Source organism: Fringilla coelebs, assembly GCF_963513975.1.
Source record: "Fringilla coelebs genome assembly, chromosome: 1".
Lineage (NCBI taxonomy): Eukaryota > Metazoa > Chordata > Aves > Passeriformes > Fringillidae > Fringilla > Fringilla coelebs.
In genome coordinates, this window is record NC_140028.1 from 55,694,607 (window position 1) to 55,838,785 (window position 144,179).

A 144,179-nucleotide genomic window follows, 5' to 3' on the forward strand; every position below is an offset into this window, starting at 1 on the left:
GGAAAGGTCCTGTGTGTTATACTGTCTATGCCAGGTTTCTTTTTCCAGGAACATGAGGTGGGGTATCATCTCATAGGCCACTTTTGAATGGTTTCCATTAACAAACTTTTCTTCTTACTGTCAGTTTCTTTAGCTCAGTAAGAGCAAAAAACCCTATTCCCTTTATTTTGCCCTCTTTTATTCTCAGTATGATGTCTGGGTCTCATAGCAAGGAGCAGAAAAAACAGATACTAGTTTCTTTATGCCACAGCAAAACTGATTTTCCTCACAGTTCTTGAATGTTTGAGTTTTCTCTTCTGTCCTCTTTTCGCCTGTTTGAGATTTTTTTTCTATATTTGATGTTCAAGTCATCCTGTGCTCCTTGTTCAACTCCTTGACTAGCATTGTGACACTTCTCTTTACCATCCTATCTATCCTCTTTCTCTGTAGGAATGTATGGTAGGATTAGGAGGATGAGTTAGGACCCCATGTCCCTCCCTATCTCATCCACTTCTGAAACGAAAAGAGATTTCTCCTCTTGATGAAGCTGAGCTGATGGAAAAGAGGAAGGACTGTCACCACCCATCTGAAACCAATCTTTCCTTCTTACCCTCTCTTCACCCCACTTTCATTTCAAAAAATTATAAATAACTGAAGTCCTGTCACTGAGAAATGTTTCAATGCTCACCTTAAGCATCAATTCCAAGGCCACACAGAGATAAGATAGAAATGCAAATTTGTACACACTTTGAAAACATTAAGTCCTATGCAAGTGCTAAGTATGATTATGATGACTATTAGTGATTCTAAGCACTGTGTGATTTTTTAGGGCAGAACTGAGACTAGTTTGACATATCAAAGGGAAGTTAGCCTAGATTTGAGGCTCTGCTTTAACTAAGTCAATTTCACACCTGCTCCCTTTGTCAGTCCATATGTTTGTCATCAATGAAAAATCCTCTCCACATGAGCATTTGCAGTGGGAATGATTATGACACATTTCATTATCTTCAGTAAATTGGATGGTTCAGTCCTTGAACTGCTCAATACCCCACACAGGTCTTGTCCGCATTGCAGACTTCACTCAGTAATAGCGTAATTGAGTTGAACTCATCACATAGTGCCTGTGCTTCTATCTCTGCTGCACAGAGGAATCTTTTCAGCTGTGGTTCAGAGCACTAAGGGATTATTTTTTTCTCAAATCTAAGAAAAAAGCTAGCCATTTTGATACCACTTAGTCAGTGGACTTGTACAATTTGAGTAAATAATCAATAAGAGCCCTTATTTATTTGCGATTTCTTAAGTATTGGTTGGAATTTCTAAAGCTACACTTTGGGGTTTTTTATATCCAAAATGTTCTCATCTCTGAATGAGTCCATTTCCATTGTGCATTGAAACAGTTATTGCCTCATTTATTCCTATCCAAAAATGATAATTACACCTGACAACATTTTTACTCTATTATGAAGCATTTTTCAGGTTAAAGCACATTGAACGCTTCTGTGTAATAGAGCTAAAGGGTGTTGAATCAAACTAAACAGCATTTGCCTTCATTTCATTATTCCTTTAGTCTAGCAAATGCCAGAATTCAGTATTTCAGACTCGTTTAGGAAATTAGCATTCTACCTGGGGTTACATTTCCTACAGACTTAGCAAAAATAATAGAACATATGTCCTGGCATAGTGAACATTTAATACATATCCATATACATCATTGGAAATTATGTATAGAATATTATATGAAATACCATTTTAACAAAAGCTGTTTTGTGGTGCTAATTTTCCTCTCAGGAAGCTTTCTTTCATAAGTGGAGCAAATCACCTAGGTGCAAGATTTAAAGCCAAGGTTTACATCTGTGTATTTCAGGACCCCATATAAACACATTTCTCTTTGATCTTTCAGAGGTGAGTTGGCAGCCCCTGGAGTGTGACCACAATACATAAGGTATGTGTCACCTTGTGACACTTGCTGGATTCATTCCTTCAAGTGAGGTAGTTTGAGGAATTCCTACTTTACAGTTCTCAGTGGGGTTTAGAGATGAGAGAGATTTCAAGCTGCCAGGTGCCAAAGGCAGGAGCAGAGCTTCAAGTTTCAAGTGAACTTTTACACTGGAATAAATACACTCACAAATTTTATAGGTGCCTGCAGGTGGTTAAGTCTTCAGATAATTGCACAGGTATCAAGTTTTTATAGAAAAATAGAGTACAGACAAAGAATAATCACTCATTTTTCAGCAGAATCTGCCAGCTGGCAATTATGAAATTACTCAAAAATAAATTGGGAGGGTGGATTTGTTTAGATTTTGATTTTTGGTTTTTTTTTTTTTTTTTTTTTTCTTTTGGTCTTAAAAGTATGCAAGAGTTTCCTAGTAAGAGGGGTCACAAGGAACCAGGGTCTCCCCACCAGATCTGGATCTATAAGGCAAGGGAAACAGCGGTGCTTTCATCACCCACACCTCAGAAAAAATGGTTGGTTAGATCAATTGAATGAAACCATCAAAAAGACAATTGGTGTGGCTAGCTTCATAGGTGAATGCAGATGGTTAAAACTCCCCTAATATTTACTAGTCCTTCCTCTGCTAGCAAGTTTTATCAGAAAACCATATCTTTAGATACAGACTAAAAGACCAGAGAGCTAATGCATGATTTTAAATTAACTACATGGCTTGCCTTGTAATGAAATAAATTTGTTCGCAATATTATGTCTTGAATAACAATTCTACTGAACAAAGTTCCCAATATCTTGCTGACTTTGTTTTAGAGAATGCTGGGTAAAAAAGTATTAACATCTTAGTTAGTAGGTATAGTATTTTCTTTATAGCTTTGAATTTGCTTCTTGAAAAAGATTAAAAATTTTCCAACTCTAGGAAAGGCATAAAATATAATTAAAATGGTCAAAAAATCCCAATGAAAATACAGCTAGGGAAGGCTAAAAGAGAATTATCTCATCAGAGTTGAAATTATGGTATGAAATGGGAGGAGGAGGAATGTAAGTTCTATGTGTAAAGTGCTCCCGTGTGAAAGCCATCAATCTACCTTAGTATTCATTATATACATGCAGCACAATAGTAGTGCACAGGGGGCAAAGAAAGGAAGATTAACTTTTTTTCTGTTTTCTTTTTTTTTCCTTCTATATTTTTTATATTTGTCCAGAGTTTCCATGGAATAAAAATAAACTAATGTACTTATGAATTCTTGAGGCGCACATAGTTAGTTCTTAACAGCCAAAATTTATTCACATGCTGTGAGAGAGCATTGTTATTTGAAAGCTAAAATATTTGTAGAAAGGTAAGGATTTTAATTCCAGAAATCTATCACAGGTTTATTTCCTAAAACTATGTCTGATTGCATTTAAAACATATTAGTTGACATTTAAAGTCATTGTTTAATAATTTTTAATTCATTTGTTTATCTTTGTTGTAAAATTAATCATGTTGAAATAAAATGGCAATAATGGGGTTGTCATACGTGCATACAGAAGTTTTAGAGTGCAAAATCAGCACTGAGGGGTGGATGATCTCTCTTTCAGTTCTTTTTCTATTAATGATAGATGTAAGAGTTCAGTAATCAGAGAGAAGAAGCAGCTTTATATACTTCTTTGAGATTATGCTATTTTTTGAACACTTAGAAAGGGTAATTTTGGATACTAGGGAAAGTGCAAACTTTTTCAGAAGTAGAACAACTAAGGAAACATTTTTGAGAAAAAAATCTTTTTCATTTGGCTTAAATAACAAACCAGAGTATAGAATAAAAATGGAACAAAACCAAATCTTTTATCCCCAAATACCTATTAGTATCAATTAACATTTTTAAAAACTTAAGTGGCATTCAGACTTACTTTACCCTATGAATGAAATAAGTTACTTTTGCATTTAACCTTTTGAAAGAAACTTCATTTAAAAAGTAGTTATACTGCAGGTATGTGTGTGGAACAGCAAATGGAGAATATCTATGTGCCAGAATTCATTGAGCCTTTTTTTTCATTCAAAGCTTGTCTTTCTATCTATCTATCTATCTATCTATCTATCTATCTATCTATCTATCTATCTATCTATCTATCATCTATGTTTTAATACCTGTCATGGTGCAGGGATTGCTTGTAGATAATTATTTATCAGGTGTAAAATGAAAATGGTACGCTACGTAGCTTGCTTTATGCTGCCATTTAGAAACAAACAAAAAAAAAATAAACCTAAAACACCCAACAAAGCAAAAGGATAAAAGAGGGACAATTAAGAAAAATTCAGTTATTTACTGATTGATGATTTTAAAAATATATTCAACAGACCATATTGTACTCCCTGCTTATTAATAACAAAACATGACCCAGGTGAATATATTTGTCATTGACATGATATCAGTTTATAGCATGGTATCAGGATACTGCTTTTCCTAGTGTCTCTTTGAATACTGAAAGAATTTTTTGTGTTCCATTTCTGGAATTTTTCTTTGTGATTTTTCCTTGATTAACTCACAGTTATCACAGAAGTAGTCATCTTTGATAAATTTGCCCTTCTCCAGAAGCAGTATGATCTGCATTGACACATCAAAATTAAAAATCCAGAGGCATCAATGCTGCTGATATGTTAGTCGCATGTGATGGAATGAAAAGCTATTTATTAATTTCTAATTAGTTTATTAATTTCTTCCAGAGCTCATTTATTAATTTTTTCCCTGTGGGTATTTGATATTTTTTTAATCCATTGCTTCATAGGGCAACAGTGAGCAAGACAATCATATCCCTCAACGTGTCACTTCTCATGCAGCAACATCCTAAGAGAGCATCTCTTAAATGTGCTAAATAGATCTCCAGGCATCTTGAGAGAAATTCACTTCACTAGAGAAGAAGCAATGAATTAAAATTTGCTTTGACTTTTGAGATTTCAGAAACCCTTGTACAGCTTGTCTTCATGTACTTTTGTCCACATTAAAGTCCAATGATATAATTTACTTTAAAAAATAGTAGGTTCTTTTAAAATTAATTTCTATCTTTCAGGTTCTAAATAATACATCAAGTATGTTTCTTTAAATCTGTTTTGTTCAACCTCTCATTTTATCCACAGAAACCCTTAGATGTTGACTGTGAATTTTCTTCTTCAAACAGGTATTCTTAGATTATTTTTTTAATGCAAATGTCTTGTTCAGAGGTTCTCTGAAGACTTCCCTTGTGATTTAACTGTTTTCTTTAGAAGCTCCAACCTTTTCTTAGAATTTGTTTTCCTATATAATGTGGTGTTCTTCTGGTGGTGTTCCATTATTTAATGTCCCAAGACCAAAGAACTACAAAGGCCACATGCTGCTTGTTTAGATCAAAATATCAATTTCATCTTCTGAGAATTGTTCAACATATCCATCCCAATTCAAGTTCTAGCTGATTGCATGCAGGGACTAAGGTTATAATGGATATACTCCACATACATATGCTCCACATGCCTTTGACTTGCAATCTGCTTCTCATTGTATTATTCATGGTTTATTATATTATTTTTAGCAACTATTTTGATTACTTTCCAGCTTTGGAGAAAACTAATGTATGTAAAATTTTATTATCATTAAAAAATTCCATTAATGTCCATTGTCAAAATTACATTTGCTTTTAATTTTTTTCCTGAGCCTATGTAATTTTTCCAGAAACAGCTTTACAAGTATTTTGTTCCATAATAATACAGATGTTAATTTCTCAGGATTTCTGATGAAAAGGGGTGGAATATAGGATGCTTTAAGTGTGCTTCTTTATATCATTACAGTGTGTTTGGTAGGGGTAACTAAGATGCTCCTAAACAAGCTGTCCAAACTTGCTTATGATGCTTTTAGTAACCAAAATAATAATTGAAATTTATTTATTTAAAAGCAGAGTTGCAATTTTTTGAAGCATACCATGCCATTTTACGGGGCTTTCTACAAAACTGGTCATTGTCTATTAAATTATATTATGTGACTAGTTTGACATTTTTTTTTTGTCTGTTCTTAATGACAGCAGAAACCCTTTTAAAATAGAATTTGAAAGAAAGCTTAAAGTAGAAAAATCCCTGATTGTCCCAGTCTTGAATAGTCTTCAGTATCACACTGGTGTTTCATTGATAACAGGGAGTTGGTTGAGTAACAATTTGTTCACGGTCAACTCCAATAACTTTGCAAACTAGTGTACAACAGTATTTTAACATATTCTTAGTGTTAAAACAGCTTGTTGAAATATAGATTAATATTTCATTTAATTGTCAACGTACTTTATTATTTGCAATTCAATGACTTGTAGAGGCTGCTGCTCAGATTTCACGTAATTCTCTGTTATGTGCTAGAAGATACCAAGCAACAGTTCTGAAGCTAAAGATCTTAAAGTAAAGAAAGAACAGGAAGGAAAAAAAAAATTCTTTTTTTTTTTTTTAATTTTTATGTAGTACAGCAAGTTAAGAAGAATCAACTAATGTGTGCGTCATCTATGAAAATGCCTTTAATAAAATCAAATCTCGCTGCAAGTTTTTTGAGGATCAGTTGTAGCATTCTAGTTACAGTGTCTCCCTAAAGGTTTAATTGTGAAAGACAGAAGAAAGGAATATATGAAAGATGTTTAAGTATACATGTACATATGTATTCTAAAATGAATGCATAGAGTTGTAAGTCCATCCAGGGCCACTCCATCATCTTTGAATTGTTTGTAGAAATATTTCCCTTTACCTCAGGATAAGAAATGTATTAGCAAACTGGACTAACTTCAACAGAGGGCACATGGAACATTCAGAGATGAGCATTTGACCTAGGATAAGGAGCTGAAGGATGAGAACTGGCTCATCCTGAAGAGCATAAAACTTGGGGGACCTAACTGCACCTTCCAGTTCATTAGGTTTTTTGAAAGGAAGACAAAGACAGGCTCTTTACAAACATTCTTGGCAGGGTAAAGAGAAAATGGATACAAATTGCAGTAAGAAAGTTGTTTCCCCACAAAGGAAAACAAGTAGTGAAGTTGGCTACCCAGAGAGGATGTGTTCTCTGTCCTTTGGGGTTTTTAAATCCTGACTGAACACAGCTCTGAGCAACCTGGTCTGACCTCCTAGATGACCATGCTCTGAGCAAGCAGCTGGACTGGCAGCCTGTTGAACATGAAGTAAACATGGCTCCTTTGACTGTAACAAAACAGGCATAGGATCATTGCAGATCAGTCTGTCAGTTTATACTGCTTTTTCCACAGATAAAGGTCAGGACATCCCACTCCTGAAATATCTTACCATATTATAAGATTCTGGCCTTTTAAGAAAGCATTTGATCTTCAAGCAGTTGTGGTAGGTGTCCACCAAGCTGTTCTATCACAGCCCTCTTCAGCAGGACAGGCAGAAAATAACATGGAAAGAACTCCTTGTGGATGAAGGTGATTTAATAAAGAAAAAACATGTGGGAGCAAAGAAAAACCAATGACTTTTTCTCTATTTTCCATCAGCACAAGGTGTCCAACTACTTCCCAGGAAGCAAGGTTTCAGCACACACAGTGGTTGCTCTGGAAGATAAATATCATAAACAATGCATGCCTTCCCTTCCTCCTCTCTTCCTTAGATTTTATATCTGAGCAGACACTCTATGATCTGGAATAAGGATTTGATCACTTGGGATCAGCTGTCCTGGCTATGCCACCTCACAAAATCTTACCCAGCCCCCAGCCTATGGTGAGTGTGGAACACTGAGAGACAGAGCTGTGCTGTGCCAGTGCTGCTCAGCAGTAGCCAAAAAACTGGGGTGCTATCAACACCTTTCTAGCTACCAATGCAAGGCACAGAGAGCTGCTGTGGGGAAAAAAGCTCCACCTCATCAGACCCAATACAACAGCATTCTGCTGAAACCATTAGAAAAGTGTATTTCAGTCCTCTTTCTGGGCACTAGGCATGGGGATAACTTTTATTTAGTTTTAGCACTCTGAGATCCATGCAGGTCTTATCACAGCCTTAAAAAAATGAAGCAGGAGAGCTTAATCTACAAGTTAATTTATTGTTTATGGAATTCTGTTAGCAGTTGTTAGTCTGCCTTCACTGAGCCTAATAGGGAATAATCAATGCATTTAAAATTAAACAGGGAAAAAAGGTTTTGGGGGATGGTTGGAAGAGAAGAGAAAGAAAATAAATTAGGCTTGTCTTGTCACAGTCTTCAGTGATTTCACTCAGTGAAAAGCAGAGTCGCAGTTTTTCAGTCAAACAGAAAACGATTCTGAAAGAAGAACTACAAAATTAAGCATTGTCTATTTAATTCATATGCATAATAAATTGTGGCATTTCCAATTGTCTCCTGCCATTACACAGGAACCCTATTCAAATGGATTACCAAAGGCAACACTGAGGTCAAGGAAACAAATCCTGCAGACTCCTCTTGAACAGCTCATTGATTTCCACACTGCAGCTAAATTTCTCATTTATATTTTTAATTCATTGTGGTTAAAAAAAAAATCTGAAGATAAAGGGAAAGAGATAGTTTAGTAAATCAATGCAGAAGCTTTTATTCCTTGCAGTTCTCTCTGGACTGCTGATTTATTCCTTTGGGACTAGGTTATTTCAAATACCTTGCATTCTTATGGCAATAAATCTGACTCTTGAAATAAAAATCATGCAACATTTCATAGTTTTAAAACTATTCCATCCTACAGAAACTATATTTTTGGTTTTTTCTTTGGTTCATATGAACTAAATGAAAGATGTATTATTTTCTTTCTAAATAATTCTTGGCCTTGTGGGATTTTTATTTTTTCTCATTTAAAATATGAAAAAAATAAAGAATATTTAAAGCTGCGGCATACTAGTGACAAAGTACTCATTGTAATAAGGAATTTAAAAAAAAAACCAAAAAAGCTTGTTTGTATTTCCTAGGAAATTGTCTTTGATATTTTTTTGTATCACTTGCCAGCTGATATCTGGAATGATTCTGTGTGGAAGAGCAGACAGCTGCAGAATCTGAGCTTGGTAGCACTGCAGACCTCCTGGTCCTGGCACAATGGAAGCTGTGAGAGAGAGAAACTCCAGGCTGAGGGAGATGAACTCAAGGCAAGAACAAGAAGTGAAGTCACCACGTCCGATCACTCTGATGAGAGAGGCTGCGGACAAGGACATCGCTGGCACAAAAGGTTGTAACGGGGGTTGAAAAGATTGTGCTGCTAAGAGAACAGGCACAAGGGGGTTTGACTAGAAAATTTTGTGCGGAAATTAAAGAACTATGAATACTGTGTTTAGTGTAATAAACTGGCTTTTTCTTGGTTGCACTGCAAATGGTGCCCTCTGTGAGGAAAGACAATTCGCCTAGCTGGCATCCAGCAGCGAGCCCCACAGAACTGAAGTGCTGTTGAAAGGAAGCAGGAGCCTGGCCAGCATCAATCCCTTTGGATTTTGAAGGTGAGCTGTGGGGAACATGGGCAGTAATATGTCCTCAGAAGAAAAACAAGTTTTCGAACTTATATCTAAACTTTTAGAGAGCCATGGCAAATCAGTTGCTTCTCACTCTCTTAAGCTGATTTTACACTGGGAGGAACCACAAGTCAAAGGGTCAAATGCCAGCACTGCTTTTACAGCAGAGTTATGGGATGAAGTAGGGGGGCAGCTCTGGAATTGGACAACTGAAGGTGATAAAATAGCAGCTGGTTTGTTACCTCTGTGGCAAGCTATCTTAGAAACTTAAATTCCAAGAAGGTACTGGGGAAGAGCTGTCTCCAGCTGCTTTCAATCACTGCAAACCTGTGTCAATTAAACTAAGATGGCTTCTACCTCTTTTTACAGAGATTCTGCACCTGCCCAGGACGTGGTATTCTTTTAGAGAAAAATTTATCATCTGGTGTCTTCTTGAAGCTTCTCTCTGCATTAATCTATTTCTGCTTACACACTGCATGTGGATTCTCTCTTTCCTGTTTAGTGTTGCTGTTTTTTATTTATTTTATTTTGTACTTGGGTTTTTTTGACTCAGAGTAGAAGAGAAGTGAAATGACTGTGCTCATCCTGAAGTGAGACAAGAAAACTTAAACAGATTATAACTACAGCTATATATCTCTCTAAGAATCCATGTTTGTGTCTTTCTGTATATCTAATCTATCTTCATTCTCTAATCCATACTATGCCTGTAAGGCAACACATGTTCCAAGAGAACGAGGAAATGTGAAAATGGTCGTGAAGATCTCTTGGTTTATTTTCTCAGTAATTCTATTCTGCTTCTCACTATTTATTTCAGCAGGAGGCTTTTTGACCACAATTTCATATCCACCCTCCACAGTAAATATCTTTCAGGAGATAAAACTACTTAAGTATTTAGTCACAGTGGACTCAGTGCTGGATACAGGATGCATAATATAGATAGATCTTCTGTTTATATCATGTCATCTGGCTTCAGTATCAATGAACATGATCTTTCAAGTTATACAGTTTATACCTATTCAGATGAAGCACCTCTAATCAAACAGTATATTTTGACATCTATCAAAAGAAAACTACTGCAGCTATTGCTATAAAATCTACTCTTAGTACATTTTGCATGGTAATGTACCTTGTACCAACAGTACCACACACAGCCTTTCCTGGTATCTTGACATCTATTTGGTCTGCTACCTGATCCTTCAAAGGACTATTATCAATAATGGTCTCACTCAGAGTTGCAGCCTTGAGTGAAGACTAGCTTTGCTGATTTCTAATAACAACATGCTGGATTTGTTTTTTTGCAAATGAGAAAAGGCTCTACTATCCCATATATCATCCAGAAAGGGATAATACAGAAAATATACAACCACAAAGCTTGACAAAAGCAAAGTTTGAGATTTTAGGATCCTAGTTGACCATGTGCACTAAAACCTTGCAGAATATAAATATGTTCAAATTCACTCTCTTTCCCAGTGACATTCTTTAGCACATTTCACTTTTTGCAGAACGGAGAAAAAATTCTATACCGATAATATCTATTCTCACATTTTTTCACAAGATATCTCACTTTATCCTATCTGTACCATCTTTAGTCATATGACACTATCCTGCCTGTCTAAAAATATTTATCTGTCTATTTTACTGCAAAATTACAGACTTTCTGAAATTATAATGTATCTCAGTAGAGTTGGATCCATGATTATTAGTTTAGTTCAGGTCATAAATAATTGCCAAATATAACCAAAATCATAATGAAATGGTAATATATTGACATGTTGATATTAAACATTTACAATTATTGACAAAAAACTGTTGGATTGATGGTTTGATTAGCAGGTTGCTAAACAGTGGCTCTGATGAATAACTAACTTTTCATTTTTCAGCTGCAGGGTAGTTTCTTTCCTTCTTAAGATTATTACTAAAAAGTCAAAATATTCTAAAATTAAATCCTTCCTTTTAAAATGTCATATTTTGCTTATGATTTTTCGAAGAAAACTCCTACATCAGTCCAGCTTGACCATATTGATTACCAAAGACTTGGTACAAGTTTTATTAGAATGTTGCTTGTATTTTTTCAAGAATATTAGAGTCTTCAGCAACTTGGGTTGGGACGAGGTAGGAAATTGCATTAACGCAAAGGACAAACGCTTTTAGGGAGTGATCTTCTAGGACCTCTTAGACAGTTCACACTTTTTTAGAGTTTAATTCTGCAGTAGAAAAAAAGGTGAGTTAATGATCTCTGATTAGAGAAGGAGGAGCTTGCCTCTCTAAGTGTAAGTGTATTTGCCCAAAGGCAGCAATACTCTGTCCCTGTTTCCTGCCTGCCTTTCCTAAATCCTGGCGAAATATTCCTATTGTTCACAATGGCAGAATCTTCTGGGCAGGTTTTACAGATATTACCAAACCAGAAGGTCAAATTGGCCTGTTGTTTTGACCTGCTACAGCTTGCACTGTCTATTGATGGTTTTCATCATTGCTCTGAGTGTACACTCTTGTTGGGTTTGATGAGCCAGAAATTCAGACTGTCATATTGCCTTAGAAAGGCACAATCCCTTGTGCCTCCTGATGATTTTTACTGCTCATACTTGGAGTCTCTATGTGCTGAAATACTTTGTTAGATTGTGAAGGTCATCCTGTCAGAAAGAGCTTCCAATTTCAGAATTTCTGTGCTTCATTGCAAGGCTTTTCTCTTGTGCCTAGACAAACCTGCAATCACAGAGCTTTGGAAAATTCTTTTTTTAGTGTCTCTTAAAAGCATCTGTGATCACAAGAGAAAGGCTGTTGCAAGAAATTAATACCATTATTCTAGTCTCATCCCTTGTTAATGACTTGAGAGAACAGATTCATTTTGTGCTTGCTTCAACCCTCATTAGAGTTTGCCACTTGGGAAAGAGAACAGGGAAACAAGTACACTTTAGCCTTTAAGTTACATGAAAAAAGTTACAGCCAAGTGGTTTCATACTGTATGTCAAATAGTTGAGGATAAACGTATGTCAGTGTTCTCAGAAATCATGTACTTAGTGTTTAAATCACTATGGATCCTGGTTGGACACCATGACCTTCCCTACCAAGAAAACATAATCCAATACATCTGAGACATGCAAAAATTCAAATGGAAAATTGAAAGACAAAAATAAAATATTAAAAGAAAGAGTGGGTGTGTGACAGATACATACACTCACAAATATAAATGTAAGTGCAAAAATATTTGTTTATAATTTCTATATGACATTTATGACTGCATAACCTTTGTTACAAGTATGACAGTTAGCAAAACATTGCTAACTCCATTTTTTAATTAGAGATACTGAGAGCCAGTGACAGATTAAAATATCAAATAAAAAAAGGAAATGCTAATTATACTCCAGTATGGCCTTTATAACTGTTCATTTGATTTGCAAGTTATAAAATATGAAAAAAATCATATTTAAAAAAAACCAAACATTTTTCTCAACTGAGCAAGATTTTAAGGTAGGGTTTCCTCATCGACATAGCTCTTATATCTGTTCAGTATAGTTATGTGTAACTGGTTCCACTGTGAGTTGTAAAACAAGTATGAGACAGATACTTCAAATAGCAAAAGGGAGTTTAACTGAAATTCTTAGTGTTTAACTAAAACCTCCTACATTATATATTCAGATTTTCTATTTCCAGTGGAAGAGAAAGATTTTGTAAATTTAGGACAAGTATTTTTTGCCAGAACAAAGTGTCATGTTAGCAGTGGCAATGGACTTTTTGTGGAGTTTCAAGAAAAACAGGATTGGGGGTAATACTAGAGGCTGGAAGGGTAAAACACTAGAGAGAGCTCTGGGGTCAGAGGGAGAGCATCAGACAGGCTAAGGGTCCATGCCATGAGGACAAAGATACATGTCAGGATGGCTAAAGATAAGTAAGAAAAATAACACAATGGAACAGTAAAGGAAAACTGAGCATTGACTGATTTCAGGAGCCAGCTCAGAGTAGTTTCTGACTTAAATAATAAGCAAGACTTAAACAAGCTTTTTAACTATCATAATGAACATTAAAAATTGAGACATATTGTTAAATTAGTTCTTCCCCTTTCCCAAGTGTACGCATTTATGGTGATTGGACTTAGCTGTGAGCCTGAAAAGCCTTGAATGCACAGATTATATACACTCTCCTTCTTGGACATAGAGCTGGGATTCCATAAGAGGTCTGACTAAGCACCACACTGATGTAAAGGATGCTTTGAAATGTCTCAACTCACTAATTCTGCAGCAAAGTAAAAAGGTTGATGTATTTTCTCAGGGCCAGTATTTTGGATTGTTTTCCAGCTCAGAGATATTTCATTAAGTACTGTTAACTAGGATCAGAGAAGGAAAACTGTTTAAAAAATACACATCTGCTCCAGAAGGCATTGTTAAGCAGTTTCCAAATGCAAGCTCAGTAATACAGAAAAACAGAAGGGTTGAGGTTTAGAAATACCTCTGTAGTTTATTTGATCCATCCTTTCTGCCCAAGGAGTAGCATTTCTAGTTGATTACTTGGGACCATGGTAAGATGACGTTTTAATGTCTCCTAGGTGGAATGCTCCACAAATTATTTGAGCAATACTGCCAGTGTTCAGTCACCTTCACAGGGAAAAAAAACCCCAAAAACTGTTATCCAGGAAAAATCTCCTGTGTTTTACTTTGTGTCCATTGACTCTGGTCCTTTCACTGAAATCAGTTTGGATTAACTTTTTTGAAACTGTCTACTCTATATGCTTAGATAAAAAAGAGAATTATGGAAGAGGGAGGATGAAAGTAGCTATCAAAATATGGGACTCTTTTCTTTAAGAGTATATGGTGAGACAACAGAATAAGTATTCATTGTACTGTGAGTTCTTGCAGAGTGGAAAAACAATATGAACAAATGCCTCTTCTAAAGACAATAAGGTTTCTGTGGAAAAGATGGAAATTTATTCAAGTATGAACTGGAGGTGCTGATGATCTGCATTTCTTTAAGGAATATTTCTATGACTTCATATTTGCTTTTACTGAATTTTTTATTTAGACACATGAAGGAAATAGAGGTGTTTTTGGTTTTTTTTTTTAAATTCTATATTTAAATATGTAAACAATAAAAACTATTGTTATTATGAGGATGGTATCATAAAATGAAATCCATATTCAAAAACAAATTTTCTACACTTATACAAAAAGATGCTTAGCCTTCCAAAGACAATACATAGGGAAAAGCAATCTTGGAAAACTATCACTCTATTTTAACTCAGGCCCTCTAGACTGAAATTCACAGTCAAGTCAATCAGTCAGTCAGAACTGTTTTCATGAGAACTGAATGAACACTGAATATGGGCCTCAATTTTAAGTCCAAGATACTTCTGAAAAAGTCACATCTCTGCTTGCATCTGGCTGTTGTCAGCAAAAAACACAGACACTATAATGAAAACCACTGACCAAACCAATTTGTCTTTCATTTCTTGCACAAAAATTTACATAAGTTAGTGATGGAAGTCCCTGAAACCAGCTGTGCCACCAGGCTGCATCAAGGTTGTTTCCTACTGTAATACAAATGACAAAATTATATAGCCTCTCAGAGAAGCACACTAAAATATACTGCTTTCACTAACCGGTCAAGGTGAAACCCTGAAGTGCACCAGAAAAACCGAAACCAAAGCAAAAAAAAAAAACCACCAAACAAACCAAATTCCAACCAAACAAAAAAAAAAAACTCCACGCCTAAAAACCCAAAACAAAAAGAAAACAAAAAGAAAAAAAAAAGAAAGAAAAAAAAAAAAGGGAGAGCAAGAGTTCTTTGCTTTCTCTGGCTCTCTTTACTCACCTCCAGTGCAGATGGGAGGTCACTTGCCACTTAAAAGTGAACTAGCTATCTCACAAATACTCTCCTTTGCTGCTTCTGATACGCTTTAGTTTCACAACACCAGGTTGAGCCTAAGTGGTGTGGCTGAGCTCTGTATTGCTTTTCTGACAGTTTCAAAGTGACTGCATCTCTTTCCTGGGATTTAACATTATCCATTTTCTACACAATTTCTGAGAGGTCTAATTTCCTGTCTGAATATGTCTAGAGATTGTGTCTTAATTGAAGAACTTCCCAGATGGATGAAACAAAAATTCATATCTTAGTAATCATATAAATTTTGACTGCACAAGTGTACAGCAGGAAACAGATATTTGTGCGTTATCAGCACGGGTTTTGTCTGTGTAAAAAAATATGTTGCTATTTGCTGGTTGGTTGCTTGGTCAGATTGTTCTTTTCTAGACAGGCCCACCATCTCTTCTTTGACATCCACACAGATTTGGGTATTAAGAATAGCAGCAGTTATCCTCAGTGAGACCATGCAGATGCAAAGAGATTCGTCAGTGCATGGATTTTACAGAGCCTGGCTTGTATTTAGTGGTAGATTTAGGTTGTCCTATTTTCCATGTAATATCAGAATTTCAAAAAACAGATTCAGGATGTTGGAATGTGTGCCAGAAATTGTTACTACAGAAGCAGGGATACATGGTAGAAGTTGGCAGCTCTAATCCTGCTTATTTCTGGAATTTTGAAAGCTTACTACTATTATGAATAGCATAGTATGAATAACTCATTTTAGTGCAAAGATATCATTTATGTCTTATGCTTTGAAAATTACATATAGCCAATGACCTTAACAGAATAATGTGAAAGGGTGTAATAAAATTAAAAAAAAAAAAAAAGGGAATGGGTGTGGTAATCATGTATGATATGTCTTATTTATATTCTAAATTTAATTCTGCTTCCCTACACTCCATCCTTGCCTTTCCAGTACACACTGAAGAAACTGGCATGTGTTGTATACAGCAGATGGACATGCTGTGGCATACACAGATTCTCAGCACAGTTCTGGCACCCATATTTTCTGCTGAATTTGCTAGCTAGTAAGAACTCCGGCAGCAGTTGTTTCACAGAAAATGCTGTTCGCTGGCACTATATTAAAAATAATTAGGCCAGAATCAATCAATGAAACCAAATTAATAAGTCAACTTTAAATCAGGCTGGATGAATATTTTTTATATGTATCTTCACACTTTCTTCCTGTAGTTTTAATTGGAAGAAATGTCATTAAAATGAAGAAAAATTTCATCCTGAATTGTCTACTAAGACACTTATGCAACAACTTATTCTCTCTGAAAACTGCTGCTACAACCCTGCTAGGTTTCGCCCATTTGGGGAGGAGAGCCTCAAGAAAACTAGCAGCAAACTCCACAGGTAGATGCAAAGGTTTTCTCATTGCTGCATCTTGTGCATACTGAGAAGGTTTTTACTCGTTGTTCTGGTTTTTTTTTTTATTTGTTTATTTTGGTTTGGTGGGGGTTTTTTGTTTTGCTGTTGTTTTCTGCTTGTTTAGTTGTTTGGGGTTTTTTTTAATTTTTTTTTAATTTAATTTTTTGGTTTGGTTTTGGGCTTTTTTTTCTTTGGTTTTTTTTTGCTTCAGTGTAAGCTAGCTAGCCGTACATGAGTCAGAGGAGCAGACCCTATATTCCTTTCTTGGATGTAATAGAATACCAGTTTAAAATCTTATAGTATACTTTTTCTTGGCATTGTTAATACTATCAGTAAGGTAACCACATACATGCTTAACCAAAGATAGGTAGATTCTCAAACAGATGTTTGATTTATCCTGTCATTTCTGGAAAACTCACTGGCAGAGCGACACAGAATAAAAATGTTCTTTTCTTAAAAATTGCTAAATCCTTTTATTACTCCTAATCTTGTTTGAATGGTGAAAACAATGAAATGGGGAGAGAACAGGAAGGAATAATCACAGAATCACATAATCCTTTAGGTTGGTCAAGACCTCCAAGATCATCTGTCACTGTGGTATTTTATGAAAATCCTTTCGCTAGGATTTTCTCCTGAGAAGTTGAGAAGCCTCAGAAAAGAAATGTGAGCAACAACTATCTGATGGCTGTGGAATGTGGTCTGGAGATGGTTTATCAACAGGTGCATCTTTGATTGGTCTCATGTGGATTGTTTTTACTTGATGACCAATCATGGTCCAGCTGTGTCGGGACTCTGGTCAGTCACGGGTTTTTATTATGATTTCTTGGCCAGCCTTCTGATGTCTCCTTTCTCTTTCTTTAGTGTAGTTTTAGTAGTTTTAGATCATTTTCATTTAAGATAATATAATGTCATAAAATAATAAATCAGCCTTCTGAAACATGGAGTCAAGATTCTCATGTCCTGCCTCATCCTGGGTCCCTCAAACACCACCACAGTCATCAAGCCCAACTTAAAATGATCACCACCTTGTCAAGTAGACTCTAGCACTACACAACAGGTCCACCATTTGTTTCTTCAGCATGTCCAGGGATGGTGACTCCTCCACATCCTTGGCCACTCCATTACAATGCTTAACAACCCTTTCCATGAAGATATCACTCCTGATGTTCAGCCTGAACATGCCCTGGCAGAGATTAAGGTTTTGTGCCCTTGTCTTGTGGCTGGTTGCCTGGGAGAAGAGGCTGACACACACCTTGATAGAACCTCCTTTCAGGCAGTTGTAGAAAGCTACTACATGATCTCTTCCCATCATATATTTTTGCCCCTTAAAGATTGTAACAGTTGTCTAGTTCTCCCTCAAAAGATTATAACATTTGGCTGTAGATAGATAAGGATGATTGCTGAAGTAAAATTTCATCATTCAATTAAAGATACCCTTGTGTATTATAACTTGGAATTCGTTCACATTTTAGTTCTTCACAAGCAACATGTCAAGTTTTGACCCTCAGTTTGAGACTGCTATTTTGGTAATTGTCCTGATGACTGACAGTCATGCAGGGTCTTTCTGACAGTAACTGATATAAAGAGATCATGTTCATGGCTCTTCTTTCAAACCTTGGCAATTTTGCAATTTATTAAAAAATGTACTAAATGAGACTGCTCTCATCCTTGGTGAATAAGATCTTCTTGTTAACTACACATATTTGAGTTTTAATTTCATACCAAATACCAATAGCTCAAAAGTGAACAAGGAAAACGAAAATGCAATTGCCCTGAATTTAGGACTAAAGATAAGCATTCAAGCATTTCAAGATTTAAATTATTGATATTAGTACCTGACATTTCTCTAGTTGCTCGGGGGTCTTTCTTTGACTTCTCTAGTTAACACTATTAACGTTTATTACCTGGAGAACTACTTATTACCTTAAAGGGAAAATAATACTTAGTAACAACTGATATCCTCTTTTGCTCTCTCATGACAAGATTATACTTGTAGTTCTTTTTGGAAATTGACCTTCTTACCTCACCCTTATTTATGCACAGCATTTGCTGTTACATATGTAAAGATCTGCTGGAGTCTTCTTCCTTATCACATAAAATAACAAATGTAAAATCCCACTGCATAGGCAAACCTACTTACATTTTAATTCTGCTTGTACAGGTATCTCAGGATTTGACCTGATGTTTTTGCTATGTTGAGGATGCTTTGTATCACATATACTTATGGAATCCATATGTTCAATATGTTTCTTTTTTCTTTACAGAATTGCATAGGTAAGAACCAGGTTATTGACCTAATTAGAACTCTAGTTATAAAATCTAATTTCTGAAGTGTGCAAGGTGCCTGATGTGTTTTAGTTCTCTACTTCCCATATGAACACAAATTTGTGGTTTAGATGACTCTTCACTTAAATGATTTGCCAATATTTTGCCTTTTTGTTCACTCCTGCCTTGTGTGAAATTATAAGCTGACATAATATTAGCTAAATTTCATGAATATTAGTGTCTCTTCATTTGCCACTGGGTACTGGGCTGCCTGTACATCAAATTACACAAAAGAAATTGCATTGATTTGCGCAACCAAAATGAGTTACTTCTCACCTAAATTAACACAATCATGGAAAATGCATTAGCACAAAGACTGAAAGGTGAAAATGGCTAGTTCAGTAGGACTTATTAAAGCAATAATTTGATCTATAGGTCTAAAGTTGACCTAACTGAATAAATGTAGATTTTTGAGAGGCAAGAGGAAGACACTCCATGGAGGTCTGGATACTAGGGAAAAAGAAATTAATTATCACTTGCTAAAATCAAACTACCACTGTAGTTAATAGCACATCTTTTCTTGGACAGATAATTTTGCTTTATACTGTCATCATATTGCAAAGCTTTGTCTTGTTTTTTTCTTTCTCTCTTCTGAATGAATAAAGAACAGCAGCACAAAGTGAGGTAACTCACTTACACAGTTTGTTCATTGCAAATCTTTTTTAGAGGCTGGGTTGCACAGCAACATTTAAGACACCATTGCAGTGGTACTAATAATGACAATTGCCATAGCCTATACTGTTAACTAAATAATCTGATGTACAACTAAACTACTAATGTGGCTCCCTTCTCTAAGCATATATCTGGAGTTTAAAGTAGGCTTTATGAAGATGATTTGTACCTTATGACAAAGTGTACCATCTTTTCCTCAGAATTCTGTAAGTATACCTAAGCACAGAAACATTAAAAACAAAGAAAAATACAGCTAGATGGTCCCAAGTGTAATAACAGCTACATCTCTCAAGAAATAAATTGTCCACATGACATAGCAGACCATGGGAAATGAACAGGAGAAAATATATATCAGTATTTCAACAGATGTTCAAACAGCATTATGCTACATGTCTAGCTGAAAGAAAATTCAGAGTAGCAGCTGACACACTATCCTTTACTCACCCTCAATTCCAGCTGGTGCCAAAGTCAGTTAGCTTTTTTTTTATGGTTTTTAGCAGGAAAACTGTTTATCTTGTAATGGGAAAATGACTTAATGCAAAAGTAAATAGCATTAAGTATAGGATGGCGAAGTACTTTTATTCCTGCCTCTGCAAGAGACATCCCATGTGACCTTGGAGAAATGCCTTAGCTCTTCCATATCACAGTGTGTCCATGAAACTTCTAATCTGTGATCTATGGATGACTACAATAAATACATATCATCAAGGCTGCCAGTGTCATTCACAGTTATATCCACTTTCAATAAGGATACATTTACAGCTTTTCCAAGCTTTTCCTTTTTTCCCCTGCTTAATTTGCTAATTTCTAATCAGAAGTTTATAATCTGTTTATCTCTGCTTAAAAAATATCTCAAAAATATCTTTAGATCAACCTTGGGAATATCTATTAAACTACAAATTTAATTTGTATGGTTTTGGCAATTTCATCTCATGGTGGTCTTCATCTCATGGTGGCCAATTCTTAATTGACATAGACTTATTCTGGTTTTATATTATTTAAAACCACTTCTGTGTCAATAGCTTTGAAAATAGTACATCAAATTTTGTCTTTCTTGGTGTGGAAACATAATTCTCTGTTTCCAACCAGACACTCTTTAAACTGTGAGAATATTGCTGCACTTTCCCATTTGAGAATATGATATTTGCTGCAACTTCTCAACTAAATGCACAGACAACTGGATCTAGATCTCATTTCGTGTAATTCAAAGTAATACCACTGATTTTAATATAACTAGAAATATTGAATTCCTGGAAGCCTAAAAATATCCAGTGATGTAATTCAAATTAGCTACACAAAAGAGTCCAGATTTAAAAATAAAATACATTTACAATAGGAAATAGTGTATAAATGCCAATAATCTTATACATACTGATCATTTCAGATGAAAAACAAAACAGAAAAAATCTAAACAAGAAAGTTGTCCTTGTTCTCAATAATCAGGCTTTTAAGTCATCTCTGCAGAAATTATTTTCAAATATCAATGAATGATTCCTATAAACTATGGAATTTCTTCTCAGCTTGCTAATGCCTACTGCTTAATAAAGAATTTTTGGGCACTTCACTGCATCTCTTGATACGTCTATCACATCTGTGAGATATAAAAAAAAGAATGCAATGGTAACATCTAGTTAGAAAACAGCTGAAGGCTATCAAACATTCTGAACTTTGACTTGCAGTTTTTGGCTCTTAACATATTTATTTTATGATCTTTCTGAGAAACACTGAATTTTGACACTCCAACTTTGGCAAAATGGTATCGTTGGAATTTTCCTCTCACTAAGTGGCCTCAGCATGTCAATGTATCCTGAAGGGAGTACGCTGGCTCCCTGTCAAACATCAAATTGAATTTCAAATTGCTTTGATGGCTTGTAAGGCATTGCAGTTTGAGAAGTATGTATTTATCAGAATTGCTTTCTCTGCATGAGCCCAGTCTCTCTTTGAGACCATAAAAAGCAAGTAAATTGGCAATTCTGGAATGTGCAGGAGGGGGAAAACTCAGGAACACATATTTAGCTGTTTTACCACTCAAATATGTAATTGATTCTGTGACAAGGGCCTATAATGTGACTTGATCCTGTCATATTTATGTAGCATTTCAGACATCTCTAAATGATGAACAGCATTTCTTTGTCACTACATTCATTAATGATCTAGGCCAAGTCACAGGAACTCGCCTTGCAACACACTTTTAAGGGATGGGATCTGGTATCCAGGACGTACCATAGCTGAAAGGGAAAAGGCAGGTTGATGCCTGAGGTGTTGGAATATCTGTGCTTAAAGTTGACCTGTGATTGCACAAAGGACTTTATATAATGTCCATAGGAAAGCTATGACCAGTGCACAAGACATACAGAGTTCTTTACACATGCTCAAAGGTTTCTATTTGCAGATGCTGAGCCCAGAGCAGCAGACAGCCCTGTTTTAAATTAATCTCCTTTAGTACCTTTCAAATCAAAGGCTTAATGTCTAAGTCAATAAATTTAAATTTTAAATACATCTGAATTAGGGACTGAGCAAATAAAAAGCCTTTCCTGCTTCAAAAAATGCTCAACAAAAGTATTTATTGTTTAATTTTAGCATTGTGAAACCCTGTCTGCCTTGAATCTTGGGCTAAAATATGTTGGTCACATAACACTAATGGAATTTCTGAGCTTCTGAAAGAATTTACAAAATCTAATGGCACTTTCTGAGTAAGTCTCTCTTTTAATGGGAACTGAATGTTAGAAGGGGGTCTGCAAGTCTTCTATCAAATCATCCATTTGTGCATGATTTTAAATATGAGGATGACCCCAAATACTTTCAAAGGTAGTAATTTTGTTTCCAGTGTTGTCTTTCATTCAACTCTATCTATTAGTAGTCATTGATATTTAACATAAGTGAATAGTTTAGGAAATAAAATTAAATACTAACTATCCCCACTTTCTTACAGATATTTATGAAATTAAAAGATAAAGCTTCAATGAAAAGACCACCAGATGTAAAATTATATTGTTTGGATATGTGTTTGATTTTTTTCCCTATCTTAGAGTCCATTTCTAATATTCTTTCATTTGGTGCTGTTATTCAGATGACCCTCAGAATGTACAAAATGAGATTTATTTATTCTGTCAATATTATAACTTGTCCCTCTTTGTGTTTGTATGCTTAATAACACAGATTTATTTCAAAATTCAAGGATTTTTAAAAACATTTATCAATAACTACCCTAATAATTAATTAATTTTTTGAAAATATCTCTCACTCATATTAAAGTAACAGAACAATATTTTCTAAAGCCTCTTAGAAATGTCTTTGAATGGAAAATATGCCCTACTATTTTACAATGTGCAAAGACAAAATCATGAAAGCAAAGAATGTTGCCAGGAAGAACGATAAGTTTTGTCAAACTGTGAAAGTTAAACAGTAAGAAATGCATAAAATTATTTTTCATTAAAAAAAAAAAAAAACCAAAAAAAACCAAACCAACAAGGAATTATAAAATTAAACATAATTTATTCTAATTTTTTTTACCAGGCTGCATTCTATCGTGTATTCTTGTTCTGACTCTCCCAAACTATGCAAAAAGACTTGTTTCATGAAAATAAATGTTATGTATTTTATAACAGCTAACACAGTAAGCTGTTGGTCTCAGATGAAGGAGCTTAATAATTATAACAACAAATATATTTCAACCTTTCAAATAAAGGTCTTTCTGGCAATGTAAAATTATTTTTAAATGGTATTATTTATTTTTAATAACAAATACAAATGCTGTGCTGACATTTTCAATATGACTATCAATCTCCATTAAAGTTGTTTTAAGGGCCTTGCATTTTATAATGAGACAGGATGATTGCATTTTCAATTAAAAGAGACTGTATGCTTTCTTAAGAAGCTTCTAGGAGTTAAGTTAAAAAAGATGGAAATATTTTCTTTCTGTTAAAGAACAAAAATTAATTAAAATATCAGAAAAGCATTTCAAATAGATAAAAATAGAAATATGCTTTCTTGATAAATTTATTAAGAAAAAATATTTCAAAAGTTAAATTTTTTTGTTTTCATTTTTAAACTGAATTTACTTATATACAAAATATTTCAAAGTTGTGATTCACATTCTTTGAGTAGGACAGATATTTTGGAAGATGTATCTGTAGCATGCTGCCGGATTTACTTGAAAACTGCAGAATTCCCTATTTCTCTACAAGTATTTCACCCTGAATATGGCAGATATGGCCCATTAACTGGTAATAGAAACTCTTTATTCGGTCGAGACAATTTCAGTGAGTACCATCAAAGACATATGGGAAGTTATCACATAGGGAGGTTAAATGTCAGTCAGACAACTTGCTATGTAATGATGTGCACATTGACTGGCAGGCAGATGGGTCAACTTATGTGACAAAAAGGGGTAAAAAATGCTTAGGTTCATTTCAGTGCCACAAAGCAATTAGCAATCATTATGAACAAACTGAGACCAGTACTTCAAGCTCACTGAGTGTTTTTGACAAATCATTTAACTATAGTCTTGGAAAGAGCTTTTGTATCCTTTTAAAGAAGGTTTTAATGGTATTAATTAACTAATTTTTTTCAAAATTATGATTGCTTTTTCTTCTTTTAAGAAATATTCCATTAAATTTTCTTTTAGTTAGGAACAGCAGTTACAAAAAGCAAATAAATCAGAATGACTAGATACAGACATCTTTTGTAAAACCCTGGAAAACAATAACAAAGTGTTCTAGAGATGTTATTGCTGTACCTATGCAATTAGTTTCACTTAAAATAATTATGCTGTAGCGTTACTATTCTATAAAAGCATAAAGAGCTCTAAGCTGAGGTCAGTCTCTTCTTCTCATAGAGGATGTGCAAACATATAGACAGAGGACATAATTCATACTCTATGGGCATGAAGCCAGTCTCATAGGCAGAAAAAATAAATGCAGGGATTAACAAAATTACTTTTGTAAGTTCATAGAAAATATGTCTTTAAGTGAGACCTGTAGCATTTTTCCAAATTCCATCATGCAGTCTCATGCCACAGGGAGGGGAGATCTTGGACAGCAACAACTAATATTCCTGGATTCTGGAGAAACCAAAAGGATCTTGTTGCCTGCTGGATGATATGATATGGATTTGAGAATATTGTTAAGATCTATGTTGTGTGCTAGAAAAACACTCAATGGTTTAGCCAGGAATAAAAGACAGATTTATAATCTTTATCTTCTAAACTATAGTGTGGCATCCATGCAAGACAGTGAAAGCTAAAATTTTCATTAGCATATAGACTCAGAAGTTTGTTTCTGTAACCTACTGAAGTATCTGATAATATAATTTTCCCCCTGTAATTAGTGCTGATTTCTGTAAAAATTAACTGTACTCAATATTTTGTAAGAGTGAAACAAGAAAGTTAAATCTATAGATTACATGTAGCATAAATCAACATTGTCCCATCTTGATTTGTAGCAACCAAAATACAGTCTTATAAAAGCTCCTTAGAATTTAGTAGGTACTTCTTAAAATCAGTGAAAGTTTATCCAGTTTAAATATTTATATTTTATTCTGGTAAAAGTACATTTTGGAGAAGAGAGTTTAGTATGATCAGTTAAAATATGTATTTATACCACCAAAATAAAGCTCTGAAAGTTGGACCCCTCACATTTAATAAAATAATGTATTTTAAATTAATTATAAACTCTCAGGATAAAAGGAATTACTTTACCATAAAACACTTGGAAAAATATGGAGGGGCTTGACAGCTGGCCTGCAAGCAAAGCTGAGTTAATAGAAGAAATAACAATTGATGATTTTCAAGTGCATCCACAGCAAGGAAGAAGACAAGGCCATCAGCATGGAAACAGATTAGAAAAGATACATGAAAATTTTTGTAAGCTAGACTACGTGCCTAAGTAGATGTATCTGCATGCCTTATTAAATTTCTGTAAAACTTTTGCCAATTATATTGACATTAGTTGCTTTGCACCAATGAGCATAATAAGTTATTGTGATGCAGTTAATGACTTAAGATCCTGCTTTGTTAAGAGTATATAAGCTGGAGAACAAGCAGAATAAAAAACTTTTTTCTTCTTAGACCCTGATCACGTGTGTATGTCACGTCCGACCTAATGGTGACAGAAAAACAATTAAAAGGATTGATTCATAACTTAGAGGAGGTATATCACTTCAACACCTATTCTTCCAATAGCACTGAATTTCAAGTGCTTTTTTCCTTTCTTCATCTACAAGAGGACCTTCAACAATAGGACTTACAGATATCATAACAACTAGATTTAATTTTCTTTTTAAAATGTATTTCCCAAGATGTTCCCTCATAGATATCAAATATAGTTGAATCTTTCCAGAGAAGGCAATTTTCTTCAAATGCCATATGAAGAAATAAGATATTCTATTTTGTCATATCTGTTGGCTTATCTGTTTTCAGTAGCCTTGTAACCCATATATTTGTCTAGAAGTTAGTGAATGTCTTAAAGGTCTCAGTCAGTGTAACATTTACTTCTACAAAGAGCGTAAGATAACAGGCTGCAAAAACTCTGATTTCCAAAACATGTTTAATTATATATAGAGATATATATCTGCATTTTTAGCGTTTGTATTGGCTTTTTTTTTTTTTTCTTTTGATTGTTGGGGCTTTTTTACACAAAAAACTCACTAACACATACCACAGAAAATGAATAATATGCTGTGGAAATTGCACAAATGGATTCCCTGGAAATGCACTAGTTCACAGGTAAACACAGGAAATCACCAGCAATCAACCTTAGCCAAAGAGTTGCTCTTTATGGCAAAGATTGACCCTTGGACACTTGGCTTTATTTCAGAGTCATGGCACTGAGGATCTGTGTAAAGGGGCAAAGACAGTCCCCATTGGCAAAAAATCTTGTCCCCAGCCTGTGGTGAAGAGGAAATGCAGCAGTGAAATCTGGGGGGCTCTGAGTGATGAGATCTTTTCTGCAGCACAGGCGAGGCTGGCAGGACCCCCAGTGCCCCAAGGGAATGGTATCACTCCAGCCCTACTGACCCTGTAAGAGAGCGCTCAGAGGGCTGGTCTGACACAGGTGCTTTACTGGGCAAGCCAGTAAAAAAGAAGAGTATGGAAGAGTGCAGCTAAGTCCTTTTTTACCTGTTCTGACTGTTCTTGCATATTAAAAGATTTTTTTTTCCCTTACTGATTTTTTCCTTGCCTATTGAACTAATTTTTTCAAAACCACAATTGAAAATGCTTTTGAAAGAAACATGAAGAGCAAAGACATAGTTATTTGTAATACATTTTGGTTGATAAAAAACATTTTGCTTATTTATTATTTGTTATTTATGATTTTTGTTTTTTTTTTTCTTTTTTGACCAGATGAATCCAGCCCCAGATAAAACACAATTCCACTTTTCTCATTTTCTTTCAGCTCTCTGACAAGTGTCAAAACATTTCTGTCCATCATTTCTTGATGACACAAAACAGCAGTTATAAGTTTCAAATTATAATAATAACAAAAAATATACCAACATATAGATTGTCAGAAAATTATTGTGAAGCTAGCACTGGAATTGCAAGAAAGTATGTTTTCATAAGCAGGCTTCCTGACCTCAGAAGAGTTAAAATACTGGTATGGATTCATAAACTAAATGTAGGAAATTGTTTCCAAGGAGGTGATAGGGAATAAAACTTTTAAAATACTCAGGTTATTAACAAATATGCCACCTTCTCCTTATTATCATCTCTCTGAGACACAATCTTTTCCAGCCTGAGACACACAGTGATAAAAGACATAGCAAGAAAAAATCTCTAACTTTCCAGTTTGCTTTCTGGGACTTTTTTCTGGTTTGTTTTTCTGGTTTGTTTTTTTTAATCAGGATGGAGGCATCCAAAAGCTCAAGAACAAATTCTCAGAGTGTGAGATGAGGTCTAGAAGGGGCTACAAGGATTCAGGATGGGTCAGTCATGACAGAAAATTATAGGCATTGCAATGACTCAATCTTACTGCACACTATGCTCCATTAATGGTTCCAACTGCTGAATCAATCCAGAACTAGGGAGGGGGACATGTGGATTAATGCTCCAGAATCCCTCTGTCTGAAGGGCTGCACTGGGATCTGTTAATCTGAACTAGAGCAGACTTGCTGAACCATCCCACCGTGTGTAAATTAAATGGGTACTTCTGAGGGAGTGTTCATATCACAATTACAGCATCTGTAGCAAAAGGCATGGGAAATAGCAACGTTATTTTAATAACCATACATATAGCCATTTGATTGAAAAAAACACTATAGTGACAGAAAATATTTCAAAAGTAGTGCTATATATTTATCTAGAGAAAGATAATTATATGTGCTTCTTTACTGTTTTGTAATGGCTATTTTGTTTAATATTTCAATGGATTTTTATTTTACAAAGTAGAATAAAATTAATTGCACTATAATTTAAACATATATGTCCCTAGGCACTCTTTCTGTGCTCCGTTTTTTAAGAAAAAAATCTTTAAAGTCCCAATAAATATTTATTTGCTATAACTGTCTATATTTAAAATATAAGAATACCTAAATCTACCATTAATATAAAAATAAGGAAACATTGAATTTCAGACATGGAATAGCATGGATGAGGATAAGAAAATATCATATATGCTTTTAATTTATCCTTAGTAAATGTCATGTGTGTTGTTAAAAAGTCTTAAAATAGATTGATTAGTAGTGCATTAAATTAATTGAAAATATTCAATAACAAATATTCAAAATTATTCTTCTCCTGTAAAAACAAACCTACAAAAAGGTCACAACACTTGCTGTTTCTGATGCCAACAATTATACTAAAAATAAATCAAGAAAGAAACCCAGAAAGATAATACAGCTGTGGTTTTTCTATTTAGTCAAAATACTGTCCTTACACCCCCAAAAATCATTAAGTATACTTATATAAAAAGGAAAAACATAGAAAATTTTTGTGATAAAGGATTTAATAATGAGAAAATATGTATGTGTACATGAATCATCCCTAATAATATAAGATTATTATTTTTTCTGGCCTTAGCTGGACATCATCTGCTCATTAATTCAGATTAACAAATGGGAGTTCATGGTGTTATGTTAGAGAGTGACATATCTAGGACATATTTGAAAACCATAGTATTACCAACAATGTAGGCATATGTTAAATGTTAAGAATGTTGAACTTCCCTATTTCAGGTTCAGCATAAGTCTGCTCAGACAAATACTGAAAAATAAAATTTTTCTCTGGATACATGCACTGATTTTTCTTGTCTTTCTTGCATCAAAAATATGTAAATATGAATGAAAAAACAAAAAAGATGCAACCCTGGTTTCATGTAAGCTGGTAACAAAACTTTTGATTTCATTTGGGCTGCTTTCTGTGACAAATATAATAAATATAATTTAATGTATAGTGTGTTTTATTACCAAGATTATACTGCAGCTGCATCAAGTAGATTAAAATATAGCCAAAACACACTCCCTGCTTCCTTGTCTTTGCTTAAGTTTTAGATGTATTCTGAAACCATAAAAGGCAGTTGTAATTTTCTTCACCATAGCAGCAGATGTCTTTCACATGTCTTGCAGTTTACTCAATCTGTAGTCCAAAGTAAACAGCCTTTGTTTCTGATGCCATTTCTGGGAAAGATCAATTCCCTGGAAACGAAAGAAAATAAGGCAGTTTCTTTACTCAAAGAGTAATCTGCCATGGACAAATATTTGTAAACAGAAGTAAACCCTAGACAAAGTTAAAAACCAAGTTAGCTCAACTTATCAAGTAGGTACCTAAGCAAACTCGACACTGCATGTCCACAGGCCTGGCAGGATGCTCCCACAAGGGATGAGAGAGCTAACTGATGTCACCTTCAATGGTCACTTTCAATAAGACTTGAATGATCCTAATGAATGAGAGAGGTTCCTAATTAATCAAGGCTCAAGGATATTAACTTGAGTTTTGAGATATCTTAAAAATGCCCCAAGAAGTTGGATCATCCAGTGTGCTTAATTTACACACTCAACAGCATATAAGACCTTGTTTATGCTCTTAGTGTCAGTGTAACTTTTATAGTTTAGATAGGCTGGAATGGGATATTTAATTTTAACTTGTTGCTGAAGATTATCAGATCCTGAAAGGTCAGTGTGGATTTCATAAAGCATGCAAATTTATACCAGCTAAGACAATAGCCCATTGGCACTAAAACCCCTGCTTTCCTTGTGTTTCCATATCCTGCTGAGTGAAGAAGGTTAACTTGTCATTGCCTGGATCATTAACTTTTTGGAGAGAGATTTTTGAATGCTCTCATACATAAATTTACATGGCAAGATGAACTTCTCAACTCCATAAAGTAGACATTTCAGAATCTCCCAAGGACAGAATTTGGAAATCAGCATTTTGATAAGCAAGTGGGGTTTTTTCAGAATGTAATTTTGAAATGGCATTGAAATACTATTACTGAGGTATAGGGATGATGGATGCAAGAGGTAAACAGAGAAGAAAAAGTTCGCTTTGTTTGCTTCATGAAAAGGATCTCGCTCCCCAAAGACAAATTTGTTTAACATGCGCGGAGCGACAACCAGGCTACAAATAGTTGCTAATTTTCTTTTAAGTCTGTTTTGAAAGAAAAGTGTAATGGAAAAAAGAACAAAGTCCTACTATGACTATTTTGTTTGTATTTAAATTATGTCATAGAAGCTCAATGCAACTGTATACTGTCATAATTTTCCCACATTTCACCTATTCTGTCCTACTGTGCTCTAAACTTCAACAGCACTATGCATCTGCAGCTATGTGCACCAGCTTTTTGACAGCAATTAAAATTGGCATGTAGAGGCATTCTGAGATGAAATCTTATAATTGACAGGCTGAGACACTAGCCAAAGGGGTATTCATTTGGGTAATCCCTGGGCTGAAACACTGCTGGTTTGTCAGCCTCTGAAATTATTGGCAATCTCATAGACTGTATCTAGCAGCTGAGAGGAAGCTGTGCCAACTGGTGGCAGGCTTCAATAGGTTTAGAAACGCCATCAGTGTAATTGTCATCTTTAACACTGAAAAGTGCTTATCTGCCATTGTGATAAGTGTGATAGAAACTGTGTAAATAGAAAAGAGCCAGCAGAGTGTTGGAAAAGGCATTCTGCATTTACTGTCCCCCGCTGCTTTGAACTGCCTGCAAACAGAAACTTTAAAACAACAGACAAATATCGCATCCCATCAAGTACAAAGCATTATGAGAATGACCTCGGTGAATTTCTCTGATGCATTGTGCTACATGGCAACAGGGGGATGAGGGCAAGAGCTGGCAGTTCTCTGGATCAGACAGATGCAAGATAGGATGGTGTCTCTGTTTCTGACACTGAAAGAGCCAAAAAGCATGAGGGGTGGATAAACACTTACTGGAGTGTTTTGAGCTATTGTTAGCTTGCTTTATTCAGGGGAGGACAAAAACCCCACAATGTTCTCAAAGCTTTAAGTATTTCAGTACAAGGTTCTTTGAACTAGCACAGAATTATTAAAGCTATATAAGTCATGCTCATAGTGTGAAGCTGATAAATTTTTTTGGGTGTATTTTGCTGGTTTTATTTTTGACAACAAGCCAGTCACCTCTTTCACTGTACAGGATGGTTGTATGTTGATGAATGGAAAACAATTCCAGCATCTAAAAGCCTGTAAGTCTTAAGGCATGATTTTAGAAAAAGTATGGATATTTTTGAACTAATTTCATTTTTAAGTGCCATAGCACTAGCAAGAATAAAGGCAAGAGAGAAACAGATGAAAGTTTTTCTAAAGCAAACAGTCTGGAAGAAATTGTCCTTGTGCATTAACTATTTATTTAAAAACAGCCAAATTGAAAAAAGTCTAATTCTGACTTTGTGAAAAAGTAATTGCTTTCCTACTTTTTCTGAATGATGTAACATATGCACACACTTGTACACATGTAGAGGAACACTATCATCTGTCAAACAGATTTATGTATAATGCTTGTCAGCTTCTTTTACCCCAGTCCTTTACCTGTTGAGAGACCAACTCAGCTGGGTTGCATGAAATGTTATTTTAGGGAAAATATTTTTAGTTTTTGCTTGATTTATAGTGTGGGGATTTTTTCAAGCTAAAGGAGAAAATTTCATTTGTTGTGTAAATACATTGGTCAGCACAAATATGTCAAGTAAAATCAAATTAGGATTTTCTTTTTTTTTTTAATATGCTAAACATAAAATTTTTGGGGAATTTTATAAGCATTCTCCTTAGTGGAATCGTTCACCAAGGATTATGGGCCCATTAGGCACCCGCTGTGTCACTGTTGGCCTGTTTGTACACAGTCCCCACTCAAGTGTTACATGTCTGTCACAAACCTAATTTTGAAAAGCTTTTGAGTCTTCCTCATGGCATTTCCTGAGGTGCCTGTTTCTCTGTTTCCAGGCAAGCTTGAATTTTTTATCTCAGGCTCAAGAAGGGGTTTTTTCTTACAAGTGGGTCTGCTCACGCCTGCTGAGTTTGGCTCTCTCCAAACTGCAGCGGGAGCTAATGCTTCCTTTCACAGAGAGCTGTTCAAGGAGCCATGGATTACTGGAGGAGGCCTCCAGCCCAGCTGGAGAGAGAGCTATGCTGAATTTGCTACTCTGGCACCTCAAATAGCCTCTAGAAAAGTGTGATAAAAATCAAGGCAAAGGGACCCGACCAGGTAGAAAAAGCGTCCTCAGACTGAAATTAGGTAATTCCATAAAGTGATGTTAGAGATTCCTTGGAATGGAATTAGAATGAGGCAAGGGTGATGCTGCAACTTTGAGAGGAGACTCCTCTATCTGAGGAGCTACGGGGAAATGTTTGTGTGGCTCTGCTCTTCAAGGCAGTGTGGTTCAGTTGGTGGCACAGCTTGACAATCTGGCACTGAGACTGGGCTGGAAAACAGCATCTTCACATGAGGTCAGGAAAATCCAACCAGAATTTGTATCTAGACAAGGATCCCCCACATGTTAGACCTGCACACCTTCAAACCTCCATATCTTCAAGGAGTTGAATATGCTGAAAACCTCCTCAGATCCAGAGATGGGAGTTCCTCCCGTGATGTGCAGAATAAATGGGTCAACTGGGACAGTGTGTGTGTTATTATTTAAGAAAAAATAAAAAAGAAAGGCACATTTTTATACTCTCTTCTTGTATGGGAGAAAGTCTTTACAAAAATACCTAATAAATTTCTGATAAATTTCTGTTGTTAAAATAAAACACATTTTTAAAAAAAAGTATTTCTTTCCAGACTCTTTTCTGCTCTGCCAAGAGAAGGATGAATAATGAGCATTTGAAGCACCAGCATGATCAGAACAGGGCATACACTGAACTGTTAGTAAGATTGCAGATAGCAGAAAAGCCTTTTTAGATCTCTTTGATTAGTAAAGTGAAGCTTTTCCTTTGTATACATAATGTTCCACCATGTATTTACACAATAAATGGAGATGAATCAACATCTTATCTCTAATGGAGATTAAAGCATCTCATTCATAAAATAACAACTCAGAAGCATCTGCTTACACATCCTTATTTAGACAATATGATGCAGTTTGGTTGCTTGTGGAAATTTAGCACATGTGAAATAGCACCAGTGGCATTCCCATATTTTACAGACTTGCATAAAAGTATAATGTGCTACTGCACAATACTGAAATTATTCTAATGCAACCACAAGTAATTTTTTTTTCAGTGTTCCTCTAAGATTATAGTAATTTTACGCTTCATGCAAATAAGGATAATGAGGTTCACTAGTTTAGTAACATCTTTTTCTAATTTCAGAAATAATTGCCATCAGCCACTTAGTGCAGGTTGGCTATTTGGTGAATATGCAAATAGTGCTTTTTCCTTGTATTTACTTTCAAGAAGGACCTGAAATATTTAGGGTTTTTTTGTTGTGAACAAGTAAAATAACTGGAGTTTCAGTTTTCCACAGGAAAAGGCTTTTATAAAATAAACCCACAAATTGCACTGCACTGTTCTTGGCCAGTCTGGTTTACTGTCATTGGTCAAGTTAAGTACCACTGTTTCACCATGAAATATATTCAGTGTAAAGCCAGGGAGCAAGTGTAACATTTGAAATTTTTATTTAACACTACAGTACAAGCATAATCACCTGTAGGCTCAGAGGAAGGCTGTTCTGTAGGTAGTCTACCCTGAATGCAGAAAGCCTGAATGTTTTTGTGGCAATTAAAGATTCATTAACAAAAAATATACACATTCTATTAATTTAAAGATATTCTGACCTCACTATCCTGCTTTTTTTTTTCTTCAAAGGCAGTTATTCTTAATTTAGATATTTCTCAGCAGTGCAGACAAGCTCTGATTTTCTAATGAGAATTCTGTAGAATTATTTGGAAAATATTTTCTTCTAACAATCTGAAAAGCCCAAAAAAGTGCCATAGAGAGAATACAATTTTTGAGTGCATTTTATTTTAATTGTCTACCACATATTTTCTACTCTTTATTAACTTTTAATAGGCATTTTTTTTAATCCCTAGTAGAATCTACTTAAGAAAAAAAATTATTTAGCACAATGAAGAATGTGTCCTTTTGTGTTCTGAGTAATGAAATCATAGAATTGTAATAGAATGGTTTTGGTTGGAAGGGACCTAAAGGGACCAACCAGGGCCAGGGACAAGATGTCTCCTTCCAAGACAAGGTGGAATGAAGACTTGTCTAACCTGGCCATGAACATTTCCCTAGGCATCCACAATTTCCCTAGGCAATCTCTTCCAGTGTCCCATCACCCTCACAGTATAGAATTTCCTCCTAATATCTGATCTACACCAATCCTCTTTCAGTTTGAAGCTATTACCTCTTGTCCTATCCCTGCACAACCTTGCAAAACATGCCTTTCTGTCATCCTTTCACACCCACATAGGTACTGGAAGGCTGCTGTCAAGTCTCTCCAGAGCTTTTTCTTCTCCAGGCTGAACAACCTCAACTCTCTAAGCTTGTCTTCATAGGAAAAGAACCCCAGCCTCGCGATCATCTTCATGGCTCTTCTCTGAACCCACTACCACAGGTGGAGTTACACGTCATTCTCATGTTGCAGGTCCCAGAGCTGGATGCTGTACTCTGGATGGGGTTTCACCAGAGCAGAGTAGAGGGGCAAAATCACCTTCCTCTTCCTGCTGCCCATGCTGCTTTTGATGCAGCCAGGTTGCTGTTATAGCTTTCTGGTATGCAAGCACGTTGCTGGCTGATATTTGGCTTCTCATCAACCAAGACAAATGCCTCTCCTCAGGGCTCTTCTTGATCCATGCTTTCTACAGCCTGTATTTTTACTCAGGAGTGCTTCAAACCAGGTGCAGGACCTTAAACTTGGTTTTGCTGAGCCTCATGAGGTTTGCACATGCCCATCTCTCAAACTTCTCAAGGTCCCGTCTTTGCACAGCACCCTTTCCTGCACAGCTCAGTGCTGCCATCAAACATACTGAGGGTGCACTCAATTGCACTGTCCATGTCACTGACAAAGATGTTAAACAGCACCAGTACCAATACTGACCCCTGGGGAGCCATCCATCACTGGTCCCACTTGGACATTGAGCTGTTTGCTGAAAATATTGAGTGACCATCTAGCCAGTTCCTTATCCACTGAGTAGTGCATCCATCAACACCATGTCTCTCCAGTTTAGATACAAAGATGATGAGCAGGATAGTGTCAAATTCTCTGCACAAGTCCAGGTAGATGACATTGGTCACTCCCTCCTCATCCACCAACACCATAGTCCCATTGCAGGAGATGTCCAAAATCAATTGGCATGATTTTGCCTTGGTGAAGTCATGTCGGCTGTCATCAACTACATTGTCATTTTTTTAGTTTCCAAGATGATCTGCCCCATGATCTTGCCAGGCACCAAGGTGAGACTGACTAGTATGTGGTTTCCCAAGTCCTCATTTCCCTTTTTGAAGATGAAGTTTATGTTTCTCCTTTTCCTGTCAGTAGGAGCTTCACTGTATTGTCATGACTTCTCAAATATGATGGATAGTTACTTAGCCACTTCATCCATCTGTGCCTTCTTGACCCATGGATACATCTCATCAACTCCCAAGGACCTGCGTACCTTCAGGTTTTTTAAATTATCTCAGACCTGGTCTTCATCTACAGTGGCCAGTGGTTACTAGTTTTCCTAGTCCCTGCCTTGCCTTCTGTGACCTGGGCAGTGTGGCTGGAGCAATTGCTGGTGAAGACTGTAGCAAATCAGTAATTGACCACCTCAGCCTTCATCACATACCAGGGTGGTTAGATCTCCCATTTCATTTCAGACACAGTCCACATTATCCCTAGTCTTTCTTCATCATCAGTATACCTACAGCAGATTTTCTTGTTGCCCATGATATTCCTCTCCAAATTTTATTCTGCCTGGGTTTTAGCTTTCCTAATCTAATCCCTGGCTGTTGACACAATTTCCCTGTATTCCTCCAGGGTTACCTGTCCTTGCTTCCACCCTCTCTAGGCTTCCTTTTGGTGTGCTTGAATTTGTCCAGGAGCTTTTTGTTCATCCATGCTGGTCTGCCAGATTTTTTTTTGCCTGACTTCCTCTTGTTTGGGATGCATTGCTCTTGAGCTTGGATAAACTTGAATATTAACTGGCTTTCTGGGGCCTTTTTCCCTTAATAAACTGACTTTCTTCACAAACAAATGAAAGGTATATTATAAATGGGTGAAATACCCTAGATTACAAAGGTCAGTCATCTCCTTTGAATTCCTAATGCCCAAAACCTGTTTGCTGTCCATTTTCTCATGCTGCAGAACAGGTAGTATAAGGACAGTCTTAAAAAAGTAAATCTGTGTCCAAGGAATGAAGAAGAGGACTGTTCAGCTGGTTTTGTAATTTTTTTTTTTTAACTTTATATGCTTTTCTGCAGTGACTATTAAGGATTTATCTTTGTAAGATATGCTTTAAAGAAGTAAACGGCTGAATTCAATATGCATTGAATACCCAGACTTTTGTCAGGCATAGTCTCAGAGTAATCTCAAATAAGTTTTTCCCTTGCAAACCAAAAGAAAATAATAAGTAAGAAAATTCAGTAAGAATTACCTAATCAAAATAAATGTAAAACAATGTAACCAAGAAAAAAAAATTAAGCCTCTTCTGGAATTCAGTTTACTTTGTAAACTCTGCTGTGTTTCATGTTGGAAAGAAAGAGATGGGCAAAATAACCTAAAAGAATCAGATGTCTCAACACGGCTTAGTATTTATCAGAGAAAAAAATAAAAACAAATAAATGTGAAAAGGAAAGATCAGTTGGAAGATCAGTTTTATGTGAGCAATAAACAATGGTTTTTTTGAAATATCAGCTCAGAAAAGGAAGAATAATAAATAATAAGAGCATCTACATTAACAAGAATAGTGATAAGCCAAGATGATTATAGTATTTTGCAGATTGTTTTGAGGCACTTTTTTCCCTTTATATGTTAGAATAGAACCTATAATCTTTTTCCAGCAGATGAGAAAACAACAATTTTAAGCTATTTGACACAAAACTGGTTGATATAAAAACCAAAAGTGCTGTGAAGTGACAATGAGAAGTTTCATGACTGTATTTTATAATGTTGAGGTCATTCAGTGAACACATATATGTAGCATATATAATTGGGAGAAAAAAAAATCAGTGCAGGCACAAAATACAGTCAAGATCTTCTTGTTATTAGTGTTATTATTTTCCAAATAAATTCTCTGTTGAATGTTCATCTATGCTGGATCTGGCTGTTTTAAAATTTTTTTTACACTACAGCATAATCAGACATTCCTGATACCAATGCAGCTTGTTAATGAGTATCTTATTCTGAACTTTGCAGTAATTACGGGCTATGGCCATCATTTCAGATAAACAAGAAACAAATAATTGAAAGTAATTGACTTTGTTAAAATGGAAACTCAAGATGCAGTAAAGGATTATGAGTTTTGTTGAATAATAAGAGATTGCTGAATCTCTTGTTCTAGGCTTCATCTGTAATGTAAAGTTTTGAAGTCATTAAATCAGATTTCATCCATATTGCATGACTCCCCATTAGCTGAGGGGATGATTATCAATCATGCCTACATTTCTTTGCTGTTAATTTCATTCTCAGATAAATAAAATCTAGTTTGGACAAATTCTTTCTATCTGGTGTTTCAGGAAGACAATATTGTGAACTATAATTCACCTTGAAATTTTCTTATTATATTCTTATTGTCTCTATTCATGTTGCTGTGCTTGTTTTGTTTTTCTGAGACCCTATCTTAATCACATAGGTTAGAATATGTCTTTCTTAAAATCAGTTGCCCCAGATTTCATAGTGATGAAGCTAAAAGTGAATTGGTGAGTTGAATAAATACATTGTCTTGTATTTCAGTCATTCAGAATGAAATAGACTTCTATAAAAAGTTAGAATATAGACTGGTTTAATTCCTAGGGTACTATAAAAAAAACCAAAAAACCCAAGTCAAAATACTTAGTCTAGAGCTTTTCTGATTTCGGAAGTTTTCCATTTGGCAGAAATAAGTAATTTACTTGTTTGATTGACAAGCTTATGATGAACACTACTCGTCCTGAGAAATTTACAGAGAATTTTTTGAGACTTTGCTAACAACACTGGTTTTGGGAAGGCTGCTGGAGAAGGCAGATGAGAGGGGTAAAATACTGAGGTGGCTCCTGCATTTCAAAAATTCAGTCCCAGTGTCTCATACATTGGCTGGAGAGTTCTGAGGTTCTCAAGCACCTTATACCATAGGAGAAAGATACCCGCAGCTACTGTATGACGATACATTTTATACCTTTTGAGAAAGTTTGGTTAATTTATAAATATTCATAGGATGGATACTTAATTCCAGCTAGGATTGGAGATCTCGCATATGTTAGGGTTTCCTTTAATCACAGCTATGATGCTCTGATGTATTTCCCACGTGACCTAAGAAGTGATTGGCCTATTGCAAGACTGAATATTTAGGGGAGGGTTGATTTGGTTTCAGGTTCAGCTGGAAAGTCATTAAATTCAAATTACCAAACATATTCTAAAGTTTTTAGCTGTTGATATCTTTTAGCTACAAGAAATTGCCTCAGAACATCTGAACTGAATGGAAGAGTCAAGTGCTTTAGATTCATTAAAATTTACATGTTATTGTCTTAAAATTTTGCTATCTCAATGTAGATTTTAATCAAGGCAGCTATGAGCTTACTTTGCATGCATCAGTATAGCATAAAACTGCAGGAACTTCAGCACTAGCATTTTAAATAATTTTTCGAAGTCCACCTCACAAACCAGGAATATCTAGAACCAAAACCTAAATCTTCTTACAAATCTTTTTTCTTTAGTAAGGGAAAAGATTTTTTTTATGATGATTTTTCTCAGTGAATTAACACAATCCTCATTAATTGTAAATAAAAGATAAAGTCTTTATGTCTTTCCATACTGTGGTCCAAAAGAAAATATTAATAAAATACAATCTAGAACGGAAACATAACATTAGAAGCAATACTTCAGCTGCAGGGCCTTCCTTGGCCTTCCTTGAGCCTTAACCAAATATTGAACAACATTAGATTCGTTTTCCTTCTAATCTTTTACTTCTTGCCCCCTTCCCCTTCCCCCCCCCCCCCATCCTGACCTATTTAAAATTCCAAATTCCAAGAGTCTGGGGATTTGGTTTCTTCAGTCGAACAAAGAGGTATGATGTCATAAATAATACTAAATTTCTAGTCTTCCACTCAAAAACGGTTTTAGTCTAGTTTAAGAGCTTCTACCAATAAGGAAACATTCATGCTCTAGAAAAAGAATGTAAGTATATGCTGAAATTTGAAATAAATTCAGCATTTATTTGCTTGTTGGTTTGGTTTCTCATTGTTTCCTTGTTTGCTTGCTTTTTTCCCAGTGGACCTGGGTGCTTTTTGGAATGCAGTCATAGTTGAATTACTGTAAAGGAAACAAGATAGAAGCTCTTGCTGAAAAAAGAAATGTTTAAATAATTGACTTATGCTTAACTTCATTTTGAAAATAGAATATCAATGAAAATTAAATGTAATGGAAAAGCAGAAAATATTGTGTAACTGTGAAATATTATTTCTCCTATGGTCTCCTCCTTCTACAGATTTTTGAAAAATTCCCATACAGGCAATTTTTTTTTTTTTTTCTGAAGGGTAGACCTATGTTACTTTCATTATATTTTTCGAGCTGAGTTTATCCATCCTGGCTGGACATACATAATCCTTAAGAGACAGACTTAGGGAAAATTTCCATGCACATTTTGTAAATTTCCATGCACATTTTGTAGAACATAGAATGAAAATTTTGCATAAAACCAAACCCATAATATGAAAAACACATCATTTAACAAACAACAAAAAGAATGAAAGGCAAGGTAGCATCTTTACAAGGAGAAGTAGTTTCTAAAATGTCAGAAAAAATCTCAGTACTGTTGATGCTGACTAACAGAGAAATCCTTAGCAGAGAGACAAGATCATTCTGCTTGGCTTACACTGCATTATTTTTAAATTGTGGTTTGAAACTTGAACTAAGAAAAAAATAGATATTAAATTTACGTAATTTATTTTTCTATCCATTTGGAAATCCCAAATTCACATCTGTAGCAGTCATGTTGAATTTTCAATTTTCCAGGATTTTTGCAACACAGCCTACTTTCATGGAAAAAGAGGCATATTCTTCTCCTGGTCTCCAATTTTATGTATGAAAAAGCAAGGAAGCAAGCCTGTTTTCCAAATTCACTAGCTCTTTCCTTGTCAGTGCTTTGCACCATTTCATTTACCCTAAAAGTGAAATCTAGACCTAAAAAAAAGGAAAAGACCCTTCCTAACAGGAAATGTCACCAAAAGGTTCATAAGGTATAACCAACAGTTTGTGTCTCTTCCCTAAATCCTTGCATGTAGATAACCAATGTTTCTAGTGGTTTTTTTTAGCATTGTTAACCTATGAAGCCTTTGAAGCAGATATGACCATTAGGATCACAATTCCTTCACTCCTAAGTGAAAAAGGGACTCAGCCATGACTGGTTCTCTAGGACCTATGATAATGCATTTAAAAGTACATTTATAATATTAAAATGAAAACTAAAATGTATCTCTGCACATGTATCATAAAGCTAGTTCTGCAGAGAACACACTTTCCTGCACATGAATTGTGAGCAGAAATGTCAAATGCAGATTAAAATCCACAGCTCTGTAAATGCAACACATTTTTTTCTTGGAAAAAAAAAATGGTGTGTCCTCAAGTTCAACATGGTAGGAACCAATTAATTAATTCTAAGAATAAGAAGATAAAGTTTTCCTAGTTATTTTTGACAGATTATTCCTCAAATAGTTAATGTATTATCTTTTACAGGGTAATTTTAGTGATGCCATTCAAGATATCTTTAGAGTAATAGCTACTATTGCGTACAAGTGTCAGATGTTTTATTGTAAACCAGGAGAGGAAAAAAAACCCAACAAACAACAAGCCAACAAGTAACACCCACCAACCACTCACTTCCAGAAAATAAAAGCCCTCTCTGCCCTCATTATTTGTGATTGTGGATAGAAAAAAAATTGAGCACTTCAAAATAGACAATTTTAATAGAAGTCACTATTTTGTATGAAAAGTGAACCCTGAAAAGCCTTCTATCAAAGTAATTATCTGAAATTTGTAAATAAATTTCTGGAAACTTCCCAAGTTCTCTGTGGTTTAGTGATGTCCTTTGGTTCTCATGTTTACAATTTGATGCTAAAAATTTATTGCCAACCTGAATCTGGAAGCTAGCCTATGAAATCAATGCCTTTATAAAAGACTGGAAAGACATTTCAATGAATGACAACTTCAAGCTATTAATTTTCTGTCTCTGAAATCCCAGATAATTTTCTATGATTCTGTTAAACTTGGAATAATACACTTCACCAGTTTAGAAGCTACAGAAAATTGTATTGCAAATGTAAAATTTTTAATGTATTTCGCATTTTTTTAACCTATTCTTGAGTCAAATTGTACAATAAATTAATTGATGAAAGATTGAGAAAGAATTTCCACTTGCCTAGATATATTAGGAAAAAAAAAGCCACCTGGATTTAACAGAACACTTTGAATTCAGGAGCCTTTTTTTAAAAAAATGTATTTTGTTTCATAAAAAGCAGTAAAATAAGATTTAGTCTATTTTACAGGTAGGAAAAAACAATCAAGATTTTCTCAAAGTCACTAATATTCCAGAGGCATGAGCACTGGTTTGATTGAGATTCTGCTGCGAGACTGGCACTCAAAAACAGTAGAACATAGGTCATAAACAAAAGGTAAAATCCTGGAATAACTAAATCTAGAAACCATTTCAAGGCACATGAAGAACAAGAAGTCGGTTAAAAGTGATCAGCAAGGATTTGCAAAGGAGAAGCCATGTTTGACTACTGGTGAGAGTCTTCTATAATTAAATGATTTAGTGGGTAGATGAGGGGAGAGCAGTCGATGTCAGACACCTCATCCTGTGGAAGGCTTTTGGCTTTGTCTTATGTAAGATCTTAAAAGGCAAGCTGCTGAAGTACGGGCTGGTTAAGCATGGAGGTGGATTGAAAGCCAAGCCCAAAACATTGTGATCAGTGGCATAAAGTCTGGTTAGAGGCCAGAACCAGGCAGTGTATCTCAAGGACCCATACTGGGTCCAGTCCTTGTCAAGATCTTGTTAATGATGTGGAGGAAGCGCTGAAATAATTCACATTCTGTTCCACAAAACAGATATTTGGCTTATGGAGAGGTAAGAGGGTGAACCTAGGGCCCCCTGCCAACACTAGATATGGCAATGCAGGCCAACCATAACTTATGTGACTCTCATAAGGAATCATCTACTTAATAACAATCTTTCTCAAAAAAAAAGTCATTCAAGGAAATAGTAAAGTGAAAAGTTATGACTGCGATGTAAAACCATATGCTACAAAATCTTGAAGCCAGAGAAGCTATTACTGGATGAAAAAACAACTATCTTGACTGCAGATTCCTAGAGATGGATGTCAATATATAACAGAACAAAAATATATTTTAAAAGAAATTCCAATTGAAACAATAAGACAACAACTGAGGAGGAATTTAATCCTGAAAAGAGTGCTTGAAAGATAAGATTGTATGGAAAAGAAACACAAGATAAGATTTTATGGAAATGAAACACACCGAAACAACCATTATTATAGACTGACAGCCTTGTTTTAGTCTGGGCTCCTGCTGAAGTCCCAGCATACCCGACAAACTCAAATCAATGTCATGACATTGCCTCAAATGTTCATCAGGAAGACATATATACTATATATACACACATATATGGAGCTGATAAAATGGTTTTAAAATACCTTAATCCAGAATTCTCTACCAGGAAGTGTAAAGAAAAAGAAAAGAAGAAATGAAAAAAAATAAAAATCAATGAAACTGAATGAGCAAGTATCATCAGCTGTGATAGCTGGTGTCACATATTGAACAACCAGAATTTGTCATTCTTATGTGGTGCCTTTTGTGACAATTCAGAATATTATGGGAAATTTTTCATGCCCCTTGCACAGACAAAGCTCATCATGCTTCATCGTTCATGGTTCATTCTGGAACCATGTACCTTCTGGCTTTCAGTTTAACTTTTTGTGCACTGGGTTTGGGCATCTTAGATTAATCATCAAGCCTAACTTACCATCAGCGGACCATGTTGCTTAGAGTGAGGTACTTTGCATAAGCTCTGACCTGATTACCAACGAGGAGGATGAGATGGCTGCTCCTTGCTTTTCCTAAACTCTGGCTTCTTTAAGGGAATGCTGGTTGTTTCATCTACAGCTCCCTTTCCTAGCCTCTAACTCTTCTACAGAAACCACTGCAGTCCCTAAACAGCAAGAGACCTATCATGGTGGAGGAAGCTGAGTCCATAACACCTCCTACTATTTCCTTTTTCTATTCTTTTATAAGAATTCTAGCTTTATACTTTTTCTTAGAGATCCTTTCATATTATGCTCTCTCTTGTTCTTATTCCTCAATATGTGCAGTATTTCAAAGCTCTTCATTTAAAGCAATAACATTTCTCCATTGGCTGGTATTGCTTATTTTTTGTTCCTTATAACAACAATAATGTCAAAACAAAACAAACATCTGCTCAACTGCAGTAAATTATCTGGCTTTCCATTCTCTCAGCAGAATAAAAATAGCTGAAGTTTATTTCATAAAGTGAGTGTTTTCAGGCTGTAGTATGCCTGAGTACTGCTCAAAGGCAGAATTTAACCTTTCATATCTGGTTTAAAGTGCTGAACTACTCTCCCATAATTTCCAGCAATTTTTGGTCCTGAGTTTCTATAAGTCTTACATGATCAATTAATTAGAAAGCAGAGCACCACTCGAAGAAACAAGTGATTTATAATGGAAGATCCACTTCTGCAATTTGCAATGTTATTGGATTCTGTTAAAATAGTTAACCCACAAAATACTGATGCATGTTCCCCTGAGAAGCTGCTCTTTTGAATGTGGCCCCAACATTGAAGTAATCCTCACAGAATTAGTCAGGATGAAGCTAATATTAAAGCACCTCTCTGCAGAGAAGTGCAGGCAGGCAGGTGTAGATATGTCAGGGCAGGCACATGTAAACCTGTTGTGATTTCAGAGCTGCATAGTGGAGGTGCTTTTAGAACAAGTTAGCAGCATTTCTTTCTAATAAGGGCTTATTTATGTCCTTGAATGATAATATGGTTTCTATAGCTACAGCTGGCTGGCATCTGGACAGCTCAGGGGATGGTGGGAATATTCACAGTACTCTCTTTTTTATCACATACAGACACATGAACCAGAGTGACAGGAGCAGAATAACTCCAGTGCAGATCCTATTTGTGACACATTTCTTTTGCCACTTTTCCAGCCGCATCTCATAAAGCAGAGCATGCTCCATGACTCAATATGCTGCATTGGGTACCACTTTTCACAGCATTTTTGGTGAACCCATCAAGCATTCCTTGTCCCTTGCACAGAAACTCTTATTGTCTATGTATGTAGCAAAGTAAATAATTTTTGAGCTGTTGAAGGATGGGAATCAAGATCCAGACTAACAATTTTTTTTTATAGTTAGATTTACTATGACTGTATTTTTAGAAATCAGAAGTAAAAAAGTTCATGAGGCAGAAAGATGTTGTACATAAAGTGGCCTAGATAAGAAAATCAAACAAACAAAAAAAGGGTGCTAGTTAGTATACCTATAATCAAATTGAATTTATAATTGTTTCTGAGACAAAATATCACTGCATGGAGTATCAGCTGCATGGAATGATATATGTCTTAAGATATCTAAAATACATTCATGCTTATCACAAGAAGAATATCAAGTACTTTAGTATTTCTTATAAAGAATAGCAATAAAAATATTTATCATTTTTCTCCTCTCCTCTTGCAGCTGAACCCATATAGGTAAGCCACAAATAAGCCTGATTTGTTTACCAATGGATTTTGCATTAACAGTTATGTGTTATTTGATAGAAAAATCACTTGGAAAAGAAAATAACTGAAATATTTACATTCGAAAGCCTTGTGTGAGTCTATTCTGAAATGTATCCTTTAAGAAAGAATTAGAATTATTTGCTGAATTGGTTTACTAGAAGCTGAAAAAGAGAATATGGAATAAAAGCATTTTATGTGGAAATAGTGTATTGCTAACCAAAGTATTCAACTGATAAGTGACATAAACTTATTAAAACCTAGAATTAAAAATCCCATTCTGTTGCCACTGAAAAGTTAATCACAGTGTGAAGCTAATCCTGGATATCGGGATTTTCCCACCAATAAGCTCCACAGTATATAAAGTAGGCCCTACAGTAGCACATCTATGCTTTACATGCTAAGACTTGAGCCCATATGAACCATCTTAAGTTTAAAAAATAAATAAATAAAAGGAAAGAAAGAAAATGAAAAAAAACCACAATAATCAGCATTTAAGTTAATATAGGAGCATGAAAGGATGTATATAATAATCTACTTAGTGGAAGCTGCTTGTGCAGTAATTCTCAATAAGCACTGGATCTTTGGGTCTTCTGTAAAGCAATAAAAATTCGTTGCTTAAATAGATGAAAAAACTGTTTTCTGCAACCATCAGAAAAATAAATTAAAAAAGCCAACGGACCTAGCTATATCTCATTAGGATTGTTTCAATCGCTTTGCAAGGTAAGTTCAGTTGATGGAAGCTTTTAACACCACAAATACTCTACTGCAACAACAAAGATGCGTTAGTAGTTCAAAACTCAGGAGCTTAGTCCTATTGCTTTACTCCAAAGTTTTGCAGTAAGGTACAGAAATCCAAAGGACAAATAATAAGCTACTTAGTGAAATGTTTAGGCTAGCCCAGAAATTCAGAATACCACTTATATAAAAAGGTCGGACAAACATTCTCAGAATTCTTTCAATAGTATAACATTGTATAAAGCTTCTCATTGCTAAAGCAAATGAGTATAGCCTTAATGAGTCAGTGTGCTTCTACGGACACACAGAATTTCCAGCAAGGCAACTGTTTAGTGATCTTCTTCCCATCCATTAGTCTTAAGCAAATCTGCATGAAACATAACCCCCAGTAAATGGCTTCACACTTTTTAATATCCCCAAAATGACACTACTTTAAGGACTTTTAAATATGGTTTCTCAGTGCATGGACGATTGATTGTTCCAGCCAAAAATCCTCTCCCAGTAAAAATAAAAATGCCCTCCAAGAAAATCAGTAGACACTTGTTTATTTTCTACTTGTTTTATACAAGACAAGGTTAAGTACGCTCTAGGACTTCAGAATATGTTTCAGGTGGTAGGAATTTAGAACATGTGTCATAAGTGGAATAATTTGTTTTTTTTGATTAGCTGTTTTGATGAGGAAGCATGCATAGTCAAAAAAGTCATCTGAGAGCAGAAGAAGGAAATTTTTGAAAGCTATAATGTCAGATTGAGCTGGACTGCTGCCTGGAATGTGCTCAAAGATTAGCCTAAAAGCTCAAAGTGTAAATAGCATTGAAGAAAATACTTTTTCTGTCAGAAAATTTCGTTTTTCTCTGACATTGTGTTCCTGTCGTGGAGGGTGATCAACACATGCACCAGGAGGGGCTGTGCCCTACCTCTGCCGCCAGCAAACAGGATCATGGTTTGGCCACTGGCCGGGTTCCCAAACCACCAGAGGCGGCCCATAAATGTGGACCCAACGCTGAAGGATTGGGGCAAAGGAAAAAAGGGAAGACTCTCAGTTTGCTTCTTTGAGCTGCTTTGTTTCTTTCCCACTCAGAAGCGGTGCCGGGGCCGGGGTGTTTGGAACAGGCAGCGTGGCACAGGAGTTATTCTTTCCTGTGGCAGGAGCAGCGCCAAAGCGGCGCAACACCCGCGGGCAGCGCCAGTGCCAGGGGTGCGGGCGTCGGCCACACGAGGGATCTCGCTGGCGGCAGGCGCTTCCCTGAAGCAGGAATGGGGCAGGTGATGCCACGTGGATGTTCTTCTTTCTCACAGCGGAGAGTGGTGCCGGCTGTGAGAGTGCCGTCAGGGCACGGGTGCCAGCAGGGCATGGGCGGCTCAGAGGGGGCAGTGGCAGAGAGCAGGAAAAAGAGAGAACCAGAGTGTTTTATGGAGGAGGGGGTGGAAACATCAGCTAGAGCGGGAAAGTCACAGACCAATGGCAAAAAGGAAAAATCGTAACTGACAGCGAATTCTCTAGATAAAGGGGTGTCTACAGGGGCAGAATTTTTGAGGATAGACAGGGAAAAATCTGGAATTATTAATTGCCAGCGGGAATTATTAACTGCCAGGGGATTATTAACAGACAGGGGGCAAACAACCCGATACTGAGACTAAACATACTCATCAAACCCCCACTGCTATTAGCAAATATCCTCGAACCCCCACTGCCGCATACCTCTCTTTTACACTGTTGCCACATATGTACTTTTGAAAACTCAAAGGGTGGTTGAAGCTATAGTGTCATTTTAGAACAATCACAGAGGAATGAAAATTCATCCTTCTCTCTCAGGTTCATCTTTAAAGCTTGCCTTTTAATGGCTTTTCAAGGTCTGAGTTTTTTCTGGTTTCTTTGTTTTTATGCTTTGCTGTAGAATATGTGTTATGACTTAATTTTCTTATTTAGATTTTGAGATGCATTAATTTTTTTTCTTTCTCATCCTCACACATTCTTCTCTAAGGCACAGGTTGCAGGGATTCCACTCAACTACTATGAGAGAGCACAGTGAATGGGTAAGAACACAAGTCCTTTGGGTATGCTTAGGTTTAATCTAACATTTTTTTGGGGCATGCCAGCTTCTGAAAAATGGCAGTGAATATTAAATTCCCAAGAAGGCAGAAGCAATCAAACATATGAAAATTGCCTAACTGTGATCAAAGAAAGAAATAAGCAAGAATTATTTGGATTAAGATGATGTTATTTATCTAAAAAACCAGTTTGTATGCTTTCTCTACTTACATATACATAATACTTTATATATATATTATATACATATAATAATGTTTTCACCTCTTAAAAAAAAAAAACCAATAGATTTTGGGGTGGTTGAAGTCTTCTTCAAGAACCAATGGAACTTGTCTGGTTCTTTCTTGTTTGTTTGTTTGCTTGTTTTGTTTTTTTTTAATTTTTATTTTTTAAAGTTTGTTTTGTTTTGTGCAAATTGACATAGAGATTTCCTTATCTCTTCCTGAAACATTACCTGTAGACAAGGAGCACCCATTCTTGGACTGTTAAACCACCAGACTTCAGAGGTCAAATTACTATTTCATACATGAAAAGGCAATCATAATAAAAAACAAAGAAATATGAGATCAGATAGATTGTATTGAGTGATCCTGATTGCATAATTGAAATTTTTTCCCATTTTCAACTCCCAAGTAAGGATTATAAAAATGCTTCTCACCACGCTATCAAGAACTTAAAATCTACAGTGAAATATGTGTAGCATATCACTCTAAAACCCCAATATAATGGAAAGAATTTCTAATGTCCCAGGTCCCTGCAATAGCAGGAATCCTTTTAGGTGTCTCTAAGCATATTTTGCATGCTATAAAGCTACAAAGATTAAAAAAAAAAGGCTGAAATTCTTCTTTTATTACAGCTTAAGTTGTAGAACTCCCAGTAGGTTCCATTTCTGATTGTCTTTCAAACTGCATTCCACAATGACACCTTTACATGCTTGCTGAGTCTTTGGTCCCTGCTTCTCCTGCTCTTTTCTTTTTTTCCTCTCTTCTTTTTTTTTTCCCCCTCAATTTTTTTTCCCCTTTTAAAGGTGCACATTAAAGAAACATCAAGAAAATGCTCAGAGCAAAAAGTGCGCACTTGTCAGAATCCTACAAGCCAGTAAATCAATAAGGAGGAGAGACTTGGAAAGCAAAAAATTGCTCTGCATGATCTTTGGAGAAAACCAATATACAAATGCAGTGTGTATTTTGTAAGGAATGTCAGGAACCTTTAATTTATGTCCTAGATAATACAAAGAAAAACTAAAAAGGTGGTACAAACTGGATCTAATTTTCAGTGCCAAGAAATTATTTGTTTCCATATACACTACTTTTTAGTATCAACCCAATATATTAATTATACTAATAACCTGAAAACATCTGCTTTATCCCTAAAGAATGACGACTCCAGACTCCAGCTGCTGCAACAGCTATTTGGTGCATTTGGCTGTCCATACAATGGCTTGCATTACAAAGTACTTTTCTTGGACAGCAGAAAAAGCAAACAAGAAAGCATCAGCCAAGTATATTTGAAATTTTTCTGTTCTGAAATCAGCAATCAGTTTGTGTATTTTTTTTAGAAGACTGCTTCTCTAATCATTAGGTTCTCATTGTCTCTGCCACTCTCCAATAATGTTGGAAAATAAATATTTCGATCCTGTTGCAATAAATCTTGAAAACTACATGTGGTTGGTTGGTTCATTGGTTGCTTGGGTTTTTTATTGAATCCAAACCATCTATCACATAGGAGCAGTTAGACAGCAGAAGACCAACAAATTTTCTGCTGGGCAAGGGATGCATGAATAAAAATCTGGTGAACAATTACGAATTTCATATTACAAACATACTCTGAAGAAATAGCAAGGATGAAACTACATTTCTGACAAATACATCCAAATTATAAAATCCTAATATCGTTTACTTTTTCTCTGGTAATGCAGGCCAACAGAAAGGTAAGGGATATCTTCACCTCCTTTGAGAGAAATTCCTCTTCCAGAAATACTTGAAATTTTAGGAGATTAATTCTTAGTTTCTGAATGTGTTTTCCCTTTGAAAACATTCCAGTGATTGTAGATGTGTAGGTGGTAACTATGCAGATGTTACTGTTTGTGTGTTGCTTGGTATTAAGATAACACAGGCCAGCTATTCTCTGAGTGAAGAAGTTATGGCTTGTTTAAACATAAAGAATTATGTAAGCATCAGGTAACTATTATCTGATTTGTTTCAGATCTGTTTAGATTTATGCAATCATATGGTGTAACTCTATATATCTGTATTTGTATTTTTGCATTTGTTTGAAAGAGTTATTTGCTGTATAATGAACCTATGATCTTAACATAAGATCCAGAATATAATAAAGTTATAAAATGAGAAGAGGACTTGAAAATATTGTTCCAGGATTCTGCCATTGGAATAGAATGTTACAAGGTGCAAAAAGCTTACTAGCGCTTAGCTTCTGATCACTGAATGGATGCAATATTGCAACCTGGTTAAGATGAGCTTTAGAATAAAGTATTCAATCTATGTAGAACAAATCACATAAAATATAATCAGACTTGTAGACCAGCGAATAAAGATTAATGAGTAAAAAATTCTAGCGAACACATAAAATGTCCTCAAGCAAAAATTTTGGTCACAGGTCAAAAATTTTTTCACAGTGACCTACAAAATGAGAACTGACCAACTCAGGTGGATATGGAGTTTTTATATGAAATGTTGTAGTTGAAAACTATCTGGGAGTTAAATTCCAAATAAGCTGCAGCCCCTTCGCTGTGCCCCCTTCTGGTGAGAGAGGGACAAAGGAAGAGCCTATGGCTTGTGATAAAAATTTACTGAAAACATGCATCAATGGGATGAGAAATGAAGAGTAGCAACAATATTAAAAACAAAAGTATAAAAAAGAGAGGGTGATATACACACAAACAAGGTGTTCACCACCTTGACTCAGTTCCACAAGGTCACTGACACAAAGAAAATTGATGGATGATATTTCAGGATCCAGAAGTTGTTTCCAGCTCAGGAGCTAACCAACTATAGAAATCATTTGACCTCTTTTGGCCTTGATTTCATGCATCTTTCTCTGTATTTCCTGAAATCTGTGATAACAAAATAGCTATCTCCACAAGGAGCTAGCTTGGAAGCCTTTAGCTGTTAGCAGGAAAATATAAAGTAATAATAATCATTCAAGACTGACAGGTACTATCACCAAAGAAAAAAACACGGAATTTTTAAAAACAAATCCAAATGTACATGAAGGTAAAAAGACTTAGATGAGTGCTTATACCCCTATCAGATTGGGGAAAGTAGAAGAAGCTTTGGGAGTCATTATCAGTGAGTTAGTGTACAGAGCAAGAGTAAAGAAAGGTATTAGGAGGAGTTCTTTGCTATGGAAGGTCTGCTGTGTCTAAGCCTTTCCCATTAGGAAAGATTCCTCTCTCATTTTGAAGTCCTGGAGAGTCCAGCCTGCCTTGAATTTCTATGATGTCTGAGGTAATGGCAGCACAGCATGGGAAAGAAGTTGAATCACTCACTCCAGATTTTCAGGTGTCTGAGCTTGAGTGAGATGTACCGCAGGGGATGCAAGTGCTTATAGATGTCTAGGATGTTTTTACATTCCATGGTGGAAAAGCAGAGTAAGACTTTTGTGATAACAAGATACAAAAAGAACCTGGAAGACATCTTACTTTAGACACTATTCTTTGAGAATTCTATTAAATATTTGTACTAAATGTGCTAATACTTTGTACAGTTGTACTAATATTTGTACAATATTTGTACTAATATTTGTAGAAGTGATCTAAGTAAATTGTCATTTGCAGCCAATGAAATGAGGTTCATCAGATACCAATGAAATGTGGGCATATTGAATTAGACTGTTGAAAGTCTAGAAGGAGATGTTTAAAGATAACTTATCACCTCTTTTATATCTCTTGGACACTGTGTCTTGGTTTGCCAAAGTGTTTGTATATTTGAAATAAATAATAAATTAGAAACTAGATTTTTGTCCTAGGAAAACATTTTGTAATAGAATTGGGACTATTTCTGGCATGCTGTTTAAATGAATGGGGGAATTTCAGAAACAATAATAGTGTGGCTGGTCAGAGTCTGACAAGCAGAATGAACTGTAAAGTGATTAAACAGTTGGGTAGTTTATTATTGATTTAGGTTCATAGTCAACATTTTGTATTACCTATTGTATTGTTCAGGTGTTCATTTCTTTTTTCTTTTTCTGGAATGAATGTTGTTGCCATTTCATAGTTATTTTAGCAGCTAGACTATCCTTGTCCTGTTTAATTGCCTACTGGATTAGTGCCCAGTATAATAGCAGATTTTTTTTTTTTTTTGAGTACTATTTCTAGAGTGGATGATCTTTATTTTTGTCAATACATTTAAACCATTTTCTGTGTTTCTTTCTTCGGGGTCATCCAATTTTTGCTTATCTCTCAGGTGTCCTCACTATTAATAATGCAGGATATTTTTGACATTTTTAAGTCCAATTTACTGAATCAGTACATAAAAAATTCTTTTTCCAGCTCCCAAGCTACTAAATTTCTCGAAGATGTCCTTTTTAAAGTCTTTTCAGAGGAATTTCTAATGACAGAGACTGATTTACTTAAACATCATCAGAAGCAATATATGCTTTGTGCATATATATATATGTGTATATATATGTATATATATATTCCTATGGGCAAGTCTGTATCCTTTTAAGCTTTAATGTAATAGCATTTGTAGTATCCATTTGGTCAGATATATGTATGCACACTTTGTTGTCTCTCTACAAATGAAATCTATTTGAATCCCCATATGTGGAGCATTACTGAAATTATAAACTTTATTATTATGAAAGTATTATCTAAATAATAATTAAAATGTATGGGGAATTAAGATTCTTTGATATCCTGTTCCAGTTTCTGCTATTTGAGAGTTTTTTGAAACACTGATGTTTTCTAATTATATTTATTAGGTTTTGCTCACAGTGCTACATATCTAACTGCCTTTGCTGGCAAACATCTTGTTGAGTCCATATTTCTGTCTAATGTTACTATCTGTTTGCTGCAGGTAAGGTGTTTCATACTGATGTAAGCAATCTCTCTGTATGCACGTTTTATTGTTCTCTACATATCAGGGTTAAATGTTACTGTTCCTTGAAGTCTGTGTATGATACAGAAGGCTGATATAAGATCATGCATTAAGAATTTGTCTTTTCCCAAACAAATACAAAAGAAAACAAATTATTATTTTCAAATGTGTCTTTTTTTTTTTAATAAACATTAATTCTCTCAATTTTTCTTTATAAGACATAGGTTTACCAGTGTTCTGGTAGAAAAATGTTGCAGACTTTACTAATAGCTACTGTCTTTTTCATATAATTCTATTCTATTTTTTCATAATCTGGATCAAGGTGAAATACCTTCTTTTCCAGAGTGCAAAATCACATAAACTCCTCAACCTCTGCTCCTTAGAGAACATATATTAGATCTGACTTTCAAGCATTAAAATGTGCACTGTCATTTGAAACAAGTGTTACCCTCATCTGACAAGGTGACCACTTATAATTAAGAATGATTGTTAAAATAACCAGATTTCCAATGCAGATTTTGAAAGCGAAGCTAAGTGTGTAATGACAATACCTGTGAAAAATGAGGAAAAATGAGGAAAATTATGTGAATTGAAGACTAAGACTACCCTCAGCAATGGGCAGAATTTCTTCTCAGTGTTATGATAATAAAAAATCTGCACCAGGATGTCGACGTCAAAACCAAACTGAAACTTTTTAATTTGGCTAAACTGATTAAAAAAATGTATATTTTTCTACTCACAGCAATGAGTCTGAAGCTGCAATATGCTATTAAGTGATTTGTATATTTTTCTTTAACTTTAGACATCTGAATGATAATTATTATTATATAAGCATAGCATTAATTTCCTTGGCTTTTATATAACAAAACAAAACCCACAATGTTCAGAATCTTTATGTGTGAGACTGAAACAGAAAGCCAATCTTTTGTCTGGTGTTTCACCAGTTCTTAAACTCTCTTTTTACCAGGTTACAGAAAAAGACACCTGTAGGAATATCTCTTCAAAGTATTCATCTAGAAAAGCAGTCTGTGTGATCATATTTCCTTTCACCATAAGGAATTCACAAGTGAATAAGTCTTTCTTATATTCCCCTGGGCAGGTCATGAAAAGCTGAATATTTATTTATCATCTGTCACCATACCTGCACTGTTAAGTTCAGCCAATAACATAGTCAATTCTAGCTAGTAATCAAATTTTGAAAGATAAAGATAATGGGAGATTCTATTGGGAAAACCATGCCACAGTTTAATCGATTTCATCATCAGAAACTCCAACTTATAAGTTATTCTTTAGTAATTTCATGATACTCATGATTGTGATATCTTACATGATAACTTTTTCTTTAGAATGTTTGCTTCCTTCAAATAACAATACAATTCTAAAAAACCTTTTTCTGCACATTTTTCAGCAAACTTAATGAAAGTGTGAAGTTAAAGTGTGAAGTAAATTCAGTGGTTCTTTTCTCACAAGTGGAAGTTAATTGACAAGACTGGGTTAGATTAAATACCAGGAACCTAATAAAGTGTGGTCCAGTAACAGCTAGGAATAAATTCTTGTTTCAGAGCAAAACATGCCTTTTGGCTGTTATGTAAACATGATCTAGGGCTTTTTCAGCTAAAGATCATTTAAGATCCATTGCAGGTCATGATTCTTTTTCACATAGAAATTACTGACAATGGCCTACAAGGGGTTAAAAAAACTATGTCAGTGTTATGCACTACTTACAAAAATTATTTGCTGTTAAAATAGCTCACAGTAAAGACAGAAAATTATAAACATGATGGTTTAGTGTTGAAGGCTATTTTCCCACATAAATGGACAAATATCTGGATTGAGAAAGGATCAGACACTGTTATCCTTTTTGTACTAAATACAACCTGAAAGCACAAAGAATTCTCTTAAAGCCACTGGGACCATCTGTGGAATTAGGATTTGTTTAGGGTATAACCCACATAGATCTAGAGACCTAATCCTAAACATGTAGTTTTCACTATTGTCAACAACTAGTGATGTATAGTCATTCTCTCTCTAGTCCTCCCCATGAAACAAATTATAATTATATGTAAAATATTTTCTCAAATAAAAGAAATATTTTCTCAAAAAAAAGTACATTTGCCACATCTGTTTCAAAGCCATTGATGTAAGAGGTTAGATTCATTAACACAATGTTTTAACTTTTAAAACTCATTTGTAGCTGCTCATTCACACTGGCATCCTATCACGAGACTGGCAAGAATCTTTTTTTTTTTTCTTTTGAAAACAGGTGCTGCTTCATATGCATCTGGTCACCCTGTCCCTTACCCCCTACCTATAATTTTTCAGCTATGAATATAATGACAAATATTTCTGTTCTTACCAGACCTCACACTGGAAATATCTCTTGATTTTCAAACACCTACATGTTTTTTTTTTTAGGTGCCAGGAATTTAAACTGCACTGGCGCTTTTCCACTTAGCCTACATACCTCGGTTTTCTTCAGTGAAGAGTAACTGTAGTAAACATTGAAGAATTTGTTTGTTGAGGCTGGTTTATTTGTTTGCTTCTTCTTTGCATAAGCTTTCCTGAATCTGTAATTCAGTTTCACTTACCTAAAATCTTACTTAGAAAAAGAAGAAAAAAAAGGAAAACAGAAAGAAATATGTTGCATAATTTGGTTTATCATGAAGCCAGCTTTTAGGTGATTGATAAAATTGATTGCAAGATATAATTTCTGTAAAATGAGTACTCAGTGAAAGACAGATGAGTAAAATACAGGGTTGTTTTTTCCAGACAGACCATTTTGAAAACATTTAATGACCTCAGTTCAAAAATTCCTGCTGGGTAGTGGTTTCAGTAAAGAAATGTTCTGGGATAGCTATATATTTGTTATGGAATGGTTGGAAAAAGTACAGTGTGAAATGAATTTTGAAATCTTACTTGAGTCTTGCAAAATGATTCAGGATCATTTTCAAAGTGGATTAACATTTAAAGCATTTTATTATCTTATTATCTAATGTCATACATAAAGTTTTATAACCATCAGTTTAGCATTTTAAAGATTCTTAATATTGTTATAATAAAACTGACTACTGCAGCTAATTTTATATTCCATAATAAAAAAATAAATCTGTGCTGGTAAATCAGTCATCCTTAAAACTCTTAATAAAAGGAAAAAATGCCTGTATTTGGACTGCATTTTGTTCTAAGTGCAGTAATATATAATGTGGTCGATTGCAGTATTTAAGTTAAAAATTGATTCTTTTTCCTATCTTACTTGCTAAATTAAGTATTGGTTTACACATTTTCCAATAGCTTCATTAAAAACTAAAATGGCAGCAAATACTTACTGATGTCATAATGTGCTTTAATTTCTCTAATTGGAAAAGACATTTGTTTTAGTTTTATCATCCTAAGAACAATAAATAGATGATCTTGTAAGCACTTCTGACAATGGTATTAGAATATCTAGGGTCTACTTTTTCACAGAATTATATTTATATAATGAAGCATTATACAAATATGCGTGTATAACTTTGGTTAATGTATGCATTCAACTGCAACAGCATAAGTCTGTCAGCTTTGGAAACTGTTTAAAGCTTATGGATGACAGAATGTTTGCAACATCCATTTATGGCTTCTACTCCTCCTTTTATACTAGCAAGATCCAGATTTTCAGTATCCAGAAGAGGATCTAGATATCCAAAGCAGCAAGGTTTGCATTTAAGCACTTAGATTACCAAAAGGTTTTCAAACTATAACCCCTATCCCTTCATGTGGTAACACCTCTGGTGTGTTTTATCTTTTCAAGAGGTTTCCACATCTAAAAGTTTCCATATTAAAACCCTTGGGCTTCTATTTCTCTTGTTTAATGTGGGATGACCTCCTTTTTAAAAATCCACAGTTGCGTTTGGTTGCTGAGACTTAGGAAAACAAAAGAACAATTCAAGGAGTGCCTAATCCCCCGCAGTTCTATGGGAAGAATACATGCCTGCAAGCTGTTTAAAGTGAGGTCCCCAGTCTGCAAGGTAGTCATAGCTCTGATCCATGTCTGAGGTGTTTGAACCCAAGGAGCTGAGGGATCCTGCCAAGGAGCCAGTCCCCTCAAACGCGTAGGTCTGAAGTGAGTCATAGGGAGGAACGCTAGGATCTGTATTTGCTTCTTCAAGCTTTTCTGAGATGAATTGCCTGAAGATTGCGCTGTCTGGGCCAACCTGCAGAGACTGTCTGTAGAGGCTCTGGATTTCGGAGGCCACCTTCTTCCGAGGTTTGTGCGTTCGCATGACAGTGCGCGTCCTCAGCGCTGAAATATCAAAGGCTTCTGTGTCCTCCTCGCCCCCTCCTTCATCATCATAACTGACAATGTTCTCTCTGAATTCTTCCATCTTCTCTGAAAAGGGAGCCTTCTTCTGCTGCTGCTGCCTTATGGTTACAATTGCCAGAAGGAATACTGACAAAATAAAAAGAAAAGAGAAGGGACAAGAGAAAAATTAAGCAGAACTAGAGACTATGAATGTGCTTGGAAAGATTTAAAAAAACTTCTTATCTTAGTATCAAGGCAGTTGAAATGTGAAGCTATCTTAACAAATTTATAGAGCTGTAATTTTTATGTATTTTATGGTTTTGAGAGGAGCAATGGGTGTGTTGGAAAATGGCTACAAAGGGACTTATAAAAAAGGTGAATTAAATGGAGCAGTTCTTTTGGTAGATGCAAGTTTGAAACTGATGGAAACACGGGTTATGCTTTTTGAAAGTGCTTTTTTATCACATAATATCCGTTTCGCATTCAGAATTTATTTCTTAATCTTTATCAGTCTCTCTGGTAAAAGCTCCATCAAGATCAAAGGAAAAATGAAACAATGAGCAAGATACCCTCCTCACCTGGTTGAATCATTCAGTTCCACAGACTGCGCTGAGTGGGGTTCAACTATTTCTGTTGTGCTGGTTTTAAAATTTGAAGACTCACTTGAAATTCTGTGTCATTTTACTGTCAAGCCTATGAATCAGATGATCTTATTTCTTTCATATTTGAAAACTTTCTTACATTTTCTTTTAAAGCATTATTTTTTAATCCCACATAATTTCATTTTAATTGAACAATCCCCATGAATTAGTCTGTGACTTTTAATGAGATTAATTCTCTCAGTTTTAAGTATATCTTGCTGCAGTTCTACTAAACAAGCATTTTGTGAACTATAGTGTTATAGAACTCCAAACATGAAATGATACAACTACCAACTATTACATCATTTTACTTAAGAACATGAGGAACCTGAAGCAGTTCTGTTTTCTACCTGGAATAGTTTACAATAAACTATTCTATTTGCTTGGGAGATACCAACACAGGATTTGAAAGCATGGAAAACAAGAATTTCTACTATGTATTCACAAAAACAGGTGGTTTTCCAAACTCTTTGCTTGGTGAACTCTTCTGATGGTATACTCCCTATTTGAAAATTAAGTTTTTAGATATAAATGGCAAATTTCTTATATGCAGAACATCTAATTATTTAATTTCAAATACTTTTAAAAATACATTCAAACAATTAAGGAATTTAAAATATGTGTGTTTGTAAAGACTGTAGTAGATTAAGTTTTTTCTTCTTTTGGACTAATATATTTATCTATGTCCCTGCTTTGACTTTGGTGATATGAATAGGCCCAGTAGATGCCATGGATTTATTCCACTTGGAGAGAGAACCTTTTTGCAAGAACCCATGAAATTATTTATTAATAATTTCCATGATGGACTGGATAATGCAGTGGTACAGTTTGCCTGATTCTTAGTTCCTGAAGTCAATAACCCAAAGTGAACCTATTCAGATACCCTGCAACCGTCAAACAAAAGCTGAAATGCACTGACCTATAAACTGACCAAAAGACATAAGGCAGATATCTAAGCTTGGATTTAAAGAAGACAACTCTGGAAGTGCAGACAAGCCTAGAAAAGACAAATTCATTGTATATTCCCATGTCTTTAACCGGAAACCAGGGCCTGATGTAGGAAATATAGTGCATCCCTGGGCTTTCCTATGGAGTCAAGAAACGGCTGGTGTCTAGAATGGCCAGTCTTAAGTTGTTGGTTTGGTTTTGGTGCTGTTTGTGACCTGAGCACAACCCTTTACAAAGGTACCAGAAAAACTCCTGTGCATTTGAACCACTCTCAATCCCAGTTTTCACATCCACAAATTCCCAAATGTATTGGAGGTTAAGCTGTTGTCTCCTGAGAGGAAAAAGGAGATGGAGAAAATGCTGTCTAGAGATGAAACCTTAATTGGGAACGAAACTCCCTGTGTCTGGAACTTTCTGGCTGATGTCAGATTCCCTGTTTCTTTTTATTCATAATTGATCTCAGTTCTACATTTGCCATTCCTAAGGCAGAATAAGTAGGGTGCTACTTCTTTTAATATATTCCTACACTAGCAAATTTTCTTGCATAATGCTGTTGTTAGCTTTACCTGTGATCAATACAGACTTTGGGCTCTGAAATCTTTGTTATTGCACAGCCAGAAGAGTAAAGAGGACCATGACTCAACTACACCCAACTTTTAGGAAATTATGTTAAAATTCAAATTTTACTGAAAACTGGGGAAAGGGAGGGAGAAATTATAGTTAAGAAAACAGGAAAGAAATGAAACATTTGCCTTATTTAAATTTTTACCAATGGCCCAGTAGTTCCAGTCTTTGAGTCAAGGGTCCATCTTTGTTACTTAACCAACCCCTCTGTAAAAGGAAGCAAGGTCATTTTTCTTACTTGTACTTACCTAGGAATATTAATATACAAGCCAAAGCAGCAACTAAAGCCTCTGTGCTGAGACCCAAGGAATACATGAAAGCTCCGTATCGGCAGTAGAAGGTGTTAACTTCAGTGTCACAGTCGCAGACAGTGACAGTGAGAGTATTTGTGCTCGTCAGCGGTGGGGTTCCGTTATCCTGAATTAAGATTGGCAAGTAAAAAAAAACCTGCTCTTCCCTGCTGTAGCCACTTTTTCCTGTGAAAATTCCAGCTGTGTTATCTAGAAGATAAATTATTATGATGATGTGCATTTATGTATTTTGTAACCACAACAATAATATTTAGTGGAATCTGACCTATTTAAAAGCAATCGTACTCTGCAAAGCAACGTATTAGCAAAAGTTAAAAACATAAAAGCAGGCACTGACATTTGGTGCATATTTTGTCAGTCGTGAATAGATTGCATTTAGTTTTGATATATGTACTCCGGGGGCAATAATAAAATTTGAGCATGGAGGTCTGGTTTTAATGTTCAGAGCTAAAGAAATTTACATCTTTTTCAGTACCTGTCACCTGCTCAGACTAATTAATTGCTTCTTAAAATGGTCCATGTATCCAGCTGCTACCAAGCCAGAAGTTCACAGATAAAATACAGACAGTTTGTCAATCAAAAAGGTTAAAAAGTGCTTCTAGCATCACATAGTGAAAACAGGTGGCAAGGGAAAGAAGAAAAAATTCCACTAAAATGGTATTTTATTTATTTCCCTGGCACAAAAACTGGAGCTAGCTGGACTTTTTCAGCCTAAAATAGCAAAAATATTTAGATGCTTTCACTTGGCTTTGTATTTAAGTATGAGTGTTTAGAAATTTGTTCTGTAAAAAAAACAGTAGACAGCTTAAATTCAGGTCCTGCTGCATATCAGTTAGAGTAAGCAACTTAGATTGCTGCAAAACAAAATAGTCCTGTTTAGGTACATGTGTAATGAAAAGAAGAAAAAATAATCTAGAAATATTTCCATGTCAGAAATTTTTCTCATGGAAGAGTGGAAGACTGCATATGTAGAAGTAGGGAAAAAAAATGTTTCTACCATTATTTGCACAATGTATCTATAAAAACAGTCTACTGAAGATAACTCCCTCACATATGAGTTGTTCTAGGTTTCTATCATAGTTCAGAAAGTAACTCTGAGATAAAATACTTAAGATCTACAGTCTCTTTTTCTCTTCCTTAGGACTATCACAATTCAGCAGCCATTTCTGATGAACACGGCAGAAAGGGGCAGGCTGAAATCTGGTTGCATTATATTTCAAAAAGTTTTATTTTCCCCATTAGTAGCCATCACAAGGAACTGAATGGGTTGCTTTGTGTGAGGGCTTGCTTGGGTTTTGGGCAGAAAGAAGAAAGGTGGGAAAGGCTCATGGCTTGTGCACAATTTGACCTTAATAAAATGACGTATCTCTTCCTGGAAGGGAGTGAGAGATGAAGATGGGAACTGAAATTCTTATTGATACATTGACTAACTTTGAAGATAATTGAGAAGTAGTTTGCCAGTTTACATATTTGGAGCTTCCCAAAACTTATTTCCATTGATTTGTTCCCTTAGCCAGAACATTCAAATACTTAGTGTGGTCAATAAGAACAATGTGTACTTTAGCTTAATCTGACGAAGCTTTATTTTGTAGTCTCAGCAGACTGACTCTAAATGGTCACCTCCTTGAAATTCCATCAGATATCACAACTGTATTTTCATCTCAGTCTGGTTTTCTTGATATTATTTATTATAAAATAATATTCTATTCCTAGTTATCTGTTTTTATAATGTTGGTCTTCCTGAATTAATGAAATAACTATCCTATGCTTATATCAATCTTCTCTTTCTAATGATCTTATTTCTCAGGCAAAAAAAAGTTAACAACAAAGCTGGAATTACCCACCATATTCAGCATTAACAAAATAATTTTTAAGAAAAAGCAGTGTATTTTTCATCTCAGCTGTTTTTTCTTACCCTGAAATAAAACTGCCTTTTGCTGTTTATATTATTCACTTGAAAAGGAAAATAAACTCTTTGATACTATTGAATTATTGTTTTGAAGTGGACATCAGGACATCTCTAATTTTTATAACAAAAATTTCTATTTAAATGGAAAATTTGAAGAATTATGAACCAGTTGGAAGCATGCATCTTCCATCAGGCAGGTCTTAAACAGCTGCATGACTGACACTACCTTGATTGTCTTTGACAGTAAAATGTGAGCTGTTTGAGTCTTCCTGAGCCAATGAGAAATGAAAATGGTGACCTTCTTCTGAGTCATCTTTATCCACTGCACTGATGCTTTGAATTAGCTGGAAAAATAAGAGAACAGAGTTGTTTAAGAGTAAAAAAAATTCCTTGTATTTTAAGCAATAAAAAAATTATAACAGGTATTTTAAAATTAAACTATTGATGTTGAAGATGGGATATGTGAATCTGTATTAAGTGCATAATATGCAAATATTACCCAAACACCCAAATAATCTTATTGAGATTTATATTCTGCAAGTGCTCTGCTAAGTTTTCATCCTTTTTAGACAGGCAGTCATTAAAGTCTTGAAAAAATGTAAAATATTTTCCCGATCAAAGGACCAGGAGCAAATGATGTCTCCCTAAATAAAAAAAAATATAGAATGTTTTGGTCTTTTTTTTTTTTTTTAATCCAAGCTGAACAGTCCATCATTCTGCATTTGAAGAAATCTTTCTATTCAAAACCCATTCCTTTTGAGTCCACAAACATATTGACATCATTCAACTGGCATATTGTGGCTCCTGTAAGTTACAAACATTGACAAGTTCACGTGCTGAATTGGTGATTCTGGATATTATAACAGATTGATTATGGAAATGTTTAGCTGCTTTTTCTCAAGAAAGCAAAATAGCCTTCATTTAGAAATATGTCAAACCAGACAGTCATTGCAAGATAAAATAAAAAATAGCAGCATTCAAAAGAATGTTTTTCATCTCTTTAAATAAACAACCACATAGTTAACATAATTAGCAGTATTTCTGTTTTAAAAAGTCTACGTTTCTTATATTTATTAGTAAATATTTAATTATTAGCATATATTAGTGAACATCCTTGCTGATCAGGAGGAAAGAAAACTGCTGGAAGTCCACCAATTTTCAGAAAAGAGAGGGTCAAATTGTAACTTTGGCTCTATTTTATCAATTATCTCATGCTTTGTATATATTTGTGCACAAGAACTTCAACCCTCAAATTTTCTCAAACCACAGATCACCTGAATGATACAAGCAGGGCTTTAAGTCAGTGGAAGTGATTACTGCTGCTTTCCATCTGTCCCTTTGAAAACTCTTTTCTGGTTAAATCCTTTTTCAAAGATCTAGAAAATCATCACATATTCTTTTTCTTTTCAAGAAAGCCAAGTTTGATGAAATCATCACAGCAGAGTGCAAAATGTGGGATATACGCCAGAAGCTTTGTATTCTTAGCACTGTTCCCTCTTCCTAAGTGAAATATTTTTAAATCTATACTTTCTCTCTATGGAAACATGAGGACCCTTGAAGTCTTTAATTTTTATTTTTTTTTTTATTTCCAATAATGAGAGGAATAACTTTTCAGTGATGCCATGATGTACAAAGGAGGGAGATTCTCAAGGGATTTTTTAAATTTATTTCCTCAGAACTAACAAAATAGCTGAGGTGATGCAAATACAGATATGAAAATGCAGGTCAAGAAATCAGTGAGGATAAACTGACAGTTAACATTTCCTTGACTACAACAGATGTCATTTTTATAAGGAAATGTAGTTCCCAGAATATGCTCAATATGAACAGAAATAGGGTACAAAGTTATATATCCAGTCTAAATTGCAAAGAAGGACACATTTTATAACATTTTGCCACCTACCTCAAAAAAACTAAAAGAGACCATACTGGCTTTTCTTGAAAATTTGCTGGTTACATGTTGCAATGAGGATAAATCTTGCTGTGAATGTACGCCTGCCCTTAAAATTCAGGGTGTCTAAATATATACTAAATATGCAGAATAATATAATGATCTACAAAGACATCTTGGCCACATTTAGTTTGTTTTATTTTGTTCTGTTTTGGTTTTAGTTCAGTTACTTGGTAGAGAAAAATTACCTACCTACATACTAAAAAAATAAAAAAGTGATTTTCATTCAACCAGGTATTACCAATGTCTTTTGAAAACATATTTTTAAGAGTATATAATGTGTGAAGATCATAAAATTACAGCAGTTGTGAATTAGATACTGTTTTGCTATTTTATTACTGACATACATATTTTACATACAAAATGTATTTGGCTCTGTACATTTTATCTATATCTGATTCAATCTATAAAATTCTAAGAAGAATGTGGCTAACTGAAAAAAAAACCCAAACCACCTTCCCTTGCTTTGATCTGTGCTGTCCCCTTTCTGCAAAAACTAAGGATTCCTATGGTTGTTCCAGATAAAAATATAGATACATATATAGATATAAATATCTGAATATGCCTTCAAGGATTCACCTTAGCAGCAGGGGAAAATTTGGAATGTAAGGACACGGCAAGTCCTTATTGTTTACTTATTGCTGTAGCATTTCTATTAAGATTCAACAAAGCTCACATTAGTCTACAAAATATTCAGAGGGCAGTAAGTAATTCTGATTTCACTGCCTTGGAAGGAAAAATCTCTCAGAAGGAAGGAAAGCCCTTCTTTTTTCTGATTTCCTTTTGTACATCTAACCTAGGAGATTCTAGCCTTGTACCAGGGGAACTGGCATCACATTCTCAAAAACTGCAATTACTGCCTGTGTGTTGAGGCTTACATACCTCCTACATTTTAGTGTATAAACAAAGAAAATTTAGTAGATAATTTGTTGCTTTTGCAAGGTTATGTCAATGGTTGTGTTGATTTGGCTGAAATTTAATTGCTTTAAAAATTCTTATTTCAAGTCTCATTAATATAGAAGCTTTAAAGATCCAGCAGTCCATATAAAAATGTGTATTTCTTTAAAACAGAGATTAATTTACTTGATTATTTTTGAAAAATGATTTAAATTTATGATGGCTTTTGAGGACCTAAAGAATGCAGTGAAATATCTCAGTGTTCTAGCAGAGAAGAAAGCTTTCATAAGATAAGCCACCAGAAGCATATATGGGAAACAAGAAGATGCTCGTTTGAGGCACAAATGGAGGTGAAGGTTTGGAATCTGAACACTGGACAAAATCCCCTGTGAGGACTTGTGATAACTGTAGATGGCAACAACAGGAGAATACCAGGAGCGGCAAGTCAGTTTTGAGTGATCTATCTGAACAAAAAATTCCCACCCTGGCAAACTGAAAGAGGAAGAAATTCCTTATACACATGCCAGCCCAGGTTGTCGGAATGGCATCTTGTAAATAAATTATTTATTATATTTGATTGCATTTATTAATCATGTAAATAAATACCTGGGGATTAATGAATAGTTGACTGCCAGGTAATCTTCATAAAACTTAATTAAAAATTTATTTCCTCAACTCTAAATGGTCTTACTGAATTGGAATTATAGAGGCGTCCAAAAGGAAAGGTCAGAGCTTCTTTGTTTCAGTCCTTTCTGCTTCTATTGGCTTTTAAACCAAGTTAAACTTAAGGCATAAATTGTCCATCTGAACAACACCAGCTGTTGTTAATTTTGATGCTAGAGAACTCCGCGTGTAGAATTTTGAGTTTTTTATGTGTTAGTCTTACCAATCCCATTAGAGAAATAGAGGGAAGTAGAAACATTTGCCTCTTCTCTCTTTCCACTTCAGTTTTGGATTTTTTTACACAAAGCATCCTTCAATATTAGTTCTGCTGTGGATTATAGGATGCAAGAGACCTAATCACCCATTTTTTTGGGGAGTACAGAACTGTTTTGGTCCAAATTGGCAGAAGTCTTATAAGCCATAAGATTTTTCCTCAGTCTCATAATATTTACTCATCATCAGAGTTTGGAGCAGGTAAAAGATTAAAGTGTTAATTACTAGTCAGCACTACATGTTCCAGGTAGACCTTTTACCTCAAGACCCAGGTTCTCCTGTTGACTGCGTCTGTTTTGAAAAGCAAATTGGCGCAGTATTCAACTGATTTATCTGGATCTACTGTAAAAGTTTCTGATCAACTATAAATAAAATTGTGTACTTATCTGCAAAGAATTAACAATAACAAAGCTCATGTCATGACACTGAGGTGCTTTTTTATGTTTGCTCACATATGCTAATAAATTTTTCCCACCTGTGCCATTCTGCTAAAGAGATACTGTTGTGGAATCATGGTCCATATAAAACATAAAGAGGAATTTTCCATGGGTCACTGTGCCCACTGTTTCAAAACATCCCATTTTACACTCAGTGCATCTGCAGGTATAGCTCCGTGTAAGAGTCTGTTATATTATACATTGCTGTCACGGCTTCATCATATTTTTACACTCTAAAGGATGCATTCATTGTTGAGGGTTTTTTAACTTATCATTACTGTTCAGATGCTTTTTGTAAATGTTGAAGAAAACATGCAATATGAAATAACAAACAGTGTCTTCTTACCTCTCACTTTCATTTCTCTGCTACGAAAAATAAGTTTGCATCATGATTTGCTAGAAAGCATTTGTTTTAGCAAACTTCTCATTTTTAACATTAATCATATGCTCATAGAATTTGTTTAAAGATTTCCTCTCTTTTCTTCTGTCAACATTTCATTATGTAGAGAAGTAGCAGCAAATGAGCACTTTTCACTTACACTGTAACTGATTATTATTTTATTATGTGCCAAGTACTGAGTAAATAAATTTGGTTTTTTTTTTTTCTTATCTCTGACTCAAAGTTCCTGCATATTCAATCACTTCTTTGAATCTAATAAAAATTGCTAAGCAAGCTGTAATATCAGAATCACTTCATATGTGATCCCCAAATCAAAGGAACTCAGAATTACCAGGATAAATATGCATTAGAGATGACAGATTAATTCAGAATATAGGTAGTTCAGTACAGTTTATCTTCAGCTTCCTCTCTGATAGGAAGAAAGGTCAATATTCACAAAAGGCCTGAAATTACCATGCATAGATACTTTATGGATGGTCCGCTTGCTTAAATATAATATAAAGATTTGATGCAGTCTACATCAAACTTTCAAGATGCATCTTCCAGATGAGTTAATTTATTAGTATCTTGGAAATTAGGCTTTTTTTAAGATTCATTCTTGATGAGATGTCTCTAGTGCTACCTTTGGGGTGGATTTGGTCATCTTGGTGTTTTGACTATTTGTAAAGAATATTTCCTTAGAAGTTCAAAGGTTTATACTTACACACTTGCACACCCCCATAAATGGTAAATATAAAAAAATTAATAGAACATTGTGGTCATCATTTACTGTGTTTACATGCAGTTACAAAGTCAAAAATTCTAATCAAAAGGAAATCACGTTTGAGTACTTTATTAATATTGTTCTATTTTATCTGATGATAACTATAGCTGTAGTGGAACAGAAGATTATTTAACAGCGCAACTTTCATGTTCAATTCATTTGGAAAACAATTTATAGAATGGTGGTGGTGCAGTGAAAGTGCTTGTCAATGTTTTAAAGAAAACTTGAGTTGTACTGTAGTATACAGCTGACTTCTGTATTATAGGACAACACTAAACGATAACATTAAATGGATAGTGAAAATTCCATTCAAGATGTCTAATAAACATGATGAATGCATACAGTATGAAGCCAAAAACACCTATCTATCTTCTTTATATCCATTTTTATTGTCAAATTTGGATTACAGTCCCACAGACTGAAATCTAATCCTTTTGTTTGAATGACTTTTGGAGGCTAAGCTAAACACAGCTGTAACTCGCACAAAAACACCATACAGTGGCTTGAAGGTCAGCATTTAGTCAATAAAAGCAGACCAAGAATTTTCATAGACTCTCAGAAAATCCAAAACTTCAAAGCAAGCCTTCTCATCTAGACTGAAGTTATTATTACCTGTGTCTGAGTCTGGATAATTAGGACAACAATTAGTTTTACTCATGGTGTGTTTTATATTCTATATCACCAATCAGCATACTCTTAGGCTATGTAAAAATAACTTAATTGCAACCTCACTCTAAATTATTTTTATAGTAAACCAGGCTGACAGCAAGATAAAGTCTAGATTGAATAACACAATTCATTTTTTAGTGATATCTTTCCCTCCACAGTGCCTTTCTTTCCTTTTCCCCTAAACACTCTAAACTCATGCTAATATATTTTGGAATGTCCCATGAAATGAGACACAACTCAGCTCAGATCAGGGTAAGAAGTGAATTGCAGAAGTGCAGAACATCTCCGAAAACATCTCTCAGCACAGTGATTCCAGTTAAAAGGATAGATAGGTGTGATAATGTAGCTTTACAATCTTTAATCTCAACTTAACATGTAAGCAGATTCCATAGCTGCTTAAAATTGATTGCAGGAAAATGGTTAAGATTAAAAAGGTATGTAATATCCTGGATAAGTCATTTAATTGCTTAAACTAATTCTTCTGAAATGAAAATTTCCTTATTCATTGGACAACCACCTATAAAATCACATTTGAATCTTTTGGTTTCTTGCTGAGAAAAAAAAATGAGTAAAAATTTAAAAAAAAAAGTTAACACCAAAGAAGATACATCAGTTTAAAATTCTGTTTTAATCTTAAACATTGAATAAAACATCATAAATTCTGACTGTGATAATTATGCTCTTCAGTAGCATTTTCCTGTTGTTCTTCCTAAGATAATTTGTTAATGAGAAAATTATTTAACATTACTGTTTCAGTCTCAACAGGCTAAACTAAAGATGCCTATGATTCTCAAAAACCTATTACAATGGAAATAATGAAAAAAAAGTAACATTATGCTTTTCTGTATGGTGAGAAAAATATCACATTCATCCCTCATTTATATATTGCAATATCAAAGAAGAATTATTCAGTGTGCTATACTTGAAGAATTTATAATTATTGTAAACACTGCTATTCTTTACAGAACAGCTTTATCCAGTGATTCTCAAAATACTAAATATATATATATGCAATTGATATCGAAAAGTAGTTATTGATAGGTTTGCATGCAGATATTATTTATCAGTAGGCAACTATGGAATACTAAAAACCTTGAGAAATTAATCATCTGGGTTTTTATCTTGTAGGCAAGTCTAAAACATGGATAAGAAATATCCATGTTATAACCATCCATATATAATTCGTGTTGTCTTGAAGCCAAGGGGCATAAGGTGCAGTTCATTTAATGCCTGCACTTTTATCTGTCAATGAGATACCCAAAGACCAATAGAAATGGCTTATTCCAAATACCTCCTAAACAGAGATAGCCTTTGCAGACAGGAAGATTTCCAAATGCAGATCAAACAAAGTAGTTGCTGATTGAGAAACATATAAATGGATGCCAAAGGCCATAAAGAGATCATTCGAGCAACAGGAAAAGCTTTATTTAACCACAGACTAATTGAGGTCAAAATAAACAAAAATGGCATAAAAAGAGAGATTCTTTGAGTCAGAAACCAACACAACAAAACATTTGAACAGAACCATCACATATATCCCAAAAGTCTTTTTTTAATGACCAAATAATGCTTTAGAGTGGTGGGAAAGCATATAGACGATTTTCCTCTTATATAGCTTCTTATTGGTTTAGTTGGGTATTTTTGGATGTTGCTGTTTAATTCATATATTTTTCTTTAAAAAAAACACAAACCAACCAACCAACCAACCAAAAAAAAAAAAAAAACCACCAAAAAACCCCAAAAATCCCCCAAAACAATTTTTTTTAACATCCTGCTGGGTTTTTTTTTTTTTTGTTTGTTTGGTTTTTTTTTACAGGAGAAAAATTGGGGCAGCTGACTGATGATACCCCATTCATGTGGATATCAAGTAGGAAATGGAGAATAACCTCCTGGGAAGGATGGTAAATATAACAATAGATTAAGCTGCCAGCTAGGGAAGGTGTTGTGAGGGCTGTGTCTTAAACATTTCCAGACTTGCACTGAATAGTCAGGATTTGAATTCAGTTCACAGTAATAGATTTCTATCTGAAGGACACAATGAATCTGTTTTGAAATTGGTCTAAGCCTGGTTCTTATGTTGTTGTTGAAGTTACCACATCACTGTACGGAAATTTAAATTTCATATTTTGCATATATCAACAGAACGAAGTTTAGAAATAGAAAAAATGCAGTCTGTACTCACAGAACTGAAAGAATCAATGCTAAACATCTCAGACCAAATCTTCATTGTAGTGAGAAAAATGATGACTAACTACTTCATGCTCACCTGTCCAGAAACTGCATTTTCACAAACAAATGTTTCATAATTTTTAGGGAATTCTGGTGCATTATCATTAACATCAAGAACTTGGACATACACATTTGCTTCCGAAATTTTTTCAGGATTTCCTAATGGTTGAAAAACAGAAATAAAAAAAGTTATAAATAATCTTCTACATATTTTAAAGTAATATAAAGATTAGAAAATTTTTCCTATATTCGGCAGGGAAGAAAAGAATTAAAAATACCTATGGACATATTTTTATACTATTATAAGTAATACAACACCATTATAATAATGTCTTGAAATAAGATATTTCATGTAAAATCTTGGATTTGTTAATATCTTTTCTTTTCCCAATCAGAAACTGATTTAAATGTAAAAAATAAAACCTGATCAGGAGAAATTAAATGCAGTTTTTCTGATGAAGAAAAATTTACTGTACAAGCCATATTTAAAGTTATTTGGTAGGAAAGTGTCTACTCTTCTAAGGGTATCTGGTCAAGGACCTTTTCCACTGGAACAGGAGTTAATAAGACAAAGAGGAAGCTATGAACAACATACTGGATCAAAAACCTGAGGGACAAGTGATAAAGAGTGGGGATGATGAGGACCCCACCTGATCAGATATACTAATAGATATGGGCACCTGAAGTGTGAGAATGTTTTTTCCATCAGATCAGTGGCCTTGACAATTGATAAACCAATGAAGAAGAAAGCGAAAACAGACACAAAACCAAGAGACAGACCTGACAAAATAAACACAGAGACTATGACAAGGAACAAACCTAATGGTAATGATGGGTTATCCAGAAAACACAGGAAAATAATTCCAGCTAGATCATAAACTGGCAAGACTTTAAATGAGAGGTACCCCAGATCTGGGGTAATGGGGACTCAGTGGAGATATATGGACCCATGGGAAACATGCAGAGAGGAACAGAGTTCAGCTAGAAAAGGGTATAGAAGGGGCTGGTTGTGTGCAAAACAACAGGGCCAGCCAGTGCATTTTTCTGGCTGAGCCTTGCACCTGATCACCAGTCTGTTCTATCAACTTACATCTTAATAAATGTTCTCTTAGCCATGTTTCTGCATAATCTCACTCTTTCTCACTACATATGTATGTGTGATGCAAGGGCTAAGTGGCAGCTACTGGTGTGACCTGCATATGTGTGAATGAAATTTGATTCCAGAAACTGGAGTGGGGTGGGTGTCTGTGATGCCAGCTACTGACTCAGGAGCAGAGGGGACAATTTTCTGTGTCCTCCTCAGAGTTGGCGTGCATGGGGTTTGTGTATGTTTTTTCTGACAAACTTTAAACTGGACTCAACAATGGTTAGGGATCCTTAGGACCAGGAGAAGTGCTTGGAAGGTACCCACTTAGGGAGGACTTGCAAATGTGGGGTACACAAAGGATTAGTATATGAGTTATGTGGGTTCCAACAAGCATCAAGTGTGCACTGGCTGGTGAGTCGGGGGCCTGTGAATTAGATAAGAGAACTTGGGATACAGGAAGGGGTGTTGGGCAAACAGAATTATGTACTGAAGGGATCCATGAGTGTGTGTGTGCTTGTGAACTTGGAGAGTGCTGTGCATGTGTGTATATGTCTGCATTAGTGATCTTCTGCCTCCCCAGAAGAAGAGCAGAGTGGGCTGCCTGTGCTTGTAGATGGGGGGAGTCCTGTATGTAGTGCTGCTGAAGGCAAAGCCTTGTCTGTGCTACTGGCTGAGCCTGAAAACAGGTCAGCATCATTCCTGACCTGGGTCTGCTGGTTGACAGCAGCTAAACATGAGCCAACTTGTGCTCAGCTGGACAGGGATTTGCTGAGGGAGCTGGGGTTATTTAGCCTGGAGAAGAGGAGGCTCAGGGGAGATCTTATCACTCTCTTCAACTGCCCAAAAAGAAGTTGCAGGGAGCTGGAGGTTGGTCTGTTTTCCCAAGTAAGAAATGATGAGTGGCTTCAGAATGCACCAGTGGAAGTTTAGAATGGATATTAGGAAAATGTTCTTCTTGGAAAAGGTTCTCTAGCATTGGAACAGAATGCTCTGGGAAGTGGTTGAGTCGCCATCCTTGAAGGTATCTATAGTGCCAGACACAGATCGGGCAGCAGGCACATGGTTTAGTGGTAGACTTAGCAGTGCCAGGTTCATGGTTGGATTCAATGACCTTATCGGTTCCTTCCAAGCCAAACTACTCCTTAATTCTTTCATTCTATATTGGATAGCTCTTGGAAGTCCTTTACCTATCAGCACATTGAATTCTGACTTACAAAGCATAACTTTAAGAAATATCTGCTTCTCCACAGTGAAATTTATTATTCTTGTAGGCAAAATGCTCCTCTGCAATAGCAATGCTCACATTAACTTGAATGTGTTTTTGGGTAATGAAGATGTTTTTCCAGTGATTAAAGTAACCTTAAACTATTCCAGGAATACTGAACATTTGTCAACCTAAATGTCTGTCAATATATCATTCACCGATATCTAAACCATGAGTGCATCAATAATTATAGTTTAAATATGTCTCGTGTTCAGTGATAGTGTCGCTGCATCTGACCTGTTCAGAAGTTCTTAAGGCGTTGATTTAAATTAGTCAAATGGACATTTAAGAAAAAAGCTAAATGTACTACTCTCTGCCTCTTTTCAAACTATATCAGTTTGGTTGGTTCTTACATTACTTTTTTAATGTATAATACACTAGGTGTATTATTGCTTGGAGCAAACATTTGTTTTCTTGGATCTTATAGAATCTATGCTGATAGCTTTGAGTCTTTTGCTGAAGGAAATGGCAGCAAAAGCAAGTACCACAGAGATAAATGCATAGATACTCAGCAGTTTCACATTTCTATTTCTCCTGTGAAGTCATTACGACTGTGCTAATTTACCAAAGCTTGTGATATGTCAGACTCATTTCAAAAACATTTCTTTGTGGGATGACATTTCTCCTGTTGAATCCAACATCCACAATAATACAATAGGCAATGAAATAGTGCTCAGCTTCTTTTAGATAAACATAAAAAGTAGCATACATTCCTTTCACAAATAATATCAAGAGTGTAGGAGTTTAATTCTTTTACTGAAGTCAGAATTGGATGTATAGGGCAGAGATTTGACTACATTGTCTTTCAAAGGAGAGCTTTGTAATCTCTAATAGAAAGCAGGGAATAGCTTTGGTGGCTTCAGTTGTATAAAAAGTGGCCCAGGAAGGACCCAGCTAGTTTTGTCTATTCTTACCTTTCTTGTTTGTAACATTCATGGGTACGATATTGGCTTTAAAGCCTACCCTTTTCTTGCAGAAAACATTTAGATACATTGTTGGAATCATGTCTGTATTCTTTCAAGAAAAGATTGTGGGGTTTTTTGGTTTGTTTGGGTTTTTTGGTTTTTTGTTGGTTTTTTTTGCAGGTAGGGGTGGGCAGGAGGGACTTTGTAATAGCCTTGTTTCTAATTCTTTAATATATTTGGCTTCTAGTGTCATAGCTGCCTTGATAGGATTCTTTTTCCTTAGTGTAGGTTAAATGACAAGGAAGAGCATTTCTCTTATTTCTATATCTATGGAAGTTTTCAACAATATGAAAACTTTTAACTTTTCTGAAATCACAGCTGCTTTGTTTTAGGGGAGAGCAGCATATTAAAAAGCCACTCTTGACATCAGTGCCCGGGGAATATTTAATGGCAGTGAAGCAGAGTTTGGTGAAGCAGAGTTACTGCATTGGTTGTATTTTGAAGAGAAGGTAGGCAACATGCATTCAGCTAATGTACCGTATCATACATTATCTAAATATCTCCCAATTAGCAGAATTTTTTTTGGTCACAATTTCTATGGGAGAGATCAGGATTTGAAAAACAAGGACTAAGAGAAGAGGATGTCAAGTGTAACAGGCTGGATCAATGTCAAAATTAAGATGACACTCAAATTGCTAGGGACCCGTATTAGTAACTTGAAAGGAAAAGCAATGACCATCTCTAGACACAAAACAGAACTCAGCTTACATTGACATCAGCCAGTAAACATAAACTTGCAATGATAACAATAATAATAGCACTACTACTAACAATTAATGTTATCTTCATAATTTATATTTTTATGGCATGACTATCATTTATGCTAAGGCAAATTTCTTTACTTCCTAAAAGAAATGAACATAAATATTTTTTGAAGAAAGGACTACTCCAAAAAGTTAAAAGTTTATCAGCAAAAATATATATGTGACCAAGGCAGGGTGACATTTAATATTAAATTCATATTATCCACACAGAAATTATCACAGAACTTCAGTCCTATATCTAGGTCTGGAGACCCCCATGAAAGCACACCTGCAAGACTCAGTGGAAAAACGACTCTTATCTGTTGTGAGTTAATTTTGTTGGGACTGACAGTATTAAATAAAACTGAACACAGAATCATAGATAATTGAGGTTGGAAAAGACTTCTCAGTTAATTGAGTCAAAATGTCAACCTAAACCTTGACCTCAGGCATCACATCCACAGGTTTTTTGAACACTTTCAGGGAAGGTGACACATTTACTTCCCTGGGAAACTTATTCTAATGCTAGACAATCCTTTTAGAAGAGAAAAATTTCCCTAGTATCTAACTAAACATCCCGTGGTGCAACCTCAGGCCCTTTCCTCTCATCTTTTTGTTACATGGCAGAGAAGACTGACCCCCACTTCCCTGCAAATGTCTTTCAGGTACTTGTGGACAAAGTTCCCTCCCAGCCTCCTTTTTTCCAGTCCAAGAAACCCCAAATCCCTGAGCTGCTCCTCGCAGGACTTGTGTTCCAAAGCCTTCACCCTCTCTGTTGTCCTCCCCTGGATATGCTCCAGGACTTTCTGGCCACTCTGCCCCCGACCTGTAGTGTCGCAGGATTCTTGTGACCCAAGCGCAGGACCTGGAATTTGGCCTTGTTGGATTTCATACAACTGGCCTTGGCCCATCAATCCAGCCTGCCCACATCTCTCTGCAGAGCCTATATACCCTTCAACAGAATCACCTCCCACAGCCCAGATTGGTTCCAAAGTGACTGAGAGTGCACTCAATCCAATCATCCAGATCATTGATAAAACATATTGAACAGAACTGACCCCAGCGCTGAACTTAGGGAAAATCAGTACTGACTGTTTGTCAATTAGATAGTAATGATTTAAGGATTTCTTGCTCTCAGGCAGGATTAGAATGCCATTGTTTGTGCTTCAGCTTTGTACTTGGTCAAAGTTTCTTACAACAAAGTTAAAAACGTATGAAAGGAAACTTGATTTTTCTTGAGCTTTAGGCATAAAGTGGAGAGTCAACAGTTTGCAAGTTCTCCCTCCCCACATTTAATTCCAGCAAATTAGACCTACTTCTGAATACTTTTAAAACATGCTCCTTCAATGGCATGAGGGGAGGATGATCCATATCACAGGTCCAAATTAACAGTCAAGGCTCTCTCACTAATCTCTGACCCCTGCAATCATTGCAATGGACTCAAAAGTCTTGTGTAGTATATGAATATCAGGGCATATCAACAGGGTCCCGGGGCCTGTTGTAACACAGTTTTAATATTTGACTAAGATACAATGGACATGTTATTTGGATGAACTCTAATGGCATTTTGATTGTGCTTCATTGGAGCCACAATGTCATCCACCAAATGTTTCATGCACACAGTACATATTATGAATATATTTAAAGGAATAACATACTGCTAGTTCCTGATAGAAATCCTTTCAGGTGTGCCCAGACCAAGGTCACCTAACTCCAGATCTTTTGAACATGTCATTATAGACAGTGACATTATCATCATTAAAGAAATAAAGAATAAGTATTTGAACATGATGGGGTCTCCATTTATCTATAATAACTTTCATTACCGTTAAAGATTCACTTTCTTTTGCTACAGGAGGCAGTTATTCATTTGTAACATTTGGTTCTCTCCTGTTTTATTGTTTAACTAAACAAAGAAGTCTAGGCCAAAGTTGTCCTGCTATGTTTCCATAGAGCTGTTCAAGACATGCCAGAGATCAAATTTGCTAACACCTGTCATCTACCCAACAACATGAGAGTGAAATTCATGCTTAAAATCTAACAGAGAAGCTGAAAAGGAAGATAGTATCATCAATTCCTAAATACAAGTTAAAGACTTTAGTGAAAATTGATACTGACTATTCTATAGTAGACTTCCAGCAGTGATGTTCTACAGGGAAGTCCCCATTTTGGCAACATTGAAGTTTAATAATATATGTCTAAAGTCGTCATAGCAATAAATGACATTTAACTGAGATTCAGGAGTAAAGAACAGGTGCTTGGATTATTTGGCAAAACAGGTCTGATTTATTTATGCTACTCTAGTTTCATATTGTTTTTCTCCTTTCTGAGGATGATTTGGATTAGTTTTTAAATAATATCCCAGTAATCTTGTCAAACTGCCTTATAAATGAGGAGCTATTAAATTTCTAGTACTGTCCCAGATTCAGGGCAACCAGATCACCAAAAACACAAACAGAGGTAATTTGCATTTGACTTTCAAACAAAATTGACAGGTGAAATCTATATAAAGGGTGCTTCAAGGGTCTAATTGTCCCCAAATAGACATCTAGATGATTTAGGCCTTAACATTCACAATTAATTTGAGCCACAGGTTTCTGACTGGTGTTAAATTAGACCCTGGCTAATTTCACACTAGTCAAAAATCTGGAGTGAAATTAACCAGGGTCTAATTTAACATAAGATCTTGCACTGCAGGAGCAATTCTTATGCTTCAGTGTAACTTGAAAGCGTTACACTCTCGATCTTATTACAATTTCTTTTTTCATAAGGTCATCTTTTATGAAAAAGCACAGGACCTTGGAGCTCAAATACGTTCCATTTCTATTTAACTAATCATTTTAATAATGCTCCTTAGTGTAGCAAGCAACAGTAATATAATCAGAAAGGAGAATGTATTCTCCACTTAAAAGAAGGCACATACAGAGGATAATTACAGTTCCCAGTGTAAAAACCCCAGCGTTCCTTACATTTCTTACTCACTTGTTTCTGTGGCTGTAACAGTCATGTTGTGCCAAGAAGCTATCTCTCGGTCCAGAGGTTCAGTGGTAGTGATTACTCCATTGTGTTCATTGATGCTGAACAGTCTCTTTAAATGACTGCTGTGGACAATAGAGTACCTGCACCAAGAAAAGGAAAGACATTCTGTAGTACTGAAAAGTTCCATCAGAGGCAAGGACATAGAAAGCCATTGTCAGCTGAGAAAACAGAGCTGTGCATATATGCATATAAATGTGGGCTGCAACAACTCAGAAATCATGAAAAATGTACCTGTATAAACATTTAAAATTCACTGCTGCCAAGATCAAAGCGCTTCTTTTTATAAAACTAAATATGTCTCAGATCTATATTAATATGAACTGAATCCAAAATGCATTATTCATTCTTACTTCTAAGTCAGTCTCACAGCAGGTGGATGACTTCATTGAAAAGAAACAGCAAAATTGCCACTTGTGAAAGGAATAACACCAACATCTAAGTGGAGGTATAATGGCAAATCTATTTTATCATTGCTGACATGCTCTGATGCCAAGGGAATGGGCATTATAAAGACAGACAACTATCTGTAATGAGGTGACACTAAGGCAGAGTACAAAATCCTACTGCAGGAGATGATTGCAGGAAAGACTCAGCGCTCCCGAGTCTTTGCTGAAAAGGCTCCGGATGCTGTGGATATGTACGTGTGCACATACTTATACACATACCACTCAAGCTGTTAAGTCTGACCACTTGTTGCAGGACAAAGATGAACTGAAATAGCAACCAAAGATATTGCAATTGAAATAGCAACCAAAGAAAATGCAAAATATATTTACTGCTGTTTTTAATGGTCTAGAAAGCAAAAGACCATATGGTGCAGTTGCTAATAAAGTCTATTTCATGGAAATAAAACCTGTTTGAATAATTGAAAGATTATTTCCACTTCAATTTGGAATGCCCATATGCAACTTTTCCTTTTTATTGTACCTTTAATTCTGCTTGACAAAGCTTTTCTGTTTCCTGTTGACACATAGGACTCCAGCTCAAACAATGTGTCAGTAGTTAAATGACTCTCTAGTTTGTTATTTATAGCTATATTTTGTCTCTTATAAAAATCAGTAAGAAGATAAATCGAAGAACCAGAACAATACTGTATGTGAAAGCTGTTATAATTTGAACCAAAGTTTGAATGCTTATAAACTTCTATTCAAGGTATTTACACTTTTTCTGACATAGTCGTTTTGTTTGGGCATATTTTGTTAATCTGATTCTTGATAAAAATTTTTCAGAAAAACTATATTAGGTCTTTGTTTTTTTTTATTTTTCATTACTAAAATAGTGAGGTTTTTATTGTAGATCTTTTTTGTTTGTTTGAAACCTGGAGTCCACAAAGCAACACAATTAATTTTCTATATTATAAGTAACTGCTATCATTTATTATAGGAATAGTTTCAAAATAAGATTCATTTTCATTGCACTGAGTCCAAAAAACATATATTTATATTAGAAGTTATATACTCTATTCTAAGGGAACTCATTGATGCAATACCTGTATAACTGTTTTGGGACTATGTGGACTTATTCAATTTGAAGCCAGCTCCTCCAAAACATTTCTGACTAAGAAGTTATAGATATGTGTTAATGTTTAATTGTCCCACAGTAGATGCTGAAGTCATCTAATCAAACCACCAAATGAACCCTTTTAAGAGGAGGGAACAAAAAAAAAAAAAAAATCAATGTAATTTTTTTTTCTTATTTAATTTAACCTATTACTAGTCTAATAAATAACAATAAATTAATGGAAAATCATAACAAATCACCACCTACAGCTCTGAAGTCATAGCATAATGTATATGTATTTCTCCTATTAGAAATCTGCACACCATAAGTTATTTTGCGTCTCAACCATTTGTCACTGTATCCTGCTTTGTCTAAATTGCATAGTACACAGTGATGTCAGGCAATTCAAGAAGTTATTTTAATTATAAATCCCATGTTAAAGATTAATTACCTGTTTTCTCCCTTAAGAGACAGCAAAATTATTTATCACTGCTGTTGTTGGGTTGGGTTGAGTGGCTAGATGTCAGCTGGCTTGTGGTGAGAAATTGTTTGGGTATTTTGCATCGCATTTTTTTCTTGGGGATTTGTTGTAGATTTGGCATTTTCCCATCTCTTATTTTCATTGTTGTTGTTGTTGTTGTTGTTAAATAATAATAATAATAATAATAATAATAATAATAATAATAATAATAATAATAATAATAATAATAATAATAATAAAAACCTGTTTTTATTTGAACCCAGGAGTTCTCACAACTTTACAGTTTCGATTCTCTTTTGCATCCCAGTGGCTGTGGGAGTGAGGAAGTGCCTGTATGGCCCTTACCTGCCAATGTGGGTTAAACCATGACATCTGCAATAACCTGGGCTATCACAGTAAAAGCACAATTAACTGCAATTATGAGCTATGGTAAGGAACAGAAAAACCCTTTAGAAATACCAACTACATTTGCATTTGGGGCCTGTTCACATTTTAAGACAGGTACCTGACTGGACTTTCATCGTTATCTGGATCTCTGGCAGTTACGACCCCAACCAGTGCACCACGCATAGCTCCTTCAACAATCTCCATCACATAGTTCTCCAAGGTGAAAACTGGAGGTTCATCAGCATCTTCCACATTGACTTTGACAATGGTTGTGTCTTCAAATGGTCCTTCTTTCAAAAAACGCTCATCAAGGTATCTGTTTACAGCTTTTACTTGAAGACTGTATCTACTTTTGCTCTCATAATCCACTCTCTGTTAAGAAAGAAAGTGAGATTTGGAATATTTCCTTCTTCATATTTCAATTAAATATAGTTCAATCAATGGTGTGAGATTAAAGACAAAGTAGTGCTATACTTCTTTTAAGATTGTTTTAAAAAATGTTTACTACTAAAATTTAATTCTAAGGTTTCCTTTTTAAGTTAAAAACACTTTCAAATTCAAATATGCTTCTTTGCTTTCATATTTCATTCTGGCTTTAATGATGCAATCAAGCAACACTGTAAAAAAGAATCCCCATAGAATGTCTCCCCTAAAAACACAGAGTTTCATTACAATTTTAGATAGTCTTTATCTTCTGAATTAAATAAATAAATAAACAAACTACTAAATAAATAGCTCCCCAAACTAAAAAAAAAAACCACAAAACAAACAAAAAAGATCACAACAAACAAGCAAAAAAACCTTTCACACTTAAAGCATTCAATTCCTCAGGGTCCTACATTTCACTAGGCTATTGAACTCTATTTTCATTTCAGATGATCCCTGAGATGACTGAGAAATCTTCCTGAGTGATTCCAAAATAAATTACAGAGTATCAAAGAATAATAATTTTTTTAATTCGTAAACTGGTCTTTTTTGATTGCACTTAGTATCTTTTTAAAACTATGTCCCAACAAAAACTCCACAATCTAATATATTAATAAATTCTTGTTTCAGTTAACAGGAGGTATTGGAAGTGAGGTGATATTGCTTGAAATTTATTGATAAATATTTTACAGGCAATGCACAGAAGAGATATAACATTTTCTCACAACAGGATACACTGTGTGGCACAGTTAGGGATAACATTAAGATACTCTGCTGCTATTATATTCAGCAGTAATAGGAATGAGTCAAAAATGTCATCAGAAAGAAAAGCATTTTTCTTTTTTATCCCTCATAATATTCCAATCAAATCACAAAGCCTAAAGAAGAAGAAAAAAAAAAGATAACCTTTTTTGCACATCCAGCTTGCTTGAGAATTTTCTTTCAAATAGTTAGAGATTTTTAATTTAGCTTCTGAGATCTCACCTTTTTTAGTAAGATAATTCCTTCTTGAGTCTCATCATTAGTAATGATGCTAAAAACATCTGAGCTATCTGCTTCAATGAAATAGTCCATGGCTGCATTGTCCCCAATGTCTCTGTCTTCTGCGAAGATTTTGCCTACAGTGGTGCCCACGGGAGCCTCTTCAGAGACACTCATGTAGTAGAGTCCTAAAGAAACAAATACTGGCAAAGTTTAGTGATCTGCCATGGGTAATAAGTGTTGTAGTTTGAGGTTCTCAGAGAGCTGGGAAAAGTCACAGCTTCTACTGGAGCAATCGATGTGATCTGGCATTGTATACATCTTGGGTGCAGGGCAGGACAGTCTTTTCCCTTGGGAGCCCTTCCCTCTCAGCCCTACTTCAGCTGTGTATAGAGCAAAGGACTAGAAAAAAACCAAAACAGCTCATGGTTTTAAACTGAACGAGGGAAGATTTAGATTAGATATAAGAAAAATATATTTTACTCTGAGGATGTTGAAACACTGACACAGGTTGCCTAGAGACAAGGTGAATGTTCCACTCCTGACAAATTCTAGGTCACTTTGAATGCAGCTCTGAGCATGCCTGTCCAAGGAGGGTTGGACTAGATGACATTTAAAGGTCCATTTAAAGGTCCAACACAAACTATTCTATGGTTCTGTGACCGAACATGGTGAAAAAACAGCTGAGGACAGCACTTCCCAACAGTGAAGTTTTTTCCAAGTAGCCCAATGAGCAGCTCCCACATCTGCTAGAAACTACCTGGACAGAGAGGTTCACATCACTTGCCAAAAACTCTCTGGCATGTGTCAGAAAAAAATGAAGAGAGGAAAGGAAGAAAGAAGGTGAGTGAAAATGATGCTAAACATCCTGTTTTCCAGATTTTAGCCTGAGGTAGTGCAAATTATAGGGAAAGCAGTTTAACGATTCATCTCCAAAATCTATTAGTAAGTGAAACCAGCAGACTTGAGATTTTTGCAATGATAGATTTTTTTCCTCTTGGTTTTTGAGCTTTTGTGAGGACTCTTTTTTTTTTTTATGATTTTGTTTTTTTACAGCTGTATGCTAAGGTCAAAGTACAGGCTTGCTCTAAAAAGACCTACCTGCAAACCTAACAGAGCTATAGTAGATCTAAACTTCCTCAAGACTTCCATTACTGTAATTAGTGTCTACTCACTCTGTTGAAATTCAGGTGGATTGTCATTGACGTCAGAGAGATTGATGGTAACAGTGGCTGTTGCAGAAAATGCTCCTGGTTGCCCAACCATATCTTTGGCTTGAATGATGACCAAATACTGATCTTTTGTTTCTCTATCCATTTGGGAAGCCATTCTAATGACCCCTAAAAATAAAAAATGTAACACAATGGCATATAAGTCTCATTTTTTTCTTAACATCTGACATGAGTATATAGTATTATATGCATATAACATGTATCACTGCATCCAGTTATGAATTTTCATTCTAAACTGTGACTAGCACTACTGTTGTTATCCTGGGTATTGGTCCTCATGGTAGCAAGTACTCTGTATGTCAAATCCATTCTGTATATTTAGAGTTCTAGGGAGCAGAATACTCCTTATAGTTCCTCTACCGTATAGAAACATCTCTCTTACTCAGAAGATAGGTTTTTGGAGGGATGTCACATATCTGTCGTTTCTCAACATACAGATAGAAATATCACATGATGTGCCATAGAAGTGTTGATTCAGAGTGCTCCTCAATTAATTTATAAAGTGTGATATTCAGACTCTAACTCTAACAAGATAATTTTCTAATAAAGTTTGGATCTGCTAGAAAGAAAGAATTTCATCTTCCTATGGGAAAGAAAAGTTTATTTCTTTCAGCTTTAGGAACAATGCAGAGATGTAAGAGTGTAGAGTGGTACCAGTTGATCTTTGTGTTTAAATCAAGAAAGACAATTTTGCTTGCATCCATTTTATGAGTTTACGAATGTACAAATTCACTTGTAGTACCTGTCTTTGGCTCCACAGAGAAATAAGGCTGTCCCTCAACAAGACTGTAAAGCAGACGAGCACTATTCCCATAAGAAGGATCATCAGCATCTGTAGCTGTTACCTGTGTAACCGAAGTACCTCAAGGAAAAATAAAATAGATTATGTTTGTTTTCTTCTTGTATAAATTGTCTCATAATTACAAAGCATACATTCTTTAAAAACCTTTTAACATACCAGTTATACTAATAAACAGCCCTAAAAATTTACAGAAGCAAATGGCACCTATTAAATTTACAATTAAATAGGGAAAATATTTCCTCAGCAGCTGTTCTTGTTGCATTCAAAATTTGAATTTAAAAAAAAAAACCATATCTGTTTTTCCAGCACTACATTTATATTGCTTAAAATGCTACATATATCATGCCTATTTTCTAATATGTCAGTGGAGTAAAGCAAATTGTTTCTCCTCCTCTCTTTCAAAGTATTTTACGGAATTTTCCCATAGGAATAAGAAAACACAGTCACTTTATCACCACTAGGCCCACTGGTGATAAAAAAATTAATTGTTAACAAGCAAAGCAACCAAGAAGTATAACAAGGCTCTGATAAAATTTTTTATTCTTGAGTCTTTAATGAGCTTGTCCCAGCGCAAAACTTGTGGCAGAAATCCCAGTGCAAAACCACAGTGGAATCAAACTGCAGAGCTTGGTTTCTACTTTGATGGGAAGCTGCTCATATCCCAGATAGAAGATTGACAGTAATCTCATGGCACCTTCTCTAATGACTGTCCTCTAAAAAAAATATCCACAGCAACATCATTTTTTAAGGTAATCATTATTTTTATCTTTTTTTCCTCACCTAGATTCTGCATTAGAAAACAAATACCACTTCTTATGAGGAACAGCAGGAAATCAAGCTACTTTCTAAAAATTTCTGGCATACATTCACAAGGTTGCACCTGCTTATCAATACAGCAGTATAGTTAGGCTGGAGGAGAAAAGAAGAAGAAAAGGTCGAGTGCAAGGAACTAGACCAGAAACACCATTTTTTAATGACAAAAGCAAATGTGATATTTGTCTCAAAAAAATAAAATTCATTTATTGCTTGGCTTTCTAGCAGCTAAATACTTTTATTTTTAAATAGAAATGAAAAAAGCTTTCTTATAGAATAGGCTAAAATAAATAATTTCCTTCTTTGAACAAAAATTCTTTTGCATTTTCTCTCAATTTATTGAGCAGCATTTGAAGTGATTCCATAATGCAAGTTATCTTCTCTCAGGCAGAGAGTAAACTAAGCTGTTATTAATTCACACCAAATTTTGCACCTATTTGTCCTTCATAACTTACCTACAATATCAAATACCTGAAATGTAGGTTTAGATGCATAAATTTAGATTTTTTAGATGTGTGTATAGATGTATAAGGATATATACAGATCCTATTGCTTTGGAGAAATTTTAAAGATAAAATTACAGATTCATATTTAATCAGGGCACATATATGCCTCAGAAAACACAGAATTCTTTAATAAGTCTGAAGAGCAAGTTGACTATTCAGCTACACAACTGTTAGCTTCATATCAGCTGTGATCTATGAAAATTGCTCTCTCAGTTCCAGAAAATTCATCCTCTAAGAACATTTAGCATGACTAGAACACAGTTGCTTTAAAAAAGAAATTGCTAGTTAGGAAAGGATCAGGCACTATGGATGATTCAACAGGTTTAGTATGTCATTAATGCCATTTTCTGCTAAATAAACTCAAGTGTCCACAACTATATTTAGGAATGCACTTATTTATAGCAATATATTTAGCAAATCAGTAATAAAATACAACATATCTAGGACTTCAGATCATCATCACAGTTTTTGTATATTTAAAGGTAAATCTATTTTCTGCACAGTTTCTAAGCAGTATAAAGAAATATTGAATCTAAACCAGCATTTCTCTCTTCTCTGGGACCCAAACACACTTTTCTTCTTGTCTGTTAACTCTTCTAGAGTATTTCAGAACACAGTAGTAAGGACTTTGTTCAGCTGGAGCCAGTGAGATGCACCTGGGGGATGTAAGCAATGGAAACTCAAATAGTCAAAAGGAATCTAATAAAAAGGGAGCTGACCTAGAAGGAAGAAATAACAGATATCCTCAGAAAGCACTCCAAGGAGGGAGCTAATTTGTTTCTTAATTTGGGTGACAAGAGACCATGTAAAGAGCAGGCAATCATTTCTCACATTTTTTTAGAACAAAGATTGTGTGATGACTACATGAACCTCCACATTAAGTATGGACTATGTAGCAAGAAGAAGAAAAATGTTACCCTGGCTTTAGAGTACTTTCTCAGTTTTTAATTTTTCTCTTTCATAAAACCTGTATTTCTTCATACATTTAACCATCAGAAAAAAACAATCCACCAAAATTAACTATACTAAAACTGAAACAAAACCCAAAAGAAAACCAAACCAGAACCCACAAAAAACCACAAAACCCAACTCAAACCATTTTCACAATGGAATCACATTTACCTAGCATTTGTATTTGGGTGAGAGAAATTTAAATGTTAATATTCCATACTCAAAAACTCCCAAGAGACACTATTTTTAACTACATGATTGTGAGAAGAATAATTGAACAGATACAAATAATTTATTTTAAAGCAATCAATTCATATATTTCACACTGCACACACCCCTCAAAGTTAAGAAACCACAAAGCCCTAGTCCTAACATTGCAAACATCACATGTTACTATGGACAATTGAACTTTTTGATTAGCTTTATTTAAGACAAAGGGCTGCTTTGTATCTCTGCAGCCTTGGTTTTACCCTTCTAGGGCAAAATGTTGTAGAGTGCCATTCATATGCCGCAGCCCGTTAGGTATACTGGGGGGCCCTCATATGGCAAATAGCTGTTCATTTTTCTTACTAGAGCTTGAGATCTATAAAGACATTAAATACTGATAAATTATTGCATCTGACTCTTAACCACTCCATCAGATATACTGCATTTGTACAAGTTTAACAGTTATAAGGAAGACAGTGTAAAATCGTACCAAATGCCTGAGGGTAAAGCACAGTCCTGGGTTCTCAGAAGAGAGTCCATTTGATGACATGCTTTTCATTTACTGTGACACTTGCATATAAAACCCTAATAAAATTTAGTACTGAAGATAAAAGAGAGCTAATAAAGAATTAAAACGTATTCTAATTTGTTGGCACATTTGTATATATATATTGGTACTTGTAACTAACTTCAGGCACAGTTATTTGTGTCTATTTTCTGTTTTTGCTGTGGTTGTCTGAGGCAAGTGACCTGATCTGAATTATTATCTATTCGCTTTCTTAGTTCCAGACAAAATGTGGAGCAGCGGTGACCTGCTTTCCCAAACCTTGACCATGCTTCCTAAGAGTGTTTTCTGTGAGGGAATTATCAGGAGACCAAGCATCAGTGAGCTGAACCAAAGCTAGAGAGCAAACAGAGCAAAGAGCAAGCCTCTCTATTTCACTGCATCATCTAAATTAACTCTGTTCTTCACCCCTTAATATGCAAGAGTATGTTTTAGTTTACTGGGAGAAAAACACTAATATAATCAACCACTATGCTACTTCAGTGGGTTACCCTTCCTCTCTGCTACGAGTTTATAAATTTTCTTGTGAGATTGGTTTAGAATGCACACTGAAGCAGGCTCCACCTCAGTAGTGCAGTCCCTGCCTTTTGAGAAGCAGGGTAAGTGAGGCCCCAGAAGTACTCATGATGTGTGGCTCAGTTGTTTCACATTTTGGAGCTGACCACTATCAAGGTATACACTCCACTTGCATTTTATATTCCAGACACACGCATTAGTATTTCAGTAGTGTCTCCATGGAAGAAGTAGATGAAAGAATGATCTCTGGAATGGCTATGGTATTAGTATTAGAGAGGTCAAGTGTAGAAGCAGTAATGCAGAAAATGAAAGATCCTGGATGACCTGGATTCATCTATCATACACTGGATGATCATAAATCAGAGAGTTTACTATTTCAGGAAGTCCATGTCTGAGAGAGAAGGCAAATAAGGTTCTTACTTCATTTTTTTGCCCATTCTGATAAATGAGACATGGCTTTACTTCTGATTTTTAATTTATTTTTTCATTTCATATGTTTCTATATTTCACTGGAACATTTTTTTATTTATAATATTACAGGAATATCACAAAGTAAATTACATTTTCTGCAGCTTGATAATCTTATGCTGAAGTGATACTATGTTTTAGGAATCTAAATATATGATAGATGACCCAGGAGAGTGGACAAAGACAGGTGAGCCTTTCATTTTTAGTGTATCTCTTTATGGCAAACTCAAGGCAGTATAAACTTCTCAAGGCAGTGAAACTTCTTAATTTTCAGCTGTTTGTTGATGGTTTCAGGTAAGAAACAGAAGTATATGGGAAAAGATTACACCGTAGTTTTTGGTCTTAAGTACCACACTACTTGACTATTTTTCTTTTTTTTTTTTCTTTTTTTGCCATATAGCCATTATAAAGACAGAAAGGTAAATTGGAAGAAATTCAGTTGTTCATACACTTATGTGAGTGATTCCAAGTCTCTACGAGTATAAATAAAGACATACTAAATAATCACACATTTTAAAAACATTTTTATAAGAGACTAAGGGGCCTATAAACAGTGTTTTACCACAGAGGGGAAAAAAAAACAGAAAAAGAAAGTCCTAAATTTTTATCAAAGTCCTAAGTTTTTGAAATCCTAGGTAATTCTAGACAATGAGCTGTAATCATTTTTACCATAAGCACATAAAAAATAAAACTGCAAAGGTCTTTGACAAGTCACCTATCTTGTCTCCAAACTTGAGCAAATGAACAAGTAAAAGCTGGAAGAACCCTCTGAACTAGCAACTGATTATGTTAGAAAAAGTTATTTGAGCAAGAGGTCAGGTGCAGAATTAAGTCTGTCTGCACAGAAGAAAGTGGCAGTGAAGAAACAAGAGAAGTGATTTCCCTGGTGGAAAGTGGTATAAGCAGGTAGCAAGTATCAATAGCAAGTAAATTGATCAAATGCATGTCTTTTGCAGCTACTGCTGGTAGTGATGATGAGCTGCTGCATCCTGGCAGAAATTAGAATATTAACCTCACTTTCAATTAAATAACAGGCATGAATATCCTTTTCATTCACCTGCCATCCTGGCTGGTAGAAGAAGATAAAGTTGATGACTTGCTGTCAAATGTTCACTGCTTCTGCTTTAAAAGTTGAGCAATAATGCTTAATACCATCACTGATGCTATTACATTAATGACCTCATTGATCCATACTGTTTAAAGCACCACAATATTTGAATTTCTTTTCAATATCAATCACAATAAAAATAAGCAAAAGAAGTAGATGTACAAATTTGAAAGATTACTGGGATCTTTTCTGTAAGATCTGAAGAATCTAGTTTCCCTTTGATTTTGAAGATAGCTGTTTGGAGGTATTATCTAAAATATTCCTGTTTGCTTCAGCTGTATTAACACTTTGGGGTTTTTGAAGGCTTACATGTCCACATATTATGAATGCATATGTGTATGTAAACATATAAATATATAAACATATATATATATATAAACATATATATATATATACACATATACATATACCTATATTAGCCAGATGTTGCCTTTGCTTTGCATTTGTTGTATAAAGTTTCCAGATACATGACAGATCCTAGTACAGGTTTGTCTGATCATGGGAAAGTGAGAAATAAGGGGTACAGGGATTATGTTTTTCCTCTTGACAGGAAAATTACAATTCATGTACTGCAGAAATCAGAAGGCAGAATGAATTCACTGCACACTATCTAATCCAAACAAGGAAAAGTGACAGAAAGGAAAGAGGCTTGGCAGTGTAAATAAGTAGGCAACATGCAGACAGTGAGGGTGGCCATCACTTCTTCCCAACTGGCTGCAGTACCCTACTTATTTCTACTGGGAACTTTATATTTTTAAACAAGTGCAAATTTCAAGGCTGAATCACTGACGGAAAAGACAAATGTCTATAGTCAATCCAAGCATGTATCCAGAATCTTTAAAAGGACTTGGATAGATGAAGGCGCCTAAATATTTAAAAACAAGAATGTGAAGTAGAGGTATTTACAACCCTCAAGTTAAGGGTATATCTTTGCAAATTTCCAAACCCATAAAAGACTTTCCTTCCTTCTCACTGGGATGCAGTCAGTAACATATGCTATTAAGAATTTACTTCAACAAAGGTGTAGAAAAAATCAGGAAATAAAGAGTTTGATTCACAGCATATCATACCTTCAGGCGACATCTCTGGAACAGTGGCCACATAAGGTCCATCCAAGAACTGCGGTGCATTGTCATTGACATCTCGAACCTTGATGATAAATTCTGATTCAGGTTCAACAGGAAGCTGAGTGCTCCTGTTAATTGCTTGTGCTCTTAGAGTGTAGAAAGGTTTCTTTTCTCGATCCAACTTTTGTGTTACATAAATTTTGCCGTTACGTTCATTAATGACAAAAAAGCTTCCAGCTCCCTCCCCAGTCAAAATGTATTTTATGTTGCCATCCTGCTTGTCTAAATCTGATTTCAGCTGAAAGTAAAAGGGAGAAAAATAAGTAGCAGTTTGGGAAGAATAAGTTTTGAAATATTAATTTTATGCTTTGTTTTGATTCAACAGTGAACTCTGTTGCTAATGAGCATTCTTGGGCACTATTGTTTGAAAGGAGATACTCTTACATTTTCAGCCAAGCATTTTAATTTTAAAATATTTTAAATTATTTTATTTAAGAGTATTGATATAACAGACTTATAAATGTGTGATATACCTGAAAAGAGATGCTTCAGCTACCTTGAAGTGCAGGGAATGCATCTAAGTACCTACTTTAGTTCATTGTTTTTTGAGCTCCCCTACAATTCTGCTGAAAACAATGCAAACGTCATTAGGCATTATCTAATTTTTTTATTATTGTAGAGGACACATCTACTTTTAAAGTTGCCTTTTTTTTTTCACTCAACAATGCTAAGTGTAAATGTGTGCAACGGTGATGTTCTGTTTCTGTGGAAATATTAGAGGGGAAAAGACATTCTGTGGTGAAAGTCTGTATTGTTTATTCCAAAATAAATTGATAGACATTTTCCATTTCCTTCCAGGATTATCTACATCCTTTTTTGCATTGCTGAGATGAACTTTATGGTGATGATTCCTTTGATGAAGCTGAGCCTTGGAGACAATTTTAGTCCAGCTGCATTTGTTCATGACAGCCAAATAGTTCTGTTAATGTTAGCGATATATAATAGAGCAATAAATGAATTTCCTAACATAGCAGGCATCCACAGTGGAATTTTATGGGAACAAAAATTTCCATTACATCATTAATTCTCAATTTTTTTTCTCCACTTATTTTGGTTTTAGAACAAAAAATATCAAACTCTCTTACAGCCTGGGTACTAATTGAAAAATCCGAAGTTAAAAAAAAAAAATCAAATTGCTTCTCCTATGCTACATGTTTAAAATGCAAATAATATGCCTAACTGTTGACTTTAATTATCTCACTGTTTTGCTTATGTTTATTGACTCTAAAGGTCACTGTAAGTTGTGAGGCCTTAGAACAGGAAAGTAACATTTCCCTGTCAGAGCTACTCAAATATTTTGTGATAACTTCTGAAGGTGCAAAAATAGTTTTAACTTTTCTTTGGAAGAATGCCTATGCCTTTTAAAATTTTCATAATGCATAATGCTCTGCATGCATCAGATGGATAATTTATTCAGAATGTGACTGGGACCCTGTTCTGAGATATGAGGAATGGTTTTGGGTTCCTACTCTGAGTTCTGTAAAGGTATTTAACACCTAAAATATTCAGAGTTAATTATCCTTGCCAGCACAAAAGACAGAATTTTCAAGTCTTAGAGAGTTATTTAAAATATGAACAACTTAAATATTTTCAACATAAGTAGTTATGTGCTGAACATGGACCATGTTACCCCAATTATAAGTGGTCTGGTCAAACTCATTTTAACACCATCGCAATTTGGCATCTCACTAAGGAGCAACAAAGATTCTTTGTTAACCATAAATCTTTGATTCCTTTTCATGTAACCCAGGACATGGAAGAAGTTATATATATCTAGATCTTTAAACTAACATGGGGCTCAGATGTGACCACAGAGTGTATCAAACCCTTAGGGTCTGGGAGCATGCCTTTGACCGGCTGCTAAGACATAGCCTGTGTTTAGTGATTTCACTCAGAATCATTTATCCACGAAAGATTTCATGACCTTGAACATGTTAATTGAGAGGCCCCTTACAGATGACATTTGCTGAGAAAGGGTAGCAAAGGTTCTAAGTTTACTTGTTTTTTTTAGGCTGGGAACAAAATAAATGGTCTTAGCATTGTAAATGAGAATTGAGAACAAGCATTTTTGTACTCATCCTCGTGTATCTGCCATTGCAGTGCTGATGGACGCATTTATTTTTCCTTAATCTTGGCAATGGAAAAGGAGTCATGAGTCTATGTAAATGAAATTTGAAAATTTATTTCTGACTGAAAAAAGATTTTTATATGGAATAGTGATTTAAAAACAGAGACTGTCTACCTTTGTATTTTCGTTGATGCAGTTTTCTTCAGAGCCTTAATTACTAAAAATTCATGTGTTGATCATAGACTACCACTTCATTTGCTGAAAGCAGCGCATATTCTACTCAATAAAAAGACAAGTAAATATGTCTTATTAGAAAATGGTTTCACTGCAATATATTAACAATAATCTTCAATAAATCCCCAGTTAACCTGTGAGAAATAAAAAGATGAAATCATGAAAATACATGACATTTATGAAGTTTTTTTGCAGGAAATACTTTTCCAAAGTACTTCCAAAGTACTGGAGAAGTAATAATAATTGTTTAAAAAATAGACAGTATGTCTTTGCTAGTTCTTTCAGAAGTGAGACATCACACTTCCATAGTAACTACTTTGAAAGGGCTGTGAAAAAGTAATTAATGAGTTTTGAGCACTTCACCCTTTGGGCCCAATTAAATTTTAGTGCTAGTTAATTAGCAGTTAAACTTATTTTGGTTCATTCACCTAAAAAGGGCCTTAAAGAAAAGCAGATCTCAAGATTAAAATTACTTCTAGCATACAAAAATAAATAATAATAATAAATATAATAATGATAAGTGGAGAGAGAAGGGGGCAGATAAACCCTCATTAAGACAATTATCTTAAAGCACTTTTTTAAAGGAGGGTGAAAAATAATTGCTCGTTGTGCTAAACCTACGTTAATCTAATGAACCATGCAGATTCCCGTAGTTTCTTAGTGGTAAAAGGATTTAGTATTAATCAGCTTCATTAAAAATTAATGAGGGGTAAATCAGCTGCTACTTAGTGTAATAGAAAATCAAGCTAAATACTGTTTGTAAACTACACTACACTCAGTATGGCTGCTTTGATGCAGTGCCAAAAATAGCACAAGCAAATTGCCAGATGTTGATAAACGAGTCTTAACTTCCACTCAGAAGGAAGAAAGGAACTTTTCAGCTTTATACCTTCATCTGCTGCACATGGAGCTAGTTTTAGTAACAGCATGCAAGCCAAGTTTCCTTGACAGCAGTCCTCAGTGAAGGAAGGTGCTTGGTGATGCTGTGGCCTAAAGCTCTGGGACTTCTCTGACCTTGAGAAAGGTCATAGGAAAGGAGAAATGTGATACTGCCTTATTACAGCTTCTCCTCTTTCTATGTTTCTTGCTATTTCCATGTCACTGGAGATATTTGGCTTTCCAAGTCAGGGTAGAAGCTGCTACTCAGCATACTAAATCTAACCTTGCGCTGTCCTTGAATCATTACTTATCATACCTGTCCAATATACACAGGATCCGGCGAAATCTGTTCCTCAGTTGCAAAAAGAGGTTCCCACAGCCAGTCACGTTTCACTCTTCGAGCTGGTGTGAAAGACTGAACTGTGTTTTGAGTGCTGGAGTTCTGTGTGCTGGGAGAGCAAGGCCAAAGTTGAGCCAGCATCACCATAAGACGTAGCAATGCAGAAGAATTCATGCTGAACTGATCTTTCAATCAGCCTTAATCTGTGAAAGAGGGGAAAAAAAGAAAAATCTTTGACAAAGCATCACTTTTGTCTTTCTACTTCTATACATTGATTCTGTGCTAATGTAAGAGCTGATTTTCAGTGTTGAAACCTCCTCCTCTCCCCAAAAGTAAAGAGCTGAAATGAAGTCTGTTTCTTATTAAAATTTTAATAAGAAATTTTAAAAAGACCTTTCAGAGTCTCTAACATGAAAGTCAAGTGTTTAACTTTTCTTTATGAATATACTACACAGGGACTTATTATGCAAAAAAAAAAAAAAGGAAAACAATCCTTCAATTAATTCATCTTTCAAATTAAGCTAGATAATTGTATTGTGTATCCTAGGAATAATTTGATTGGAATAATTGTATGTTTCTGCTTAGACAGAGCTCATTTTGAGCTGCAGTCCCAAAACTGCCTGAAGGGTGAATATCTAGCCTTAGTAGCCCTGATGTCTGACAGCTGAAACAGAGTGATGCATATATTTTTTTAACCTCTTCTTACCCACTTTCCCAGCTCAGCAAAATGCCTGTAAAAATGTTAAAGGTGATAGGGTACCATAAAGAAGCACCAAAAATTTACAACTTTCTCCTTCCCAGCCAAGGAGCAACATGGTCAAGGCAGGTGTGTTTAATGGATTCTTTGCCTGTGCCTTTGGCAGGGATGAAGCACCAAGGGGTTCCCACAGCCCTGAGCTGGAGGACCATGACTGCAATAATGATCAACTCCCAGTAGATTCTGAAATTGTGCAGGAACTGCTGCTCCAGCTGAATCCCTAAAAATTTATAGAGCCTTATGGGATTGATCTGAGAATCCTCAATGAGCTGCTGATGTCATTGCAAAACATCTCTCAATGGTTTTTGAGTTGTCTTGGGAATTCAGAGAGATCCCAGCTGACTGTAAGCTGGTGAATGTTGTCCCATTTTTCAAGAACAGCATGAATGAGAACTCCAGAGACTACAGGATTGTCAGTCTCACTTCAGTGCCTCATCAAATTATGGAGAATGTTATTTTGGGAGGTATTGAAAAATACCTGGAAGACAACACAGTAATTGGACACAACCAGCATGGCTTTATTAAAAGAAAGTACTGCTTATCAAATCTGATTTCCTTTTATGACATGGTATCTCACCTACTTAATCAGTGGAAGCCTGCTGATGTAATCTTTCTGTATTTCAGCAAAGATTTCAGCACTTTATCTCACAGGATCCTTTCAGGCAAAATTTTCAGCTCACAGATGGATAAACACAGCCTGGGTTGGTGTTGGCTGAGCAACTTGCTCACAGGTTGGACACAAAGTTACAGTGAATGGGGTGATGTCAAATGGGAACCTGTCACTAGTAGCATTCCACAGGTCTCCATGCTCAGCCTTGTACTCTTCAACATCTTTGTGACTTTCCTGCAAAACTGGAAGGAATATTAAGCAAGCATGCAAATGATACAAAACTGGAAGGAGCCTTTGAAGGCAGGGAGACCTTGCAGAGAAAACCCAAAAATTAGGGGGCTAGGCAATCCAAATGTATGAGCTTCAACAAGGGAAAGTGATAGATTCTGCACCTGGGATGAGGCAACCCTGGATGTACATACAGACTGGGGAATGAGATGCTGGGGAGCAGTGCCACAGGAAAGGAGCCAGGGGTCCTGGTCAAATGGAACCTGAGTCAGCAGTGCCCTGGCAGCCAGGAGGGCCAAGCCTGTCCTGAGGGGCATCAGGGACAGCATCACCAACCAGGCAGGGAGGGGATTGTCCTGCTCTGCTCTGCACAGGGGACAGACTCACCTTGAATATTGTGTACAGTTTTGGGTGCCACACTATAGGAGAGACATTAAGGTGTTTGAGAGCATCTGAAAAAGAGCCACAAGGATGGTGAAGGGGCTTGAGAGGAAGCTGTCTGAGGAGAGACTGAGGTCACTAGATCTGTTCAGCCTGGAGAAGAGGAGACTCAGAGGACACCTCATTGCAGTTACAACTTCCTTGTGAGGGGAAAAAGAGGGGCAGACCCTGATCTTTTCTCTGTAGTGACCAGTGACAGGTTCCAAGGGAATTGCCTGAAATTTTGTCAGGGGAGGCTTAGTCTGGATATTAAGAAAAGAGAGAGTGTTTGGAGACTGCAAGGCTGCAACAACTCTGCAGCAGGCTCTCCAGAGAAGTGGTTAGGGCACCAAGCCCATAGACAGGGTTCAAGAAGCATTCAGACAATGATCTCAGGTACACGGTGTTACTTCTGGGGATGGTCCTGTGCAGGGCTAAAAGTTGGACTCAGTGATTCTTGTGGGTCCCTTCCAATTCAACATATTCTGTGATTCTGTGAATAGAATTTGTCTTAACAGATTTTACCACCTCTAGCATTATTTTTCCCAATTAAACTGAGAAAGTACAAATGTATCTTAAAAGCTGTAGGTTTCTGTAGCTAGTTTCATTTCCACTACATATACTTTCAGAAAATGAAGGCTCTTCCCAAATTGTAAACTATTACTGGCTTTTCAGTGATTTTTGACACAATGAAGGAAATTTTAAATATAATCCTATGCTCAGTTAAGAATATCCATCTTCTATGAGGCAGAAAGGAAAATTTTGAAAACACCTACCAGAAACACAAAAATTTTGAAAATACTATCCATTTAGCAATGGCATTAGCCATTCTTTTCAAGGCTTTAGCATTGAAGAATAACATTTCCTATGAAGGATAAATCTGGTTTATGAATTTGTGACACACTAGTCTGAAAAATGCACTGAAAAAAATTATTTGGGTGAATTTATCTTAGACCTGAAAAATCCATAAGTCTTTTAGCTGGCCGAGGTAAAATATAAATCAATGCATTTTAAATTCATTATTTAAGTATTAATATTTTAAATACTTGTCTTTATCCAAAGAGAAATGCCACATTTGCTTAAATAGACAGACAGATAATACAGAAAACTGTTTATTTCCTTCCAGCATCTTTATATGATGTTGGACAGCACTTTGTTAAAATGTAATCTGCAGAGATGGGAAGAGAGAGAGTTCTAACAGGATAGGCAAATAGAACCACAGAGACTAAAGTGTGCATTTCAATTTTTTCACATTTTGTGTTTTTTGACTGTAAAGCTGTAACAGAGCAAGACAAGGTTTGAATAGAAAGAATGTGGCTTGGGTATCCTCTTTTTTCAGTTTCCTGTAGAAAAGTTTTTATTTTCCCATGGCTGCAGGAATAATATTTGTGACATGGAAGAAAAGTCTAACAAAGCTCAGCTTGGCTCTGAAATAAGGCTTCAGTGAGGTTTAGAAGGCCCAAAGACCTTGAGAGTCTCTATGCTATGGGTGTACTTAATGCTAAGCAGTAATTTGCACACAAAGTAACCTTGAAAAGGAGCATTCATTTCATTTCAGCACATTGCGAAGGACAGACTACTCAAACAACAAAAGCTGAACAGTCAAGGAGACCTTTCTGAGGAATCACAGAAAAATGTACTTCAATCACTGCTTATATCTGAAGAGAGGGGTTCAGTCTCGGCAATAGCAAATACTTCTGGCTAGGCTTTTTTTTGTTGTTTTGGATGCTTGTTCTGGCATTTTTCACATTGTTCAACAAAATATTTCAGGCTTGTGGTGCAGCACTTCATGCAGAGTGAATGCCAAACAAACAGTCATTACCAAATTTGTCTGAAGACACCATGTATTGACAACAACACAATGAGGGTGCAGAATATGGCTGTGCTGGTCTGCTGTTGGACACCTTGCAATGTGCTCAGCAGTTACATATGAACAGCATAAAGCATGAAATGAAATGAATGTTTTGGAGCCTTTTGGTGTCTCCTTTTTACTAATTTATGTTAATATCCTGTGTTACATGGAGTTAAGCATCATGTCTTGGACAAATGGGAGCAAGAAAATATTTTTAGATTCTGATATACTGCACACACTGTTAGTGTATAAGAAGACTAAGCTGAAAATACAGATGGTAGGCAAATTCCTTTAGAAACAAAGCAATCTAATGGAACTGAGGTCTATATGAATCTTTGTTTTTCTATCCTCTGCTATAGCAAACATTCTGAATTTGCCTTTACTTTCAGGACCTTTCAAAGCCTATTTGCTTCCAACATCTTCCTACTCATTTGGCATTGAGACACTGCCTCCAGCTTCTGGCCAGCATGTGTTGCCATTTTTTATAGTCCAATTATAATCCTTGTGAAACAACCACGTTCTTTCTCTTCCACTGATGGTAGCTCAGTCTCGGAAGTCAGTCTCATAAAATATCCAGAAAGTAGTTTCTTATTCCCTCATAATTTTCTAGTCTTTTCTTTAAAAATCCAAACTTCAGTATTACTACTTAAAAGAAAAATAAATATAAAAGGACTCACACTGTTTAAGATGATTCTGTGCTGAGACTGCTGCCTATCACTTTGTCTGGTATTGCCTCATTATTCCCTCGTACTTTCCTGTCTTTCCCTATCTGTCAGTTGTCTCTTGTTTTACACTCATTTGCTATGGTCTTTGTAAATGAAATGACCTTGTACTCTGTGTTATAATTATAGTATGCAGCAGAAGGGAGGATTAGTAAAAGCACTGAGCTTTTGGGCACTGTAGTAGTATGCCCTAATAGATAATTTTTAGCAGAATATTTTCTCATTGAAAAAAAAAAAAAAGACAAATACATTTCCAGAGATGAGCAAATGATCTGTCACTAAAAATTTCCCAAGAGGAAGAAAGGAATGGAAACCATTGTTCTGCTCCTGTCCTTTTGGAAGGATGTCTCCAAAAGGACAGGAACAATAATAAAGTCTGATAGTAAGACCAGAGTAATGAGAATATCCATTGCAGTTGTAACAAGAGGGCTGCAGCTTTTAAACCTTATAGAGCAGAATCGTCCTTTCATACCAGAGGATAACCACGAGTTCCCTGTAGACTAGAAACAGATTTACCTTCTTGGAACAAAGCTGATGAGTTCTTTTAAAAGTTTATTCTGGAATCTTCACCAAGCAACATCCTGTCTCCATTTGGAAACTGGATGTTATTTTAGGTGTGCTGGTAGTCTGACTTGGTTCTGAGTTCCTTTTTTTTTAATTATTTTTTTCAATTATGATTGCACAATTACATTACAAAATAATACCTGCTACTGCCTAGTGTTGCAGGAAAAATAATAGAAAGAAGCAGAGGTTTAAAAGGGACTACTTCTGGGATACAAAGAAGTTATATATTTGTTGGTGGAGAAAATAAAACACTAAAGCTGGAGACAAACAACAGCTTTCTAAAGCATTAAAAAAAAATCCAAACAGCAGGTTAGAGTGCAGGTGCTGAAAAATTCTGTTCCAGTTCTCTAAGTTGAAGAATAAGGAACAACGAGCTTCATTTTGTAACAAAAGTCCCATAATTTGATATAAGTAAGGCCTTTTAGTTAGGAGGTAGCAAAACACTGAAATAGGGTAACAAGGGATGTGGTAGATACTCCTAAGTAGAGACCATTAGGACCATTTCCTGTACATGTTTGGTGCTACAGTTTTGAAACTGACTCCTGAGAAGAGCAAATCTCTCTGTCCTTGAATGTACTCAGCCAAAAAAAATTTGTAAAAATTCAGACTGAAATATATTCCTTTTGTGGAATTTGGTGCTGTCTTTACTTGATTTACTAACATCAAGCAAACATTGAGTGGAATAATTCATGTAAGACAATCTAATTCATTAATATGCAGCTTCTGAAACATTTCTTATCTCAAGAACAGCCTTAACATGATGTTGTTTCAGTTGCATGCTCTGTTTTATGCCTTGGTGTTATTATGATAGTAATGAAATCTGTCTCCCTTGTATGTTGCTATCTTTAATTTTCACTTAATAGGATAAAGAAGAAAGGGTATGTGTAACTAACCCCTACAGATTACCATGTTATAAAAAGATTAAAGGAATAGAAACCTTCATATTTCTCCACTACAGACCTGTCCATTTGCTCTTTTTCTACTGGCTATTCCCCCCAACTGCATTTAATGTGGTTGAATACTGAGGATCCTAGTGTATTATAAGTGCTATTGCTCTGTTTCCCGGAAAACACTAGATATGGACTCATTTTCATTGACTACCTTAAGTCTCGCATAATATGATTGAGACCTAGACTCTATTACTTCTGCAATCCTCAGAGAATTAGTAATATATAATAATATATATCTCAGTTATTTTAATTGAAGCATATATTTTGTGGGTTAGCTTTTTTGTTGTTTTGGATTTATAATCTCTACATAACAATGATAAAATATTCTGGTGTGTGCAAGTACTGGCCTTAATCCTATTCTTGCTACTTCTTGCCATTTTTCAATTTCAGATAGAGTAGGATAATAATTTTTACGGGTTTGGAATGTTAAAGCTCTGCCTTATCTTTTTCATGTACTTAATCTGTGATTTGGTCTTTTGTAATCAGTACCAAGATATTTTTTAAAGGAAGTTTTCAATTTTTCTTGTATTTTTACTATTTTATTTGGAGACATTAGAAGAAGGCATACTAAACTCCTAAGGAATAAATATGGCATATCTAACTCCAATTATTGCTGGAAGTCACTATTGTGACAGTAATGTTTTACTAAGCTTATAATAAAGCAGCAGTGAAGAGAAAGTACTAAAATTAGGAAAAATTTGTTTTGCAATTTTAACTTACTTTTTACTAAATACAATCACAGTTACCGTTTACCATGCATACATATTGTGTGATTGACTGAGTGATTAATTGATTTTTTGTGACTGGGTAAAATTGACACCGGTCATTCTGTAGCTTAAGGCACCTTTTCCACAATCCTCTCAGCCTATATTTATCTGCCTGAATGCTTTTGTTTGTAGTTGTCTAGTTTAGCTATTCTTTTTATTGAATCTAAACATTTTAATTTCATCTATTTTGACTTTCTTGTCTTTCACATATTTTTCTTCTTAAAATAAATTTGGACTGCTATAGTTAACCAGTGTTCTGAATTTAATTATATAGTCCTTATCAGAACTAACATCTAAATGTAATATTCTCTTCAGTCAATTAATTAGAGGTATATCAAAAATTGTCTTTCTAGTCTCCTGAAAAACTAGCTACTTTAAAAGCTGCTACTTAACCTTGAAAGGTGTTTTCTTTAATGCACATCTTGATGTGACATTTGACCAAATTATCTTGACTGGTAGTGCTTATTAACACAGTATGGCTGCATGTGTCTCCACCAGTCACCCAGAACTTCACTTACATGGAGAGCAATTACTTAGATGTTATGAATGTATTTAAATTTCACTTCATTGTAATTGACACATTATTTTCTTCATTTTAAAAATATACCATTGTGCCATTGAGGAAGGCCTTCAAACTATCATATAGAATTAGGAGTGTCATTCTCTGTCAGATATACATGGACAAAATAGCTTAGAGAAAGGAATTTTTTTAGTTGATTAGTGCCTTTAAGGCTGTGTATTTTAATCAGTAGAGAGCAGACTCACTAGAAATCATGTCATTCTCAGTGTTTTATATATGTTAACACAGTATATTAACACATCCCCCATATTTTGCTACAATATCTGTTGCACTGTATGAAAAGCTCAAATGCCATTTTGGATGACAAAACCCCGAGACTTCAAAGCATGACAAGCAGTAGCTAGACTTCTGTCCCTACTAGTTATTCAAAACACTTTTTTCAGGGTCAGATTGTAATATTTATGTCTCGAAATCCTATGTCTTCCATTAAAAACCTATGACAACTGTAGGCAAAGGTAACAGATTTGTTTAAAATGAGGGGATGGGGGGCTAAGGTGAAGGATGAGATTTCCTGCAGTGAGTAAAAAAAGGAGAGGTAGAGCTGTTACTTGTCAAGCTCACAAGTCAAAGGAGGTTATATAGAGGATGTGGTGACACACTGTATGTTCTACAACCTCATTCTACAGTATCGTTGGGAGCTCTCATTTTCTTAGTGGAAATCTCTCTATATTAATCACCAACAGACTTGAGTAAACCCATATTGAGGAACAACTCTTTAATTAATTAAAGTTGGTGAGTTTGGTAGTATTTCATTCCATCTGAACTTTGGCATATGAAACTGGCTTCACAGTACCTATTTCCTGATGGCCATGAGCATACATGATGATGTAACCAGTCTCTTGCCTTTTTCAACTCTGAACCACCAGTATTTTTAGAACTGATTAATTGATTGCTGACCTGTAAGTTTGCTGAAGATATATATAGCTGGAACCAGCTCAATATTTCTGTGTGTGGTGCAGCATTCTTATGTTTGGCTTAGGGGCTTGCTGCCGCTCACTGCTGTGATCGTGTGAAGATTCTCATTAATCTTTGAAACACATGATTATGAAAACAAAAAATCATTATTTTATTCTCTGTTATCAACCATATAACACAGAGCTGGAAGCATAGCCTCAAACATTTCGGAAGGCAGGAGACCCAAGTCCTGTCATTGCAATTTTTTTGAGATCCTTTAGAAAGAACCTGAAAAAGATGACTTAATCCACCTAAAAATCTCTAGGTACAAAGAAAGGCACCCACACCATTCCCATCAACAAAATAGAGAGTGTATGTGTAAGGATAAACTTTGCTTGGGCAGGACAGCTTTTGCTTCCAAAGGTGACCTTTGGAAGTGCTGATTAAGGCAAGCACTGCATAGGGACTGAGCCAGAGGCAAGCCAATGTTTCTGTAAGCTTCCTCCCTGAGTGTCTTACTGTTTTTAAGATAATATTAAAATTAAATGTGCAAGCTCAGAAAGTAATAAAGTAATTAAGTGTTTCATTTGGAGTCTACTGACATCTCCCAAAGGGACCAGCAGGTATCACCAAGAACATCAACCTGACACACACACAGAAGCAACTAAACATTTTGCTTCCTGGTTGATGCAGCATCTTGTGTTCTTCTGGAAGCATAGCTTTTCCACATGTTATTAACTGAGGTTTGAAGTTATTTGGTGAATACTTCCATAGACAAAACATAGAGATATTCCTACTTTACTTGCTTTGTGGGGAAGAAAAATTAAGCAGGAGAAATATCTGTGTCTCTTTTCTAAACACATAAACTAATGTTTCCATTTTGCTCTTTTTCAGGGACTTTCTGCCATACAGCTAAATGCTACTTCAGTCCAGATGCTTCCTAACTGAAGAAAAATTGAAAAGATTACCTTAGAACTTCTGAAAAATTATGTTCATTCTCTGCATTCATTCAATAGCTTCAGCAATTTCATTCTGATATAAAAATCGATTTGGTAAACAGATGCTGAGATGTTAAAAGATTCAGTTATGGCAGTACAAGTAGTTGTGGTGCACTGTCTACACTAAAAATAGGCAAGAATTTAGTGTTAATTGTAGCTTTCCTTAACTAGGACTATTATTTATTTCTAAGATAGTCTGCACTATAGAAAATTACAACTAATCCCATGTATTCTAACATAAATATTTTGCTGCTTTAAAAAGACTAACACATGTACACAGTAAAACCAGAAATTCTTGCCTTCTGGCATTTGCTTTTTATTGTAGGCAAGTAGCAAATCCAATTACAAGATGTTTGATTCACTGGGCAAATCCTACTGGAACGTTTTTGGCTCTGCAGGATACCACTCAGTACTGAAGAACCACTTGTCAGCATAATGATGTAAAGGACCGCATTCTGTGATTCACACTTGAATCTGTTTGCCAAATTATTTTCAGGATGGCACTTCACGAAATGCTCCAAAACTCTCTGTAGGATTTAGGTTCTTTGAATCTCTTTAATTCATAATTATTCTTTGCATACATTTAAGCTAATATTGCAGTGAACTCACCTTTTTAATGGTTTTGAAGGAAATTTAATTCCACCAAACATGAGATAAGAAGAAGCTTTGATATTTAATTTAAGAGGATGCTCTTTGCTAGAATTTGACTTATGTTAAACTTCTGGGTTTGGTTTTAGAGTTAATTTTCCACATAAAATGAGGCAAATCAGAAACACCCTGAAATTAAATAATCCAGTATATGTCAATGGAAAACCAGAATGAAATTAGATTTTAGTGCTTATATTTGAGGAAACTTATCAGGATGTGTTTGTAAAGTAAATAAATATTGCAGAAAGCAGTCCCTTATAAGCAGTTAAGGAAACCATATCTTTACATTAGAAAGAAAAAAAAAGAAAAAAAGTGAGGAAAGGAAAAAAGGCCATTAAAAAAATTTTGTTAACCCTATTTGTTCTCTGTTTATTGATAAAACACATAAGGTTAATAGAGCAAGGAACATTTACATTTAACAGTATGTAGAGTTTTATTATAAGCTAGAAAATCTGCTCTGATATGCATTCCAGCTATTCAATTTAAAGGTATAATTTAAGTTCATTAACAGAACAAGTCTGTCCACCATCACTGTGGAAATCAGTTGGAAAAATGCTGAAAGAATGCACCTGCCTCAGAGAGTCTGCTATTGCATCAGATAAGAAAGGGTAGAATTTATCTGATTTTTGAAACAGACAACACATTGAAGAGTATGCATATTTTTCAGAACAGTGAGAAATAGAGATAGAAAATATCTAACTGACAAAATTTCTAAAGATATAATATATTTCCTTGCCTTTTTATTCTCTTAATCTAGTACTCAGTTGATGAATCTTCTCTTATCTCCTGCAATGAAATAAATTCTGTCTCTGTTTTGCTTAGGTCTCAATGATCAGTAGCTTGTCTCTCTATTACCTCTGATTTTAATATTTCACTGTTCTACTTTACTACTAAGAATGTATCTTTTCTTCACTCATTCTATGAGTTACATTGAAGGCTGATATATTTTTCTTATCTCTAATACATCAAAAAGATTTTACTTCAATGAGATTCTTACTTGATTCAATTAAACACTGTAAGCATTTGCCAGCACTCAGTTAGACAGAACAGTATAGGAGCAGAGCATTAGGTCATTCAGGCAACATAAAGGGTGTTGTACAATAAATTTCATATAAAAATATTTCAAAAAGGATTTCTTTTCTTTTCTGTCACGTTTTAAGGTGTGGAATAAAATTTTTCACATAGGGTCCAACAAAGCCCATCAGATTTGCAAACTGCTTTTTTTAAAATTAAATAATATTTTATGAGAGCTACAAATGAGTGACATTCCGGTCACTCTTCAAGATTTACCTTGTTTCAGAGGGGGAAAGTAAAAAAAACGATTGTGATAGCTGTGGAAAATTGGGTTAAAAATTCAATATGGCTAAAGACTTCAGAGTAAACCCCAAAACTCAGATGATGTTAATTCAGCTAACTATAGTTGTTAGTTGTCAGCATTACTTAGGTACTGGACTAGTTCTCCTGATAGAAGAAAGCCAGACACCCAGATCTTTTTGATTCTGGAAAAAAATTTGGATTTTATTTCTCCATATTTTTTTTGTTCTGTTTTTTTTTTTTTTTAAGTTTCATTGATTTCTTTCCTTTTACAACCATTTTTTACCTTACTAAAACATGATTCTTCCTCTTCCTTGCCTGCATTGAAGACTCCTTTCTCACTGAGAAGCCGAGGCACTGAATGTTCCACCCCACTTTTTTTTCCCTTTCTCCATTTAAAAATGTTTCCTGTTTGCACCTCAGATTAATGAATTACCTATTCACCTGTCACTTCTGTCCCGCTGCTCTAGGTCATCTGCAATAACAATTTATTGCATCCTTTTCCCTCTTTGTGTGTCATTCTCCCCTCGTTACCTGTGTGACCCTCTGTTGCTTCTCTGCTCAGTGTTATCTCTCAAACAGATCCCTCCGTGCAGATTTCTTTTGATGTATTCCTTTATGGAAGCCTATTATAAAAAATTATATTGTTGAGCCAAAGTCGCTGTGTATCATTCAGAGGGTAATTTTGCCAGTTTCAAGAGCTCTTATGTACTCTGTAGCCTCAACTTTTGTATCTCCAACTGAGCAGGTATCATCAGGACTTTATGTATTATCAGAGTATTGAAATGCCCAATCAGACTAAAAATTTTTACATTTCATCACCTACTTTTTCTTTCAATTGAAGAAGCTTCTTAAGCCAAGAAGCAAGTGGAGGGGAGAGGTAGAAACAGAAGGAGTAATTCCTGTCCAGGATGACTTTAATAGGGTAGGAATCATGGTGAATGGTAAGTGTCAAGAAATGAAATACTGGAAAAGTCAGATGTTTGAAATGCAAGACTTCATTCTCACAAAGTGATTAGGCATGAGAGGAGCTATGCACGAACTAAAGCCTGCATCAGAAAGGGGAACCAATTGTGCCAAGCTGGAGGATTTTCAGTGCACAGGAGATACTGAGAGGACAACTTCCCTCCTGGTTAGTACACAGTCCTGTTGAGCAGAGTTTTGGAAAAGAGCAGACAAATCCTTTGCATGTCCCAGTTTTTTCCACAGTTTTAAAAACCATACTAAGGTGAAATCTATAGATATGTCTATAGTAATCTATAGAATCTATAGAATCTATAGAATCTATAGAAATCAGCTCAACTGAAATATTCAGAAAGATTATTCATGGGATAGTTTTGTGTCCTTTCATCTGATATGTGTATCAGTTGTTGAAATTCAATGAAAGAAACACATGTCTGGGACATGTGAAATCAGCAGAGCACTCTGCTAAGTATGAAGTGCTCTCAGTTGTTTCAAAAGAATATTGCAGCCAACAAAGGCTGGTGCTGGTGCTGTGACATCGGTGTGGTGCACTGTGTGGTCAAAGTACTGTCTCCAGAACAAAGGAGGTAAGAGAAAGGAATAGTAAAACTTGAGAAATTACTGTTATCAGACCCTGATAATGAAGTGGCCCAAGACATACCACCTGAAGAAGTTGTGCAGTCAGGAGAGAAGCAGAGTTTGTGGAAGGCAGATGTAATCTGAGAAGATTTCAGAGTCATGAAGAACTGTATTGACATGCAGGAGGCAGAAGGCTTGGGAGTTGAATTAAGTTGCAAATAGCCAATTTGTTAAAAAATTATGCATGTTAAAGGAGGCTTACAGGATAAGGGTGTGTAAAGGTGAAGTATTAATTTCCTGAGAAAAAGTTCTGGATAAAGAAACAAAGTAACAATGTAGATTCTTTTTAAAAGGTAACAATGTAAACATTAAACAAACCCCAAAAACCTAAAACAAAAAAAAATTGGAAACCTACCAATACCAAAAGAAATGAAATTTAAAAATATATTAAGGATAAAATTGACTTTATACAACTAATTTCATACCATTATCTGTATTGATTTTCTTAAGTAGAAGAGACTGTATAATAACCAATGACTTACCTTGGAAACTTGCCTATAAAAATTAGAGACTTATGCTTCTAAGTTGGCAAAATATGACCAGGACTATTTCTGCCATGACAGTTACCACTTTTTATTGGTAACTTTTATATGACTGCAAATTTAAACAGCAACTCATGGAGAAGAGCAGAAAGAAAAAGCATGGATTGTAATTCCCATCTCTTACTGCTTTAATGACTAGATTTGTGAGACACATGGGGGAATTGCCTCCTGGGAAGTAATGTTTTAATAAAATCTCAAGACAGGCAATAGGATACCTCTTCATTGATGCACATGTATATTTTAAAAGTGATGTGCAAGGCTTTGGGTACTTCTATTAAAGTTAATTCCTTCACAGTGGTGCATGGAAATTAGTATTGAAGAAATAGCACTTCAGGGTTCATTAATGAGTGGATACATTTCCAAGCCACTTGAAAGCCACTTCTTGGCCCTGGGCATGGGCATCAGCATTCCTGCTTTGTAGAGTTTTCCTTTCCTCCATCAGGCTATGGAGCTTTATTTGGTTCCTGTGGAACCAACTGAATAATTTCAATGCATATAAATGCATGAATACACATGAGCTTTCAGAGACATCACAATTCACAAAATCATAATTTGCCCCCAAAATAAGTTCTTACAAAAGAAATTACTGTTATAGGTTTTTATGGATAGCTCGCTATTTTAAAGTAACTTCACCCACATAATACCCCTTCTTTCAGGAGCCTGTCTGAGTTTCTGACTTTAATTCATTGCAAGCCAACAGAAACTGGGAAGTCCATGAAGTTGCCATAGTAACTCAATGGACAAAGACTTAATTCCCTAGTTTATATAAGACAGAACTCATATCCTGCAGATAGTAATGGGCTTAAATTATTTAGATTTTAAAAGTCAATGGATTATGTATATTTAATAAATAAGTGCCAGTTCTTTAGTTAGTGAAAAATGGGCTTTGATTGCCCCATGCTGTCTCAAAAGTATTTGTGTGTGAGATAGTAAGCCAATCAAAAAGCCAAGGGGAATAAAAAGGAAGAGGAACCTGGGTAAGGTGAAAGTAGTTCTTTCCATGTAAAGAGAGGCTATGAGCTATGCTATTAACTTATTAAGAGTATTTTTTCAAAAATATCCCTCAAACTGAGCTGTTAATGTCTTTAAAGGCCATGTAGATTTAACAGAAAAAGAGGATGGCACACTTGGAATTTTGCAATCTAGTGAAGATAATGGGGCTGGCATGAATTGATGTTTACAGTTCGCAAATATAATTTGCAGCAACAGTGATGAGGTAATAAAATACGGTACAGTAAAACTGTAGAAGTCTGTTGAAAGATGCGTTATGAACCACATAATTTTGTCATGGGCAGCAAGTTTTACTGAGGGGCACTACGTAATTTTTGATTAAGAGTGGGGCATAATCAACGTTTGGGCTGGGTTGTGTCAAGATGGATGTGCCAAAAATAATGAAAGAAACTATATATTTGCTTACTCCAGACAATTTCTCACTTCTCAACTTCTTGATCACAAACTGAAAATCTTTTACCTAGAATTGATATGAGACCACCCACTAACAGAAAAAGAACAGTTTTCTTTTTTTGTCTGTTTAATTTTGCCCTCCTTCCCCACACCTTCTGCTTTATTCCATATTTAGCAGCTGGGTATAGTGAAATCATAAATCAGGCCTGCTGCAATGCAACTAGCCTAAATAGCATTGGTAAATATAAATATAATAAACATTCTTTGGGAACATTGCATTAGTAAATGTGTAGGGACATTTTAATCATCAAATCTACCTATAATTTCAAGTGTCTTAAAAAAAATTCTATATAATTTAATTCCCTCGAGTAATGAATTCTGTAGGTCTTTTTCATGAGGTTCCTGAGGACATCAGTTATTTATTTTAATATCACAAGTGCAAAAAGAACAGCTCATGGGGGAATTACCACTACAGCTTTATTGTATTTTATGTTGCTTATTTTTATTCTTTTCTGGTATTTTAATTTATATTCCAGATTTCAATAAGATATTGAGCCTGAAAGTTTCCCATGCACATTTAATTTGAAGAGCAGACTGACATCTGTATTTCTTCTGGGATGGGAGCTAATCATGCAATCAGATTTTATCCTTCTATTTACATTTTTTGTCATTCCAGCTATCTCCTATCATTACAGTGTTTTGGGTCCTTTCATAGTTTCCTATTCATGACTTGCAAACTGTAGATGAATGGCATGAAATGCAACAGGGTATGAAAATCTACTCAGACAAATAAAAAAAGACTGTTACTTGCAACGAAAGAAAACCGGGAGAATTAGATATGCCACTATCATAAATTTCTTTGCTGCTCCATATGATAACAAAAGGATTGGGTTTTTGGTTGGTTTTTTTTTTGTGATTTTAGGTAAGTTTTGCTTTGTCCAGGAAGTTCTCATGAGGTGTGAGATGCCATAGGCAGTTGCTTTAATGATAAGTTTGCTTTCATTCTCCCTTTTCCAACCTTCACTGCTATTCAGCACACTCTTAAGTTTTTAGGGGTCTCTTACAGACAACATCCTCTAATTCTGAGGATTTTGGGTTCCTCTAATTCTGAGAATTCTAATGAGTTTGGGTTTCCCGTGGTCATGTTTTTTTGGTATTTTTTTCTCTCATAAAAATACTTTTTTCTGTCACAGAGCGTATGAACTTTGCATTTTATGTGCTGTAGCCCAGTAAGTCTTCCACTGTAAGCATGAAATTTAATGAAATTATCTGTCCTCTGGACACTCAGAATTAGAAGACCACTCAGGAACCAGTGTCTAATTCATTACTTTCACAAAGGCCATCATATATGCCAGCGTAATAAATGGAGGGTATTTGAAAAATACAGGTATGTGCTTACTTAATTTGGGTTCACACATCACTTAGTAGTGCTTCCCAATTTCACTAGGGCTTTGTTTAAACAAAAATCAGGTTTAAGTATCTAGACAACTAGCTGAAAATTCAAGTAGAGATAAACTGGGATTACTCCCCGGTCTCATGGTTTTGCTACAGGGGAACATGTAAACAAAAGGGCAATAACAATACTTTAGTCCTGAGTTTCTGCTGTTATTGCCAATTCCTGTCAGCCAGGAAAGTAAATTCTGTACATTTTCACTCTCATTTTCCTTCAAATTACTTTTGTGACCTCCTTGGCCCTAACTGAAATATGACTCCAAATATACATCGCTAATGCTGATTATGTTATTGCACTATTTCACCTTCGCTGTGCAGTATCAAAGGAGCAGAAACAGGAACAGGGTATTGGCATGGCACTATGGAATGTTAAACACAGCACAGAAATCCCCCTCTTTGGGAAGGGGCCAGGGCCATTATCCATGCTAAGAGAGCCAGCATAGCAATGTGAAAACAAAACAAAAAATCCCCGCTGGATATAAAGTGTCATTTTCCAAACAAATAAATACAAGTGTTTCAAGTTTTCTTAGCAGAACATTAAAATAAGCTCTACTCTGTAGAGTAATGAATAAATCTAGTGTGTTGATTCTACCCATTGCTGAAACAGTGTCAGGAAGGATTAGGTAAAACTAAAGGAGACAAATGTATGAAGCATTCACACACGACCTCCAAGAGAAAAGAGGCAACATGCCAGCTAGAACAGGCAATAGATAAAGAATTTTTGATCATCTGAACTTGTCTTTTGGGATATCTTACCATTTCCTTCGCTTGATATCCAATGAGTTTTGCAGAATGCAAACAGCAATATTTAAAATAAGCAAATATGGAAGTACTACAACTTAAAAGTGAAATATGCTTGAACAAAATGTTTTACCTTGAGAAAATGATTGAACTCTGAGCTATTTCAAAGTGGAAAATTTCCAAGTTAAACAAATTATCTGAAATTTTTCAATAGATTATTTTTCTCTGTGGAAGAGAATAAGAAGGGAAAAAAATTATCTCATAAAAATCCAGTTAGTTCATATAAGGAGAAAAAGAGAGAGGGCATGTTTTTGTGTGGATCACACCACTTGATTTTTTTTTCAAATGCTGGTGTCAACCTAGATGCTGAACTTTTTGCAGCTAGGATCAAGTAGAGACTCAGTAGGCTTTGTGAAAATGTAACGAAAAAGTAAAATATGATCTATTATCAGGATTCTTGCAGTACAGTCTATTTGGATTTATAATCTTTGTGGAAACAGCAACTGATTCAATATACAGGGCACATATTTCATCTGTAATGAAAGCACTTCACCTTGAAGAGCACTTCCACTGGCTCTCAGTAGAACATTGTTCTATATTGAGAATTCAGGGGGAGAATTGTGCTTAATGGTAAATGAATTGTAAGAGTTCCCTTTTTATCCCAACCGCTCTTCTGCAATCTTTTTAAAGAATAGTTTGCTGTTTATATCTTACAGTTTAACAGCTGTTTTCAGTAGTCTGCCTTTTCCCTCTCTTACTACACCAGATACTTTTGCTGCCCCTGGTCAGCCCCTCTTGCTCTTTGAATGGAGAAATTGTATGCTGTGAGTTGAACAAACTATAAGAAAAAAAAAGCAAAGCAAAACAAAACAAACTAAAAAGCTTTTTTCTTTTTTTCTGCTAGTTTATTCACTACTTGTACAATAGAAGAGAAGGTTTGAAGGAAGAAAATGCCTGATAAAGTAGGAGAGTGACTGTCATGCTTACAGCACGTTTTATGGCTTCAACTCCTTCATAAAGATGGTTTCTTTTGAAGGCTAAGGTTAATTTCTTGTCACAGGACTTTTTCCTGTACAGTGTTGAGTTTGTTGAAAAACAAGGTCTAAGAACTACTTCCAGCATCACTACATATAAATCCAAATGCTCATTCATCTACAGAATGCCTGTACAATATCACCGAAACTATGGAATTTATTTCTGCTGAGGAAGCAGAGGGATCAGAAGAACTGAAAAAAAAATATTATTTCAAGGTAACATATTTTTTTTATTATTTTAGAACATTTTCCTAAGTGAAATACAATTGTCACAAAGTAGAAAGTACTTGGAGTTTAAGTCCTTTATCCATCCGATAACCAAGATCCTTCCTGATTTTCTCTTTCTTTAAAGAAAGAGTTCTTCAACCAGGTTGAGTTCAATGGAATAAATTGAGCTCTATAAGTTGCATTTACTGCAATCAGAAAATGGCAAACTAATCTGAACCCATGCCAAAAAATTCCCCTGCTGTAATTGTAACCTGTTTTCTTTTTCACAGATGTAGAAATGGGAGAGTTAGAGTGCATTATGACTATTGAAAAACAAAACATGAACATATAAGCATCTATTCAGAAATATTCTAAATTTTATAAATAGTTAAGAAATTCAAAGCAGAAAATAGCTTCCAACACTAGAAGTGATGTTTTTTAGCACACCATTAGAATCTCTGGTGGACTATTTCTGTTCATACAGGTCGTAGCCCTTAAAGGACCAAAACCAACTCCAATTTATCTTTGCACACTGAGGAGTTTGTTTGTGATTTAATGGAAATGCTATCAATTTGCTTTTCTATTATACATTTATATGTAATTATTTTTAAAATGGTAAATAGTGGTAAACTATTATTATGCATCAATAACTAGCTGCCTAATGGGGTAAACCTGAATACCTAAAAAAATTACTGTTGACGTATGCCCTCTTAAAGTCTTTAAGGTCTTGTGTCTTCAGTGCCAGATACTTGAATTAATATTTTTTAATACAGTAAATTGTTTAGATGGAATTTTATGACAATTTTTTATAAATATCTTGGTATTCAAAAATAAAAATGGGTTTTCTATATGAAAACCACGTAGTTTAGCATGTCAGATTTTCAAAATTTGTTTTCTTCAAAATAATTTCCTCTCTTGAGAGGCGTGCGAACATACAAATTTAAATTTGATTTTTTTTTTTTAATTTGACTGAGCTTTCATTAATTGTGAAGTAATTTCAAACTAATTTTTAACTAACTCTTAAGCTCATGAAGCAGTGCTGGGTAAGACAGAGCAGGCTGTGACTGCGCACCCCCTCCCCCGTGGTTTGTCAGCAGCGCTGCTGTGGCTGAGTGCCTGAGCTCGGCGGTGTGAGTGGCAGCAGGCTGGGCTGGCTCAGCATCCCGGTTATCCCCGGCCATCTCCTTCCCCCAGCTCCGGGAGGCAGCGAGCCACCGGCGGCTGCTGAGGCTGTCACCCATGGTTCAGCCTCGCATCAAGCAATCGATGTGTCTGATGGGCAAATTCCTCGCAGTGTCTTTTACACAGATGAACTTGCTGCCACTTGACAGAGTTCCAACCTTTTACACCTATTAAGGAAGGAAACAATAATGCTGTCCTCTTCTCTCCGGGGTTTTCTATATGCTGCCCCTGACTGTGTCCTAAATGAATCAAGAAATCAATTTGCAGCCTCTCAGCCTGAGTTAAATCAAACTTATTCACAGTTTCTGCTGAGTGAAAAACATCCCATGCTTCTCTTCAGTATCCACTGTCATTTTAACAAGATCTAGCAGAGCCTTGGCCAAAATGTTTCATTTTGCCTTTTCCCCCTCTTTTTATCTTTCTTTGTTACCTTTTTATTATTTTATTACTTTACCTTTATTAGTATCATTTGTGTAAATTATTTCTTCTCCTAGAATCATTGTCTGCTAAATACAGCTGCCAAATGAGGTATAAAATTAATTTTATCACCAGAAGAATGGAACATAATATGGAATAAACTTCTTTTATTGAAAAATAGTTACTACAAGATGAAATATTACAGTGTTTATTGTGAACTTATAGATATTATAGACCTGGTAATAACTCAAGAGTTTATCTAATTTTTTTCATGTGAGTGTTTACTCTTTGTGGCATAGATAACATTTAGCTTTTAATAATACAGACCCTGAGGCTCTCACGTTTTCTTGAGATGGCATTTATTAATGTAAATACCTGAAAGTTGAAGACTTGGTGTAATATCCAATGCAGCCTCTCTAAATAGTCAATGGAAAGAGAAAAGTATCTTACAATGCTTTACAGCATTGTAAGAATGGCAAGCAGCATGCTGAGTCTAAAGCACCATCTTTCTGTCCAGAGAGAATCCTGGCAATTAACCTAATGTAATAAGTTACTTAAGGACGTCTACAGGCAGGTCACCTGTTCCTCTATTAGGAATGTTTTCATTTCAGGTAGCAAAAGATGATTCCAGTAAAGGAAATTAAACAGAACAAAGATGTTTCATAGATAAACTAGTTTAAAATTCTTAACTAATATGCTGTTTATCTTCTTGGTAAAAACTACTTTGAATTATAATATAAGGCCTTATTTTTTAACCATTTTTTTTCTAGATTGAACAAAAGGACTAATGTTATCCAAAGAAGTTGACATTTCTTCTTTTTTTTCCAGTATATTTTAAAAAAAGATAAACAAAAAACTTCAGAAAACTTTTTCTCACCTATTTTAATCCCTGCTTAACACAGCTGATTGCTAATCATATGGAGAAAAAGCATTCTCCATATGATTACTAAGATCAATATGGTTATAATGTATTGTGGTATCATACTAACATATAAAGCCTAACCCCTAGGTCACGTAGAAAGAAAAAAAAAAAGAATATCTCTTTTGGATATGAGAAAACAGAAAAACAAAACAAAGTCTCATTACCTCACTTTATAATGATTTTGTCACACATACATTAAAACTATCTCTTTTTCATGCATTAGAGGTAAATATGAGTTCAGTTTTTCACTGACATTAATTCATTCTCCAATAGGTTCTACTATATCAGCCCATGGGATCACCTCATTTCTCTGGTTTGGCTACAGTGAACATTACTCCAACATAGCCAGACATAAAAAAAGGAAAGCCTACAGGCAACAGTTATGAATTCCTAGAAATCTAAAGTTGCTTCCTGTGGAAGGCCACTGAAATTGTTCCAAGAGAGTTTATCTTCTGATATCCTACTGAAATAGTGTGTTTTTTACTCCCTTTGACATTTATGATTAGTAATACTCAGGAATACACTCTATCATTTTTATGACACAACAGTTTTTGCTGCGCTGTCTAGTTTTCATTTGAAACAAAATCGGCTGAATCAGATTGTAGTAGCTCAGACTTAGGCAGTATTTCTCCACTTGGAAATCAGCTATTTTTCTTAAGTGGCTATCTATTAGAAAAAAAAAAAAAAAAAAAGAAAAGAAAGAAGGAATAAATAGGCAAACTACACAACAAAAACCCAATGGAGAAAAAAGCACAAATCTATGATTCATGACAACTTAACAGTTATTCACATCTCTGAATTATTTACTTTTGCAGTTTGTGTAATATAGGTGGCAAATATGAATATAAATTTTTATTTCAGAGTTTCTTTGTATGTTTCATGCATGCAACAATACCGTGCTTGTAGACACTACATTTGGGAGTAAGTTCTTGCTTTAAATTTTCTGAGAGAATAATTTCATTTGGGGGGGAAATAAGCATTATTATCTGCTGAAATAATTTCATTTTTTTATATATTTAATTATTTGGAGGGGTTTAGGTTAACTAATCTCAGATTTGCTCTTTAAGGACCCAGTGTAATGGAAATTTGGGGTTTTTTGTTAGTGCTGGGTTGCTAAGAGCACTCAGTTACACGTCTGGGTCCTTCAGATGTTCGTGGTGGTGGAACTAGCTCTGCCCATCAAATGGGGATCCTTCATGGTCCAGTCTTGGACTGTCACCTGAGGGTGGCTCGGGCTCCCATTGTAAGCAGTTTGTGCTGCTGCTCTGCAGGAGCTGCCAGCAGAGGAGAAAAGCTCTGAAAAGCCCAGCCAGAGCCACAGTCATGGGCTGGTGCAGAGTGCTGAGTGCTGGAATGGGGAATCCCTGCCAGATATCCACCCATGGGACCAGTAGTTGATGGGGCTGGAGTTGCTCAGAGGGTTACATGGGGGTATGTGAGGAGAGAAACTCTTTGTGTACACGTGGGAGGACTCAAAGAGGGAATCAGAGAGACCCATCCAATGCTGTGCACCATGTGTGGAGACTGCTCTGTTGACCTACCTGGACTTCTTCCTGGAGAGCAGTGCCACCACCACTGCCCCAGGCTGCAGGCCAGAGCAGTAGTGTCACTCATAATATTTCATATGGCTCTGATTGAAATGTTCAGGTAACTGGCCCCATTTATTCTGTGCACTGTGAAATTGGCCTTATGCTGTGACAGTCTTTGAGTCTAGGCTCTTTTTTCCTGTTATCTCTAAGTGGAAAAGTTTTTTTCCTTAATATGATCGCTTAACAAAATAGATGAGATAAAGAATCGAGGAGAAGAAAATTACAAGTGAGGCACCAGAAAATGGGTCTAATTTTGTAACATTTGCACACCCCTGAAAGAGTGCATATGAAAAGCTGAGCAATCATCATAGTTTATCTCTATATGACATTTCCAAATGCTATTTATACATTTTCTGGGTCAGTCTTTTATGAAAATAGCCATGTATGCCAGCTATCTAATGACCTGGCATTTGAAACCAATTCAATTTATATGTTAAATTTGATGTTAGGGGAAAACCAATACACTTACCACATTTTCGTTCTGTAAGACTAGTTGTCGTCTTAATTTGTCTGGAAACATCTTTTTATTTTCCAGGAGTATTTCATGAGATATAAAGTAGCATAAATCATTCCAGCCCTTCTACTACTGGGCATTACTGTTAAGGGTAAATTTTGGCCTGGTCAATGTACATCACAGTGATACACTAAAAACAGCACCAGCAATGCCCTTAATGTTCTCCAACAACTATCTGCATCTCGTGGAGAAGTGAGAAATCAGCTGTTCAAAGCTGAACTGGGCAGTAGCTGAAAGCAGCACTGTTTTCTAATTTGTTAGCAAAGATGGAAGGTTTACATCCTATTCACCATTCTGAAAAGGTTTTCTACAGGGGAAGGACTGTGTAACCGCAGCGTCTTTAGCTTTTAACAAGCATTGTCTCTTTAAATCTCTTTTAATTTTTGTACTCTTGGTAGTTAGAGAAAACTCATCATTTTGACTAGACCATCCAAATGCTTACATGAAAAGCTTCAAACCTTATTTATGCTGCATGACAATGAGCACAGAGCATTTGAAATATTTTTTAACATAACAATAATGTCGATTATTGCCTAATATGCTTGCAAACTCAGTCTTTAATAGAAAATTTTTAAGCAAAATAAAACTTCAAGAACTTTAATTTTCTGTTTTATTTAACACGGTCTAAAAGATCTGTAAAATACTGAAAAATTTTGTAGACCTATTTTGCAGACCTGGTTAGATTTTAACCACATTAAATACTAAAGATAATATTCAGTCATACAATTCAGTTATTCTTTTGTTACTTATATTTTATAATTTATGCTACTAGGGCATCTTTTGGCTTCCAAGGTGTCAAAATTATGCGTAAAAAGTGAAATGTTAAACATCCTCTGCTCCCTCTAATGTTTAGTTAACAATTTTAAAGTTGTAACAACTGCTATTCCCTAGTCCTAAAAAAAAAATACAATGCCAATGTAAAAAAAGTTTTCCCTCCAAGAACTGAACATTTTATCAGAGTATATGTGTTAGAGTTCTCCCTCAAGAGAGTCTTAGCAATCTTTAGGTATCGTATTTTTAATTCCAGTACTGTATTTGCAGATACAAAGTCTTTTACTGAGGTTTTACTTTCTTTTTTTTTTTAATGCTTTTAATTAAATATCCTTTTATCCTTAATTATGTTTTCTCAAAAGGAGTTTGCTTTAACAGTTAGGTCAGTGGCCTGAGACTGAAAGATTCTAATTTAATACCAAGGTCTTTGCTATGTTTGTGTCCCTAATAGAAAGCCTGGGAGAAATGTTCCTTTGCAAACATTGTTAGCAGTTACATCTTGTTAGCAGCAGTAGCTGCAATTTCTTTGGTGCTAGAGGCAATGCACATGCAGAGACCTTGATGTGTGTATCCAGAGCAGAATTATGTTCCCTGCTCTGTCCCATGTGGTCCTGAGCCACATCAGCTTCCTCTGTAATGGATGTGTACCATGTCTGCCTGGCAGGGTCTGTAGTGGATAACCAGGACAACCAGCACAGCTGGGATGACCATAGACACTCTCTGTCCCTCTGATTCATCCATTTGCAGAAACAAACATGTTGTTAGATAAAGAAAATTGGAAGGACAGAGAAGAAAACCATTGTGGCACATCTCACTCCCTTTAGCATCAAAGGGGTTGGAACACAGTTGAAATTGAAAAAAATTAAGGGACTGTGGTGGAACCTGTTTCTACTGCCTGTGGTAAAAATCAAAACTTTCCGTCACTTACAAGGTAAAAGGAAAATAATGGTTTTTTACCTAAAAAGGATCTAATATTTTAAATCAGTGTTATCTATCGTATTGTTGGATCTGTTGGCAAAATTACCTTATAAATAAAACTCATTTAAGAAATAGCCAAATATTTCTCATTAAACTAAACAAGAAGATTCCAAATATATTTTTAGAAAACATGATGCAAAGACTACACAATGGAAATTTCATCCAAAAGTATATACAGAAAAAGTATCAAATCAAATAAACCAAAGAATAATGAGGAAAAGCAACAAGTAGCTTAAGCTACAGACATCATAAAAATATGCCTGTATAGCATATAATATATTGTTTTCTTTTTTCAATATCAAATTGTGCTGATACAGTCTGAAAATTACTTCATATCAGTAATTGTAAAACATTCTGACACATGAAAGAAGTATATATACTTCATTTTTAGGATACTATACATTTTTCAGTTTTGAATGTAAAGTATGCATTATAATTCCATAAATTACCTTACACTGGGTAAAAGAAGTCAAATTTTACTTCTAATCCTGCATGGCTTTCCACAGTAGATATGTGACATTGCTCTTTAATTTTAAACTACTTTTCTTAGAGTATTTTGTGAGCAAGGCCCTCTCTCATCCTCTCTCCACTACCTAAAAATAAGTCAAAGAATATATTTTTGTTGTCTAGCTCTTTCACTGATGCATTTTTTATTCTGTAAAAATGAAAAAGTCTGAACTCCAGTTCAGCCCTGTATTCATTTTATGTAAGTGCTTGGTTCAACACTTACAACAGAAAAATGCTGAACATTGAAATGTATCTTCATAACTCCTAACTCCTAAAACTGAGTCCACAGATACATTTTTGCACCATAGTTCAAATTCATCTAGGTATAAAATAAAAGTAGTTTATCTGGAGTGTTTTTGCAACCATAACTGATTCTAAGTAACAGTCTATTAAGAAATAATATTATAACTCAAAAGCTGTGTAATTCCCACCAGTTTCATGGCAAAATAATTTGCAGACATGAGCAAGTTGACAGACACTCAGTATTTTAATAATGAATCAACAACTAATAAATATCGCTGGGCGATATTCTATTGGATGTTTTTTGGCTACAGTCTATTTGAAAAGTCTGAGATTTAAAAATAAATTTTAACTATACCTCCTAATAGAAGTGTTACAAAAGAAACATGCAATGCAAATATTTTGCCAATGTATGAAATGCACTGTTTTTTGAAAAACTCATATTAAGAAATTGCCATTTCACACTCAAGATCTGACAAAAGTAGAGGCACATATTTTCTGTGGTCTGAAAGATGTTGCAGTTTGTAGCTGGGAGATTATAAAGAGAAGTGGAAACAGAAATGCGAATGAAAACAAGAACAAACAATATTTCTGTTTCTGGAGTGAAGAGTAACAAGACAAAGAGTATTTCCTACTGTTCTTTAAAACAGGAAAACTTTCACTCTTGATGTCAACCTCAGAAATTGCAGACACATTCATGACAATCACTTGCATAAGTGCAGCTGAAACAACCATAAGCATTCTGTCAGAGTTGGGGTTCTTGCAAAAAATGGATTGATAGCATGAAAATTTTAATGTGTAAGTTGAACACAAAACAGGAATATTGAATATTTCTCCTGGTAAATCCAATTTAGAAATTTGGAATTTCACAGATAGAGAATTTACACAGTGGACTGTGAAGAAACAAAAGCAGACCTCTCTTTCAAGAGGTTTTGAGGGGCTTCTGGGTTTGTCTTTGCCTTTTGTGTCTTTTGCACTGGAGACACCCAGATAAATGTTTTAAGCTTGATTTAAGAATATAATAAGTACTAAAAAAGTAGAGACATGTCTTACCTGTGTAATTTCAGGGTCTTCTAGAGGAATAAAGGAAAGGATATTGCAAAAGTTGCATGAAACATGGGAGGCAGAGAAGTAAGCAGTCCTGTTTTACTTCACAAATCCTCAGAAAGCTCTAGGAGTTACAGCTTCCTGCCAGTATAAGTCAGTTCTGCTTTTACTTTTGAAAACTCACAGTATGACACTGCTTACTGCATGCTATTTTGGGTGCCCTGAGTAAAACTATGAACACAGGCACTTTTGTGCAAAACATCATAAAGCCTCTCTGATGTTCATTCAGAGTCCAGAATTAAAATGCAGAAGGCTCTAGCAAGCAAAATACAAGCTGATTTTCTTCTTCCTAGTGGAAAAATAAAGTACTCCCTGGCAAGTAACCAGGATGGTGGGAAGGTAATTTATTTTGTGTGAGAGCATTTTGCAAGTGAAAGGGATATGCCTTCTGTTTAGAGATTAGTCAGGGAAAAAGTGGTCAATTTAGAGCAGTCACAAAAGTTAGTCAAAGAAAAGAGTTTCTATAGTCTGGGTTTTGCCCTCTGGCCATTTTTTTTTCCACCAAATAATTTAGTTTCAAGAATCATACAATCTTCACACTGAGTAAAAAAAATATGCCCAACATATTGGTTTATCTCCTTACACGTTTTTAGGGACGTTAAATGAATGTCTTTTCTTTTGTTATAATTCTCTGTAAAAATTGAATTTTATCTAGTAGCTAGTGCTATGGTTTCATAGTCAAATGAAAAAATATAATAAAAATAATACAATTTTAAAAAATGCAAAAATCACCTAAAAATATTGTAGAATAATTATGCAACAGGTAGTAATTTTCCATAGACATCAGCTGTTATCTTAAGTCAATTTAGTAAATTTTGAGCGTTAATTCAGATATTCATTGTGCTTTTAAAAAAGAATGAGGATATTTGGTGAGAAAACAAGAACCGTGCATTGGAGTAACACTTCAGGAATTATTATGGAAGACATGTCTACGGTGGGAAAATTTAGAGCCTAGTGCTACATCAGTTATAGCTCCAGCCCAAAAAGATTTCTGAGAAGTCTTAAATGGAAAAAAAAATTCTATTTTTTCAGGCATAATGTCCTTTTAATGATAAAGCTAAAACTAAAAAAAAGCTCCAAGCCACAAACCTCAAGAAAAATCTTTCTCCCTTTTTCTTATTCCTCATACAATCTCAGAAAACTTAACATCTGTTTCTATGTGGAAATGGATAACTTCTTCTCTGTACTTCTGTCACATACATTGTACCTTTTTTTTTAAAATAAGTTATGGACAGCTATGCAGATCTTAGTTCAGTAATTTCATGGGCAGAGCACAAGAGATGGTAAATGAGGAAATGTGACTCTTTAGAATGGATAAACAGAATGGTGAGATCATGGTCTGCAAAGAGAACAGTTCTGCATGATGCAGATGTGAAGTCTGGTGCCTTGGCGATTGCCGAATGCCTGTTTAATTTTTTTACATCTAGATGTCAAGGTCAAATTGACTTCTACCCAATAAACACAAGCACCCCTAATATCACAGACTTTAAAACTTGAATTGAATGGGCTTGAAGTAACAGAGGAAAACTGTCCACCTGTCATGCCCATCTTGACAATGTCAGAAAGACTTGTTCTCTATAGGAAAGTATAATATAAATTATCTGAGTAGCTGGATTTTTGTAAGATTATTCAGAATCACTTGTGAGTCTTTTGAGCATGATTTCTTGAAAGTGTCTTGAAGATTATCTCATCCTAATGACTTTAGTATAAGTAACATATTTTCAGTATCAGGAAATGAATACAGTTTATCAACTTATATATACTTTTAGCTTTAAGAAGTAGATAGATCAGCTAATATTTTTTTCTCAAATCAAAGCAAACAATGTTATACAGCTTAAGGTTCTTTGACAACACTGTGTTTCTAGTACACATTATTTAATTATTCATGAAATTATATATCAAAAACAAGCTAACAGAGATTTTTTTATGCTGCTCTTACCTCAGGTATTTTTTGTCTGTTCTAGAAAAAACTTGATTTGTCTAAATCTTGACATTAGATTTGAGTAAGGGAATCAAAATGAAGTAAGATCATATTTTCATATCTTCTACACATTTTATCAAGCATCATTTTTTGTTTGCTTGTTTTAAGAAAAAGGAATGTTTGGTGAGAGCTGCTATTTAGTGAGAATAGTTACTTCTTACTGTTTATTCATGGTCTGAAATCAGCTCTGTACAGATTGAGGTAGAGCAAACCAGAAGAATGTGAAGAGGAGATGGACATTCTCCTAAGCTCTGTGGAAGCTGAAGAAGTGTAATTGGAATTCAGAAATATGTTGCCATCTACCACCTGGAAAAAACCTACTTTTTAATGAACTATACTTCTCACTGACTTTCTAGTGATAAAGAAGAGATAATAGTTCATCACCAAGGCAGAATTAACTAGACACAGATGTTAGAAATGGCCAAACTTATTGTTGACAGATGGTAAACAAGATATCCTCATTTACTGTATCTTGTCACAGGATATAATCTAAGTAAGATGTGCTGTGTGAAGCAAACAAAAATGAACACAGTCATGGGCTGGTGCAGAGTGCTGAGTGCTGGAATGGGGAATCCCTGCCAGATACCCACCCATGGGACCAGTAGTTGATGGGACTGGAGTTGCTCAGAGGGTTACATGGGGGTATGTGAGGAGAGAAACTCTTTGTGTACATGTGGGAGGACTCAAAGTGGGAATCAGAGAGACCCATCCAATGCTGTGCACCATGTGTGGAGACTGCTCTGTTGACCTGCCTGGACTTCTTCCTGGAGAGCAGCGCCACTGCCACTGTCTCCTGTCACTATACAAAATTAATATATGATGTTGAATGAAAGAATTTTTTTTTCATGCATCTTTTTTTCCCTTCCTTTAATCTTTAATAATTTTACAACTAGAATTCCATTCCCACTAAAATATCTTAAAAGTCACTGCTTCTGGAAGAGAAGAAAGAAGTTACACATGAGTCACTGTAAATACAAAAATGCATGGATTGATCTATAATACTAATGAGAGTCTTTTTAATTGAATTATCTGAAATCTATTTTAAAATAATTTTGTGTATTTTCTGATATTATTTAATGATAATCTTGTGCATTTTTTTGCTTTCTGTGTAATGACTTTTTTTCCCAGAGGGAAAAAAGTTTAATGAATTGCAACAAAATATAATTACTTATGTGTGTACTTTTGGCTTGTTTGAAAAGTCTGTGGAAATGGTGCATAACCAGTCATTAAAAGAATCTGAATATCTCGCTGTAATCAGATCTTTCCAAAGATGTTTCCTTTCTCTTTTATATTCCTTTACCCTTCCCTTTTCCTTTCCCAGTGAATATTGTTATGATAGAATACACTGTGTTTGGAAAAAAAATTGCAGATACTGATTATCTTTTTGCCCTCTATTTCTATTCCCACCACAAGATAGAACCAAATAAGAATTAATCCAGAGCAGGTAAATCTTCTAGATAATCCCCTGAAGGAATGGAGTTCACTTATTGTCTTACTATTAAACAGTGTTTAGATATAAATTGAATGAAATAGGGGATATCATCTCTTCTCTATCTTTAGCCTGAGGTTTCATGCTGATGTTCAGATCCTAAGAGCCTGAATTGGGCTGGTGTCTGTAAGTAACTCGTTCATATTCTCCATCCTCCTGCAGAGAAGACAGTGCCTATCATGAGACACGGATCATATGTAGTGCAAGGCAGAATTCAGCTGTGAATAACAAAATATGTTGAAGAATAGCAAGACAAATATTTTTTCCATTTGTTTACATAACCCTCATACACTTTTTCACATACATGATCAGTTGCATTCAAATGTTAGAGCCTTTCTACTTAAATGTAAGTCTTAGTACACTCATTTGCATGTAGAAAATTAAAAATTAGGCATGAAAAAAGAAACATTAGAAATATCAAATGTATGTTTATGAAGAAAAAATTTAACTGTGTCTGATCAGCCCAGTATCCTGCTGCATTACAATGTCCCAATTTGAAAATAAGTATAGAAATTAATACAAGAACTGGAATAGAGACTGCAAAGCTGGAATATTTATGGAACAGACACTTATGTACAAATTTCAGTGGTAGAAAAGTAACTGTGCTGGGATTAGTTCAGAAAAACTAAATTAAATTTTCCAATTTCAGAAATGTCAATGTGTTTTGGTTTGTTTGTTTTATTTTGTTTAATTAATCCTTGTGACATTTCAATTCTGAAAAATGAATGAAATCAAACAGAACAAAACAAAATGAAGGATTCTCACCTGAAGAATTCCATAATGTCAACATCCCATATCCCACTAGCTAAGCTTAAATGATAGCTTGGAAGACAATTGTGTACATTTTAAATCCTTTGAGATGAGCTGCTGACTAAGGATCCAACGTTTAACACTTTTGCCATGAGGAAGATGAAAATAGAATGCCAAATATTATTTTATTTTTGTTAATGGGTGCTAAAAAGATTTCACAGGACAAAGTACCCTCAATCTATGCTCAGTGTACCACCCTAGACCTCTACCTTGTTTTGATTTCTAGGGCATAGAGGAAAGGAGTAGAGCAATCTTTTTTAGTTGTCTGATTTCTTAGAGTGAAAAAACTGGGCTTTTGTATTACACCCTGAGAAAAAAAAATTCAGCCAGCAAAAATGAAAGAAGAACCTTGCTTTGTTTAACACCAATGCCATCTCCCATTATGTTTGGTTTTGGGTTTGTTGTCTTTTTGTTTTTGTTCTGTTTTGGTTTTTTTTACCCTAAGAATTCCCCTCCTTCTATCTCTTTTTCTAATTCAGAGAAAAAAATTTCCTTTCATTCTACATTGAGATTCAGAGCTAGATGGTTAACAGAAGATAATTTAATACAGTTTACAGTTGCATTCTGGGCACAACAATTGTACTAACTTGTTTTCTTTCATTTTTACCTAGAGGAACCCGTGACTGGGTCTGTACCTTGTGCCCATTGTGGTGGGGCAAACAGAGCTGTTGAAGGAGGAGTCTCCACTGCAAACCTCAGACTGCAGCAAGTCTCAATTCTTTCTCTTGGGGTAGCAATGGGCAGCAGGGAGAGAGAGGTAATGGCTTTAAGGAGGGCTAACAGCTTTAAAGTGAAAGAGGGTGGATTTAGATTAAATGTCAGGATGAAATTCTTTAAGGTGTCGAGACACTGGAGCAGGTTGCCCAGAAAAGCTGTGCCTGCCCCATCCCCAGAAATATTTAAGGCAAGGGTTGGATGTGGGCCTGGTTTAGTGCAAGGTGTCCCTGCCCATGTTGGGGAGTTGGAACTGGATGACCTTAAAGTTCCCTTCCAACTCAAATCAGTGTGGGATTCTTTTCCATGATTCTATGATCTTTAAATATCAGAGACATGAAAGACAGCACTGAGTAACTGCTGTTTGCAAAATGCCCCTATTTGATCTACGAGCAGGACAGGCAAATGCAAATGTACCTCGCTTCATTGGCCACTGTGTACGGTCTGCCAATTAGACCAGCTGATGCCCTGACGTGAAGTCTACATGAGTAACAGCATGGAAATGCATTGACCTCGAAGAGTCAGAGTCAAGCAACAAACAAGACCTTGTGTGACAAAATCTGAGGAGAAAAATGAGCCGGTTAAATGAGATATTTCATGGTAAACTGAAAATATTCCCAAAACCTCTTCCTTTTAAAAACGTGATCTCTTCATGTGTTTTACTCTTTGGTACCAAAGATATTTGTTAGCATGTAATTATTTCTATGAATTTGTGTTGTAAATATCTTTACCTACTGGAGAGGGAGGAATGGACATATGTATGTAGTTGATAGTGATGCATCAAAAGAACAATTAAAATATAGTACAAATATAAAATAGAGATTTTTAAGCTGTTCTTTTTTTTTGGAAAGGAGTTTGCTTTCACAAAACAGAAGAGTTGGAAAGTTGTCTAATGATGCTGAAGTGATCTTGTGAGGGACAATTTCACAGGATATAGGAAACTTTCTGCTACTGGAGGACACACAAGATTTAAAGAAAAAAAAGTCTGGGGGGAGGTGCAGGGGAGGAAGCCACATCTCCTCTCCACAGTTATGCAGAAGTCTAGCCAGAATTAAATATGTATAGATGAAGTAAGTAGGCTGTGGAGAGAGGGTAGGAAGAGATCGCCTGTTCTAAATTAAAAAATACAGTTCATCTTTCCAAGAATAAACCAGATGGAGAAACTGTGACTGGATTGCTCTGGACACTAGCCAGATGTAGGACCAGTTATTCTGGCAGCCAGGAGAAAGGGGAGAGCAACCTATGAGAAGCACAGCAAGGTCCCAGACAGATGAAGATGTGAGAAGCCCAGGAGCAAGGTCAGCCCTGCCTTGGGCGCTGGCCAGCTCACCCGCAGCAAGATGGGGAACAGCTTGTACAGGGGTCGAGCTGCTGCCTTCAGGAGCCAGCCCACCTCCCGTGTCTATGGCAAGGCTGCTGGGCTTCACACAGGGAAGGATGTTGATAGCAAAAGCAACTATTGTCGTCACTGGATGACTCTGCTCTTTAGGAAAGGTTTAGAGAATGAGGAAGCTAAATTGAGCAAGGATTAAATGGGGTGCTTGGATTCTGTCGTTTCATGCAAAACACTTAAGATCTAGTTTTTATTTTTCACCTTGGCCAGATAACATGCTATCTGAAGTGGAAATTCAGATTTCCCAGTATTTTCAAGATCAACAGTAACATGTACTTTATGTCCAGTCTCAAATTTGACCATTTTGACAAAAGTTTTCTTTGCATCATGTGCTTGTAAGTGAATATTTTATAAGCTGTAAAAGTGAAGTCTTCCTTTCTCCTTAACAAAATTCTATGTCTGTTTGAAAATGCAGATTTGAAATCTGAAAGTTTGCACCATAAAACTCTGAAAAAATGCATGTGACAGAGGAAAACTGAGTTAGTAATCTAGAAGCTAAAATACATGGATGATATATATACGTGTAGCTTCTTTCACAGGTACCACTATGCTAAAAATACCTAAAAGCAGGGTTTATCTGCTTGTTTGCACTTCTGATTTTCTGTGATTATATGTAACCTCGTAAAATTGATCTACTTTTCAATAAAATGACACACACTGAAGTAACGATGAGTATAGCTCTTCATTTTATCTCTCATCTTAATTTCAGGTATTATATGTACTGGACAGCTAAACATGTCCTGATATGCAGGGACCATATGTACTGTGGAGCATTCTCCAAGTTATGGCAGCTACCTGGCCAGAGTATGTAAGACCACTGAAACTGGTATGAATAGGAATATCAGGGCTAAATTTAAATTAAAATGTAGCCATAGCTACTTTCACTATATATGTAATTCTGCACTGCATTATATGGACTTGACAATTTTTTCTTTCAGCCATTGTATCTCCATTTTACTATCTCTTAGAACTGTAGTTTCCCAATAAAATAAACTCCTAAATCCAAACAGAGTTTCAGGTCTTCACCACCATCAGTCAGGACTGTATGAAGAAAGTAGCAGTTTCAAAATTTCCAGCTTATTAGTTTAAATTATGTTACAGAAAACAAAATCAAATGGCATGTGCCATTGCAAGCTCTGTATTAAAAGTATACTCCAGGCCTGACCTGCAGAGAATAATTGCTGCATAGTGTCTCACACTGCTCTATAATAATCAAAAAACGAAAAAATATCTACTATGCCTATGTCTAACAAGACAATCAGATTTATCAGATTTCCATTGCCAATGACTCAGTGCCTGACTTTCAGTCAGTGAGTGATGATATAAATGTCTTATAAGTGGACTATATCTTAGGATGTCCTTTTTCAAGAAAGCAAGCTCAGTCTTCGAGCTCTGCAGAACAAGGTCATTGCTAGTTATGGGCTACAGGTTTTGTGTTGAGGAAACATTACATGCTCTAGGATTTACCATGCTTTGCCTGGATTCATGTCTGAAAATCTTTTCTTTTAATCTCTTTTAACAATAAAAGCGGTTATCCAACGATCAGTTTAATAGTTATCTGATTTTGTTTTCTCTGGCTTTGTAAAACTGTGCAGCTGTGTATAGACATGCATTTTTGTGTACAGCTCCACACACTTTGGTAGCTGCTTGATATCCGTATTCAGCAGCTGTGTTTGATGCAGAATGAACTCTCTATGACCCCAGAGTGAAATGCTGCATGGAGAAGGGGAGGCACAGGATCAGGGTAGAGACCTTAAAATTATGGGCAGGGGATGGTGCCAGAGATGACATGCCGATGTTTATGAGGAGGATGTAACCTGGTAACCCCAGTAAACATGTAAAGCATGCATATATTGTGCATTTGGATCAGATGTGGTCCTGCAGACCAATGAAAAAAGATCAAGATACTACAAATTTAAAAATAAAAAAAGGCCTCAGGCAGTGAGGGAGAAGATATCCACCCCAAGAATTAGCTGCTTCCAGTGAAGAGCTATAGATGCTGATGCTTCACTGTAAAATTTCCTTCAACCCTCACTGAAGCTACTGACCTCAGCACACAGCAGGGTGCTAGAAAGAATGAACACCTCACCTTAAAACACCAGAAAAATAAAGTGAACATGCCAGGAAATTTGAGCACAGTAATTTTAATTGTCCATATTTTGAACTATGACTTATTAATATGGTAATTGTGATAATATTGGTTATTATTTCATTTGACTCTTGAGACTACAATTTTTAAAAAAAGTTCTTGATTTTTTAGAGAATGTGTTTGCTGCCCTTTGTTTATAACAAGATTTGAGACTAATTAATGCCAAAGGAATTTAAGCAGACCATTCTAAAAATCAGGTGCACCAAACAATCTTGTAGCACAAGTATGCATTTACCACAGTATTTTGGAATTGGAGTTTCTCTCTTACTCAAAAGACAATATTTTCCCTATAGCACAAAGATTTTGAGGCAGTCAAGAAAAAAAGGTAAATGCTTATAAGTAGTTATTTACAGGTCTTTGCTCAGCATTCTGAACACAGAAAAAATTTATTTAGTTCACACGCGAAAATAAACCAATACAGATAATAAACAAAAAAGTGTTGCTTTCTCATTTCAGTCAAGAGATTCAAGAGGAAGATTTAAGAGGGGGCTTATAACTTTAGTTTTGCAATCTCTCCCTAGGTGAAAGCATATATTCTGCATGTTTAATTATTGCTATGAATAAAAAAAAATCATTAATTTAATAAATTCAATTTTATAATTATAAGCAATAAACTAAGTTCTCAAAAAAATGGTAAGCAATCAACATATCACATCAATTGGCTGATGTATAAATTGATAGCTTCTCCTGCATCATAAAACTTTCTGGAACCTACATTTCTAGGAACATTAACATTCAAACATTTCTTCTTCAACACAATAAATAAATTCTGATTTTAGTCTTGTAATGATATTTCCAGAGGAAGTTATTTCATCACACATCACAGAATATTTTTTTCTCAATAATTTATCCAACTAACCAGATAAAATAGGTTTATAAAATTTTATATGCCATTAAAAATTTTCCAAAAAGATAATCTTCAACAAAAGCAGAAACAAAGTATACAAAATAATACTCTAATATTCATCAAACAAGGCAATAAGTGTCTCTCATCTTCTTTTTTTAATGTGACCTAATATTTACAGATTATAGCTTAGTAATTTTTATACATAAACTTTTACAATCATTCCTAAAATAAGAAATATAGAAAGGGAATGCAGAGAGGTTCAAGATGTAATTTGTGGCTAATAAAATTAACACAGGAATATTACAAGGAATAATTTTCATTCTCTAGAGGTCATTGATACAACATTTCATTTTTAGTTGTATTTGACTTTCTGCCCTTTTTGCTTCAAATGCAAATACGTTGTCATAAACTAATTCACTCTTTCATGTTACATCTTTACCATTTGATTTTATTTCATAAAACCTTCAAAGTAATTCTGTAAAAAATTAGGGCACTGCTCAAGAAATAAATTTATTCTGAAGTGTTACCCCAGAAGGTTAATAACATTATTAGTTTTTCCTAGTATGAACAGTAATGTCAAGGAGACTCTAAGAAATACTATTTTCACTGTGTTAGGTACTGTAGCCAGAGAGAATAAAGTTCCTTCATGAAAAAATATATATACCCTAAATATTTTAATAAAATATCAGAGGTTCTGATGCTCTTTTTAAAAGCTGACTGATATTCATAAATAAAGACAATAATTCATCATCTGTATTTGATCTGTTTGTTTTGAGCATAATCAAGGAAATCTCAGAAAAGGGATTCTTCTTTTAAAAGCAAAAAAAAAAAGAGCTTGGAAAATTTGTATGTTCATAACACAGCACTTCCACTACAGAGAAATTATCATCTTTGAATTTACCAGTGTCTGTGAGTCTGAAAAGCCGAAGATTTTCTAAGAGCTTATGGATGCACAAGAATTTGAATATTCTGTTTAGTGACCCTAGCAGGCCAGGAACAGGTAAAAAATATTCTGAGACCTCAGCTTCTGTGTACTGCCATTCATGAAGCATAGCTATGAGCACAAATGAAAACTATGTATTCACAGATATTTTTAAAAGTAAAAATTTGTGTACACTTGCTTTCTTTGTACTCAGCTCTTGATTAATTCAAATTACTTTATTGTCCTAAGGGAAAACAAATATTCCTGGTGTTTTGTAGAGGTAAAATGCATCTTGGATGTGTTTAACTATACTGGTCACTTAAACCAATTTTGCACCAGAATTTTGCATCAGCCTATTGTATCAATATTTACAAGGAACCTTCTTCCTATTCACTTAATGCAATATCCACCCTTCTTTATCTATATTATAATAAAAGTATCAGGGATAACTGCTTACAACAAACTTTAAAAATATTTTTGCAGACCATGCATTTTTCTGAGAATATTTATGACCATGAATTTCAAAGGTACTTAAAATATGTTTAGCAGACAGTTGGAATAAATGCAGCACCAGGACAGAGGTAATTGCAGGAACATTGGCATAGCCACATTGGATGAGACTGAGGTCTAGCTAGAGTAGGAGCCAGTTTTCAACAGTTTGTAATGTCAACTGATGCAGAAAGATATCAAAATGAGGTAGCAAGGCATTATGAGGTAACATGATTCTCCCTTCTTTTTCTGAACTATTCTTATCAATAGCCTGATCAAATCCTTAGGCAGTTTCAGGTTTCTCTAACACCTTTATCTTGAAGACAAAAAAGGTAAAAAACGTTTCCAACAGAGCAGGGTAGATCTGGAAGAAAGAACAGGTTTTTGAAAAGGTGATAATACTTCAGAATGGCCCACAAAACTGAAGCCTTTCCACAGAGTAAAAGTAAGTAAATTAAAAATATGTGTCATAATTCCCTCTACAACAGTGGGAAAAGGACTCTGCACAAGGCACAAGGACTGGTTAAGGTGCGTTTCTTGAAAAAATGAAGTTAGGATCTGAGCAAATAACTTCAATAAAGTCCTAATATGTAAACACTGATAACTAAAAATTTACCACCTCACCCATAACACTGAAGATTTGGGTTCAGATTTGTTCTATTTCTTGTTTTTGGAGAAGGTGAATTAGCAGTCCAGAGGCTGGAATGATTTCCCACGTAAGTATCATAAAGGTGTTTGGCTCAAAACACAAAGTCTTCCATAGTATAGCATAAATAAATAAAAATAAACAAACAACAAACAAGCAAACAAACACATAAATAAATAAATAAATAAATAAATAAATAAATAAATAAATAAATACTCAGATCCATATGAAAAGTAGTTACTAGAAAGAAACAACACTGTTAGGTATTACATATGAGTAGAGATATCTCCAGATTGTGGCATATTTAAATTCTTGCTCAGGAAAAAATGGGGAAATTGGTAAAATGGTTGTGATGATTTTTTGGGGTTTTTTTACAAGACTTGAAAGAAAGCAGCCAATGGAACATGAAAACAAGGAGTGCTATTCACATCATCAGATGTATCCAACATGAGAAAAATTGCAAGCTATTATAAGCTAAAGCTTAACTATATAACAAAGGAAGCAAAATCAGCTGCATAGTAAAATACATAGAAATGAAATATGACTTGACATTAAATTGGAAGGCTGAAAGCTGGTAATTATTTTTAAATATGGCACCAAATTAAGAAACAGTTGGTATTTGCAAAGAACAGATGTTAAAGATCATTATTATAACCACTGGCAATATTGTATCTTATAATATGCAATATACCAGCACAAAATAGCATAGGAGGAAAGAAAACCTCTATTGAAAATACAGTTTTATGGGCAAAAAACTGTCTTGGTTATTATTAATTTAGATCCTAAAAATATAGTACATACCTTAAGTAATCTAAGAGTCACACGTTGCTTATAAAATGATAAAGTAGAAAAAAAGATCATCGAACTCTGTGAATAAATAAAGAAGTATAACGACCCGTAAGAGTGACACCTCATGTAGTGATATGTTGAAAAGAGCTTCTCACATCTGCAATGGAGCAGATGACAAACATCATTACTGTGAACATACATATCAGCTCCTAAGTTACATGCACATTTGAACAGTGCAAATGTACTACTCCCAAAGGGAGATGTTACTGCCTGCTTCCAACAACGGGAAAGAACAATGTTTCTTGTACCCTGTTGTAAATATACTGGTTTGGAGCCCATGGGACATTCAATTGAGACCTTAAAGGAAAAATATAAAAATGTAAACCAGTATACTATCTAGCTCATAGCTTAGGCAGCTAATATATGAAACAGGAAGAAATTACTTGACAGAAAACAAATATGCATACAAAACCTCCAGAAGAGTTTCAGGGAAAAAAACCCAGCAACCTTTTTAAACCCAGAAGGTGTCCTAGCCTCAGTAATACCAGGGTAGACTGTAGGGTGGAGAGGTTTGTTTTTGTTTTGTTTTGGTCTTTTTTTCCTGGAGCAAAAGGACTGTCAAAAGGTGAAAGACTAGATGAGCTTTGAGAAAGGCATTCTGGTAACGGTCTGCCCTGATTCTTTCTTCTATTTTTTGCTGCTTTGTCTCCCCAGCATGGGCATAAAAAGGAGATATTCTCTTGAGCAAGTATGCACCTTCTTTTTGTTAAGGATGGCAGCAATAACTTCAGTACGCATATTAGGAAAACAGATAAATGAAAAGCCAGAGATTTTCAGGCACTGAAAATATCTTCTACAGCTTGAACTTGACTTGGTAGTCCCAAGTTGTGCTTTAATGTTGCTGCTTATTATACTTATATTTTATTTGCTCCTTTCCTACCATCTAATAAGGAAACTGAAACTGCAAGGATAAAAAAGACAGAGAGGGAAAGACATACATAATGCAATTCATACAAAAGTGCTCTAAGTGGCTCATTTAGATATAGTTTTGACATATGGGCTAAATTAAGACTTTAAATAGTGCAATACATCTTTTAATGCAAAAGAAATAGTATAAATGGGACTCAATTAATGAGCGGAAAATGTAAAAGACATTCTGGAAAAGCTATAAATTGCTTACTAAAATAAACCAGCAAAATTAATAGATAATGACTCTTGCAGCTCACTGTCATGTCCTCTTAACCACAACATCCATCAGAAAAAAAAACATGCTTAGACCCAGTTATTTTACTTATTGAAGCTGCATGACTGAACACTCTGATGAGGATAATTGAAAGTCTCCTAAACTGCCAACACAGAGGTAAAGCAGGACTGTAGATACAAAAAAAAATGTTAATCCTTCCAAGCCCCATGTGTTGACACCTGGCTCCCTGCTTCTGAAGTGAAAAAAGGGGCCTCTATCAGCAAGGCAAGAATGCACAGGGTGAGGCAGTGGCTTCTGGTGTGTGCTCCAAGCAGGGCCTGCCTGGCTCCCAGGCTGCTGCTCCTGCAGGATGGATGGCAGAGCAATGGCACAGCGGCAGCCCTGCGGGAAGGGGAAAGGAGGAGAGAGGCGGGCAAGGGACACATCCCTGCCTCATCCACTGGCACTGCCGTGTCAGTTTTCCTTCCAGGGAGGAGGGGAACTAGGCAGCGGGGCACAGCGCTGTGCGTTTCGCCACAAAATGATTAAGACAACAGAAGTTTTTATTTCCTTTCCTGTAACTGTTGATGTTACCGCTATTGCCATCTTCTGAGATAAATTATTCATTTCAGGCTTCAGCAGTTTTATTTCATGCTCACAGAGGAAAAACTGATGAGGTGTTGTGATTATTTATATTACTGCTGGGGATGGTGACTTTAGCTCTGACATTCAAAACCGATGTATAGTTCTGCTTTACAAAAGGTACGTGTGATAGTTACCATGTCATCTTTGATTAGTGAGCTACCATTTAGCTCCTCAAAGAACAGTGATTATTATCTTTTTATTTTATTAGACAAATATGAATAATGCAAAATATTAAGATTATTTCTGTTCTTTGATCTACTTGCATGAAGACTTTTTCTTGTTACAGTATTTTAATTACTTCTAAGACAATCTTGCCAAGCATGTTCTACCCCTCTTAGCAGTGGCTTTGACTCCAATGAAGTTTTGTGCAGCTTTACTTAATTTATCAGGTGTCTCCCATAACTACAGCTCTAGGGTTGTTTTTCTTTTTTTTTTTTTTCTTTTCCTTCTTGATACTTATCATACACAGGGCACTCTCTGATCATCAAGTTATATGTCATTCACTATAAAACTCTTTCTGAGATTCCTAGTTATTGTCTAACTTCTCTGTGTTTTCAAATATTTAAAATTTCCCCCATTCTTTTTCCAGTTATTATTTGCATATAGTTGGAATTGGTCATCTTTCTGATATTTAAAAGACGGGAGGCAGAAAAGAGAAACTATATGGGAAATTATTATGGGAAGCAGAAAAGAGAGGTAAACAGACGTACATATAAAAAGAGAAGTAAACAGACAATATACCCCACTTTATACATATATAAAAGAGAAGTAAACAGACAATATACCCCACTTTCAGAGTACTCTTGGGACCCAAAAGATCCTTAGTCTGAAACTAGGCAAATGATACAAGAGGCTGCTTTGGAGAAGAAAGGTGTGCCATGGCCTTCTGTAACTTCCAATGACAATATACCTTGATCTCTAGCTTCAAAGCCTTTCAGATTTGACAAAGCCATCTTTTCACTAAAATTTATCAAGCCAAAATATCCACTTTATTTCTATCATCTTGTAAGGCATTCAGCTTGCAGTGGGCATCGCTGTTGTTTTAGAGTGGTGGTGTCTTTGACAGGGAGCTCAAGGGATGCTGGGGGAGAGAGGGATGGAGGGCAGTATTTTTGCAGTGATTCTGGAGAAAGTTTACAAAGTTAGAGAGACATGACAAGCATGAGAAGTTATAAGTATGTGATGACAGGCTTGGATATATTATCATCTGGAGACAGAACTGTCATAAGTTAAACACTCATGTTAAGCCTAAGAAAACATGGGGCTATGGAGGTCTTCATGTATACATCCTGTTTCTGTGAGCTATAGATTACTTTCTCCATAGGAAAGACAAGGTCACATAAGTATATTTTCTTTCTTATAACAGAACACATGCATAGACCTGAACCTTTTTATCTGTAGTTTATCATAGCCAGTTTTGTTGCATCATTTTACTTTGGTTACACTAATAATTTCACATATAAAGCAAATGTGTTTTTCTGTTTGTATTGGGAGCTTCATCAAACTTACAAACTCAATATTAATTTTGGTCATTTACACTATCCCAGGGATAAACAATGCAATGATTTAGAAATAAGTTGGCAGAGTGGCAAAATGTGATTGAGAGCAAATATTGCAACCAGACTCTTGAATGGAGAGAAAATGCAAGTTTTTTCAAGGAAATTTAAAGATCAAAATGGAGGTAATATTTCAAGCAAATGAATAGAGATGCTTACGGATCATTACATCTGAATGCTTTTGAACCACCCAGGCAGTAAGATTATGCTGTGGATTAGGCTATAGGTCCACAGAACTGAGGAAAATCTCACCATGCAGAACATTTTGAAAAGCCTACATAGTTATTGTGGTGTTTAATAACGAAGAGTGTAATTGTGGAAGGGCAGCCTATTGCAATATATGATTTTTTTGAAATACTGAAATCTGCTAAGAATATTAGAAAAAAAGAGAAGCACTACATGAAGGAGTAGGATAAAACTCCTACAGTGCATACACTGTGATCTTCATAGGAAGACAACATAATAATGAATGTCATTGTATATGAGACAGCACAAGGATAGATATCAGGGGAATAAATCTAGGAGTGAGAATAGGTAAGTAATTTCTTGGTTATAAACTGGTAGGCATTGAGTTAGGGGTGATTTATACAGGAGTTTACAATGTGATGGAGCAAAAGAATTTTGATGGTGGTGGAAGTCTAGATGCAGGAGAGAAGATATGTGATAACATCTGGATTTTAGGCCAAACTATTGAAACATCTGTCAGCAATGTTTCAAGTTCAGACAATTCAGCCTTTTGAAAAGGGAAAGACCTAATGATGCCTTCAACCCAGTTTTGTTTCCTGTGATACCAGGGGCCTGGGGTATAAACTTATCTTAAAATCATGTCTTTAAATGTCAAAAGGCCACTGTTGCAATTTGTACCAAAAGTCAGTTTTCAGCAATACAATAAATGTCCTCAGCCAAATTTTCTACCAATTATCTAAGAGTTAGAGATTGATTTACACTGTATGGGTGAACATGTTTTTAAGCTTCAGTAATTCTTAAACCTGTTGAATGAAATGTGGAAGGAAGGATCTTTTCTTTCAAAATTTATTTCTCTATAGTTCTCTGAAATATTTTAAATCTTATTATGTCATTGGCCTTAGACTGAGCCTTTTTTTTTCATTTTTGTGCCATTGAAAGCTCTCGTCAACATCAGATAACCTGGCACCAGAACTGGTATGAAGACAGTGATTTTGATTTGCAGTAGGGACTACTGCAGCTGGACCTCATATAAAAGTCTGTTCCCATTCTGACTTGATTATAAAATGGGTAAAAATATAAGATTTTCAATTCTTGCTAGATAATGAAGACAGTCTAGAGGGATGACCTCAAGTTTTATGTTTACATCCAATCTTTATTTCTGAAAATCAGTGAAATAGAACAATCAATAATTTTTCTTGCTTCAGAGAATTTAATTCAGTTCTGGATTAATATTAATTTAAAAACATTCCTGAGGCTTCAGACACTGGCCATCAGATAGAAATTACAGTTTTAGAAATCTGTCAATGCAGGTGACATTCACTCGTACACAGAATAAAGTAACTATGTCAAGTCAACCAAACAAAAGAAAAAGGTGGGAAATTTGCTTCACATATTTACAAAAATACATCTATTTTTGCACCACTAAATAATTGAAAGTGGAGAAGTGATGTCAGAACATGAGGCTGATTTTTAATATGCAAGTAAGTTTATCCATTTTAAACAAAAAACCTTGCACTACTCCTGAATGCTTTTTTAGCTCGAAGATAAATAGCCTAATGGCACTTATGGAATATCCTAAAGTGCTTTACATCAACAAAAGTTACTATCATAGGTATTTGAGTGAATTTTTACTTCACATTGAGTTATTATTTATGTCATCCCCTGCAGATATATGACTCCTCTACAACATATTTTCATAAAGATTTAATAGGTTATTCCTAATGAGTTGGCTTCCTCCTTTCTTTGCAGCTTTTTCCCTGTAGTAAAGCTTGTTACTAGGAAAAAACCTGTATTTTTAAAACAGTATACCTCAGCGATATGTTTTTTAGTGAAGAGTGTGTTTCTGAACTGTTAGCAGAGCAAGACTTAGGAGATAATATCTCATAAAGGTTGGAGTACTCTCTATTTTTCATGTGGTAGTATAATAAGAAACGACATGACAGGCTGGAAGGAAGAACCTTGAAGTGATAGCTACCTGAATAGAAATGAGAAACGGGGGGGAAGAAGTTGAGTGACCTTGCTCTGGCATATGTGTGTCATACTCCCAGAGCAACGATCAATTCTAGCAGGACATAGGCACTTGCCTTAGTGACCTCAGGTTGCTAGTGCTGGTGGGAGTCAGTTACTACTGCAAAGAACAAAAAAAAGAGGTGGACTGATGATAAATAACAGAGAATGGAGGGAGAAAAAAGAAAACAGTTGGATAGAAATCTCCAGACAGCATGAATCATTGGAGAAGGATGGTAGGCCCAGTAAGTGTCATTTTTCCTGACACTTTTTCTTTCTTTCTCTTTTTTTCTCTTTCTTTCTTTCTTTCTTTCTTTCTTTCTTTCTTTCTTTCTTTCTTTCTTTCTTTCTTTCTTTCTTTCTTTCTTTCTTTCTTTCTTTCTTTCTTTCTTTCTTTCTTTCTTTCTCTTTCTTTCTTTCCTTCCTTCCTTCCTTCCTTCCTTCCTTCCTTCCTTCCTTCCTTCCTTCCTTCCTTCCTTCCTTCCTTCCTTCCTTCCTTCCTTCCTTCCTTCCTTCCTTCCTTCCTTCCTTCCTTCCTTCCTTCCTTCCTTCCTTCCTTCCTTCCTTCCTTCCTTCCTTCCTTCCTTCCTTCCTTCCTTCCTTCCTTCCTTCCTTCCTTCCTTCCTTCCTTCCTTCCTTCCTTCCTTCCTTCCTTCCTTCCTTCCTTCCTTCCTTCCTTCCTTCCTTCCTTCCTTCCTTCCTTCCTTCCTTCCTTCCTTCCTTCCTTCCTTCCTTCCTTCCTTCCTTCCTTCCTTCCTTCCTTCCTTCCTTCCTTCCTTCCTTCCTATCTTTTCCTTCCTTTCTTTCTTCCTCTCTTTCTCTCTTTCTCTCTTTCTCTCTTTCTCTCTTTCTCTCTTTCTCACTTTCTCTCTTTCTCTCTTTCTCTTTCTCTCTTTCTTTCATGAGGCTTTGTTTGTTTGTTTTTCTTTTTCTGACAGTAAGCATATTTCACAGTTATGTACAGCCTACTATTCTTTATTAGTTTAAAAAATAAGAATTATTCTGATGAAAGAACAATTGAATTCAGCACTTACATGGCTCGAACACAAAACTCAAACAAAGAAATAGCTTAGCAATGCACCACAATACTCTGCAAAGTAAAGGAATCTTGCTTTGCAAATTGAGTAAAGATCCTATCAGATACAAGATGAAATAGCAAAACTCTTATTCTGGATTTCAGTAGACTGTGAGTCTTTGAACTCCAGCATTGTCTGGCAGATAAGTGAATAATAAACTTGTCCCAATTCTCTGCATTGTCTAATCTGTCCATTGTGGGCTGTATTCAAAGCAGAAACCTCATAATTAACATACTTTTTACATTAATTCCATTTTAAAGAAAGAACAGAAACCAAGGAATAATTCAGTATTTGAATATTTAATGGCTTCTTGTGTGTAAATTGAAAGCAATCTGAAAAGGAGTGATCTAGCCCAATGAAGCATACTGTGAGGATAAAATTTAATAAAAATATGTTATTGATAAAGATAGTGATAAAGACATAAAGAATAAAGATATGAAGATAGACATTAAGTTATAATGATAAATATAAAAATAGATACACATCTTCATAGGAGAGAGTTTTCTTCTCCCATACGTATCCTATGAGAAATATCATTGGGAAGATCCTTAACAATATTTTAATGTCCAAGACAGATTCTAATGTTAATGTTCCAAAATCCTTTATATTTTCAGCCTGCTTTAACATTAGTCTCTAATTCTTACTTGCTTTCTGCTCTCTTGAACATGATGCTCAAAAAGAATATTTTATTTCAGCGTAACGAATGGTTTCCCACTTGAATTCTTTATATTGAACAAAATACGTATCCACATAATTCTGCTTCCTGAAAATAATCATAAAGTACTGTATATGCTTGTTTTGTTTCTGTAATTGAGAAAATATGAATTTGCATGAGTAAGGGCTACAGTCTTCTTCTAAAATGTTCTTATGGGTGACTTGTACACTATATTTTTGACTGTCACTTGGTCTTGTCTTTTGTGGTTATTCCCTATTTTTCTGCACTCATTAAATAGAGACAGCCTCACGTAGCACTGGGAGATTATGCCCTCTGCCAAGCAGCATGTATCTGCCCTGGAGGATGCTGAATAGTACATCTGAGGCAGTTAGGAGGACAGATCAAAATCTATGCTCTTGTCAGGTTGCCAAGGGTACTTACACCCTCACCAAGAAGAGGAAGGTTTTGAATATGTTCTCTTATTTTTTTTTAATGACCCTTTCTCTGCCTATGAAAGCTGCAACTATATCAGGCTCTGTATCTAGTTTTGTGGCAGAGCTGTGTTTGGGCTTATTAAAAAAACAGTAATGGAAATAAAGTGACAACACCTTGGAAATATATGGACACACACAAATGCACACCCTTGTGCATACACATATGCACACATATTTGCACACAAAATCAGCACTGCTAAGATTTTTTACTTCCTCCTGTAAACAGGGAAATTGAACTTCACATATTTGTTCTTGCCCATGGTGAAGATCAGTTAATAAAACATATGGATTAAAGGCAAAGATGCATGAATCATGTTGCCTGCCTGCATCATGTAAGTGGATTGTTATCAATGTGAACAGGCGTCTGTCTGCATTCATTTGGAATTACTCTGATGACCTTTTTTTGCCAAGACAAATAGAGTGGTAAGTGCAATAAAATAATTTTTTTATTGTATGAGAAGAGAAATAGCATCAGGATCATGCTGAAGAAGTAAAACCCCCATAAAATAGAGTTTTCATCTATCCTAAAAGATGGACTCCAGAAACAGAAGGAAAAACACAAAAGTTTCTGAAAAAAAGAAACAGAAAAAAGGTACAGGGATGGGGGGAGAGGATCAGCCCTGCTGAGGTGAAGGTTCATTTTCCCCCAAAAAAAAAAGCAGCTCAGAAAACTGTGGCAGATGTCACCCTGACAGGGAAAGTGGCAAGCGGCCATCTCAGCTCTGCTTGTAACTTCTTTCACAAGAGTCAAGCTGTTTTTCCCACTCCATTCAGCATGTTTGTGAGTGCTGGGTTTGTTCAGAAGACAAAAAAGGGCAAGAGCTCTAGAATTCAATAGAAGGTCAGAATGGCAATCTTTTTTGCGGGGCTGGGCTTCCTTTTATACTGTGACATCTGGAGCCATTACCAGAACAAATTAGACCAATTCAAACCCCCAGCAGGAAAAAGTGAGTTTTCTGTTTTCCATACAGCAGAGCTACAAATTTGAGAGCAGAAACTGGGGCTCCAAACAACTCAGCATAGAAATAGATTTGCTATACTTGTTTTACAGATTCATATGGCAACAAATGTAATCAGTGATTAAGTTAAAGATGTCCACCCTTCAGCACAGCCTCCACAAAAGGAAGAGAAGAAATAATTACACTGATGAGTTTGCACTTCATTTTCAGCCTGTTAAAGCATGAAGTACTAATAGTTCCTAGGAGGCATGCAGCAGAATACAGAGCACACCTCCTCTGACTGTCTGGCATTTTAATATCAGTGACTAATGTAATTTTTAATTTCGTATTCCAGTAAATACTAACGAATATTTTACTTGTAGTTACATATATAGACTCCCTAGATTATTTAGAATATTTAGTCAGTTACTAATGTCAAATATTTGGAATAGCCAGCTGACTTTAGTGCTCAAATTCTTTTCCATTTTACCCTATACTTAAATAGAAACTCCTTCTACTGCCTGTAAATAGGAGAGCTGCACAGTTAATACATCTTCTAGATACATTAGCTGCAGGCAAAACCAGGTCTTACACATGTAATCCATACTTGTTAGTGGGACTCTGTTCAACAGTAAAACAATTTATTGTGTCAGATTGGACTGACTCACACTTTCAGAAGACTTTCACAGCTTTTATTGTTAAAATCTTTCCTCTGTCAGAATTCGATTTTCATTCTGATGATATAAGCTTTTTTTTTACAAAACATATCTTGCTGCGATTCAAGCAGAAAAAAAATGCATCTTGATGAGGTTGGACAGAATTGTATGTGCAATACCAAGGTCCCTCGTCTATTAACAGGAAATATCTGAATATCAAAGATATTATGCTCTGTTAACTCAGCATTTGTAAAAATGTTCCCTTTAGGCACCAATCTCACCTTCAGGCTGAGAGCCTGTTCTGTCATGTCTCTGATGTCTTGATACTGGGCTGATGGCCAGCAGATAATGCCTTTTACATGTAGTGCTGAGGGGACTTGGGGGACTCAGACTCACAGCATGGTTTGGTTTTCAAAGGACCTTAAAGACAATCTAGTTCCAGCCCCCCTGCCACGGGCAGAGACAGTTTCCAGTAGATCAGGTTTCCCAGAGCCTCATTCAGCCTGGCCTTCAACACTTCCAGGGATTGTGCATCTTCTCTGGGCAACCTATTCCAATGTCTCACCACCACCCCAGTAAAAAATTTCTTCCTGATATCTAATCCAAAGCTACCCTCTTCCATTTAGGAGCCATTCTCCCTTGTTCTTTCACTACATATTCTGGTAAAAAGCCCTTCTCTTGGTTTTCTTTCTTAAGATTTTTTTAGGCACCTGAAGGCCACAGTCAGATCTCCCTGGTGGCTTCCATTCTCCAGGCAGAACTGCCCCAAATCTTTCAGCCTGTCTTCATGGAAGAGGTATTCCAAGCCTCTGATCATCTTCACAGCTCTCCTCTTTGATGCGCTGTTTCTCTCAAACTGCAGATTTTTTGACCAGCTACTATAAGTACAGAGGGTTCCTGAATAGATATACAATATAAAAAGCCAGCAACTGAAAGTACATATTTTAGAACACCACAGGCACCCTCTAAATAGAGATAATCCATTTGTTCATACATTGTTATTAGGAAGAACTGCACTCAGTGCAGATTGAGGATTGAAAGATCTAAAATTTGAGTTTCAGTGACACTAAAATTAATCGTGGAGTAAATCTTCTAACTCAACCAATAATAGCAACTTTTTTCCCCCTGCCTTTTATATTCTCACTTGCAATTTTTAATTTTGCCAGAATTGTGATCTCATGAAAATAACATGTGTTGCTGTCTTAGTTCATAGGGGCATGGTGCAAAGTTTTCACCCTGCTGCGTATTACTTCTTATCTGCCAGCGTTTTCCCATTACATCATCCTCAAGAAGACATGTTGCTTTCTCAACAGAACCCTTGATACTAAAGGACATCAGTCATCCAACAGATCAAAATAATTTTGAAAAACTGTCGGGAAACTAGTAAATGCTTTCCTATCACCTAGTTTTATAGAATAATAAAAAAAAAACCCAACACATTTTTTATTACTGGTTATCCGGAAGACTTCAAACATCCCTTTGAGATGAAGACCTCTTTACTCAGAGACGGTCCACAGTTATCTACGATCAGAACGGGATGTCTGTCTTGCTTATGGAGTGTCTCAGGTTCAGTAGGACCCCTAAGTGTGAGATTAGCACTAGATAAAACAAGTTTTTTCTCTGTAAGAGGTAGGCTACTCTTCTGAGGAGCAGGAGTTGGATTCAGTGTTCCTTATAGGTCCTTTCCAAGCTGAGATACCCCGTGATTCTAGGAAGATGTTAAAGTTTGTATAACTTGCAAGGTGAATCACTCTAACCAGTTTTTGTTTTGTTTTTTTCATTTTCAATAGAGCTGGACATAATCTCTAGAAAGATAAATTCAAGCCTTTTCTCATGGAATTTTACTATAAATCTACTACTGTATATGTCAATCCATTAAAAAAAAATACAAGAGCTGATATTTGACGCCTAGCGAACAAGAAGTACAGCCCTTCTTTTCACACAAAAATCATACCTGAAAAGACAAACCAAGAGTTTCCCCATTAGGTATCATCTAATATTCACTTCCCAGAATAAGTCAAGCTGACAATACGGTTGCAAACACAAAAACTGAATTTACACAGATGTGATCAGTTTATCCATTCATCCTATGCAAAATATGTCACTATGTTACCAGGTTGCTAACATTAATTTACAAGCTAATATATGACTGTGTTTGGTCCTTGCCAGCACACGGGATTACCATGATGAGCCGCCTGAATTATCAAAAGGAGTCTATGAATATTCATTTTTCTGAATTTGGCAAGAAACTAATGGCTTTTAAAAGGCAATTATCCCACTGAAAGGGACTTGAGCTGAGTAAAACAGCCACCAAGTTGAGAAGTTTGCATTTTATTTAGTATAAACTGTGGCATAACTTGTTTATAGCAACCAAAAGTTCTAGTCTCAGGTAACCCATAAAAGGAAACTCCATTTCCTATGCTCAGCTTAACCTGACAAAAAAACATCTTAACACGGTAGATATGCTATGTTGCTTATTTACTAGTGTGTACTTTATCTCTCTGAAAGTACTCAGGAAAACATAGTTTAGGATCTGTGGCAGCACAAATGTATATAAGACTTTGAGAGAGTTGCATTTCACAGAGCATATTTTCACCTAGAGGCATTTACTTAATGAAACTATTTATTTCAGAGTCAATATTCCTTGCCTTTATTGTTTCATAGGAATATACAGATTCCTGCAAATAATTAATATCTGTGAGCCAGAGGAAAGAAGCAAAACTATCTAGAGTCTCCTTGACACTAAATCACTTCATGACTTATGACAGTGACAACTTCCTTAGAGAAATTATGTTTCAGCATACTTGTTTTACGTATATTTGTTTCACATTCAAAATGACATTCATTCTAGTTTTGTTGCAAAGGAGCCTACACTTCCTGAGCATGCTGACAGAATGTGAATCATGTCCAAGGTTGATAGCACACTTTGCTGTTCAAAATACATGCCAACCAAAATAGAACTTTATTAAGTTCTTTCATCTAGCCTTCCTCCCAGCTATTCACCTTTAAACAGATGACTTTTAAATGCTCTGTAATTAATGTTAAGCTGGTCTAGTTAAAGCAGAGGAAGAGATCCTGACATGATCGATATCAAAACACTCTATTCTCCAAAGCTGAATCAAATGACCTGTGAAAAGTACTTTCTATTTTTATAGCCTTGCACCTTCATATCTGAAGACAGTGAGCAGAAAGTATAACCTGGATCTAAAATGAAATGGCCTGTCCATCAATATCCAAAACTAAGATTCTCAATCTGAGTAGTTATTACAACAGGTAAAACAGAAATACAACTCAACAGATGAATCACTCTCAGATGATAGTGCTAAAATGCAGGGATTGAAAGGAATGCATATAATGTATTAAAATAAAATTATTTTAAATTAACTTCTACATTAATCTCTTACTCATGTTTACTAACATTAATCTCTTACTCATATTTACTAACATGTTAATCTCTTACTCATGTTTACTAGAACACTGTATTGCAGAGCTTACTGGGGTATGGAATCATAAGATGTTTTCAGCTATATAATTATCTCATTGCTTTTACTAGAAATACT

General features: G+C 35.4%; 1 protein-coding gene across 1 annotated transcript; it reads right to left on the reverse strand.

The window, feature by feature from the left end:
• Window positions 1–56,115: 56,115 nt before the first annotated feature.
• On the reverse strand, window positions 56,116–119,063 carry CDH19 (cadherin 19). The gene is made up of 12 exons (XM_084201982.1): window positions 118,941–119,063; window positions 92,458–92,684; window positions 88,904–89,198; window positions 82,640–82,759; window positions 81,841–82,005; window positions 80,669–80,853; window positions 79,377–79,630; window positions 76,834–76,970; window positions 69,830–69,951; window positions 61,737–61,854; window positions 59,539–59,790; window positions 56,116–57,224 (listed from the first exon to the last, which is right to left on the reverse strand). The coding sequence occupies exons 2-12, from the start codon at window positions 92,653–92,655 to the stop codon at window positions 56,731–56,733; spliced, it is 2,340 nt and encodes a 779-aa protein (XP_084058108.1). The 5' UTR covers window positions 92,656–92,684; window positions 118,941–119,063; the 3' UTR covers window positions 56,116–56,730.
• Window positions 119,064–144,179: the final 25,116 nt, after the last annotated feature.

Excerpts from the sequence above, each read along its gene's own strand:
- CDH19 (XM_084201982.1), bottom strand. The coding sequence starts at position 92,655 with ATGAATTCTTCTGCATTGCTACGTCTTATGGTGATGCTGGCTCAACTT. Across the intron at positions 79,631-80,668 it reads GAATTATCTTACTAAAAAAG|AGAGTGGATTATGAGAGCAA; the intron begins GTGAGATCTCAG and ends CTTTCTTAACAG. Across the intron at positions 59,791-61,736 it reads TACTGTCAAAGACAATCAAG|ATAACACAGCTGGAATTTTC; the intron begins GTAGTGTCAGTC and ends TTTATCTTCTAG.